This window comes from Pinus tabuliformis, chromosome 5_2, assembly GCF_031772625.1.
Source record: "Pinus tabuliformis cultivar Carrire ecotype Pingquan chromosome 5_2, CPIR1, whole genome shotgun sequence".
In the NCBI taxonomy this organism is placed as follows: domain Eukaryota; kingdom Viridiplantae; phylum Streptophyta; class Pinopsida; order Pinales; family Pinaceae; genus Pinus; species Pinus tabuliformis.
The window spans coordinates 977,342,304-977,486,482 of record NC_142306.1 but is presented as its reverse complement, the minus strand read 5'-3'; positions in this window follow the sequence as shown (position 1 = coordinate 977,486,482).

Genomic DNA, 144,179 nt, shown 5'->3' with positions numbered 1-144,179 from the left:
CAGCCTCTAAGGGCCAACCCCCATACATATGACCACCGCCCGGAACCGCAGGCCTAACTCCTAACCGCGCGCCCAAATTCAAACGGTCACCACCGATGTGTTCACATATGCAAGAAATCCGGAGGTTAACACTCAATTTTATTAATTGTTCATTAAAAGGCATGGCGCGGAATCCAATGGAGAACCTAACCACCTCTGAACTTCGTTCACATGCATTAAATCAAATGGCTAACTAGCAGGTAATCTGCGGTTAGACTGGCGGATTTTAGGCAGACTGCCAAATTTGGGCGGATCCGCCATAATTGGCGGAGTTAACTGGACTCCAACTAAAGTTAGCTGGAGTCTTTTTAGGACTAGCTGGCAGTTGGGAGTAAATGGCCATAAGTTTGGCTAGGAAAGGCGGTTTTGGATGATTTTTTTTTTTGATTTTGGGTCTCTTCAACCTTCTGAAGCCATTGGCATAGGTTTTACAGCCATCTGAGGTCATTTGCAGAGGTTTTGGCGCCATGGAAGTTCTAGGAGCCACCAGGGCCCAATATTGTGAGAGCTGTATAGGGTTGCAGGTACCCATTGGAGGTGAACCAGTAGTCAATCCTGAAGGATTCAAGTGTTCTGAATCCATTTTTATAGTCTATTCCACCTGTAGAGGCTTTTATTCAGCCGTATATTCATTTTGACCATTTAATTAAAACGAGGACATGCCCATTTGGGAGCGTTGGACCCAGCAGACGTAGCCTAGGAGGAGTGAACTGCTTTATCAACTTCTTTTGCATCTATGGTTGATTTATTTTGCAGAACAAATTCTTTTTAGTGTGTTAAACAGTAAAAGGAAATAAATCTGCTATACTTAAATGGGTCATGAACAGCTGAAAATTTCATTTGTTTTTTTCTGCAAGACATGGACATCTTTTAAACATGTATATTACTGAATTGAATACCTTGCAAACCATTTACAAGTAGTTTCAAATTCAGATCAAGTTGGTATCAGAGCCATGTTGTTGTTTCTTTGTATCAAAAGCAGTCAAATAAGCTATAGACAGAGCCTGAAACGAGCCAGGAAGCCTTCGAAATGCTCTTGCTATACAATTGCAAAGTAGATAAACGCTCTTTTAGTCAATCTCTGGTGTAGTTGTCTTTTGATTGATTTTGTGCAAAGATCTTCTAACTGTCTTGCAAGTATTGATGCTTACCAGGCTGAAACTTAAAAGAGGGGAAGGACAGTTGACTAGAGAACGAGAGAATCCTCAGTCAAGGAAGGCTAGAGAGCCATCACCTCCACCTTCAATTTCACCCTCAAGAGTCTCAGTAGAAGCTTCAAGAATGTCTGAACTGGAAGGAGAAATTCCTGCAGACATGGATCCAAAAGAAGAAGAATGATTCTTCAGAAAGGCTTTCTTGGACCTCACTAAAATGGTGAGGATATTGTACCAAGAAAGAAATGAGAAATTGGCTGGAGAAGGGTCCAAACATCCACATGAAGGAGAGGGCTATTCAGGAGGTAAGAAGGATGATGATCATTCCAAGAAAGGACATGGAGGAAATGGTGATCCACCACCCCCATCGTCACCTTCTTCCTCTTCATCCTCATCTTCTTCTTCTGTGCATAAGCATAGATCCTCTGGAAAAAGTCCTTTTTTGAAGCTTGATGTAAAATTAGAATTACCTATGTTTAATGGTGAAGTGAATGCAGAAAAGCTTGACAACTGGATTAGGCAGTTGGAAGTTTACTTGAGGATCTAGAATATGCATGATGATGCCACCAAGATTCAGTTGGCTTCTTTGAGAATGGATGGAGCAGCATTGGTCTGGCGGGAGGCCAAGACTAAAGAGGAGATCAAGAAATTTGGTAAGGTTACCTTAACATGGCTTGAATTTCTGTTAGCCATTAAAAAACAGTTTTATCCTCTTGCTCACATGCAGAAAGCCATTATGAACTGGCAAAATTTCAGACAACTTAAGGGTCATAGTGTCCAAGACTACACCCAAGAATTTAGGAGAAGAGCTCTCTTGTTAGGGGTAGATTTATAGACCCAGGAAACCTTGCTGAAATACATTGGTGGCTTGCATAGCTACCTTAGACACACCATCTTGATGTTTAACCCTACTAGCCTGGACGAGGTTTGTGTCCAAGCTACCCATTTAGAGGCAAGGGGAAAAAACACATTTGAAGAGGGTAGAAACAAGCCCCCCAAGGGGAAAAACAAAGAAAAAACCTCCAAGGGAAAGGGAAAAAAGAATGCATCTATCAAACAGGAGAGTGATAAAGTGATCTGTAAACACTGTTCTAAACCAGGCCATGAGGAGAAAAACTATTGGAAATTACATCCTGAAAAAAGACCTCAATTTAATAAATCCAAAGGGAAACAGAAAATTGTTGCTACTACATCTACACCACAAGATTTAGGGGATGATTCAGGTGATGAAACCAAAATTGCAGCCATGGGTTTGAAAAACTTGAAGGGAAAAGAAATTGAAATACAAGCCAGCACTAGTACCTCAAACTGTCATGTGCAAGCTCCTAATGAGGAAGAAAGAATTGAACTGTTTCATGTGAGGGTGATTTCAAAACATACTAAGATTGACACACTTTTTGATAGTGGGTCACAAGCAAACCTTATATCAGAGGACTTGGTCAAGCAGCTTAAACTTGAGACCGTTCCACATCCGAAGCCATATCCACTTGAATGGATTTGCAAGGATGCAAATTTACAAGTTTCAAGAAAGTACACATTGCGCTTTGCAATTACTGCACATTTTATTGACACAGTTCTTGATGTGGTACCTTTTGATATAGCAGGAATTATTTTGGGAAGTCCTTACGTGTTTGACAGGAAAGCTATCTTTCATCGCCATGAAAACAAATATCATCTTTTCAAAGATGGCAAGGAGTTCATTGTTAGAGTTCATCGCAAGAAGACAAATATAGCGTTGGTGAATGCAGGATAGGTAAAAAAGTTGGTCAATTCAAGTAAGAATTTTGTTCTTCTTATGATTAAGCCCAAGGTTGATGTGAATCATGAGTCATTTGACAATTATGATCCAAAACTTAAATCAGATCTGTATGATGTAGTTGATGCATATCATGAGATGTTTCAGGAGCCAACAAGTTTGCCTCCTAAGAGGGAGATTCAGCATGAAATCCATTTGCATCCATATTGTCCTCTTCCAAACATAGGCATGTACCGCATGTCTATTATGGAGAATGCTGAAATAAAGACGCAAATCAAGGAATTGTTGGACAAGGGTTTCATAAGGCCAAGTACTTCGCCATGTGGGTCACCGATTGTACTGATTCCAAAGAAAGATGGAACTTGGCGTATGTGTGTTGATTTCAGGGCCTTGAACAAGATAACGGTAAAGAATCGCTACCCACTCCCAAGGATAAATGATTTGCTAGACCAACTGAAAGATGCTCGATATTTCACTAAGTTAGACTTGTGTAGTGGATATCATTAAGTAAGAATTGAAGAAAGTGACATTTGGAAGACAGCCTTTAAAACCAAACAAGGACTCTTTGAATGGCTTGTGATGCTGTTTGGTTTGTGCAATGCACCTGCAACTTTCATGCGGGTAATGGATGATGTCTTGCGTCCTTTTCTTGATGATTTCATTATTCTCTACTTAGATGACATCTTAATTTTCAGCAAGTCTAGAGAAGATCATGTCATGCATGTTAGGAAAGTACTTGATGTTTTGAAGAAGAATCAGTTATTTCTTAAAATGTCAAAGTGTGAATTTGGAAAGACTTCTTTGGTTTCTTTGGGACACATAGTAGGAGGAGGTTCTTTGAGAATAGATCCTGCTAAAATAGAGGCTATTGTGAATTGGCCTACTCCCAAATCCATAACAGAGGTAAGAAGTTTTTTGGGTGCAGCTCAATATTGGAGGAAGTTTATCTCTAACTTCTCTTCTATAGCAGCTCCTATGCATGCAGTAACAAGTGTGAATCATGCTTTCCAATGGGGAGGCAAGCAGCAAAAAGCTTTCAAATCTTTGAAAGAGAAGATTAGTTCAGCTCCGGTCCTTGCATTACCGGATTTGAGACAGCCATTTGAGATACAAACCGATGCTAATGATTATGCCGTGGGTGCAGTTCTTCTACAACATGGTAAGCCTATTGCTTTTCATTCTAAAACTTTTAATGGTGTTGTTGTAAATTATCCTACATATGATAAGGCGTTGTATGCATTGGTACAAAGCATCAAAAAGTGGAAACACTATTTGATGGGCAAAGAAACTATTATACATACCGACCATCAACCCTTACAGTACTTGCAATCACAAAGAAAATTACAATAGTCACGACACTTCATATGGATGGGCTTCTTGCAACAATTCCATTTGGTAATAAGGTACAAGAAAGGTACTCTGAATAAAGTTGCTGATATGCTTTCAAGGCCTATTATTGGTGTTGTTACTTTACTTCAGAATGATTCCATTGTACATGATAGTTACATAGAACAATATGCATCTAATGATGACTTTAAAGATGTGTATGTTAACTTGAGTAAAGGGAATCATGTAGAGAAAAATGACTATCACATGCATAACAATTTGTTGTTTCATTTGGGAAAGTTGTGTATACCACAGGGGGAGAGAATAAATGTCATAAGAGAAGCTCATTCTTCTCTTATTGCTGGCCATTTTGGTGTAAGCAAAACAGTTGCACATCTACAGAGGTATTGCTATTGGCCTTGCATGGTAGATTTTGTTTCAAGGTTCATAATAGGTTGTTCATTATGTGCTACAAGCAAGCCTAGTAATAGGAAGCTTGGCTTGTATACTCCTTTGCCGGTACCTTCTAGACCATGGGAGAGCATCTCTATGGATTTTGTACGAGGTTTTCCAAAATCTAGAAAGCAGCATGATTATTTATATGTAGTAGTTGATCGTTTCAACAAAATGTGTATACTTATGCCTTGTAAGAAAACTATAACTGCTGAACAAACTGCTGAATTATTTTTTCATCATGTATGGATTCACATTGGTTTGCCTACTTCCATTATTAGTGACCGGGATTCCAGATTTGTGGGGAATTTTTGGTCCAACCTATGGGAGATGATGGACACAAAGTTGAAGAAAAGTACTACTTTCCATCCGCAAACAGATGGACAAACCGAAGTTGTGAACAGAACCATTGTGCACCTCTTGAAAGGATATTGCAGCAAGTATCCCAAGCTTTGGGATGAACATTTTCACTACATACAACATGCTTACAACCGTGCCAAGCACTCTTCCACAAACACCTCACCGTTTGAAGCTTGTTTTGGTTACTTGCCAAAATCACCTCTTGATTTCATTCTTGAGAAAGATGTCGCCATTGAGGGACATAGTGATATTGACAAAGCTCGTTCATTCATTGAAATAATTCAGCAAAAACATCAGCAAATTCAAGAACAACTTGAGAAGAGTCAAGGCAAGTACAAGGAAAGACACGACAATCATAGAGTTGATCACAAGTTTCAAGAAGGGGATGAGGTATGGATGTACATTAGTAAGGAAAGGATGCAAGGAGAAGGTAAAAAGCTGAAGCTTATTCATTATGGTCCATTCAAAATCCTCAAGAAGGTTGGAAATAATGCTTTTCAATTAGATTTTCCTTCCTACATGCAAATGTATTCTATTGTTAATGTGGAGAACTTACTTTTGTATGAACCTCCTTTGATCGCTGATCATGAAAGTGTTGTTCAGCTGCCATCTATAGAATATTTCTCGCCATAATTCTTAGATGAGCTGAAAGAAGATACAATCCTTGACAGAATGACACACACTTCAAGGAGGGGCAATGTAGAATATGTTCGGGTTGGTTTCAAAGGCAGCAAACCGAACAAGGCAAAGTGGATGGAGGTGGACAGAGTGAGGGATCTGTACCCTCACCTCTTTAGCAGGTAGTTGAAGGCTTTTGGGGTCCAAAAGCTTCCCAATGGGGAGGCATGATTAGGTGCTCATGTCCCAAGTGTCGTAAAATGCTCAAAAATGAAAGTGCCTAGAACTGGTTCAAAATTGAACGACTGGAAAGAGCTCGTCCTCCTGATTCCGGTGCCGCAAACGGTTTGAAAACGGTCTCCGTATGCAGAAGTTATGCCAAAAACAAAATCACCCAATGACTCTTAATTTTTGAATTTTTTCCCAAAAAAAATAAAAAAAGAATATTCCATAGAATATTCCAGGGAATATTCCTTTTGGTCAGCGAATGGCAGGATGCCCCAGGGTGACCTCAGTATATGTGGCGCATTTCAAAATTTTGTGGGCGGATGGAGTATTGAACCCACGACCTACAACCCACAAGTGCCACGCCTTACCGTTAGGCCAGTGCTGTGGTTTTGATATGGAGGCGGCAAAAATATTTTTTAAACGTTTGAATTGTGTTGAGGCGGGGCCCGAAGTGGGCCAGCCCCTAAGGGCCAACCCCCATACATATGACCACCGCCCGAAACCGTAGGCCTAACTCCTAACCGCGCGCCCAAATTCAAACGGTCACCGCTGATGTGTTCACATATGCAAGAAATCCGGAGGTTAACACTCAATTTTGTTAACCTTTCATTAAAAGGCATGGCGCGGAATCCGATCGAGAACCTAACCACCATCGAACTTCGTTCACATGCATTAAATCAAACGGATAACTGGCGGGTAATGTGCGGTTAGACTAGCAGATTTTCGGCGGACCGCCAAATTTGGGCGGACCCGCCATAATTGGTGGAGTTAACTGGACTCCAAATAAAGTTAGCTGGAGTCTTTTTAAGACCAGCTGGCAGTTGGGAGTAAATGGCCATAACTTTGGCTAGGAAAGGCGGTTTTGGACGAATTTTTTTTTTATTTTGGGTCTCTTTGACCTTCTGAAGCCATTGGCACAAGTTTTATAGCCATTTGAGGTCATTTGCAGAGGTTTTGGCACCGTGGAAGTTCTAGGAGCCACTAGGGCCCAGTATTGTGAGAGTTGTATAGGGTTGTAGGTACCTATTGGAGGTGAACCAGTAGTCAATCCTGAAGGATTCGAGTGTTCTGAATCCGTTTTTACAGTCTATTCCACCTATAGAGGTTTTTATTCAGCTGTATATTCATTTTGAGCATTTAATTAAACCGAGGGCAGGCCCATTTGGGAGCCTTGGACCCAGTAGACGTAGCCCAGGAGGGGTGAACTGCTTTATCAACTTCTTTTGCATCTATGGTTGATTTATTTTGTAGAACAAATTCGTTTTAGTGTGTTAAGCAGTAAAAGGAAATAAATCTGCTATACTTAAATGGGTCATGAACAGCTGAAAATTTCATTTGTTTTTTTCTGCAAGACATGGACATCTTTTAAACATGTATATTGCTGAATTGAATACCTTGCAAACCATTTACAAGTAGTTTCAAATTCAGATCACCACTATACCCCATTTGAAAATACCTATTCAATAGGCCTCAATTAAAATTGTGATGAGAAATATTTCCTATGGGATAAATGTAAGGAGCCAAAACTTTTATGGACATTTTGGAGCACATTTCTATTAGTAAATTTGAAGTTCTACCCCTATAGATATTTCATCCATCCATTAAATGTAGGCTATAACCCTATATCCTTAATTGTTTCAAACATATTCTTAATAAAAAACAAAAAAAATTGTAATGTAACACACATTATTAACATAGATCTTACCTTAGAAATCAAAACTGGGAAAACTAGAAATATTTTCAGTGTGTTCTATCGTTGCAATGTTATAATAAAATATGTATATCCCACAATATCCATAAACCACACATCCATTTAACGTGGATTATAGTACAACTATAGTTCCTTAGAATTACAAAACCATGGGTTGAACCACCATGTTCCACAAAACTCCTAAAAGTAGAAGCCATGTGCTAAAATTTCCAAATATGGATGCGAAAACCACCCAATGTTTTTCAAGGGCGTTGTCCCTGAACCTTTGCATAGGGGGGCTTCTACCATAGGATGTTGAACCATAGATATCCTCGCATGCCTTGATTGATATTTGTTTTCCCCAAAGTATCATATTGCTTGGTTACATCAAAAATCACAAAGTAATTATCTTAATTGATAACTATAGCACCAATCAACATGTATCCCAAGATGCTATATCCATGATGTGAACAAATTCTAAATCATTATTGCTAATAGAGGTTGTATGAAATGAGGTGGTCATTTTGAAAATGTGAGGCTTCAAATGAGTGATTATTCCTTGAAGATCCATATGCTTATTATTCAAATCGGTGGTTGTGCATTAATTGGGTATTGAATGGATATAAACACTAATTCCCACCACAGTGAATTTTTGTGCATTATAAATAAACTTTCAACAAAAGGGATATGACACCACTTTCAAAGGAATTACAACCAACTCTCCAAATATCATTGCCTCCCGCCACATGAAAAATCTTCTTGAAAATGGGAATTCAAGGATTGTGGCTCAATTCCATGTCATTCAATCCTTGCATATTTCAACTCATTACTTCTCACAAGTTATGAGTCTTGGCCAAACACCATTCCACATTTGAACCTCCTTAAGGACGACTGCCCTTTAGTGGTGAGCATGATCATTCTTTTCTACTAATAATAGGTAGAATTCTACCAATTTATCATGGTTGTGATTGATCAACTTTTCAAATATGCTCATTTTTGTGCTCTAAAACACCCCTTGAATGCCTCTACTATAGATCAAGTATTCATAGATCATATTTTTAAATTCCATGGAACACCACTTGATTGTGATGGATGGTTACTCCACAGTCACTAGCAACTTTTGGAAAGATTTGTTTTGGTTCTAGGGCACTCAATTGAATCTTAGCACCACATATCATATCCACACTAATGGTAAGATTGAAGTTTTCCTCAAGTGCCTAGAAGCATATTTGTAGTTATGCTTTACTTTGAGAGATAATTCCAATGGGTTCAATGGTTAATCCTAGTTGAATGACGATATAATAAAACTTATTATGGCCACTAAAATGACTCCCTTTGATATTGTATAGTCCAAAATCCCTCATTAATATTATCCCACTTACCAGGAGTCTCTAGGGTGTAGGAAGTAGACAAGACAATCACATCTTGATTTGACATTCTCTGCACTATCATGGATAATATGGTCATGGACCAAAATTAGATGAAGCAAGCTGACAAACATATTTTCAAATACCATTTTGATAAAGAGGATTATATGATCCTCCTTTCACAACATTATAAGTAAACCTCACTAAAATACAACCACGACCAAAAGATTTCTTCCAAATTTTATGTTTGTTATAAGGTTCTCAAACACATCGAGTAAATGAATTATAAATAAGAGCTTCCTAGACACTATAAAATTCATTCAATCTTTCATGTCTCTTGCTTTCAAAAAATGGTTGGACCTAATTTTTATATTCAAATGAGCCTTCCAAAACTAGATGAAAAAGGTTCCATTTAGTCACAACCTAAAGTCATGCTTGACTAAAGATAACAACATCTTTAGCAACACACTATAAAATAGTTCCCAATATAGTAGAACAATGCACAACACAAGGATGCCATGTGAAAATGGTTGAGACTTCAAAACACCGTAAAATTTTTAGTAAAATTTTTAATAAAATTTTAAATGCCATTTTATTTTAAACTTGTTTCTTTCAAGTTTGATGAATCTCTACGGCCAAAAGATTTTCGTTTTGATTATATCTTTTTTCTTAAAAAAATAAATCTAAATAAAAGATATGCCAATATATTTACTTAAAATTTTCAAATTTCATTGGAGTAACCAGACAACTTGCACTTTGAGAATAGTTGCGTGGGAGGTAAGTCCAAACATTCATTTCAAAAAAGTTGAAGGTCACTTCGATCTTGACACATAATAAAGTTAAAAATAACTATAATTTGGTTTGTTTTTGAAATTTAGGGCGAAAATTAACTTTTCTTTAATGAAAAGCTTTAAAATACATCAATCAAAAGTCTAAAGTTTCGTTGATAGCATGGAAAGGAAATAAGTTTTCCCATCGAAAATAAAATTTCCCTGATAAAAGGTGAGAAACCATTCCAATACAAAAAATGTTAAAATGTCTTTGATAAAGTGTTGTAGTTTTTAGCTTTGTCTTCCAATTGACCATGGAATCAATCATATGGAAATTTCTTTCCAGGTTACAAAATGTATAGGTGTCTTCTGATCATTGGAGCTATTGTATAAATTTAGAACTAAAAGCACAATTCTCAATCACAGTGCATCATAATAGATTTTAATTTTCCCAAAGAATATTCCTAATGCTCTCATAGATCAAAATCCTAAACATATAATTATGACAATGGAGGCTAATGTGTTTTCCTGTGTGTTATTCAAAGTATATGTTTAGGATTTTGATATGAAAGAAATATATTTTCATAAATTAAGATTTTTTATTTTATTTTTTTATTTTCATATATTTTCATTAACTTTTGGAAAACACAAAGGTAACCCATATAATTATGAAAATGGAGGCTAATGAAAGGTTATATGGTCATGGAGTTATGACATGTGAGTGAAATGGTGGCGATAAAGGTGAAAGTGGATGATATTTTGAATACTTTTTGGAGACTCTACATTCCCTCCAATTGACGTTATTGCATGTCCTCATGCAATCTACTGCATTGCTTAATCATGATTTGCTTTTGAATGAGCTTGGCTTATATCATATCTCCTTAAACTTTGCATTTGATAGTATTTGACAATTTTATTTCGTTTTGCAAAGTATTCCTTGTCATACATTGAATTGCAACATGTTTGGTTGGTTCTTGCATGACAACCAAATATTAATTGGTATTGGTTCTTGTGTTTCAATATCTTGTTTCTTTTTGTTGCAACAAGATTCATTGAACATGTTTAAGAATGCATAAATCAGCCATATAATATGCTCTCATTTAGGCATTTATTTGCAAATCACGTAACTTTTTGAACCATGATGCAATCATAATGATTAGGACAAGTATGTTAGGATGAAATGAAGTGAAATGGATTGACGTGATATGGATGTGATAATAAATGGATGTCCCTTCCCCCCAGCTAAAGGTGTTTACAATTTTTTCAAATGAGAAAGGAAATATGGTGAAGTATTTTCCAAAAAGTATAACTTCACTATTCAAGGAATTATATGATTAAAAGCTAGAAAATAACATACCTTTACTTACCTAGGAAGTGGACAAACTGTGCATATGTACAGAAGTTGTAACTGCTGCTAGATCATGGAATAGGATGTAGAATTTCATCTGCTTCTTGGTTACATAAATAGTGGATGAGGTGGTGAAAATGAATTCTTTATTGATGTTGTTAAATCTATTGTATCTGTTGCAAAATGATAAATGATATAGTCTTCACCTGATACAAAACCCGTCGGTACAATTCTAGTCATGCAAATGAATGTAATGCTGTCGAGCATGAAGAGAAGTCACTAGATTACCAGCCATTGATGAATGTTGTTAACCAATGCGAGGAAAAATCACCATTAATGTCAATGAGTGTCAAGGTACCTAAGTACATCTTGCAAAGTGCGAATAGATGAGCTAATGTTGAGCCACTTGCAAGATCCAATGATCAAGGGACATTGATGTATTCCCATGATTGTCAGCGAGAGAACTTGTCATTGATGCATACAAGCCTCAAGGTACTAATAAGGACTCTAGCCTTGAACCTAGATAATGTGTTGATGTCGATAGGCCAAGACTTGTTAGAAGGGAGGCTTTAATGAATTCTCCATCATCTAACGCGAGTATGAAATGATGATTTTGGAAGGACTATGAATGAAAAATTTTGCAGTGGATCAAGGTTTATTTAATGGAAAGGAAAATGACAAGAGGGTAAACAAGCGAAGAGAAAGCAAAATGAAAAATCAACATGTAAGTGAACTAAATATCTCTATTAATGGGTTAATGAATGGAAATTATGGAAAATGTGAATGGAAAATGTAAATGGAAAATGTGAAGGAAACATGTGACTGTTTGCAAGGAAAATGGTGATGATGATGCTTAGTGAAAATGCTTGGATAGCTTGTGAGTTTGGAAATGAAAAATGATGGCATTTATGGATGATATAAATTGATTCAATTGGTTTATCTTTCTTGAAATTGGTCGTAGAAAACCAACCATGCATAAATGGGCCTCCTTCAATTTCTGATTTCCCTGCAACCTGAAAACAAACATGGCACTGACATTGCAACAAACGTGAGTGTGTTCAAAGAGAAATGATCAATTTCTCTAGGTACATACGAAAAATTTGCATAATTGACAGGTTCATGACATGTTTTTATTTCAAATAGTTAGTCCAATTTCACAATTGTGATAATAAATCCAATTTCTAAAATAAAACAATTTTCTCAATTTATGTTTGAACCATAGCATTTCATAAAGATAAAGAAATATTATTTGTGAATGCTTAATGATTCTTGCAAAAGAATCTTCAATAAAAAATTCATCAATCGATCTTGCAGATAAAACACCTTCATAGTTCTTCTTCTTTCTTGCATCATGCTTGAAAACATAATCATTAGACAAAACCAATAAATTTTGATCATGATTTTCTGATTAGAATGCATTGTTGACAAGTAGATCATTGAGTTGAATACATAGCTACATAATTGTTTTCCAGCTACAGAATTGTGCAGTTTCTATAGCTAAAATCCTGAATAGACAATTAAGTACACACAACTATGCATTTTTTTTTTGTTACGAACAAATAGCTAGTCCAATATTCAAATTGATCAATACCTCTTCCAGAAAAATTAGCAATTTTTGTTTCTTATTATTATTATTATTATTTTATTTTTTTTAGACTCGAGAATTATATTTTATTATAGAAATAGGGGAGCCTGGAGGTATCATATTTAATATTTATTTAATGAGAGTCTACAGGATCTGGACATGACAGAGTAAACATTTAACATATACATATATTCATTTGCTACTCCGTTCCTTTTTATATCGTCTTTTCGATGTTGTATCTCCATTCCATTTTTCTGGTGTCAACCGAAGAAAATGAATGTAAATACGCAGGATAAAAATGACCCTCCCATTGTGGAGATGAATGGAAAAGAAATAAAAGAAATGCACCCTGTATCCAAGCTCCGACTAGGACTAGGAGCGCCATCAAAATCATTTGTTGCAGCTCCATAGGTGCAACCATTCAACAATATTACCATCAATATCACAACTTGAATGAAAAACGAGAAACTAGATGAGTAGAACCTAGAACTGCTAATCTCAAAGACTCCATGGCATATTTTTATATATAATCACAACGACAGAAGATGTCCTCCAGCACAAGACAAATACTAGATTTTTTAATTGAATGTCATAGAGGGGGCTAGAAAGAACACAGGGTTCAAAAGCTACAAGAATCCTTCAATCCATATAAATATCAGTTTCTTCTTTTGCCTCCGTTGATGCCTCTTCTTCTGACTATGTTGCGTTTCTCCAGGCACTATATATTGGAACTCGCCATAACGTGCGGTCTTTTGTTTGTAACATTATGTTGCTGGGCAAAACTGAGGATACTTCTTTCTCAACATCTTTCAAAATTGCACAAGAGTGACAACTCAAATGCTTCTATCCAGCTCACCAAGTTGATAATTGATATGGTATTACTCAACATCTCCGTGGTGGATCTACCTCCTGTAGATCAGGGAGATCAGATCAGGGCCGCAATTGCCTTTGTGCATTAATTCCAAACCATTTTTTTTCTCACGCAGTTTGCCAAGTAAGGCTACATAGAACCACAAATATCTCCCAATTGGTTACGAATTTCAGAAAATTGGTCATGGGATTTTTAACTGACCCCATTCTGAGAAAAACCCAAGTTTTAGTTTTTTGAAATTCGTTTTCCAATTTAGCTATAAATCGTGTTTTAAAACTGACATTTTTAAGCATCTACGCATTTCTAGGAAATGCTCAGGGAACTGCTAGGTCTTGATATTAAATAATGCTTGTTGCTTCTCCTTCCAATCTCAAGATTATCTGAAGCAGATATCTCGGCTAACATTTTCCAAGTATTCAATCTTAGCATCAAGATCTCTCTCTTTTACCTCGAACTCCTTTGTAACGGTTTCCAATTCACCCTCAATAAACACAATTTGCCATGGAGTTCAACCACCTCTTTTGAATCCCGAGAAGGTGATGTGTGTTCCACTTTACTCATTCACATTCCAAAATATTTTTTCTCAGCCTTGGATAAATCATTTGCCTTTAGTTGTAGATCTCCCTCAAGTAATTTTACTTTGCTTTGAGACTCCTCTCTTTCCTCCTGTAGATCCTGAAGCTTGCGTTGAAATTGACTATTTTTCCTTTTAAGTCTTATTGACTCATTCTTCTGTCCAGTTTCATAAGCAATTGATGCTTCGTTCATATTGATTATTCTGATGACACTGGGGATTCTTCAAGAGAGCATCACAGAGAAAAATAATCACAGCTCACCAGTAGCAGAATTGTCTCGGAGAGTTCCTGAGGAATGGTCACGAGATACCTTGCAATGCCATTGGCTTGTCACATTAGCAATCACATGAATTGCCATAATTATAGGATCATTTGTTCTTCAAAGATGCAATCCTAATCAACAACAATAATATGTATTTTTATTGTATATGCTTATTCTTAATGTGAGTTATTTTGTTATTACAGATGTGAGGTGAAATAAAATTCCATGCCAATCATGCAGTATGGTTAAGCAGATATCGCAGATCATGAAGCTACAAGTTCCAATCTGAAGAATTAGGTATCATTTGAGATTTATGGATTTAGTTACTCAATGTCAATTCAAGAACGAAGTGAATGAAGGTCTGCACAAGTGGAGAACATTGGAGATCAATTATGAGATTTCCAGAAGATCAAATTCACCACAGTTCTTTCACCAAATATGCAGCCATTCAAGCAAGATTTTTTTTTTTTTTTTTTTTTTATTATGATGGATTTTTGAATTTCGGATTCCAAGCTAACGCAAAAGAAAAAAAAAAAAAAAAAAAATCTTTGCAGGTTGCATGAGGTAGTTATCAATTTCTCAATTCTCTAAAAAAAAGGATAATTTTTATTAAAAAAAAAATTACATTTTCCTTATTCAAAAACATGAAGACTTTTTACTTATTTATTTTATTAAAAATCTAACATGATTTTTTTATTGAAAATATTTGTGATGTTAATAAAAAAATGCAAGAAAATAAATAAAATTCTAAAATATTTTAAAGTCTAAAAACTAAAAAAAAGTGCAATCAAGCTTGATTTTATTTCCCTATTTTATCCTACTTGAAATATATATATATATATATATTAAGTATATGAATGTTTCCAATGGAGCCATTTATGGATTAAACTTTCTAAAATGTTCATATCCAAAATTGAAAAATGTACCTGATTGTGTATAAGGACATGAGAAGTCATTTTGCCCTTTAGATTTGCTGAAAAGATATCTTGAAAAATGGATGAATGTTGTGACACAATCATGTTTTGATACCATTCATCAATATGGTCCTTGTGCTCCAAAGAATGTTTAATCTGCATTTTAGATCCTTTGTCCATAAATGGTTAATATCAATTTTTTTTTACTATTTTTATAAAAATGATATGCAACTAAATGATTTATTCATCTACATGCTTTAATCATGCATCTAGGAAAATACTGAAAAAAATATGAACTCTAGACTAAAAGCTAGTTCCTATGCACACTTCCTCGACAACGACGCCAAAATGTTGAGGCAAATTAATTACCCATCATTTAATTGTCAACTCAGGGGTTTCGTAAAACTTGTGAAGCATGCGTGCACTATATATTCTAGAAATCAACTTTCAACTTAGATCAATCTAACTACGAAAACAAATAATGAAAAACCAAATTCACCTATTCTAATTCAACACTCAATTCAAAAGAAATTATAGTACAATTATAGTACAACGCGCAGAATTGAAATCTTAATCTTTCAATCTTGCAGGAACTAAAAAGCACACCACTCTTTCAGAAATGAAAGAAAAAACAATCATTCTTAACCTCTCACACAGGAAAAGATATGAAAGAAAATAAAAACAAATGCTCTTAACTTCTAGGTAGAAAGAAAATAAAAACAATCACTCTTAACCTCTCACACATGAAAATATATGAAAGCAAATAAAAACAAATGCTCTTAACTTCTAGGTAGAAAGCAAATAAAGACAATCACTCTTAACCTCTCACACAGGAAAAGATATGAAAGAAATAAATCTTAATCTATGAAAAACAATAAATCTCACACATTGTAGGTGGCCAATCCAAAAGCATGAGAGATGGCAAGTTGAGAGGCTCCAAACGCAAGCATAACCAAATCAAGGTGAACATCACTCATGAGCATGGTGCCAAATCCAAATTCTATATTCTAAACTATTGACACCTAATCATAGGGATTGGGTGAACAACTATAATTAATGTAAATAAATAATAGAAAATGTGAAGAGTCACCAGGAGATGAAATGAATAGTCTCTCCCTCATGTATATAATAATGACCAACCTGAATGAATATCATGTTTTTTTTTGATGAGTTACCTCCTGGCCTGACATGGTATCAGAGCCAATGCAATTTTTGGCTTCCAGCTCCATTTTGTAACTCCCTTTTGCCATTTCTTCAGAAGTTTGTCCTGCATTTTCCTACCAATTTTCCTAGTGGTCTGACTCTGTCCCTCTGTCTCCACTCTAGATTGAACACTGCCAAGAGTAATAACTTGCTAAGTAAATGAAGTGTTTTGAAGATCCGGTGGTTTGCAAGTTGCGCCGGAGGATGCAATTGTGGTGTGAACCATCTCTAGCACACAAGCTGTCAGCAGAGAAGTGTATTGGGAAAATACTTTAGGACTAGCCCTCTCCCTACCTAGTGAGTTCGATAGTACTCCTGCTGCTCAACCCTCGGCCCTCCACATTGTCTCTCACTGCTCAACCCTTGGTCCTCCAATACCAAAGGTACATAGAAACAAACTTGGTGCAAGAAGTCGTAAGTGTATCTTCCTAGGGTATTCAAATACCTCCAAAGCATACCATCTCTATGATGAAGTCAATAAAAAGTTTGTTGTATCTAGAGATCTAATCTTTCTTGAATCATCCAAAACTGACAATGTTGTTGAGCAGCAAATTGATCACTTGGATAGATTCGCAAATGCAGAATCATTTCAAGAATTTGATAATTAGATTCCACATATTGAAGGGGGGATCCCTATACTAGATCAACCTATGGAATCTTCTTCTGAAGCACGCTCTCCCCTGCATGAAACTCCAACAACGGATGATACTTTAAGTTATGTGATTGATAGAATTGGAAGACACAATATTGATTCAGTCCCAACTCAATCAATGAAGCAGCCTAGAGTATCTGAGAAAGGTCCCCTAAAGTGGCTGACAAAGACACTTGAAAGTGTTCATCTTGATGAGCTTGGAAAGATAGGAACTAGAAATTCAAACCGGCAAAATGGAGGTGATGTAGATGACTTTGATTCACCTATTGATATGGATGTTTCTTATGATTGTGAATTGAATTTGTCTACAAATTTTGAATTGACTTCCTTCAAAGAAGCTGCTTCTCATGATGAATGGAAAGAAGCGATGCAAAATGAGTATGATGCCCTGATAAAGAATGGCACTTGGACGCTGGTTGATCCTCCATTAGGAACCAAACCAATTGGTTGCAAGTGGGTCTACAAGAACAAGTATAAAGCTGATGGCTCACTTGACAAGCACAAATCCAGGCTTCTGGAAAAAGGTTTTGCACAGAAGGAAAGGGGTTAATTATGAGGAGACTTTTTCCCCCACAGCAAAATGGGATACCATCCGGACACTCTTTGCCCTAGCAACTCAGAATGGTTGGAAAGTCCATCAAATGGATGTAAACACTGCTTTCTTGAATGGAGATCTAAAAGAGAATGTTTTTATGTCCCATCTTGAAGGATTTGCTGTGAAAGGACATGAACATAAAGTATGAAAACTTGTGAAATCCTTGTATGGCCTCAAACAACCACAGCGAGCCTAGTATGAAAAACTAACTAAGCATCTTCTGAAACTCAATTTCAAACATTATGATCTTGATGATGCAACTTTGTTTTTCAAGAAGGTTGGAAAAACTATTGTATATCTTGTGGTATATGTAGATGATATTTTGATGACAGGGAACAATGAAAGCTACATTGCATCCATAAAGAAGGAACTGAGGAAAGGTTTTGAAATGACTGATTTGGGCTATGTTAATTACTATCTTGGTATTGAAGTAACTCAACATCTGAAGTCCATATTCCTTTCTCAAAAGAAGTACATTGGAGATCTATTGAACAAGTTTGGCATGACATAATGCAATCCTCTTACTACTCCAATGTAACAAAACTTAAAGCTCACATCCATTGAAGCAAAAGAATTTGAGGATGAAACAAAATATAGATAGCTTATAGGAAGTCTCAACTACCTAACTACTACCAGACCATACATTTCATTTATTGTTGGAATCCTCTCCAGGTTTATGCAAAAGCCTTGTGAGGGACATTTGTCTGCTGCAAAAAAATTTCTAAGGTACTTGAGGGGAACTTAAGACTTTGGAATCAAGTATACATAGGTGGGCGACTTCAGCTTGATTGGATACTTTGATTCAGACTTCGATGGAGACAAAGAAACTAGGGTATCTACTTCAGGTTATGCTATGAGTCTTGGATCAAGAGCTCTTTCCTGGAGATCACGCAAACAATCAGTTCTAGCAAATTCCACAACAGAGTCATAATATGTGGCAGCAGCTGAGGCAATAAAAGAAATTGTTTAGCTCAGGAAAATTCTTGAAGATTTGCAGGTAAAACAAGTACAATCGACTCCACTCATGATTGAAAATACTTTGGCAATAAAGTTGGCCAAGAATCCAAAGTTCCATGATCGAACGAAGCACATCAATGCTAAATGTCATCTGATTCGACATCATGTTGAGGCCAAAACAATCCATCTCCACCATTGTTCTACTAATGAGAAAATTGCAGACATCTTCACCAAAGCGCTTGGAAGAGAAAAGCTTGAAAGATTCATAACGATGCTTGGACTCACTAACATCCCTTCAGAGTAAGGGGGGGAATGTTGACACCTAATAATAGGGATTGGGTGAACAACTGTAATTAATGTAAATAAATAATAGAAAAGATGAAGAGTCACCGGGAGATGAAATGAACACTCTCTCCCTCATGTATATAATAATGACCAACCTGAATGAATATCATTTTTTGTTTTGAGGAGTTACCTCCTAGCCTGACAAAAACATGAGCATTTCCCCAACTTTACACATGCCTTTCAAAGGAGAAGGATCTCCTATCTATACAGAAACATAAGAAGCTACCTTATTAATTGAGGTCCATTATTCTCTCCCTAAATCCCTAGAAAATCTTATAGAGTTACAACTCAAATAGGTAATGATGAGACACATATCTCTTTGACCTTTATCCAAATCTTCTTCCATATCTTGAAGGGAATTCGAATTTGAGCATTGGAGGCCACATAAGGGTGCCCTAGAAACTTCTAAATGACCGACACATGTCATGAAACTCAAGACACTTTTAAGTATTAGCAAGTTTATGTCATTTTTCTAAATTTTAACCATTTAATTCACTTATAATACTAGAAATCATTAACTTTTGGAAAACACAAAGGTAACCCATATAGTTATGAAAATGGAGGCTAATGAAAGGTTATATGGTCATGGAGTTTTGACATGTGAGTGAAATGGTGGTGATAAAGGTGAAAATGGATGATATTTTGAATACATTTTTGAGACTCTATAGCCACGGTGGTAAACCACGTGGAATTCCCAGTCATCTCCATACGACACCCCACAAAAATGCTTATCCACATGTCCTTGTGGGTGGGCACATTAAAAACATCCAACTACTATGCGTCTAGGGTTTTTGGTATGCCATTTTCCAAAGGATCTTTGATACCTTGTGCATTCACTTTCGTGCCTAGTGTGTGGCCATTGACGCACCTCGACTATTGTTCATCCAATCTCCTTATTTGGTTCACCTACGCATGCTTATTTGCACTGCTTGAGGGCCATTGTTTGGATAGGTTTGTGGGGGGTTACTATTGTGCATATGGTTGTTTTACCTAGTTTGTGGGGGTTTACAAATCCTCTTGAGGTTATTTCACCTGGTTCATGGGGGGTTTTACCATTAATGATGTTGTTGTTTTGTTTCGTTCGAGGGCGTTTCACACATCCACCTACTATTGTTTCATCTGGTTCATTAGGGGTCTACCATCAGACCTATTCTCTCTATCGATTGTGCAAGCTAAGGATTGTGATGGAGCCTGTGGGAGATTCTGGTAAGTTGAATTTTTTGTAGTTTTACGAGTAAAATTGCTACAAAATTTTCAACTAGGTGCTTCAAAACTATTTCTTTTGGGTTTCTGTTATAGGTAATCTCTCTATCTATTGCATAAGTGCTATGTCAAGGTTTGCAGTGGCATTTGGGCATGGAAGTGGCTTATTCAACTCTCTTGTAGGATAACATTTTCCTATCATAAAACCTCTGTGTTTTTCAACACAATCAATCCATTGTTGGGAATTTGAGCTCATTCTTTGGGTATTTTAGTATGGTTTTATAAGATTTTGATTTTCAACACATTCATTCCAGTTCTTGCTTTTTTATACACTGTGGGTTTAGGGTTTTGGCTAAGCTTCCCATATCAGAAATGCTAGATGTTTTTCATGAGCTTCTACTTCAAAATCATGCAGTGGAACTATATTGTTGTTTGACATACTATTTTTCTATAGGTTGTTGTTGTTTTGCAGACTTGGATTGTCTTGATGTAAATGTCTGTCAAACACATAATTTGGGCTTTGAAATTCACTTTTATCACCAATACAAGGTTGTATATAGGAACTCTTGAAAGATGGATTCAATTTTGTCTTTGCTATAAGTAGAAACAACATTAACAACAACATATTGTGCATTTTATCCCTATCCTCTTTGTCCTGCAATTTTGTCTTTGCTCTGCATAGATGACAAGGTGTTTTTCTTACTCTGAATTTTTCATTTTGAAATCAAGTTCTGGGGATCGGGCTTCTTCTTTGTCGTGTTAGTGGTTTAATTACTACTTCGATCTTAGCCTATTGATGCACTTCTGTCGTGAATATATTTGTTGGGCCTTGGGATAGAGTGAGACCCTAAAGAAACATTTTCAGTTCAGACCTCTTCTGAATTTGAGTGTCTTTCTTTGCAACCACCTTCTTCTCCTCTTTATTGTTTTCTGTGATACATTTTCCAAATCTAGGTGAACTTTGTAGCCCAGAATTACACTTACCAGATGAACTAGAGAGATTTATATGAGTAGATGGGGGTTAAGTTTTAATTTCATTGTGGCTTGTAGTTTGATTGTCTTGAGAAAAAGTCAATACCATTGGTCTATGGAAGAGCTGCGTTGGTGGCATTATGGGTCTTGACATGCCTCCAATGTTAATTCCTCCAATGACATTATGGGTCTCAAAATTCTTCCAAGGCATGCTTCCTCCTTGGTGGCATTATGGTGAACTCTCAATGCCTTGGAAGCATGAGCACAAATATATTGAGAGGATCCTACATGTGTCACAATTGACTCTAACATATTTTTTCACTTGTTTCCAATATGATGACATCTCTTCCTTGGTGGCTCCCTAATATCTGAAAATTGAATGGCTAAATCTTTGAAAATAGCGATCTGAGAGTATCATTCGTCTGGTTTTTTTTTTTTTTTCGCACTGTGTTTTTTTATGATTTCACGAATGTGATTTTGATTATGCTTCAAGACTACGATGAACTAGTTCACTTGCTTCTTCTTCAAAAACAAGTTGTGGAACTATTTCTATTTGACATTATCTGAAATTCTTATTATCTTGTTATCTTTTACTATTCTTATTCAAGATGAGCTACTTCTCAAGTAAACTGCAAATATTCAGAACTAACATTTCTTATTCTTCTAAACTTTATATTTTTTATGCTTAGAAAATTGTTGAAGTGAACTAGGAGTCTTAGATATGAGTAATGTATCTAGTCTACAATTTCCTTTTCTCTTCGTATCCTTATATAAGCTTTTAAACATACTAAAATCATTCTTCTTTTTTTTCAATTTTCAAATCGATAAGAAATAATGCTAGGGAGATCACTTAGCCTTAAACCATAGAACAACTGAGGATAACATTGAATTTAGGTTAACTTATCCTTGCACAAGAGGCTTTTGTTGTCTTTTTTCTTCGATCTGTGACGAAATTGCATAATTTTTTTTAATTACAATCTTGGAACCAATCATTGTTGTTTTTAAGGAAAATAATTCTTTTTTCATGACCATGTAGAATTGACTATCAATGACACCATCTTTGAATAACATTAATATTATAGCATGGATAAATTAGACCTTGTCAAATGAATCTGTATACAATTTTCTTCGAGTTAAAATAAAATTCATTAAATAAAGTCTGAGCTTGAATATCAGTAATAGTGTCAGGTGTAGGTGAAACTTAAATAAAATTAGATTTTATCATCCTGTAGAGTGAATTTCTTGTCAGACTGTAAACATCTAGTAGTTGGTTTTAGGAGGGAACATCCTACATGTATGCATGTGATAACATCCTATATGCTACCCAAATCAATCATACATATATTATATTGGTATACGAAATGACCATCTTTAGAAAAATCCACATCCTAATGTGGTTACACAAAAAGAAAACATGGCACCCCTATGCTTGATGGCCTCCAAAATCTTCATTTCCCAACCTTGTTGAGTTTCCTGGTTGATTCAAGTAGGTTGGTCTACCTAATAATGGTTGATTAAGCTGTCTTGCTTTGCTACCATATGATTGAGTCCAATTTTCCCATTGTAGCCATGGAGGAATTAAGTACCCATAGCTCACACTTTTTCTACTAACCCTTGCATTAATTGGCGGTGTTTGATAATCATAAATAACATTGACACCTACATTGGTAGGAATATAGCAAGTGGGAAAACGCCCATTTTGATAGTGAGGGACTTGGATGTTTATGAGGTATTGGAATAATGGTGTATTATATACAATATGGTCCAATGTGTTTGACATCATCCTGGTTTCATTGATGGTGCTTGCATCATTGTTAACCCTACTTGTCATCCCTTGTTCTTTTTGAAGCAATTGTTGAGACTTTCTTGATTCCTTTTCCCACCTTGACAATTTTTTTTGATATTCCTTCTCTTACCTTACTTTGTCTGTTCAAGCCTTTCCTATGCTTGACGTTGTGTTGCAAAAATCCGTGTTTCCTTTTTTCATTGGCTAATTCCTTCTTTTTCTATTTTAATTCCTCAATTTCAATTTTATTTTGTTCAGACTCAACTATTAGCTTTATATAGTCTTATGAGGTGAGTAACTGTGAAATTCCACCCAAACGAAGACTATTCGTTGTTAATTACCTTATTTTCATTAACACTCTCTCTACTGGTAGCTTTATGAACCGACCAAGTAATGACTCCTTCTTTGACACTTGTTTCTCTGTGATGACACTTGCCTTTAAATATGTGGGGCAACCAATTTAACTGTATTTTTATCTTCATCTAATGTTAAGTTATGTGAAATATCTTCTTCCATTGATCTATCATCCACAATAAAATGAACAATTTTATTATTTAATACTGTTGGTTGTGAAATCATGTTCATGCTTTCTTAGCAATGTCAATTGGTCAATGTTTCTTCCTGGTGAAATGTCAACAATGCCGTTTTCAACCACATTCTCATTGGTAATGGCATGATCAATAGAGTCATTATGAATATCACATTCATAAATTGTATGTGTTTAAATTGGTAGAACAACCTCCATGTTACTGTCGATTGGTTCATTATTAGACTATGTTTCACTTACATGTTCATCATAATCCCCATAGAAGTGTCCTTGAGAGAGGGAAATAATATTATTGCAACTGCATCTTCCTTTTCAACCACTTCTTCTTGTGCATCAACATGTGCTTGGACATTCCCTTCTTCCTCACCATCCACATGAAATTCCTTGCTACAACTAATATCATGCATAAGAGCATCATAATTCAGTAGCCAGACTCCACTCTTCCTAAATCCATCCTTGATATATGATGGTGTGAGAGCCCTTTTAAAGGCTTTACTTGCAATCTCAATAAGCTAAGCTAGCCCAAACCTTTTCACCTCAACTACTAGATTATTTTACATCCATGAAGCTCACTCTGACCTAAAATAGTTCTTTAAAGGCCCAAACACACTCACATCAAGGGGATGAAATCTATGAGTGGTATGAGCAGGAAGATTTAATAGTTTGATGCCGAAACCGTTAACCTCCTAAAAAATTTTCACAACAATGTGGATTCCATGGCCATATAAAACCAATAGGTATCTTTTTTCAGGGGATACACCAACCGGTATAGATGTAACAAAGTGACAAAAGCAATTCCAAAAAAATTCTTTTGTCATCCATACATGGGGATGTGAAGTCATGCATGTACCTGGTTCATAGTTTTGTATATATTTTTAGTTACCCTTGAATATATAAAATCCTAGGATTGAAGAACTAATTTCATTGACACAACATATAATTGTGATCCACTTCTTGCTCTTCAGAAAAATATTTGGCATGTTTTGACTCCCTCTCTTGGAAATTACCCAAATACCACAATTCCTTCCTACCCGTAAACTTGTTTTTTCATAGTCCCATATATGATATGGAGCATAAGAGTGTTTCTCGTATGCACTAGAAAGAGTTTCATAGAACTTAGATAAAATTCCAGGGTGTATATTTAAATCTATGTCTCTGTCAAGGTCCTAGGTTGTATGTAATCACTACAATAAAACCCTATGATTAGCATCCTTTTTTGCTTTATTTTTTGCATTTAGAGCTCATTTTTGGTGTTATTTGCATCCATTTATCAAATATGGTGCAAACAAGTTTTGCACCAAGTCTTGCGCCAAGTTTATCAGCAAGTGTTGCACCAGGTTTTGCATGAGGTTTTGCACCAAGTTTTGCGCCATCCTTTACACCAAGTTTTGTGCCAAATTTTGTGTCAAGTTTGGCACCTAATTTTGTTTCACCTACTTTTGCATCCATTTTTTTGTGCCTACACCTGCATCAGATTTTGCATCTTTTTTTTTGCATCCTCTTTTGCTTCGTTTTTTACATCCATTTTTGCATCATTTTTTTCATCCCCCTGTTGTCACTCTCTACTTTACAAATTGTCAGCTATTCATAATGGCTAATAGTAGTGGCGTTGGAGCCACTTTCCTAGGCAACATAATATCTCAGAGCTAAATTGGACCCTCTCGATTGCCTAGTGCTCAAAAAGAGATTTCCAACAATATATAGAAGTCTAAGAATGGATTTATGGATCGGAAGTTAGAGCATGTTGAAGATCACACTTGGAAAGCTTTGAAAACCAAGAAAATGACTAAGTATGTGGGTAAACCACATATTGATGACCCCGCAATCCTGCATCCCACAAATCGCATATTAGCAACGCTGCAATCCTGCATACCGCAAGTCTTGCATCTCACAAATTGCATATCGGTGACCCCATAATCCTGCAGATACCGCATCCTACATCTTGGCGACCCCGCAGTCCTGGAGTCATAGTAATCCCACATCCCGTAGTCCCGCATGGCCCCCGCAATACCTGATGGACCATCCTTAAGGAATTGTAGGGGGGGAGAATCGCTGATATGGTGTGACATCACCAAGGAGGGCTGAAATTCATTTACAAAGGAAAAGCATGGTAAAACCAAGGCATGGTCACGCTTCTCTCTCTCCTCCATGTGGCATCAGTGCATCAGCATATCGTCATATCCACGATCGGCGCATCGGTAGAGAAAAGGGTTTACACTTTAAAGATCGTGCGGGGACCGATTTTGCGATATAGTGTAAAAGTTCTAGGAAAGGCCGAAAACCAAATACAAAGGAATTTCATGAAAAATAGGACCAGGCTTCCCCCCTTCTCTCTATTCCACGTGGTGGTATGACATATAATTGATGGGAAATCCTGCAATCCCGCATCCCACATTATCGGTGATCGACGGGGTCACCACTCTAAACCATGAAAAAATGTCGATCTTGTGATTTAATGCAGTCGAGGAGGGCCAAAATTCATTAACAAAGGAAATGCACATGAAAACAAGGTCAGGCAAGCCTTTTTCTCTCTCCTCCAGGAGGCGATGTGACAATATATAATTGGTCCTCAATGCTGACATGGCATCTGATGTCATAAGTGACGTGGCAATATGGATGCTGACGTGGCAGTACGGGTGGACACGTGTCAAGAAGTTTTGACTTTTTAGGGGTCTTATGGGGGAATTTCCAGGTGACACGTGTCACCACTAATAGGGTGACACATGGCAATGATGACATCACCCCCCACAGATTGGCGATCAGCGGTCGCACAGGTTAAAGCGCTCCTCCACCTCAGTCTCTTGGGCTTGTGATTGTGATATGCATGGGTTTATTACTAGATACGATATATTATGGGATCTGGCCTATAAGGCTCCCACATCTGGATAGTCAGCCAAGCACTGAGAAATAAGGTAACAATTCCTCCTCCTCCAGGATTGCGATTGCAATATCTTTGGTGGGCCTGATCCCGCTGATTGGTGATCGCAAGTTAGGAAGGGAGACGCCAAGAGGTAAAGCGTATCAAGCACCGGGATGTGGTATTCTATGTAACAAAGGAAAAAGGCCCCTCGGACAGGAGCCTAAAGACCTTAGCACATGAGGACTAAGCCCCTGGTTATATCCCCTAGTCATTTGAAATAAATAGTGAAAAGGGGCTAAAACCGAAGGGGGAATAAGGTGCATCTACGCTCGTTGTTCTGTAATGTTTTTTAAAAAGAAAATTATTGTTGCCCTACAACCTCAATAGTATGGTACAAGACTCTTAAGGCAGATGTGTCGACAACTGAAGTGTTAAATGAAAGTATGGCGTAGAGGTAGACTAGTAAGGGGGGCTCAAGAAAACTTAATGGCATGACATGGAGCTCCAATCTAATACCCGGTAAAGGACTATCAAGATAGGCTCCCATTTCTACAATTATACGACAGGCACTTACAGTCGACCCAATCCCTACTTTGGAGAATGAGTCATTCACACAGTAAATGTAGAAGTGATAGGTGTTGTGGGGAAAAGTATCCAACACGGAATGACCCTATCCCACTCTAAGGGTGATAGTTCCTTAGCAACAGCTGAAGCAAAGCTATCTAAAGTTACTTCTTTATGACATGTAAGAGATGAAAGGAAGGGATCCACTTACCGATGTCTTGCGCAAATGGTCGATCCAATCTCCTCTATTTGCCGCTCGCTCCCAGCTCCAAGTCTTCTCACGGGCCCAGCTACACGAGATCCTACGAACAAGACAAGAAAAGGAAACTACAAGAAGCATGCATTCATAATTGATTCAAGGATTAGCATAAATCAAATACGCAAGTAAGACAATACACCATTGAAACACATGCGAATAGAAGAACCTCAAATGCTTTATTAATATAAGGAAGTAAGGTTCAGGCGGTGATACAACCGTGAGAGGTCCAATCCAGCATCACCTTCCCGACGGAAAGAAATCTCCTCTTCACCTCCCTCAAGCAATCACCCAATACTCTCAACTGTAAACCAACAGCAATTCTTTGCACAAAATTCCGGCCTCTAGATCCCATGGGATGAGATCCTTATATAGAGTTTTGGAGTGAAGATAAGTCAGCTTGATGTGTGACTTGTTGTCCTCTTCAACTCCAGTTGTTCTTCAGTCCTTGAGTCCACTCGGAGTTTCTACCTTCCACTTGGAGTTTTAGAACCTCTTTACTCATCATTAGGTGAATCTTCTGATCCAAGTGTCATTTTGGAAGCTTCCTGGGCACTGGCACATTGAGAAAAGATTCCTCCACATGTCAAAGTACGCCCAGCGCAGGTAGCCTTTGTTTCACTTGCTATGCAGCACAGGTACACCATGGAGCTTTTGTCATTCAACGCAGATGCTTAGTGGAGCAGCTGCTTTGATCCAAAATTGACCTGTTTTTGAGTGTTTTTCAGTGGAGAACTGATTTGCAGTGCTGTGGTTTGCTGACCTTGTTCCTCTAAGGGTAAGAACAACATGTTTAGGGACTTTGGATCCCTCAGATTATTGACATTTCATGCTCTATGTTGTAAGGCACAAAAATGTCTATAACAGTTGCCCCCTAAAGTATGAGGTCGTTTATCGGGTGAAATGCTTTATTAGGAAGATCCGAAGTTCATTCAATCGTCGGGAGGTGACCTGTAACAAAATACAATACAATACATTATCTTTTCATACTTTCTTTTCATGATCTAGCTGATGCGGGCATTTCCCATGCTCAGCTTTATAAATACATTTGTTGTACATAAACAGACGATCGTCTGATAACAGACTGATAATTCTCTGCTTTTAATTATCATCCTTTTAGTAGGATGATCATCTGCTGCACATGTCTATGTTTTTATCTCCTGAATATATATCGCAGCCCGGATGGATGAAACTAGATCTGGGGTCTTCAAACTTGTCCGATATTCACTCTAGTACAAGTCGATCCATGTGAGAATTTCTTGAAGTCGAACACGGAAAGACATCGCTTGATTACCAGTCAATAATGTAAACTGTTAACAAGCGCGAGAGGAATCACCGATAATGATGATGACCCTCAATGTACTGCAGCACAATTCACGTGGCGTGAATATAGGATCTGACGTCGAACACCACGCAAAGTCTCCCGGTCGAAGGTCATTAATGTATACCTATCGCCGAAGTGAGAAACTTGCCATTGAGGCATGCAAGCTTCAAAGTACTGAGGGGGTGTTCCTAGATCAACTTCTTGGATAATGAGCTGATGTCGACAAGAAGTGATCCGTCAAAGGAGGGCCTTAATGAATCCCACATCAGTGACACGGAACGGAGCTAGTGATGATGGTGAAAACGATCTGTGAAATATGATTCAGGGTGGCGGTCATGGAAGGATGAAAGATGATGTATGGTAGTGGATGGGACCCGGTTGACACTTTCTGAATGATATCTCTTGAACATATAACGACACTTATGTGACGGATCGGTAGCATTACCCCATGTATGGATGGTATGGCGAGACCATGGTGAAGGGACCGGTGAATGATAATAACCCAACCCGATATTTACGGAGGCAAAAGTGTCATGTTCAAGAGCGACTTGCTACCATTAAGCTTTGAGGTTCTCCCAATTTTTCCCCAGTCATTTCTGACCAGTACCTCTTTATTTTTTTCAAGCTTGAGGAGGATAACATATGCTTGTTCTATAACCTGCCCTTCGGGCAAGCCCATCGCTATATTTTAACGAGCTTAACGATAGGGAAACTCGTTCTCGTCTAAAGACAAGTTTGTCGCTATCTAATATTTTTAACGAGCCCAGCGACAAAGACAACTCGGTCCTTTTCATCTTTAGAGAGTCTGAAAAGGGTACATAAAGTGGACTCCAGGGGTCCTTTTTCGTCATCTAATCCCTTAAGTCCGAAAAAGTATAAAACAATACAGAAGGGATGAATGTTCGATATCTTTATCGAGCCGAACTAGACAAGCGCTCGATCTTTTTGTGCAATAATCCCTCAGGTCCAAAAAGATTAAAATCTAGAGGAGGGATAGCTCTTCCGGTCCTTTTAACGAGCTGGAAGGCCAAAACTCGGCAAACTTTTCATATTTTACGAGTCAGTGAAAAGAGCTCAAAGAAGACTCGTATTTTGAGGAACGAGTGATAAACAGGGATAGCAGCAGATTCCAGGTACAGGTTGGAATTTTCCAATCACGGCAGTATTACAAGGATGGCTAAGTGAAATCACTCTTCGCAGCTATTCCTCAAAATAGGTAAACAATCAAGTGGATGTGAATGATCAGCCAAATGAAAAGTGGAGGTGACGGTGCCCAAACACGATCAAGGCTTTTATGGCTGATGATTTTACGGTCTCAAATGGTTATTTGCCGGTTCATTTTTTCTGGATGAGCTTGAACTCTGGGGGAAGCTTGCTCACATGTGCATTTATTTTTTAATGAGCATGAATTCTTGCTAAAACTGCTCGGTTTTGCGTTTATTTTTTAACGAGCATGAACTTTGCCAAAACTGCTCATTTTTATTGCATGCCCCCAGAATCATAATAACGCGTGTCAAAGGAGGGTGTAGTCTGTTGTGGGGAAAAGTATCCAACACGGAATGACCCTATCCCACTCTAAGGGTGATAGTTCCTTAGCAACAGCCGAAGCAAAGCTATCTAAGATTACTTCTTTATGACATGCAAAAGAGGAAAGGAAGAGATCCACTTACCGATGTCTTGCGCAAATGGTCGATCCAATCTTCTCTCTTTGCCGCTTGCTCCCAGCTCCAAGTCTTTTCACGGGCCCAACTACACAAGATCCTGCAAACAAGACAAGAAAGGGAAACTACAAGAAGCATGCATTCATAATTGATTCAAGGATTAGCATAAATCAAATACGCAAGTAAGACAATACACCATTGAAACACATGCGAATAGAAGAACCTCAAATGCTTTATTAATATAAGGAAGTAAGGTTCAGGCGGTGATACAACCGTGAGAGGTCCAATCCAGCATCACCTTCCCGACGGAAAGAAATCTCCTCTTCACCTCCCTCAAGTAATCACCCAATACTCTCAACTGTAAACCAACAGCAATTCTTTGCACAAAATTTCGGCCTCTAGATCCCATGGGATGAGATCCTTATATAGAGTTTTGGAGTGAAGATAAGTCAGCTTGATGTGTGACTTGTTGTCCTCTTCAACTCCAGTTGTTCTTCAGTCCTTGAGTCCACTCGGAGTTTCTACCTTCCACTTGGAGTTTTAGAACCTCTTTACTCATCATTAGGCGAATCTTCTGATCCAAGTGTCATTTTGGAAGCTTCCTGAGCACTGGCACATTGAGAAAAGATTCCTCCACATGTCAAAGTACGCCCAGCGCAGGTAGCCTTTGTTGCACTTGCTATGCAGCGCAGGTACACCATGGAGCTTTTGTCATTCAGCGCAGATGCTTAGTGGAGCAGCTGCTCTGATCCAAAATTGACCTGTTTTTGAGTGTTTTTTAGTGGAGAACTGATTTGCAGTGCTGTGGTTTGCTGACCTTGTTCCTCTAAGGGTAAGAACAACATGTTTATGGACTTTGGATCCCTCATATTATTGACATTTCATGCTCTATGTTGTAAGGCACAAAAATGTCTATAACAGTTGCCCCCTAAAGTATGAGGTCGTTTATCGGGTGAAATGCTTTATTAGGAGGATCCGAAGTTCATTCAATCGTCGGGAGGTGACCTGTAACAAAATACAATACAATACATTATCTTTTCATACTTTCTTTTCATGATCTAGCTGATGCGGGCATTTCCCATGCTCAGCTTTATAAATACATTTGCTGTACATAAACAGACGATCGTCTGATAATAGACTAATAATTCTCTGCTTTTAATTATCATCCTTTTAGTAGGATGATCATCTGCTGCACATGTCTATGTTTTTATCTCCTGAATATATATCGCAGCCCGGATGGATGAAACTAGATCCGGGGTCTTCAAACTTGTCCGATCTTCACTCTAGTACAAGTCGATCCATGTGAGAATTTCTTGAAGTCGAACACGGAAAGACATCGCTTGATTACCAGTCAATAATGTAAACTGTTAACAAGCGCGAGAGGAATCACCGATAATGATGATGACCCTCAAGGTACTGCAGCACAATTCACGTGGCGTGAATATAGGATCTGACGTCGAACACCACGCAAAGTCTCCCGGTCGAAGGTCATTAATGTATACCTATTGCCGGAAGTGAGAAACTTGCCATTGAGGCATGCAAGCTTCAAAGTACTGAGGGGGTGTTCCTAGATCAACTTCTTGGATAATGAGCTGATGTCGACAAGAAGTGATCCGTCAAAGGAGGGCCTTAATGAATCCCACATCAGTGACACGGAATGGAGCTAGTGATGATGGTGAAAACGATCTGTGAAATATGATTCAGGGTGGCGGTCATGGAAGGATGAAAGATGATGTATGGTAGTGGATGGGACCCGGTTGACACTTTCTGAATGATATCTCTTGAACATATAACGACACTTATGTGACGGATCGGTAGCATTACCCCATGTATGGATGGTATGGCGAGACCATGGTGAAGGGACCGGTGAATGATAATAACCCAACCCGATATTTACGGAGGCAAAAGTGTCATGTTCAAGAGCGACTTGCTACCATTAAGATTTGAGGTTCTCCCAATTTTTCCCCAGTCATTTCTGACCAGTACCTCTTTATTTTTGTCAAGCTTGAGGAGGATAACATATGCTTGTTCTATAACCTGCCCTTCGGGCAAGCCCATCGCTATATTTTAACGAGCTTAACGATAGGGAAACTCGTTCTCGTCTAAAGACAAGTTTGTCGCTATCTAATATTTTTAACGAGCCCAGCGACAAAGACAACTCGGTCCTTTTCATCTTTAGAGAGTCTGAAAAGGGTACATAAAGTGGACTCCAGGGGTCCTTTTTCGTCATCTAATCCCTTAAGTCCGAAAAAGTATAAAACAATACAGAAGGGATGAATGTTCGATATCTTTATCGAGCCGAACTAGACAAGCGCTCGATCTTTTTGTGCAATAATCCCTCAGGTCCAAAAAGATTAAAATCTAGAGGAGGGATAGCTCTTCCGGTCCTTTTAACGAGCTGGAAGGCCAAAACTCGGCAAACTTTTCATATTTTACGAGTCAGTGAAAAGATCTCAAAGAAGACTCGTATTTTGAGGAACGAGTGATAAACAGGGATAGCAGCAGATTCCAGGTACAGGTTGGAATTTTCCAATCACGGTAGTATTACAAGGATGGCTAAGTGAAATCACTCTTCGCAGCTGTTCCTCAAAATAGGTAAACAATCAAGTGGATGTGAATGATCGGCCAAATGAAAAGTGGAGGTGACAGTGCCCAAACACGATCAAGGCTTTTATGGCTGATGATTTTACGGTCTCAAATGGTTATTTGCAGGTTCATTTTTTCTGGATGAGCTTGAACTCTGGGGGAAGCTTGCTCACATGTGCATTTATTTTTTAATGAGCATGAATTCTTGCTAAAACTGCTCGGTTTTGCGTTTATTTTTTAACGAGCATGAACTTTGCCAAACTGCTCATTTTTATTGCATGCCCCCAGCATCATAATAACGCATGTCAAAGGAGGGTGCCCCCCAAGCTTCATTGCATTCAACTTGGTGGTTGGAATGAAGGTTTACCTTTGAATTTTGAAAAGGGGATTTGTTTCATTTTTTAATGAGGTTGACACAGTAAAAGAACTATCCTCTTGACTCCTTGTTTCATTTTTTAACGAGGTTGACACGAGATAAGAACCGTCCTCGGGGCCCACTGTATTTACAGTATTTCCATTAGGGCGATGATCCATGCTGACAAAATATTTAGGAATCTTCCGAATCCGTTGGATATAGAAGATTTCATTTTGTAGGTTTCCACTGTGGCTATTTCCGCCAGATTACCTGCCGGCGGTAGGGCAAAAGTACCCATTAAGGCGGGGTCTTTTAGGAGACCTACTCCAATATTTTGGAGCGATTGATTAATTTCATGGATCATTGTGCTGCTTCCCGTAACTTGAGAACTGTTGGGGAGAAATGTTTGTTGGTCGACGATTGTAATTTTTCCTTGAAAAGGAAATACAATCCTCCTGAAGTAGGTCGACACAACTGCAGCCATGGCATATATCCAAGGCCTTCCCAGTAGGATGTTGTAATCGAGGTTTCCGTCGATTACTTCCACATCAACTTCTACTGTTTTGCCCCCAGTTCAACTTGCAAGTTACTTAAAATCCCGTATGGAGTGTATGATCGTCCATCAAATGCTTTTAATGTCGTTGACGATTTTGACAAGGGTGGTGAGCCTTAACTTTTCCAGCAACTCATCGACATAAGGCATGTAGATGCCCCCTCATCAATAATTGTTCGATGAACAGTTTTGTTGAGGGCTTTCACTTGAATAAGGAAAGCTAGTTGAGCTGGTAACTGAGGGTCATATCCTTTATGATCAAAGGCCACAAGATTGGAATCCATTGGGCCAATCCCACTTATCACTGCTAGTAAAGCTTGCTCTTGGGAGGGGCAATTTTGCGGTACCTCAAGTGTCGACATAGCGGACGGCGATTGGGCCAGGTCCTCTATTATATTATAATCCTGTGTTATTTTTTCACGAGGATTAAATGTCGATTTGTGTACTACTCCCTTTGGCGACTTTATCATTGGTTTAGGAATGATGGGTGGCACGACTTTGGTCAAAGTTGTTGTTGAACTACTAGGTTGTTTATTTGCCTTTTTGTTCAACTGCTTTGGATTCCTGTAATCTTTATTCCTTGTCAAAGCATTATTCTGCTGTTTTGAGGTAGACAACATAAGCACTTGGGATCGGAAAGCATTTTGATTAGCAACCAGATTTTGTCTTGGATTAGGAAACGGATCAGTCAATACTGCTGGGGTTTTTGAACTCTTGAAGAGTTTCTTAACTTCAGCTATATGTGGACAATCTTTCGTCCAATTATCCTCATCGCATATATGACACCCTGTCGGGGGTTTCCCTTTCCTTTTCTTTTTCTTCTTGCCCCCTGGTTGCTTCAGTTGTTTGCTCTTGTCGGTCGACATGGCATTTACTTCTGAGGCAAGAAGTTCCTCATTTGCATTTTGACTAGAGATTTTGCGTTTTCCAGTCACGCCATTACTGGCGTGAGAGTTAGTATTCGATTTAGGAGGGGGAGGAATTGAAAATTCAGGTCTAGGGGCGTCAGGTATTTTGTCGTAGAGCGTGCCCGACTGAGTATATACTAAGTCTAAGTATTGAGCACGAGTAATGACTTGCTCCTCTGTTACGACTCCTCCCTTGGCCACATCTTCCGTTATAGCCGGAAGTAACGACTTTATAAACCATTCAGCTAACAGCTGATCGGGAACGTAAGTTTTCACCATCCTACGACGACGTCGCCACTCATGTATATGATCAGATATGTGAGTGGTCGTTGTCTGTTTGAAGTTGGTAAGGAGTTCTGTTCCTGTTTCATACCTTATCGGTAATTGAAAATGGGTTAAGAAAGTCGTGGCTAAGGAGCTGAAATTGTCGAAAGAGGCTCTTGGCAATTCAATGTACCATTTAGCCGCTGGACCTGTCAATGTCCTCTGGAAGAGGCGAAGTCTTATCGAATCATCGTTTAGAGTGTTCGATGAACACCACAGATGAAAAGTCATGACGTGATTCGACGGGTCTTCACCTGGATTTCCATTGAATTTAGGAATGTCCGATGGAAGTTTATGCGGAATTGCTGGCCACCAAGGGGCATAAGCAATTGGATCATTCGTCAGCCGGTTTAGATCTGGTAATTCTAGAGTTGCTACAAAGGGCAACTGTTGGTTCAGGTTAGGCGAAGCATATCCAGGATAAGATGGTATCGCCTGAGCAATGGGTCTTTGCAGACCAGCATAATGCTGACAACTTTGACAAAGTTGATGGGCATAACCATTATAGCATGGTTGCCCATTACTTACAAAGACTTGTTGCTCAGGTCCTTGATATGATTGCTGGAATGGCGGTTGTTGAGATTGAACCAGCTCTGGTTGTTGGACCATTTGCTGTTGACCAATACTGGATGATTGACCAAGATGAGGAGTCACAGTACTTGTTTGAGCCTGAGTCACTCCAGATAAGGAGGCACTACCCTGAGATTGTGATTGAGCCGCTGAGACAAGAGGTTGTTGTATTACAACAGGTAGCGCTTGTACTTGCGACGCATTCGCCATAGCAGGTGTGGTGGTAATATTCGACACAGGGTGTACTGGTTGCATTGAATATACAACTCCTGGTTGTTGGGGCAGTATTGGTACCCAACCGCTGGATGTAATTCCAGTTTGACCTGAACCTTGTTGTAAACTCCCATATGGTTGTTCTCCGGGAGGGAACAACGAAAGAGCATACTGCCCTCCATATGGTGGAAATCCAGTACTTAAAGGGTAAATTGGCCTTTGAAGACACATTGGATCAGTTTGTTGAGTTTCAACATAAGAAGTACCAGATGATAATCTGGATGAAGAAATAGGAACTAACCATATTGTTGCCCCCGATTGGACTCCGGCTTGTTGTTGACAATTTGCCGGGACAGATGGTATACCAGCGAACATCGTTGGAGTAGCAGCAGGAGGTTCTACTGCTGCTGTGTCAGACGACACAGTCCTAGATGTCGACGGTTGTTCAGACATATCTAGTCTATCCAAAAGATTTCTTAGCGATTCTACAAGAACTTACGATGCCAAAAGACTAACTTCGAAGATCAACGCAGGAATAGGAGGTGATTATGTTCCGTTTAAAATGAATTTTATTATGACGACGCTTTTAGACACAACTTGTTTTTTCACTTTTTAAGAGTCGAGAAAAAGCTAAAGATGACTCTAGTCTCCTTCGATGTATTAACGAGCCCGAAGTGACAAATGCTCAGATGGACTTTTTCAGTTATAGAGTTTGAAAAAGGCCAAAAGAAACTACTCTGGAGTTCTAGGCAAAGGGTGTGCCAAACCTTTCGCGAAACCACAGAATACGTTTTACGGTACGAGTGGTCGATCTTCGTGAATGCTGTGTTCACTGCATTGCGATCAGTAGGGCGGCCGACACGGCTTTCTATGGATAAAGGCTTTGTTCCTATAGGGGTCTCCCAATATACACGACGGTACGCGGGAGCACAAATCCGTATTATTGCTATCGTCCCTCAGGAGGAATCACCCACCTTCGTAGAGATCGACAGTCACTATGTTTAACGACGCCGGTTCACGTCTCTACCTAGACCTCTACTGTGTTTCGTTATGTTTCAAAGCGTTGTTAGGTAAATTCAGTTCGTTTTAGGTTGATCTTGCTTAGCAGTTTGCCTTTATGGATCACCACGTGATGTATGATACAACTCCTAAATGCAGTCTAAGAATGATAAGCAAGCTTTTTCAATTCTTTTAACTTATGAAAATCTTAACTACTGAAGGAAAAGAAAGACATCATCTTTTCAAACAGATCATAGAGCACACACTGATGCACTTTCCTAAATCGACATGCAAACTGTCAAAATGCACATGCACAATGCAAGTATTTCTTTTCTTCTTCCTTAATGTTGATGTATTACAAAAAGAAAGCTGTTGTATAATTTCGAATTCAATTTCAAGCGAAAGCAAACAAGTTTTTCTCCAATAATCAAAAGAACACCTTGAGATTCACTCGTTTCAACACAAGAAATACTGAAATTCGAACCATATAACGAAAGCAAATGTTCAAGCAGCTATGAACAGTAATAAACTAGCCCTTAGAATCACAACGACACTTTCTTACAGGCCTAGATCCAAGAGGTCACAGCAAGACTAGTTCACTTTCGCTACGGGAAACTGTGAATGAAAGCAAGAAATACAATAATAACAATCACGGTTTCTTCATACAACTGAGGTGGAATGAAGGCAAAGAAAGGTAGTTTCAGCTGGGTATACAGGTTGACAACAGGCTGCAAAAACAATATTGAAAACTGGGCAACAGACAGTAGGGAACCCCAGTTGCACAAGGCAAAACTGGATCAGCGCAGGTAGAACATTGTCAATCTGACATTCAGCGCAGGTAGCCCCTTCAGGACCTGCGTTGCAGTGCAGGTAGCCTTTGCTGCAGCTGCACTGAAGAGACAAGTCTCGTCTCTCTCAGATTCCGGGTCACAGTTTGCTCAAAAATCAATGGTTTTTGGCCAAATCAGAGGCTATCAGTCAAGTATATACTAGAGGATGATTAAAGGAAGATGAACACTATCACAAAGAGCTAAAAAGAGTCCTTGTGGATCAGCTCTTCAAATCATAAACATGCCCAGCACTGAGCTAGAGTAGCTGCCCTCTACTTTGCATTCGAAGGATTCGAATGCAGTTCGATTCGGTACTCCCTTTGTTTAGGAAATGAATAGCAAGAAACACAAGCTACCAACAAGACACGATCCCCAGCGGAGTCGCCAGTCTATTGTGGGGAAAAGTATCCAACACGGAATGACCCTATCCCACTCTAAGGGTGATAGTTCCTTAGCAACAGCCGAAGCAAAGCTATCTAAGATTACTTCTTTATGACATGCAAAAGAGGAAAGGAAGAGATCCACTTACCGATGTCTTGCGCAAATGGTCGATCCAATCTTCTCTCTTTGCCGCTTGCTCCCAGCTCCAAGTCTTCTCACGGGCCCAACTACACAAGATCCTGCAAACAAGACGAGAAAGGGAAACTACAAGAAGCATGCATTCATAATTGATTCAAGGATTAGCATAAATCAAATACACAAGTAAGACAATACACCATTGAAACACATGCGAATAGAAGAACCTCAAATGCTTTATTAATATAAGGAAGTAAGGTTCAGGCGGTGATACAACCGTGAGAGGTCCAATCCAGCATCACCTTCCCGACGGAAAGAAATCTCCTCTTCACCTCCCTCAAGCAATCACCCAATACTCTCAACTGTAAACCAACAGCAATTCTTTGCACAAAATTCCGGCCTCTAGATCCCATGGGATGAGATCCTTATATAGAGTTTTGGAGTGAAGATAAGTCAGCTTGATGTGTGACTTGTTGTCCTCTTCAACTCCAGTTGTTCTTCAGTCCTTGAGTCCACTCGGAGTTTCTACCTTCCACTTGGAGTTTTAGAACCTCTTTACTCATCATTAGGCGAATCTCCTGATCCAAGTGTCATTTTGGAAGCTTCCTGGGCACTGGCACATTGAGAAAGATTCCTCCACATGTCAAAGTACGCCCAGCGCAGGTAGCCTTTGTTGCACTTGCTATGCAGCGCAGGTACACCAAGGAGCTTTTGTCATTCAGCGCAGATGCTTAGTGGAGCAGCTGCTTTGATCCAAAATTGACCTGTTTTTGAGTGTTTTTCAGTGGAGAACTGATTTGCAGTGCTGTGGTTTGCTGACCTTGTTCCTCTAAGGGTAAGAAAAACATGTTTAGGGACTTTGGATCCCTCAGATTATTGACATTTCATGCTCTATGCTGTAAGGCACAAAAATATCTATAACAATAGGGAACCAGCTGAATAGCCAGAACGATGCACGATGACTTAGACTTGGCCTAACTAGAGGTTTCCATAGGAACAATAGAGGGACACTTCCTCCATCTTCTTTCTATTTTCATTTTCTTTCTCTTTATTTCTGCAATTTCCATTTATTTCCAAGAAGGGATGGAATCCTCAGTGTAATCATTTTGGGCAATAGCACCTTACATAGGCTGAGAAATATAGTCTAGCAGATAGCTAGAGCTCTGGCTCAGATATTTTGTAAACTGTAATTCCAGCTCCCCCTCTTCTTATAAAATGGGGGAAGCAACACTTTGACAGAGGTTGGCTAGTTCCATAATATCTCACCCACAGGGTCTGGGTTCTGTGATGCCATTTGGTTCTAATATGTTTATTCATGGGGGCTTCAATGATAACGTGCTAAATGTGTGGATTGGTTATTTGGACCCTTTGAGATAAGTGGTGTTTCCCTGTTGATTCCAAGCATGATTAATGTGCAGCATGTTCCTCTCGGTAATCTCATTTCATCTGTTTTTTTCTTCCTTTGAAATATTATAGTGATTGCATTTGATTCCTCTTCAATATATGGATTTATCTTAGATGCTCATAGAAGACACTACCTGTGCTTATCATAGACCTCTGTGTGTTATTCACTAGCATTGCAGTACCTATAAAATTACAAATTTACTTGTGCATTTGATTAACTTGTGACCTGTATTAGTCCATATCTACATTATCTTTTGGTAGAGAATGATACCCATGTCATGTTTGGTATGAAACCTCCTTTTGCACTCCTCTATTTCTATCATTTCATTGGAAAACCATGGTTTAGGATTTTGTGTTGTTTATAGTCCTATACATCGAATTCCACTTTCTGCTGCAACATTGCTGCCTAGAATTCTGTTTGTTACAACCTTATGCATCTATTTCCCTCCTTCCTTTCCTTCTCTCCACCATTACTACAACTTCAGTTTTAAGGTGTCTCATTTTCGGGTTTTGGCCACTAGAGGAAGAAGGAATTTCTCTTGGAGATTAGACTAATATATCCCTAACATTTGGATCCATGGTTTGGCTTGAATCCACCTCAGTGAAGGCTTATTGAACCAAGCCCCTCCTATTACCTTTTTACGTGACAATTGCAGTGCTAAAAACCCCTCACAGATAATCTCTTAAGCACTCCTCTATCTAAGATGTCCTAGGCACTAGTCTATAATCAACCCAGAGGCTGTCTCTAGGTGGATTTCTATCTCCCCTGTAGCACTTGTGCAACAGGGTGATAGATTTAGCTACAACATCTTTTTGGCACCGTTGCTGGGGAATGAATTAGAATATTTCCCCTAGGTGTGATAAGATTTTACGTTTCCCCTATTAGGTGAGTAAGGGAATTGTGGGTTGAAGATATCCCACCTTGGCGACTCCACTGTCAATTTTATGGTAAACATCCTAGCGACTCCACTGCCCATATCTTTGTTTGATCACACTAGCTTTCAAGCAGCCCCATACTCACTCTGATGCGACAGTAGCCGAAAACTTTCCCTACTTTTGAAACTAAAATCACTCATATAGGGAGGTTTTCGAGATGGCCCTTCCTGCATTTCTGGCCAACCAATTTTCCCCATTGGATTTCTCTTCTATTGCTGGTTATCCCAATCATGTCCCTGTGTTTCATGAGTGGAATACCTATTTGCCTAGATTAAGTGGGAGCACAGAGAGAAGACCTGACCAGCACCTCAAAGACTTTTAAGAAAGCATGGAGAAACAAGGTATTCTTCTTGAAGATGTACAAATGAAGTTGTTCAAATTGTCTTTAGATGAGGATTCTAGAGTCTAGTACAAAACAATACCTTGTGGCAGCATATCTTCCCTAAGAAGTTTTCATACAAATTTCAATCACTATTACAAAGGATTATATCCACCGAATGCTCTATTTGAAGATTGTTGCACATATTCTGATGATGAAGACATCCCCAAGGTTTGATGACTCTACTTAAGATGTTTGTGGAGCTCGACTCCAGGAAAATATCTATTCGCATCAAGAAGCATCACCCATTGAGAGAGAAAGTGAAGAAGGAAACATCATTAAGCTGTCAAAAAACCCTTTGAGGTCTGATTTGGTCGAATCTAATGTTTCCCCTTCCTATGATGAATACGACTCTGGTGAAGAGTCAAGTGATGCAGATCCACAACGCTTCCAGTTAGGGGAAGCTGCACAAGAAGAGGAAGCCCACAAGGAAGTTAGTGAATAACCTCCAGTTCACAATGCTCATCTTTCACTTGAAGAACAAGACCAAGGATCTCCTCCAATCTATGATTCATATGACTCAAAGGAGGAGGAAATAGTCATGAAGGTGCGCAAAGAGCTGTTTACCAATAAGCGGGGAGAAAGCTCCCAACAACAAGTTTTTTAAGAAGAACCCAAAGCTAAAAGACCACGCAGAGTCTGCTGCTGCAGCAAGATTCCTACCAAGAATTCTCAACAGACCCTCCAATCTATGAATCTTACAATTCATATAGTGAAGAGTCTGTTGCAGATTCCTAAGAGGGTTTTCCCATTGAAAAATGGGTATTAAAAGATCAACAAGAAGTTTTCCTTGAAAAGGCTGAAGTTGAGGAGCTGGAAAGTGTTTGTGGCTACCCTAGCCAAAAGGATATTGGCCAGTAGGCTGCTCATGAAATAGAGGCAGCTACAAAATGTCCATGTCCATTCCATGACCGTGTGGCTAAGTACATGAGCCTATTCTTAAGCCAGCAATAGAGGTTATGCTAACAACATGCATCAAACTTTTCATTTGCAGATTTTTCATGTTGCATGCCTATTTTAATATTTAATTTGTAGTAGTATGAAGGCATAAGGTCCGGTAACCAAATTCTGGCCTAGCTCCATTGGAGGGTTGAAATCACCTACGTGAATTAATCTCTAGTGCATAAGTAGGAATGTACATAAATAAGCTCACAAGTTGAGATTTTTCTTTTTAGTTATTAGAATTTTTATTTCTGCGTTTTTTTGATGAGGAAAGTCCCATGGAGATTTTGTTAGTTACAAATTTCATATATTATTGACTCCATGCCCAATAGTGAAGGATGCTAGTCTATAGGTTCTCAACACATTTCCAGCAAGGAACTATCCCCAATTGGAGCCAATATTGTCACTCACTGCTTAACAAGTTGCCAACTGTCCAGAATGCCTAACAATAGTGGATTTGGAGGCACTTTCCCAAGCCATAGAAGATCCTAGAGCTAAATTGTACCATCGCTATTCCCTAGTGATCGGAAATAGCTTTCCAACGGTATATAGAAGTCCAAGAATGGACTTCTAGATCGGAGGTTAGAGCATGTTGAAGATCACCCTTGGAAAGCCTCGAAAACCAAGAAAATGACTAAGTATGAGGGAAAATCACATATCAGTGATCCCGCAATCCTGCATCCCGCATCCCGTAAATCGCATATTAGTGACCCCACAATCCCACATCTTGCAAGTCCCACATACCACATTACTGGCAATCTGTGGGGTCACCACTCTAAACCATGAAAAAACGTCGATCTTGTGATTTAATGCAAAGTTGACAAGGAAGGCCAAATTTCATTAACAAAGGAAATGCATGCAAAAATAGGGCCAGGAAGGCCTTTTTCTGTCTCCTCCAGGGGGCCACGTGGTGCATTTAATTGGTCCTCAGATCTGACATGGCAGCTGACGTCATAAGTGACGTGGAAGTATGGGTGGACACATGTCAAGCAAATTTTGACGATTTCAAGGATCCTACGGGGCATTTTTGGGTGACACGTGTCACCACTCATAGGGTGACACATGGCAGTGACTTCACCCCCCGCAGATCAGTTATTGGTGGTCGCATGCAGGGGTTTTCCTCTCGGACATGATATAATATGAGATCTGGCCTATAAGGTTCCCGCGTCTGGAAAATCAGCCAAGCACTGAGAAATAATGTAACAAGTCATCCTCCTCTGGGGTTTTGATTGTGATATCTTTGGTGGGCCCGATCCTGTTGATCGACGATCGCAAGTTATAAAGGGAGATGCCAATTGGTAAAGCATATCAAGCATCGGGATACGATATTCTATGTAACAAAGGAAAAGGTCCCCCTGGAAAAGAGCCTAAAGGCCTTAGAATTCAAGGACTAAGCCCCTGGTTATAGCCCCCAATCATATGAAGGAAATAACGGAAGGGGGATAAAACCAAAGGGGGGATAAGGTGCATCTATGCTCGCTGTTCTGTAATTTTTTTTAAAAAGAAAAGTCTCACTGCCCTACAACCCTGATAGTATGGTAAAAGACTCTTAAGGTGGATGGGTCAGTAGCTGAAGTGTTAAATGAAAGCATGGTGCAACGGTAGACCAGTAAGGGGGACTCAGGAAAACTTAATGGAATGACATGGAGCTCCACTCTGATACTTGGTAAAGGACTTCCGAGACAGGTCCCTATTTCTACTTTGCAACAAGTGCTTATAGTTGACCCACTCCCTACTCTAGAGAATGTGTCATTCACGCAGTAAAGGTAGAAGAAACAAGGAACCATCTGAACAGCTAGAAGGAAACACAATGACTGAGGCTCGACCTGATGAGAGGTTTGCATAGGAACAATAGAGGGACACTTCCTTAATCTTCTTTCTATTTTCCTTTTCCTTCTCTTTATTTCTGCAATTTTCATTTATTTCCAAGAAGGGATCAAGTCTCGAGTGTAATCATTTTGGGCAGTAGCACCTTACATAGGCCGAGACAACTAGTCTAGTAGATAGTTGGAGCTTTGGCTAAGATATTTTGTATACTATAATTCCAACTCCCCCTCTTCTTATAAAATGGGGGAAGCAAGACTTTAACAGAGGTTGGCTGGTTCCGAAATTTCTCACCCACAGGGTTTGAGTTCTGTGATGCCATTTGTTTCTAATATGTTTATTCATGGGGGCTTCAATGATATAGTGCTAAATGTATGGATTGGTTGTTTGGACCGTTTGAGATAAATGGTGTTTCCCTGTTGATTCCAAGCATGATTAATTTGCAGCATGTTCCTCTTGGTAATCTCATTTCATTCGTACATTTCTTCCTTTGAAATAGTATAGTGAATGCAGTTGGTTCCTCTTCAATCTATGGATTTATCTTAGCTACTCATAGAAGACAGTACCTATGCTTATCTTAGATCTATATGTATTATTCACTAGCATTGTAGTACCTATAAAATTACATATTTACTTGTGCATTTGATTAACTTGTAGGACTTGTATTAGTCCAGATCTACATTAGCTTTTGGCAGAGATTGATACCCATGTCATGTTTGATCTAAAACCTCCTTTTTCATTCCTTTATTTCTATCATTTCATTGGAAAACCATGGTTTAGGATTCCGTGTTGTTTATAGTCCTATCCATTGAATTCCACTTTCTGCTAGAACATTGTTGCATAGGATTCTATTTGTTACAACCCTATGTGTCTGTTTCCCTCCTTCGTTTCCCTCTCTCCTCCATTACTATGACTTCAGTTTTCAGCTTTCTCATTTCCATGTGTCAACCACTAGAGGAAGAATCTATTTCTCCTGGAGATTACCCTATTATAGCTCCAGCAATTGGATCCATGAGTTGGCTTGAATCTACCTCAGTGAAGGCTTATTGAACCAAGCCCATCCTATTACCTTTTTATTTGACAATTGGAGTGTTGAAAACCCCTCACAGATAATCTCTTAAGCACTCCTCTATTTAAGATGTCCTAGTCACTGGTCTAGAATCAACCCAAAGGATGTCTCTAGGAGGCTTTCTATCTCCCCTGCAGCACTTGTGCCACAGGGTGCTAGATTTAGCTACAACACTCCCTTTGTGCCAAGTTTTTCATCGAGGTTTGTGCTTAGTTTTGCATATATTTTTGCATCTACTTTTGTTGCAACCATTTTTGCATCTTGTTTTGCATCCACATTTGCATCTTCTATTGCATCCATTTTTGTGTCCACTATTGCATCCACTTTTGTTGTGCCACAATTTGTGCCTATTTTGGTGCCTACTTGTGCTTCTAATTTTTCATCCACGTTCGCGTCCCCATTTGCATCTAAGTTTTCATTTAATTTTGCATCTATTTTTGCATCCTTTTTTGTATCCAATTTTTCATCAGGTTTTGCATTAGGATTTGCATCTTCTTTTGCATCAACTTCTATTGTGTACACTTTTGTATCCAAATTTTCATCCACTGTTGCAACCATGTTTACATCCACTTTTGCATCTCCTTTTGCATCAAAATTTTCTTTGTTTTTTGCATCTATCATTGCATCAACTTTTACATTTACTTTTTTTGTGCCACAATTTGCACCACGTTTTGCCCCACGTTTGCTGCTACTTTTGCATCCACATTTCCATCCTCTTTTGCATCCAAATTTGCATCAAATATTGCATTTTTTTGCATCCACTTTTGTGCCACATTTATGCATCAAGTTTTGTATCTACTTTTGCATCTACTTCTATTGCATCCATTTTTGCATCCAATTTTGTTTCCATAGTTGCACCCATGTTTGTGTCCATTTTTTCTTCCTTTTTTGCATCCAAATTTGCATTTTTTTTGTTTACTATTTCATCCACTTTTGCATCCAATTTTGTTGTGCCACAATTTGTGCCATGTTTTGCACCTACCATTAGACCCACATTTGCTTCTACTTTTGCATCCACATTTGCATCCTATATTGTCCAAGTTTGCATCAAATATTGTATATGTTTTTGCATCCCCTTTTGCATCCACTTTTACATCAAGTTTTGCATTAGCCTTTGCATCTCATTTTACATCTACTTTTGCACCGACTTCTATTGCATCCATTTTTGCATCTAATTATGTGTCTGTTGTTGCACCCATGTTTGCATCCATGTTTATATCCTTTCTTGCATCTTATTTTTCATCCAAGTCTGCCTCCTTTTTGCATCCAAGTTTATGTCCTTTTTTTCATCCGTTATTGCATCCACTTTTGTTTCACCACAGTTTGCGCCATGTTTTGTACCTAGTATTGCACCCATGTTTGCTTCCACTTTTGCATCTTTGTTTGCATCATATATGTTTGTATTGAATATTGCATATTTTTTTGCATCCACTTTTGTGTCATATTTTTCATCTATTTCTATTGAATACACTTTTGCAACCAATTTGACATCCATTGTTGCACCCTTTTTTTTGTCTGCTTTTGATCCATTTTCCAACACTCATCAAATTTTTTGCATTGATGGTATTTCTTATGACATTGAAAATTAAGAACAACTGATGACAATGCCAATAATCATTATGACGATAATGCCAATAATCATTACAACGATGATAATGAAGATGATGATGATGGCATGAATGACGATTATGATGATAATGACAATGATGATAAATATGATGGTGGTTACAATAACAATGACAATGATGATGGTGATGATGACGACGATAATGATTATGACGATGACGAGATAATAACCTTAGAAAATCTTACCAATTTTAAATGTTTTCATTGTCATAATCATAATAGTTATCTTTGGCATCATCATCCAAGTCACCATCACCTAATCATCATTGTTGTCATTGTCATCTAGGTCATCATCAATAATAATAATGGCATGAATGATGATGACGATGTCGATGATCACGATGTCCATGAAAACGATGAAAACAATGATGATAGAAATTACATTAATGATGATGATGGGGATGATGACAATGACAATGACAATGGTAATGGTGGTGATGATGTTGATGATCATATATCAAAATAGAGTTTTTATTTATCATGCATATATCATATGTGTCTTGAACAACCCGTTTCTAACACTCATCAAATTTTTTTGGGTTGATGATATTTCTTATGAGACTAATAATTATGAACAATTGATGACAATTTGATAATTATGATGATGATGATGATGATGGCAATGAAAATAATGACGATGACATGAACGGTGATTATGATGATAATGCTATGATGACAATAGTAATAACAGTGATGGTGGTGTTGATTATGATAATGAATATGATGACAATGATTTTGATGATGCCAATAACCCTACAATCTTATGGATTCATGAAATTACTATTTTCAAGATGATCTTTTGCATACATATTACACACAATTTTCATGTACCTCAATTTACACACGCACAAAAAATTTATTTTGTAATACAATAGACAATAATCACACTCCAATTGGGGAATACATGGCTTATTTCTTGTCTTTTCCTACTCCCCTGCACACTTCATGGTCCTCAAAATCTGTTTCTAACAAGTTTTCCTTTTGCTTCATGCTACAGGCTATACATCTCCTCTTGTTCAAAGGAAGGCGATTCTAAATTTTACTTTTTGATGCTTAACCAAAACAACTTAGTTTATTTATGCTAGGCATATATGCTTTGATAACTTACTCTGTAGAAAATCATGTAGATTCACAAGCTCATGCAATTTACTAAAGCACATGACAAGAATCTACTTCTACTTTCAACCAATGAAAGCCAATAGATCGATGAAAATAATAAGAACAAGAAGAAGATAAATCAATAGAACATAACAAAATAAGTATTCGGGAAAAGCCTCAACTAAAAACCCCCACTATCTGTATTTCATTAAATCAGAAATCCAAGATGATGATATAATGCTTGTTCTCACAAGAAAAATCCCAACACTTAGTATGATCAATCTCCCAGCTCACAAGAAAGCTCAAGCAAAATCTTAGCCTCTTTTGTTGCTCTCCAATCCCTATTTCCATGTGCAATTACTATGGATGAATAACCCATATTAATGGGAATACAGTGCATCCAAAATTGCACAATCCAAACTAGGTCCACTTCCTGATTACATGCATGATCTATACAACTCAGTAAATCATACAACTAATAGTGCACTATCCCTGCACTCTAGTCTCAACTCAGTCTTTCTCTGAACTGACATGCATGAGTTTCTCATGAGGAAATATTCACTTTACTGGAGTAGCACTAGTGGATGCATTAGTGCACCAACTGACTGTTAGTCCTCTATTAGTTCCAAAAATAGTTATAACTAATTTAATTGAACTTAACTCAATAACCTGAGTGATCTAATTTCCAACTCAATTTAAACTCATACTGAACCCCTAAAAATTAGGGAGAATATATACATGACTTCTAAAATACTTCCGACTCAAAATTCCTAAGTCAAATAGGTTAATTAAACTTAACTAACTATTTACAAGTTGCTATGAGAATAAAATTCGATTTTAATTCACAATTTAATTCATGGGAAAATTAAATTTGAATTTTTGGATTCTATTTTTAACATTTATTGTTGCTATTTTCAACACTCCCTCTCAACAACAAAGGAATTCCACTCGATCCTGATCCTGAACCTTTGGAATGTTCTGCATGCAACACTTTTGTCTAGTGTTGTTGCTACAACTCTAGAAACAAAAAAGAAAACATCCAACCTAAATCAGTATGATGCATCTGTCATCAAATTCTCTGACTGTTATTACCTCTGTCTACTAAAAACTTTGCGCTTCTGTTGACTTTGCCTTTCTGCACTATTGTCAACCCTTCTTTGTGCTCTTTAGTATCTAACTGCTCTAGCCTCTGTTACTCTGATATCTGAGTTATTAATCCCACTAATTCCTCTCAGTATTAATACTTTGGGCTCCCTTATCAAGGTACGATCCATGAGATAAAACCTCTCAATGGACCCTGCACAATTTTAGCCCTCTTGGGACTATCACTTCAGATCGCCCCACCTCACACCTGGAGGTATTGCTGCATGTGATCCCTTTTCCTACTGGCTCCAAATCCCCCCCTACTGGAGGTGTTTACATGAGTGGACGCCTTCACTCAGTCTCCGCTCAAATTCTCTAATTGTTGTTGCTCCACAATTTTCTGAGACTTCTGCTTTTGGTATCTAAATTTTGCCTTGTTCCTCAAGCTTTGCATGCATCTTGAACCTCAAGAGAATATAGGTTCTTAACCCATGAACTTATCTGTTTCACCTGTCCCATGGTGATGTGTCGAAGCAAAACCTTTCCCTTACTAAAAACCACATCATAGCCATGATCTTCCAATGTTGCGACTGAAACAAGATTCTTCATTAGTCCTGGAACATACATCACATCTGTGATCCTAAGAGGGGAATTAGAATCCATCTAAAATGTAACAGTATCGATCTCCATATCTCTATACCTCTCTTCATCTCCAAACTTTATGCTTTTCTTGAGGTATTTCTCCTCAAAATCACTAAAGAGATCTTTATTCCCTGTCATATGGAATGAGGCACCACTGTCAAGATACCACACACCTCCCATGATAGTGCTAACCATGCATGCAATGAGAGTGAAATCAAGTTCAAATTGTGAATCTAGAGCTTCACCTGCTATCGCTATTGTCGGCTCCTTCTTTCTTTCTTTCTTCTGTGGGGAGTACTTGGCATACTTCCCATGCTCATGACATTGAAAACACTTGAATTTCATCAAGTCCATATTATTTTTACCCTCATCACCTTGGGACTTATTTCCCTTGGCCTTCTTTGCCTTACTCACTAAGGAAAAATTCTCTTCCACTTCCTTGAAATAGGTCCCATCTCTGGTGTTCCTCCTAATCTCCTCCTGCATCAAATCCAACCACAATCATTCCCAATCTGGCAGCTTCTCCCAACCATTTACAAAGTCCTGATAACCATGCCAAGTCTTTGGGAGTCCTAGAAGAGAAAGACTCACCATATCATCCTCGACAACAATGATTCCAACACTTCCAAGCTCATCCGACAATGAGTGAACTTGGTCAAGTAATTTGGAATTGAGTCGCCCGCCTCCATTGTAATTTTTCGAAGTTTATCTTCTAGTGCCAACTTCTTATGGACACTTCTATTCTAGAAAAGTTCCTTCAATGCTTTCAACATAGAATGCAAATTTTCCTTCCCATGGAGACTCAAGACAATGTGGTCTCAAACTCCCTCAAGGATTATTCGCCTCACCCTTGCCACACACTTCTTCCATTCAGCCAGATTCTGAGCATCTAATGCTAGTGGCTTAGGAATGTCCTAATCAATGAATTCCTTCAAGCCATTGTCTTCCAACATGACCTCCATCCTATCCTTCCAGGCTATATAATTCGAGCTGCCATCTAAGGCATACTCAAGTCGCAAATCGTAGAATTCCATCTGTCAATCCTGAAGTATTTATTACAAATTCGAATTTCACCTATACCCCAAAACTCAAAACTTCAAAATCTCCTCTAGTATACTATTCTCAGCTCCAATACCATGTAGAAAATCCTGTAGATTCAGAAGCTCATGAAATTTACTAAAGCACAAGACATGAATCTACTTCTAATTTCAACCAACGAAATCCAATAGACCGATGAAAACAATATGAACAAGAAGAAGATAAATCAATGGCACATAACACAATAAGTATCCAGGGAAAGCCTCAGCTAAAACCCCCCCTATCTGTATTGCATTAAATCAAAAATCCAAGATGATAATACAATTCTTGTTGTCACAAGAACAATCCCAACATTCAGTATGATCAATCTCCCAGCTCACAAGCAAGATCAAGCCAAACCTTAGCCTCTTCTACTACTCTCCAAGCCCCTATTTCCTTGCACAATTCCTATGGATGAATATCCTATATTAATGGGAATCTAGTACATCCAAAACTGCGCAATCCAAACTAGGTCTAGTTTCTCATTGTATGCATGATCTATACAAATTAGTAAATCATACAATTGAAGTACACTGTCCCTACACTCTAGTCTCAACTCTGTCTTTCTCTGAACTCATATGCATGAGTTTCTCATGAGGAAATCTTCAGTTAAATGGAGTAGTGCTAGTGGATGCATTATTGCACCAACTGATTGTTATTCCTCTATTAGTTCCAAAAACAGTTAGAACTAATTTAACTGAACTTAACTCAGTAAACTGAGTGATCTAATTTCCAACTCAATTTAAACTCATATTGAACCCCTAAATCTTAGGGAGAACATATACATGACTTCCAAAAGACTTCCAACTCGAAATTTGTAGGTTACTTAAACTTAATTAACTATTTACAAGTTGCTATGAGAATATAATTTGATTTTAATTCACAAGTTAATTTAAGGGCAAATTAAATTGGAATTTCTGGATTCTATTTTTAACATTTCTTGTTGCTATTTTCAACACTCCCTCTCAACAAGAAAGGAATTCAACTCGATCCCGATCCTGAACCTTTGGAATATTTTGCATGCAACACTTCTCTCTAGTGTTGTTGCTACAAAAACTCCAGAAACAAAAAAGAAACATCCAACCTGAATCAGTATGATGCATTTGTCATCAAATTCTCTGACTGCTATTACCTCTGTCTAGTGAAAACTTTGCGCTTCTGTTGACTCTGCCTTTCGGCATTGTTGTCAACCCTTATTTTCTCTCTTTAGTATCTAACTACTCTAGCCTCTGTTACTCTAATATCTAATTGTATCAATCCCACTAATTGCTCTTGGTATTATGTACTTTGGGCTCCCATAGCAAGGTATGATCCATGAGATAAAACCTCTCAATGGACCCTGCACAATTTTAGCCCTCTTGGGACTATCACTTCCGATCGCCCCACCTCACACCTGGAGTTATGGCTGCATGTGATCCCTTTTCCTATTGGCTTGAAATTCCCCCCTACTAGAGGTGTTTGCATGAGTGGACGCCTCCACTCAGTCTCCTCTCGAATTCTCTAATTTTTGTTGCTCCACAATTGTCTGAGACTTCTTCCTCTGCTATCTAACCTTTGCCTTGTTCCTCAAAGATTTGCATGCATTTTTAACCTCAAGAGAATACAGGTTTTTGACCCATGAAATAATCTGTTTCACCTATCCCGTGGTGATGTGTCTAAGGAAAACCTTTCCCTTACTAAAAACCACATCATAACCATGATATTCCAATACCGCGACTGAAACAATATTCTTCTTTAGTCCTAGAACATATATCACATTTGTGATCCTGAGAGGCGAGTCAGATTCCCTCTAAAAGGTAACCGTACCAATCCCTATAGATCTATACCTCTCATCATCTCCAAACTCTATGCTTTGCTTGAGGTCTTTCTCCTCAAAATCACTAAATATATCTCTATTCCCCATCATATAGAATGAGGGACCGCTGTCAAGATACCACATGCCTCCCATGACAATGTTGGCCATGCATGCAATGACAGTGAAATCAAGTTCGAATTGTGAAGCTAGAGCTTCACCTACTTCGACTATTGTCGGCTCCTTCTTGCTTGCTTTCTTCTATGGGCAGTTCTTGGCATACTAGCTGTGCTCGTGATAGTGAAAACACTTAATTTTCGTCAAGTGCATCTTATTTTCACCCTCATCTCTGGTGTTCCTCCTGATCTCCTCCTGCATCAAATCTAACCACAGTCGTTCCTAATCTGACAACTTCTCCTGACCATTGATAGAGTCCTGATAACTATGCCAACTCATTTGGAGTCCTAAAAGAGAAAGACTCACCATATCATCCTTGGAAATAGTGATTCCAACACTTCCAAGCTCATCCTGACAATGAGTGAACTTGGTCAAGTAATTTGGAATTGAGTCGCCCACCTCCATCTTAATTTTTTGAAGTTTATCTTTTAGTGCCAACTTCCTATGGTCACTGCTATTCTGGAAAATGTCATTCAATTCTTTCCACATAGAATGCAGAGTTTCCTTCCCATGGAGACTCAAGACAATGTGGTCTTGAACTCCCTCAAGGATTATCCGACTCACCCTTGCCACACACTTCTTCCATTCGGCCAGATTCTGAGCATCTGATGGTGGTGGCTTAGGAATGTCCTGATCAATGAATTCCTTCAAGTCATTGTCTTCCAACATAGCTTCCATCCCACCCTTCCAGGCTATATAATTCGAGATTCCATCCAAGGCATACTCGAGACGCAAACCTTAGAACGCCATCTACCTATCCTAAAGTATGTATTGAAAATTCGAATTTCACCTGTAACACAAAACTCAAAACTTTGAAATATCCTCTAGTAAACTGTTCTCAGCTCTGATACCATGTAGACAATCCTGTAGATTCACAAGCTCATGCAATTTACTAAAGCACAGGACAAGAATATATTTCTACTTTCAACCAATGGAAGCCAATAGATCGATGAAAACAATATGAACAAGAAGAAGATAAATCAATGGCACATAACACAATAAGCATCCAGGGAAAGCCTGAAATAAAAACCCCCATTATCTGTATTGCATTAAATCAGAAATCCAAGATGATAATACAATGCTTGTTATCATAAGAACAATCCCACCACTCAGTATGATCAATCTCCCAACTCACAAGCAAGCTCGAGCCAAACCTTAGCCTCTTCTACTGCTCTCCAAGTCCCTATTTCATTGCTCAATTCCTATGGTTGAATAGCCCATATTAATGGGAATCCAGTGCATCAAAAATTGCATAATCCAAACTAGGACTAGTTGTTGATTGCATGCAGGATCTATACAACTCCTTAAACCATACAACTTATAGTACACTGTCCTTGCACTCTAGTCTCAACTGGGTCTTTCTCTGAACTGACATGCATGGGTTTCTCATGAGGAAAACTTCACTTAACTAGAGTAGCACTAGTGGATGCATTAGTGCACCAACTGATTGTTAGTCCTCTATTAGTTCCAAAAATAGTTAGAACTAATTTAACTGAACTTAACTTAGTACAATGAGTGATCTAATTTCCAACTCAATTTAAACTCATACTGAATGCCTAAAACTTAGGGAGAACATATACATGACTTCCAAAATACTTGCAACTTGAAATTCCTAAGTTAATTAAACTTAATTAACTATTTACAAGTTGCTACGAGAATATAATTTAATTTTAATTCACAATTTAATTCAAGGAAAAATATCCAATGTGCCTCCTTCACTAATAATGAGATTCTTATGAGGTTAAATAACCCATTTAACATTTTTTTGGTATCAAGTGATGCTCACATAAGTGAAAAATAAAGTTGAATCGTGTGAAAAAATCACATAACATCCATTTTCACTTTTAAAACATATGAAATAGAGGAATGATGTCAAAGAATAAGGATTTCATAGGATGTGTGATGACACTCAAGTACTTCCATGGTGGTTCCATTCGATCGGATCTTCCCCTACCCTCAACCCTTGGCACCAGGTGAGTTCATTCTTCATTTCTTTTCAATGTTTTTTTAATGCTATTTTGTCTCCTTTAAGGGAATGTGAAATGAGGATTTATAGTGAAATTTGTCATCTTAACAATGGTTTGAAACTCCCGTAAACATTAGGGGAAAATGACCTGATAAGGGGACCTATATACAAGTCATTGGGAGAAGAAAAATTATCTTTACATTCTATTGTTATGGTCATTGCTATTTTATTCTTAGAGTTTGAACTTAAGTGTGTATATTTCGTTTGTTTGTAGAGTTTTAAAGGGCATAGACAAGTAGAAAAATAGAGGAACAAGCTGGGGTGGTTCTATTAACTGAGTTTATGTTGTAGTTGATCATCATGGGAGGCAAGGTTCTACAACCAATCTACAACAAGATTTTGAAGACAAGTTATTATCCTCCTCAGCCAACTTAGTATTCTCCTTCTTTCCACCATGATCTTGGATTAGTTTCTAATTAGAAATGTGGTTCAAAACTAGCCTCCCATCATCAGACACCATTTGGTCACCTGTTTGCTATGCCATTGTAGCAAATAATGAAATTGGTGTCAAGTTAAGGATGGGTCGTGGTAGATAAAAAAATCTGCAGTTAGTAGTTTTGATGGGCATCCCTTTTTATATGCTACAACAACTCCAAATTCGTGGGCTACTCCCTAAGAAACATATTCAACAAGAGATGAATTGGTCAGAAATGATAATGTATCAAATCCAACTTTGTTTGCAAAGACAGTTCTGTCAAGATTTGCTCAAGTGAGTGCATTTGAAAGTTTCATCTTATAGATGGAGGTCTAGATGACCTTCAGGTGTTGAACATAATTATGAGAAATTTAGGAACTATCATAAACATTTAGATTCATTTCACGAAACTAGAAAAGTTGGATTGGATTCTGGAAATTTTACCTATGGGCTTAGTGAGCGCAATAACAGTAACTGACGAGCTAAAACTCCAACTAGTTTTCCAAAGGAGGGTGAGGTGGATGACACTTGAGATGAAGGAAAAGAAAGAAAACAATCTAGAAAGGATTCTCAGAGCGAAGAACCCCTAATGTGTTCAAGAATTTATAAAAACCCTAAGGTAGTCGTAACACATTGTATGCATTCCTTCGATCTCTGGGACAATAAGGAAACTAAACTCAGAGCCAAAGAACCCAGAGAAGAGTTCTCTAGCCCCTGATAAACATTCTTAGGCCCTAGGCTGACCAAAACTAGAGGACCCAAATAGTGCGTGGCTAGCAGGTGTTAGGGCCTTCGAACTACTAGACGACCGCCTATTGAATTCTTAACTTTGCTTGCTAAAGACTAAGTAGGGCTAGAAACTATGGTATGGTGACATTCTAAGCCCGTTCACTCTTTGTCAAAACTACGCCTTGCTCTAGTTTGAAACTCGATGACCCTTTCTCTGCCTATAATTTTTTTGTGGGCCTCTAGGGTTTCTCTAGTGTTGAATTCCTCTTCCATGGTAGAGATGTTGTAATGTCCTCTTTAACATTTTTACTCCATCGAAATAAAATAAATAAAAACATAAAATTAATAATTAATAATTAATAATTAAACCAATCTAGATCCATCTTAACTCTAGATCTACCAAGTTCCGAGAGGGATGAATCAAATCTCTTGAGGTGCAAACCTCTTTTAGAGTGAAAATATATTTGATCCCTTTGGGCACTTGGTAGATCCGAAGTTAATATGGATCAAGACCGATTATATATAATAAAAAGAATTAAAAAATGACATGGTTTCCACCTTTCTTTTGAAAAATATTATAATATGTTTTCACTTTTCTTTTGAAAAACATTAATTTTTTTTAAAGATATTTAAAAAAAATTAAAGTATTTATTATATTTGAATAATGTTTTTAACATTCTGATACAAGTTTTTAACCCTTCTCGTTAAAATGTGTTGACTCTTGAATATCATTTTCCCACTCCATTTAAATTTACGAGGGTATTGTCCATGGAGGATTAGGGGGAAAATCAAACACGATTAACATTTCGTTACCAACACAATAAGGCAGATCTACAAGAGGGGAGCCATTACACCCTCTCATCAATTCGTAATATGGATTTTATTGCTAGTTCGAGAGCTAAGTTCTTACATTCCCTGGAATCAAAATATTCTTAAAATTAAAAAATCAAAGGAAGATACTCTGCATGTTTGTTCATCTATCTACTTCTCTTAAACAAAAAGCCAATTTGTCTTTTCAACCCAACAACTATTTATCCATAGAGGGTTCAATTCCCAATACCAACATATATGCCTCTCTCTTGTAAGCCTTCACCAATGAAAAACCATTGCTACATGGTAAGCAACATCATGCCCACCTTATCATCACTGGACTGTACCAAAACATCTTCCTAGAAATTAAACTCGCCACATTATATGCCATTTGTGGGAATATGATAAATGCACCAAGTGTTTGAAAAAATATCTGAAAGAAGTGGATTCTTATCAAACATGATGATCAGAGGTTATGCTTGTAATAAATTTTCTGAAGAAGCCCTTACGCTCTATCATCAGATGCAAGAGGCAAGGATACATCCAGATAAATTCACCTTTCCTTTTGTGCCCAATGCATGTGCTACTCTCTCATCTTTGCAAGAGGGAAAGGAAATTAATAATCAGATACTCGGATTTGGACTTAAATCCAATGTTGTGATAGGGAATTCACTCATAATGATGTATGCCAAGTGTGGGAGTGTAGACATTGCATGCGTGTAGAAAATCCTATAGATTCACAAGCTCATGCAATGTACTAAAGCACAGGACAAGAATCTACTTCTACTTTCAATCCGCGGAAGCCAATAGATCAATGAAAACAGTAACTGATAAGAGGAAGATAATAAATGGCACATAACACAAGATGTATATGGGGAAAGACACTGCTCAAAACCCCGCTATCTGTATTGCATTAATCAGAAATATGAGTGAATATACAAAACTTGTTCTCACTAGAACAATTTTGCAGAGGTATTCTCAACTCTCTCAGCTCACAAGCTAAGTAAATCCAAATCCTTAGCATATTTAGCATCTCTCCAAGCCCCTAATCTCTTGCGTAATTCCTAGGATGAACAGCTTATATTTAAAGGGAATTCACGCTTCCAAAAATGCGCAATCCAAACGTGGGATCAATCTTTGATGCATGCATGATATTTACATTCCAATAAATAATACCATTGAGTGTACACCATCCTTGCACTCTAATCTCAACTGGGTCTTTCTTGGAATTGACACGCATGAGTTTCTCATGAGGGAATATTCAATTAACTGGAGTAGCACTAGTGGATGCATTAGTGCACCAATTGAATGTTAGTCCTCTATTAGTTCCAAAAACAATTTAGAACTAATTTAACTGCACTTAACTCAATAAACTAAGTGATGTAATTTCCAACTCAATTTAAACTGATACTGGACACCTAAAACTTAGGGAGAACATATACATGACTAAATAAATACTTCCAACTCAAAATTCCTAAGCTAATTAAGTTAATTAAACTTAACTAACTATTTACAAGTGGCTATGAGAATATGATTCAATTTTAATTCTCATTTTAATTCAAGGACAAATTAAACTGAAATTTCTTATTGCCATTTCTCAACACTCCCTCTTAACGAGAAAGGGATTATGAAATACCCTTATCCTATCTCTATGAAATGAACTTACATATTAATAATGCCTTTCTCAAAATGTCAACATCTTGCTCCTCCATGGGAATGTACTCTAACAACATAATCCACCTTAATACACAATCTCTGAGATGATGATATCAGATATCAATATGCTTGGACTGATCATGAAAAACTGGATTTTTAGAGAGTTTAATACAACTCTGATTATCGCAATAAATCATAGTTGGATCCATCTGCTAACCAAACAAACCAACCAAGATCTTCCCCATCCAGATGGGCTCACATGTTGCCTGAATCGTAACCATGTATTCAGCCTCTGCCGAACTGAGCGCAACTGATATCTGTTTCCTGTTATACCAAGTCACTATCGTTGACCCAATACTAAAGATCCCTCTTGACGTGATTTTCCAGTCGGATGGACTCCCTGCCCAATCTGCATGAGTGAAGCCTTGAAGCTTCACTCCCTATGTTCGTCTGTACCATAATCCATACTGAGAAGTGCCCCTGAGCTAGCATCTCAACACATGCTTTGTTGACTTCCAATACATCTTGGTAGGCCTAACCATCACTTGAATAAGTTGGTTAACTACATAGCACATATAGGATCATGTGTTCACCAAGTACATGAGTGAACCCACAAGATTCTTGTAAACAATAGCTTCCACTACTTCCCCTAAAGTAGCAGCCTCCTTCATCAAGTTACCTACTAGAGGAGTCTTCATGGGTTTGTTGATCTCCATGTGGAATCTCCTAAGTATCTCATTGGCGTACTTTCCCTAAGACACAAACAACTCCCCATCTCCTTGCCATACCTCCATGCCAAGAAATTAATGCATGAGCCCCATGTCCTTCATATCAAACTCGCTTGCAAGGTCCTACTTGCAAGACTTGATCAACTGATGATCACCTGTCAGTATGAGATCTTCAACATAAAGTACAAGGATAAAAATTTTACCTTCCACCACTATGTGTTACAGATTCACATCCACTTCACTCTTCGTGAAACCCAACCCGGTGAAGTAGCTATCTATCTTGGTGTACCAAGCATGGGGTCCTTGCTTCAGCCCATACAACACTCTCTTGAGCTGGCACACATGTGACTCACAGTTAAAGGTCTCAAAACCTTCAGGCTGCTTTATGTACACCTCTTCCTCAATCATGCCATTAAGGAAGGTTGTCTTCACATCCATCTGATGTATCTTCCAACCCATCTGTGCCGATAGTGCCAATATAGATCTGATTGACAAGTACCTTGCAATAGGAGAAAAGGTCTCATCATAGTCAATCCCCTCTACCTGTGAAAAGCCACGGGCCATAAATCTAGCCTTATTATTCTCCACACTACCATCTGCAACTTTATTTACATTTTAAAGCCAATGGGAGCTCACCACTAACTTGTCCTCTGGTCTCAGGCCCACATCCAAAACACTGTTATGAACTATGGAGTCATACTCCTCCACCATGGCATCAACCCAAACCGACTACTACACTGCTTCACCCATAAGAGCCATGTGTCTAGTGTACCTCTTAGGTGACCTCCTCTACTTGAGCTGAGAAGCGGGTTCTCCCACATTCTCCTGTGCATCATCCAACAATCTATTAGCCTCTCTAGTGCACTTTCTTCCCTCTCTGGAAGATTATGCTAGAGTGTATGTCTCCACTCTTGGATCCTCTGTATGTGGCTGCTCCACATCAATTTGAGGCTCCTAAACCTTAGGAGCTAAAAGAACCTCATCCATATGTAGCTCAAGCTCCCTCTCAAGGGAAACTCGCACAACCTTCTCCTCATCAAATTTGACATCTCTGATACCACTACCATCCTGCTGGTCAGCAAGTACACCCAATAGTTGTGGGGTTTATTAGTGTACCCCACAAATATCCCCAACTCTATTGTCAACTCAAATATCGTTGATACCTTAGGAGTTTTAAAGGGCGCAGATAGGAGCATACACAAGAACAAAAATAGTGGAAAAAGATGGGGTGGTTCTATTAACCAAGTTTATGTTGTAGTTGATAATCGTGTGAGGCAAGGTTCTACAACCAATCTGCAACAAGGTTTTGTCGACAAGTTATTCTCCTCCTCAGCCAACTTAGTATTCTCCTCCTTTCCAACATTATCTTGGATTAGTTGCTAATTAGGACCGTGGTTCAAAACTAGCCTCCCAACATCAGACACCATTTGGTCACCTGTTTGCTACCCCATTGTATCAAATAGTGAAACTGGTGTCAAGTTAAGGATGGGCCGTGGTAGATCAAGAATTTGCAGTTAGTAGGTCCAATGGGCATGCATTTTTAATGCTACAACAAATCCAAATTCGTGGGCTACTCCCTGAGAAACATATTCAACAAGAGATGAATTGGTCAGAAATGATAATGTATCAGTCCACCTTTGTTTGCAAAGACAGTTCTGTCAAGATTCGCTCAAGTGAGTGCATTTGAAAAAGTTTCATATTGTAGATGGAGGTCTAGATGACCTTCAGGTGTTGAACATAATTATGGGCAATTTAGGAACTATCATCAGCATTTAGATTCATTGCACGAAACTAGAAAAGTTGGATTGGATTCTGGAAATTTTACCTGTGGGCTTATTGAGCACAGTAACATTGTTTGACGAGCTAAAACCCCAAATAGTTTTCCAAAGGAGGGCGAGGTCGATGACACTTGAGATGAAGGAAAAGAAAGAAAACAAATTGGAAAGGCTTCTCAGAGTGAAGAACCCCCAATGTGTTCAAGAATTTCTAAAAACCCTAAGGTAGTCATAACACATTGTATGTCTTCCTCTGATCTCTGGGACAATAAGGAAACTAAACTCAAAGCCAAAGAACCCTAAGAAGAGTTCTCTAGCCCCTGATAAACATCCTCAAGCCCTAGGCTGGCCAAAACTAGAGGACCCAAATAGTGCGTGGCTAGAGCAGGTGTTAGGGCCTTCGAACTACTAGACGACTGCCTATTGAATTCTTAACTTTGCTTGCTAAAGACCAAGTAGGCCTAGAAACCATGGTATGGTGACCTTCTAAGCTGAATTCCAAATGTGAATGGATAAAATCCTTGGGACTAGCCCAAATTTGTTGAAAACCCCCTTCCTCTGGTTCATAATCCACCAACTCCTCCTCCTCCATGTGGGTCCAATAGTAAGAAACTGACATCTCATATGAAAAGCATATTTGACAAGTAGTTGTGTGTCTTAAAAGGGTTTATCATGGTAGTCATCTCTGCACTTAAAAAATATATATCACGTGGATAAAAAAACACATGGTTACCATTTGATATTATTTTGCATTTTGACAAGGATATCAAAGCTTGACATTGTCTGTAGGCTGTTCACTCTTTTTCAAAACTACGCCTTGCTCTAGTTTGAAACTCGATGACCCTTTCTCTGCTTATAATTTTTTCGTCGGCCTCTAGGGTCTCTCCAGTGTTGAATTCCTCTTCCATGGTAGAGATGTTGTAATGGCCTATTTAACATTTTTACTCTGTTAAAATAAAATAAATTTTTAAAAAAATTAAAAACACAAAAATTAATAATTAAACCAATCTAGATCCATCTTAACTCTAGATCTACTAAGTTCCATGAGGGATGAATAAAATCTCTTGAGGTGCAAACCTCTTTTAGAGTGAAAATAGATTTGATCGCTTTGGGCAATAGGTAGATCCAAAGTTAAGATGAATCAAGACCGATTATATATAATAAAAAGAATAAAAAAGAATGACATGGTTTCTACCTTTCTTTTGAATAATATTATAAATATGTTTTCACTTTTCTTATGAAAAAACATTAAATTTTTTATAATATTTGAATATCCTTAGAAAAAATAAAGTAATTATTATATTTTAATAATGTTTTTAACATTTTGATACAAGTTTTTGACCCTTCTGATTAAAATGTGTTGACTCTTGAATATCATTTTCCCACTCCATTTAAATTTACGAGGGTATTTTCCATGGAGGATTGGTGGGAAAATCAAACACGATTAACATTTCATTACCAACACAATAGGGCTGAGCTACAAGAGGGGAGCCATTACACCCTCTCAACAATTTGCAATATGGATTTTATTTCTAGTTCTAGAACTGAGCTCTTACATTCCCTGGAATCAGAATATTCTTACAAATTAAAAAATGAAAGGAAGATACTCTGCATGTTTGTTCATCTATCTACTTCTCTTATACGAAAATCTAATTTGTCTTTTCAACCCAACAACTATTTATCCGTAGAGGGTTCGATTCCCAATACCAACATTTATGCCTCTCTCTTACAAGCCTCCACCAATGAAAAATCATTGTTACATGGTAAGTGACATCATGCCCACCTTCTCATCACTGGACTATACCAAAACATCTTCCTAGAAATTAAACTCACCGCATTATATGCCATTTGTGGGAATATGGTAGATGTGCGCCAAGTGTTTCAAAAAATATATGAAAGAAGTGTATTCTTATGGAACATGATGATCAGAAGTTATGCCTACAACAACTTTTCTGAAGAAGCCCTTACACTCTATCATTAGATGCAAGAGGCAGGGATACATCCAGATAAATTCACCTTTCCTTTTGTGCCCAAGGCATGTGCTACTCTCTCATCTTTGCAAGAGGGCAAGGAAATTCATCATCAGATACTCAAATTTAGACTTGAATTTGATGTTGCAATAAGGAATTCACTCATAACAATGTATGCCAAGTGTGGGAGTGTAGACATTGCATGCCTGTAGAAAATCCTGTAGATTCACAAGCTCATGTAATGTACTAAAGCATAGGACAAGAATTTACTTCTACTTTCAACCAGCAGAAGTGGATAGATCGATGAAAACAATAATCGTCAAGAGGAAGATAATCATTGACACATAACACAAGATGTATCTCGGGAAATCCACTGCTCAAAACCCCGCTATCTGTATTGTATTAATAAAAAATATGAGTGAATATACAAAGCTTGTTCTCACTAGAAACATTCCGCACAAGTATGCTCAACTCTCTCAGCTCACAGGCTAGGTCAAGCCAAATCCTTAGCATATTTAGCAGCTCTCCAAGCCCCTAATATTTTGCGTAATTCCCAGGATGAATAGCCTGTATTTAAAGGGAATTCATGCTTCCCAAAATTCACAATCCAAACATGGGATCAATCTCTGATGCATGCATGATATTTACACTCCAATAAATAATACCACTAATAGTACACTATCCTTGCACTCTAGTCTCAACTATGTCTTTCTCATAATTGAGATGCATGTGTTTCTCATGAGGGAATCTTCAGTTAACTGGAGTAGCACTAGTGAATGCATTAGTGCACCAACTAAATGTTAGTCCTCTATTAGTTCCAAAAACAATTTAGAACTAATTTAATAGAACTTAACTCAGTGAACTGAGTGATCTATTTTCCAACTCAATTTAAACTGATACTTGACACCTAAAATTTAGGGAGAACATATACATGACTACATAAATACTTCCAACTCAAAATCCCTAAGCCAATTAAGTTAATTAAACTTAACTAACTATTTACAAGTTGCTATAAGAATAGAATTCAATTTTAATTCTCAATTTAATTTAAGGAAAAATTAAACTGGAATTTCTTGTTGCCATTTCTCAACACTCCCTCTCAACAAGAAATTGATTATCAACTACCCCGATCCTATCTCTATGAAATAAATTTACATAATGACAATGATTTTTTCAAAATGTCAACATCTTTCTCATCCGTGGGAATGTACTCTAACAACATAATCCACCTCAATACACAATATTTGAGATGATGATATCAGATATCAATATGCTTGGACAAATCATGAAAAACTAGATTTTTAGAGAGTTTGATACAACTCTGATTATCATAGTAAATCACAGTTGGATCCATCTGCTAACCAAACAAACCAACCAAGATCTTCCTCATCCAAATGGGCTCACATGTTACATGACTCACAACCATGTATTCAACCTCTGCCGAACTGAGGGCAACCGATATCTGTTTCCTGCTGTACCAAGTAACTAATGTTGACCCAATACTAAAGATCCTTCCTGATGTGATTTTCTGGTCGGATCGACTCCCTACCAAATCTGCATTAGTGAAGCCTTGAAGCTTCACTCCCTCTAATCTGAATTGGATCCATAAAGAATGATTAACAGAGCCATGGTTGTACCAAGTTGGACAGACTTCAAAGAATTTAAAACAATGATAAAAAACACCTCTAAACTAGTGGCAATGGTAGCCAGCGTGGAACGACAAGGACCTCGGTCAAAGCGTGCTGACCGAGGCCCATGGAGACTGCGCAGGAGGTGAAATTAGCCCTTGGGAGGCCCGGATCGGGAAACAGAGGCAATTTTTGATGTGTGATCGTTGGGCGAAAAACCTCAAAATGGAGAAGCCCCGAGCACTTGGTCACGTGGGAACCAGAAAAACCATGGGACAAAAGGCTAAGCGCTAAAGGCGGGACCTGCTCCAAAACCGGTGGTATTGATCGAGGGCATCCATGGGCGGTAAGCAGTTTTGATGGAAAAGGAACGATTCCACTTAGTGCCCGATGCATGGCAAGTGGAGGAGAGAGACAACTACCACTCATCGCGCGCTAACGATCAAGCTAGTCAACCATGCGGGACGAGCGAACGACGTCGGATCTGGGGGCACTCCAGATCTAATGGCTGAGATCGCGCCCGATGGAGAAGATGGATTTAACGAGGCAATAATCTGTGATATAAAAGAATTTGAGGTCCACTTTGACAACCAAGGTGGTGGAAGACTCATTCCATGACGTAACCGAAGAATTGAACCAACGAAAGGCTGGCGCAGTTTGTAGGAGGAAAAGTGGCCACTCCTTGTGAGCCTGATGATGACGCCGATAACAGGGAACTCTAAGCGTAGCTGGGAGCAGGCGAATCGATGGACGTGGAAGAGGAAATGAACCACCATGAGCTCGAATGGTTTAAAGCCATGAACAGAGAATAGAAAGGACACAGAGAGGAGTCAGGTACCTAAAGAGGAAAGCCGAAGACAGAAGACAGAGAAGAGAAGAACAAAAAGGAAAAGCCTCATGCACTCACTGTAAAAAGGATGGGCATGATGACGAGCACTATTGGATTATGAATCCAGAGCTGAGACCTAAGAAGTCCGAGGGCAAGAAGAAGAAGACTGTTGCAGCTATTCAGAAATATTTGGGGTTAGACTTGGGAGATGAAACAATCATTGCAGCCACAGGCATAAAAGGTAAGAATTCTGAAGCATCTACTAGTAATTCTGCTCAATCTGTTATTGATGAAGAACAAGAGAGAAAAAGACATGAGCTTTTCCATATTCGAGTTATTTCCAAACATCAAAAGATTGATAATTTGTTTGATAGTGGCTCACAAGTAAATTTGATTTCTGAAGCAATTGTAAAGAAATTGGGATTAGCAACTACATCTCACAAGAAACCATACCCATTAGGATGGTTGAATGATAAAGCACAACTACAAGTGACTAGACAATGCAAATTCAATTTTTCTTTTGGGTCGGCATTTTTAGATGAGGTTGAGTTAGACATAATTCCTTTGGATATATGTGGAATTGTTTTAGGGAGTCCTTACTTTTATGATAGAAAGGCTATTTTCTATAGAGCTGAGATCAAGTATCTACTTGTTAAAGATGGAATTGAATACTTTGTAAGAGCTCATAAGCTCAAGAATAATTATACTCTCATAAACCCAAGACAGATGAAAAGAATGATAAATTCATGCAAACAATTCTTACTAATGGTTGTAAAGGAAAATAAACTTGATAAAACCAATATATTTGAGGGTTGTAATGTTAAGTAGCAAGCTGATATAGAAAATATTGTTTCAGAGTATGATGTTTTGTTTCAAGAACCTAAAGGTCTGCCACCCAAAAAGGAAATAGTACATGATATTATTTTGCAGCAAAATGTTCCATTACCTAACATTAGAATGTACAGGTTTTCTGCTTTATAGACTGCTGAAATCAAGAAGCAGGTGCAGGAGGCTCGAGAAGGGGTTTATCAGGCCTAGCACATCACCATGTGGGTCACCAATCGTTTTGGTGAGAAAGAAAGATGGCTCATGGAGAATTTGAATTGACTACCGAGCACTGAATAAGGTAACAATCAAAAATCATTATCACCTTCCTCGCATAGATGATCTTCTAGATCAATTGAAGGAAGTTGTTTATTCCACCAAGATGGATTTGCATAGTGGATACCATTAGGTCAGAGTTGCAGAGCAATATGCATGGAAGACTGCTTTCAAAACAAAGCAAGGATTGTATGAGTGGCTGGTTATGCCTTTTGGCTTGACCAATGCCCCTACTACTTTCATGAGATTAATGAATGATGTACTCAGGCATTTTCTTGATGATTTCTTTATTATGTATCTGGATGACATTTTGATTTTTAGTAAAACGTGGGAAGAACACTTAAAGCATGTTAAGCAGACATTGGATGTTTTGGAAAAATAAAAACTTTATGTTAAACTCTCAAAATGTGAATTTGGCAAAACATCTTTAAATTATTTGGGTCATATAGTAGGGGGTGGTGAAATGAAAATAGATCCCTCTAAAGTGGCAATCATTGTAAACTGGCCTAAACCCAAGTCTGCTACAGAAGTGAGAAGCTTCTTAGGAGCAGCACAATATTGGGGGAAGTTCATCTCTAACTTTTCCTCAATTGCAGCTCCCTTACATGCTTTGACAAGTTTGAACAAGGTGTTTCAGTGGGGAGGCAAACATCAGAAAGCCTTCGACACCTTGAAAGAAAATATTAGTACAGCACCTGTACTAGCACTGCTTGATCTACAAAGACCATTTGAGATCCAAATAGATGCCAGTGACTATGCCATGGGAGCAGTGTTGACACAACATGATAAAACCAATATGCTATCATTCTGAGACTTTTAATCCTGCAGTAGTTAACTATCCTACATATGATAAACAATTGTATGCATTAGTTTAGAGTGTGAAAAAGTGGAAACATTACTTAATGGGAAAAGAGACAATAATACATATTGATCATCAATCACTTCAATATCTACACTCCCAAACTAAGTTGTTGAAATCAAGACATTACATGTGGATGGGTTTTCTACAATAGTTTCATTTAGTCATTAGATATAAAAAGGGAATACACAACAAAGTTGCAGACATGTTGTCTAGACCCATTATAAATGCATCTACTATACTTAAGCATAATTTTGTACTACATGAAATCTACATTGAACAATATGCTCAAGATATAGACTTTAAAGATGTATATGCAACTTTGAGTCAAGGAAAAAAGGTAGAAGAATTGGATTATCATGTGAAGGACTAACTCTTGTATCATTGTGGGAAACTCTGCATTCCACAAACAGAGAGAGTAAAGATAATTAGAGAGGCACACACTTCTCTGATATCAGGTCACTTCGGGGTAAGTAAAACAGTTGCACAGCTGCAAAGATTTTGTTATTGGCCGAAAATGAATGAGACAATTTCTAGATATATAAGAGGGTGTACTATGTGTGCTAAAAGCAAGCCCAACAATAGAAAACTAGGCCTGTACACTCCATTACCAGTTCCTTCTCACCCTTGGGAAAGTGTTTCCATGGATTTTTTCAGAGGACTGCCTAAATATAGGAAAGGTCATAGTTATCTATAAGTAGTTAACAGGACAGTGATCCAGTTACTTAGAGGATATTGCAACAAGCATCCTAAGCTTTGGGATGAACACTTGTGTTATGTGCAGCATGCTTACAACATAGCAAAACACTATTCTACACAGAGATCTCCTTTTGAGACCTGTTTTGGTTTCATACCAAGGTCTCCTTTGGATTTTGTCTTTGGTAAAGATTCCACAGTTGATGGACACAGTGATGTGGACAAGGAAACTAGGTTCATTGAACAGATCTAGGAGATCCACCAGGTAGTACAGGAATAGCTGGAAAAGAGCCAAGCCAGGTACAAGGCTAGGCATGACAAGCATCAGATGGAGCATAGTTTTCAAGTTGGTGACCAGGTCTGGCTGTATATCAGCAAGGACGGGATGCAAGGTGAAGGTAAAAAGCTAAAGCCTATCAGGTATGGACCTTTTAGGTTACTTTAGAAGATTGGCGGAAATGTTTTTCGCCTTGATCTACCAGCTTACATGCACATATACTCAGTCGTAAATGCAGATTTCTTGAGATTGTTTGAACCTTCAATGATTGAAGATCCCGAAGAGCAAAGTCAATTGCCTTCTATTGATGACCTGCTACCTGAATATCTAAATGAATTGCAAGAAGACACAGTCTTGGACAGGAAGGTGAGGACAACGCGCAGAGGAGATGTTGAGTATCTCAGAATTGGACTCAAAGGTTCAAAGCCGAGCAGTGTAAAGTGGATTGAGATTGTACGAGTGAGACATCAGTGCCCTCACTTAGTTGATGCTTGAAAGAAAACCAACTTTTGGTGGTCCAAATGCTTTTCAGTGGGAAGGGCGTGATCCAAATTGGATCCATAAAGAATGATTAACAGAGCCATGGCTGTACCAGGTTGAACAAACTTCAAAGAATTTAAAAAAATGATCAAAAACACCTCTAAACCAGTGACAATGGCAGCCAGTGTGGAATGATGAGGACCTCAGTCAAAGCGTGCTGATCGAGGCCCATGGAGACTATGTGGGAGGCGAAATTAGCCCCTAGGAGGCCCAGATTGGGAAATAGAGGTAGTTTTTGATGCACGTCGCGCATTGCTGGGTGAAAAACCTCAAAATGGAGAAGCCCCAAGCACTCGGTCACGTGGGAGCCGGAAAAACCATGGGACAAAAGGCTAAGCACTAAAGGCGGTACCCGCTCCAAAACTGGTGGTATTGATCGGGGACATCCATGGGTGGTAAGCAGTTTTGATGGAAAAGGAGAGATTCCACTCAGCACCCGACGCGTGGCAAGCGGAGGAGAGAGAAAACCGCATCTCATCGCATGCAAACAATCGAGGTAGTCAACCACGCAGGATGAGCGAAGCATCCAGATATTGAATGGTCCACTCATGCATGCTATCAATAGTTGTTGTGGCTAGTTTGAGCATTGCTCCTCTTTCCTTAGATTCTTCCTCAATAGTTGGGAATGTTGATACAACATGATGTAGCTTCATCATCTCTTCATAAACCATGTTCATGGCATCTACTAATATTGTCACATCTCCTTATAGATTCTTGCTACTTGTTGTTTCTTGCATGATACATATGCAAGTCAAGGTTCTCATTTTGTATTTGTGAGGCTTTTTGTTCAGAAGCAGTGAGTTTGGCCTGTAGATCGACAACCTATCTCTTCAACTTGTTCACATTAAGTTTGTAGTTGTTACAAAGGCAGTCTTATCTGAAGCAATTATTTCTAGATTCATGGTGGTATTTATGACAATCTCCTATTCCATGACCACCAATATGGGATTAGTTGGGTTATTCGCATAACAGTCCCATATTTCATGCATTGTCTTACATTGAATCTGATCTAAAGGAGTCTATTGATATCCAAAAATTCTTCTTCTTCCTCCTGTGGGATGTGTAAATCTTGTAGCGGGAGGTGTCCACTAGTAATTGGAGTTGAGGGAGGAATGTCCAACATAGGAAAATATAATTGCATCTAAAACCCTTGTGACTACTGATCATTTGTTTTTTTTTCTTTGTTTCTCTCTGAGGAGATCTTGTTCAATTTGTTTAGTAAGAGCCTTATATTATATTTTGGCTTCCTCTTCTTCTCTCTACTTCTTGTCTTCTCCTGCTTCTTTCTTTTTTCTTCTTTAACGTCCATGTTTAATTCCTCTTCTTCTCTCTTCTTCTTTCTTATTTCTTCCTCTTGTTGTTTCTTGTTTTGTTCTGCCTCCTAATTTCTTCGCTCTTCCTATTAGGTTGCCTAAGTTGTTCCTTCTCTTCTAACTTCTTCATTTTGTCTTCCTCTTGTTGTTTCTTTGAAAGTTCTTCCTCTTGTATCATCCTTTATTCAACTCCTTGTTTGTGCTACTCCTCTTCTCTTTTGATCTTCATTCATATTTTTTTCCAAGCTATTGTTGTAATCCTTTTTTCTAGGTCTTCCTCTTCCTCATTCTCTTTTTGTTGATCCTTTTGGTTTTCTCCTCCTTTGTCTGGTTCTTAATTAGTTTCTCCTTGCCAGTCACCCTTTTGCTTCTTTTGTTTCCAGTTCTTGTTTTGTTTTTATTTCTTCATTTTAATAAAATTTCTTCAGTATTCATGTGTTCTCTATCCTCATCATTAGATTTATCTCCTTCTTCTTCTTGCTACTCATTTGGACCTAATTCCCTAGAATCATTATATAATTTTTTGACCTTATCCTTTTCATCTCCCTTATAACTTGTCTAAGACCATCCAAATCCAACTACTTTATAATGCACTGTTATGACACCTTTTAAATCATACTTTCGAAGATTCAAATCAATGAAATAGAAACTTTTAATTTCCTTAGCATTTACTTTAGCTTCTTTGAAATTTTGAAGAGTGTGTGCTCTAATTGTTAAAGGGAACACATGCCACAGTCCCTTTTTACCCTTTGATAGTGACTTAGATAGCCCAGTGGTTAATTAGTAGTAAACTTCTTGGCCTCTTGAATATTTTTATTGAGTACAAATACTTGATTAATTGAATATGGTTCCTATAACAACCCTAGTTAAAAATCCATGTAAAAATTAATAAGGGCAAAATAAGACCTTGGTCATGGGACTTGTATTCCAAGTTGAATTGTGTGAAAAACATCCTAGAAGGTGTTCATTTGGTTTCTTATGACTAAAGGAAATTGGCAAAGAAAATGGAAAAGGCTTTGGAAAGACAAAGTGACATTAATTGGCATTTATTTAAGAAACTAATGGAAATTAGGAGAAAAGGAAGGTGAAAGGTCACAAGTTGAATGTGATGAGGAAAATGAAGAAAATAGAGACCTCATTAATAAAAAGGCTTCTGAGGATCAGTTCACAAGATTTTGCTCAAACTTGTAGAAATTTTGAATAATATGACACTTATTCACAGAGATTATCCCGATTATACACTATTGTGGAATACATGCATAATACATAACCTCCTCTACGTTGATCATCAATTTTGCAGAATTAAAAACAATGAAACATCAATCGCATGCGCACATTAACACAGTATGCAACCCGGGGAAAGCATACAGCTGAAAACCCCACACTATCTATATATTATAATGATTGAGAACATGTAACAATACATAGTACAATACTCCTCACAAGTACTCAGTACTATCTCTGCCTGTTACACACAAACTAGCTCAGATCTGAATCAATCACAGGTTCAAATCTCCTCCGCTGCTTGCCTACCTCCACTGCGCAATCCTGCATGAGAATAATGATGAATGGCTGAAGCAAACTTGTATTTACTTGGCTGAACCACGCAATCCTCATTGGCATTACTCAATCCATTGATTGTGCAAGATCTCATGCACAACTATAGTCATAACTGATAGCAATCTCAACCTCTAACACCTATCTCCACTGAACTGTCCATGCACTGAGTTAATTGATGTATACTTTAGTTGCTTTATGAGTTAATAATTAGTGAATTAATTAATAATTAATTCACATCACTCATCACTAGTGTATTTGCAGTTAAACTAAATACAACTAGTTCAACCAAGTCAAACTAAACACAACTCCATCAACTCCTCAATCAACTCCACCAAACTCAACCACATGAGTTCTATCTGAAGTCCTGCATGCAATAGCTCAACTGACCCATAAGAAAAGCGTATTTCCTTCTAGCAGTTGCATGTGCCACATCCGTAGCTCGAACTGAAGTGCTCCAAGAGGATAAGATAATGTTTATAGTCCAAATATTATTATGAGCTTATAATATTCGACTGTTCTATTTTTAGCCTGGTAGTCTAAAAATAGAAACCGCCCATATGTCTAAAAATAGAAGTCCATCTATTTTTACCAACATGACCAATCATCCACAAATATCATCCTACAACTCATAGGCCATGATCCATATGTATAAAAATAGACATAGTCTAAAAATAGACTTTGCGCCAAAAATAGCCCGCGGGCCCACTTAGTGAAGGCGACTCCTTTCCACTAAGCTCCATCATCTTATTGCATTTTCAACAAAAATTTTGTCAGCTCACTTATGACTCTGATTCTATTCTTTCTCTCATACTCTTGGAAACTTAGAGTTTCCTGAAGCACTCTTGGAGGAGGGTGGCATACTTCGGATTTGGAGCAAGGAGGCAAAGGAAAAGTAGAAAACCACAAGAGAACATCGGGATCAACAACTACAGTGGGTTTTTCTTGCAGGTATTGTGTTGCATGTATGATTTCCTCCCTAGTTATGGCAAGCATGACATGTGCATGTGTTTTCTTGGTTATGATATCTCATTGGCATGGAGGAATGCCTGAATTGACGGTGGATTACTTATCCTTTCCATTTCCTAGATAGCCATGGTGCTGTGAGTTTCTTTACTTTTATTTTATGGTTGGCTCTCATGTTCCTTTGGTTATGGGTTGTAACACCCTCCTCCCACATCTACCCAAGTAACCATGCCAACCGGGGTAAACAAGTGACGATAGGATACTGTGATTAGATTCAACCTCCTATGTGACCTTAAGGAAGTGGAATCGATGGAAACATAATAAACAAACATTCAACTTCAACTTCATGACCCTCACGAACCAATCCAACACTTTAGACAACTTGCCCTTAGGTCCTACTGAAGTTTTGACCAACTTAAGACTCAATTTCTTTCATGTTATAGGCATGGTAACACCAAAAAACCCATAATCACTCTCACAAGCTCTCTTGCCAGCATCCAAAGACTCATTTTTCCAGTTTCGTTCCAGTGTCCCCGAGATTTGAGCCACCTTTTCAGGCCTAGAGCCCATGCCACTTCCCATAACGAAATGATAACTTAGGAGGAGTAAAATAATAGGGAAACAATGATGCAAAATAAATAAGTTAAATTGGACCTTAATTAGACCCCTACTAGCCATGACAGGCATTTCGTCAAACATGTCACAAGCATGTAATCTACAGGTGTAACCAACATATTTAAACATAGGGATCTTGTACTTATCTAAGAATCTATAAGAACCATTGTTCCTGTTAGTGCCTAAATCTACCTCAAGCTGAAGAAAGGCGGGTCTAAGGTAACATCAAACCATGCTTAACCTCGTAACTAGCCCTACCAGGTCAGGAGAGGGCTCTCTCCTTGTCAATCTCAAAGAGAATATGGAAACTAAGGCTTGATATGACTAAGATGAATACTAATTTTAGGCTAGGTATGTTTTCTCAAAAGATTTGATTAATTTAATAGTTGGTTGTTGGATCAGATGACGAAGGTAGCTTTAGGTTCGGGAAATCAACTCAGATTTGCAGAGGTTTCTGTGGGGCGATGTAGGCAAGTGTTTTAGCACTTTGAATTTGATTTTATGGTGAGTCTAAAGACATATGAGGAGTTGGAGAGGGCATGCAAGGTTCACGAGTCCTCTTCAAACAGTAGAAAACATTTAAAACTAAATGTAACCTCAAGGCAGAGCACTGAACATCAATGGATTCCACCTATTAATCTTGATTCATTTAGTTATGCAGAAAAAGATAGGTGATGGAAAATATACACATAAGAGACACTAAATAATAGAGGAGAAAACAATGCCAATACACATTACCACAAGAATCCCACAAAATGTTGCAAAACCCTGGTTCATTTCCTTGCCAAACTGCACAAGTGATTTTACAATAGTGCTCAATGCATCCACAAGAGTCCAACCTTTACAAATGACTAAGAAATTACATAATACAGGCATAAAACCACCTATTCTATCCATCAGGGATCGAATCCATGAGTCAAGGAGTTGTTTCAACAACATCTAAACTAGGAACTAGAAAATAGGCAGTGTAACAGCTTGCCTCTAAAACTATGGAAACTGATTCATTCAACCTCAAACCACCCCTAACTGATGTATCTACCCCCTCAAGTCATTTCTCATCATATTTACATCATATCACATCATTTACCATCACACATTTACCAAGGAGAAGAGAAAAAGTCAACTGATAGTCAAACTAGGTGAAATTCTGAGTTTTTGGGCAAAATTGGCAGAAATTTGCCTGATGCGTAGTGCTTTTCTAGGCCACTTTTGGAAGGCTTCCTGAAGTCCAAATCAGGTGCAAGATAGCTCGTTGGAAAGCCCTACCTGTCTAGTTTTTGGAACACTTTGAATTTTCTGATTTGGAGGTCATTTTCCCCCTCAAAAGTGGATTCTCCCAAGACTGGTTCCTGTGTGTCCAAAAAGTGGCAGAGAGGGCATTTTTTGAGTGTTTTTTGCCCTTTTGGTGGCCCATATCTCATCCAAATTTTATGAAACTTTCTAGGTTTCATTTTTTTTCCATGAGGAATCCAAAAATGCAAGCCATTTTGCAAAATACTGAGCCAAATCAATGCGCAGCGCCGGTGGCGCTGTGCATTAGCTGAAAATTCCTGTGTTGCCTAATTCAAAAAATCAAAATTTACAAAATTTTTCCAAAATCTGCCCAGTTTTGGCTCAAATGTACTTCATTGGTTACTTTTTTGGGCAAGTGTAACATCAGCCATGATCTCAAGTTTGTCACCCCTCTTTTTGCTTCTTAAGGCCCTCCTTAATCTTGCCTTAAGGTGCTTGATCCTCTTGTTGCATATTCTATTCCGGATCAAATAATGATGTGCCATATGCCTTAGCATCTTGTTGTCTTTGTTGGCTTTCTTTAGAAGACCCTCAAGCTGGATATTTACCCTCTCAAGCCATATTTCTCTCTCATTAACCACTTCTTGTTCAACTGGAGTCAAGGGAACTGGATGCTTCTCTACCATTTCACAAAAATCAAAACATGACTGATGTCTGAAACATGTGATGGCTAATGGGCAAGCAAGAAGTTCACTCATGCTGATAGGTTCCTCCCTGAAAATTTTTCCACCTTTGTGAGGCTTCCTTTGCTGCAAATTTCTTTCTCTTGAGTTATCACTAAGCGTGTTCTTTTTAAAATCATACTCACTGCTTCTTTCCATTATGTTTGTCTTAATGATGGAATGTGATGATAGTATAGTGAACAATGACAATGGGTGGGGACAAAGAAGATGAGTATGAAGAGATTTTGAAAATGTGAAATGGAGTAGGGGAATGAAGGGATAGGTTTTGGGAAATTAGGGTTTTGTGAAGGGACTTAAGGTTTGATGAAGGGAATGAGTTATCTTAGGGGAGTGGGATATGGAAAATGTGATTAATGGATTGATTTAGGGCAATGTAAGATAGAAAAGGGGAAAATGATGTTGGTTTTGCTTATGGAGTGAAAGTTGTACAATGAAATGGAAAATTATGAAGACAAGCTAGGGTTTTATTTTCAAAATGAAAAACTCATGGGGAACACATGTAGAAGATCAAATTCAACTCAAGAACAATGATAACTTGCTTGTAGAATAGAAATGTAGTGTTTTGAGGGTTATTGAGTGATTTGGGAACATTTTTGCAACTTCTGGACTAATGCGCAGTGCATTGGGCCCAATGTGTAGCGCTTGCCTGATGCACAATGCCTATGTAATTTAACATTGGCAAAAACTGTCTGATGCGCAGTGCCAACCCTCTGATGCGCAGCGCCTCCCTCATGCGCAGCACCTTTTTGCAGACGACTTTTAAAGGCCTTCCCGATGTCCAAATTGGGCATGCGATAGCTCGTTGGAAATCTTATTGAGTCTAATTTCCAACACAAATTGAATATGTCAATTCTCAGTTCATTTTCCTTGTCAAAAGTCAAATCTCCCAAGACTGGTCAAAATGTGCAAAATGAGGCTGCCTAAATGCAGAGTGTTGTTGCAGTCAACTTTTGAAAGTCTTACTCAACTCCAAATTGAGCTCATGATAGCTCATTGGAAATATATCTCTATCTAGATATCATTTAAATCATCAAGAAAGTCATTTGAACATCCCAGCTAGGTGAAATCTTGATTTTCCCAAGGTCACTCCAAAAGTGCATCAATCCTCCTGAGGCCAATGATGTTTTTGACATTTCTCCCAAACCATGAAGCCTGTGTAAAAAATAAAAGAGGTTTTTCTTCCTATGTCAATGATGGACAAAAAATTTTCTCACTTTTTTCAAATTCATCTTCTCTTTCTCAGAAACATCATTTGAATAAAACCTATCTCGATGTGTGGAACAAGGGATTTGTGGAAATGAAGGGAAATGAAGGGGATGAGGGGCTTCTAAATTATTGAGAAAAATTTTGGAAGTAGGGAGGGATGTTAGCAAGTAGGGGAAAGTGGAATTTCAAAGATTGAGTGAGGGGAAGGGGTCCAAAAGGTAAAAACACAGGCCTAGCCTAGAAAATTGTCAAATTGTAGCAATAAACTAGGGTTTGTGGGAAAATGATGAATTTGAGGGATATGAGTGATGAGAAGCATTTAAGAAGGTATATTAAGGATAGGGGAAGGTGTATGAATGTCAGGACACAAGTTTTGTTGATGATTGACCATCCAAGAAAAAATACCTTCAAAACCCTAGGAGAGGGAAATGAGGCTTACCCAAGTACAAATGAAGCACGAACAAGGTGTAAAATGACCCATTGGAACCTGAAATGATGATAACTCTTTGAATGATGGTACACTCAACCAAATGGTGAGACACTTGGAAAACTTTGGAAGGAGTGAAAACAACCCTAGACCTAATACCTAGTGACCAAATTTTACTTGAAGAATCACTGAAATGACAAAATTTGACTTTGACACCCTGAGACCACTTTGTAAGAGCATATTTGATCACTAATGGAAGGCTTCAAAGGCTGACACTAACACTGGCTCCATTGGGGATGGTAGCTCCTTGGAGGTGTCAAGAACACCATAGACCAAGCAGCCTTGTCCATGGGGCATGGAGTGAAAAACTCTAACTGAAATGCTTGACCGAATATTGATAACTCAAATACATAAACTGACTCTTACTCAACTAAGAATTGACTCAATATTAAAACATAACTGGCAGACTGGAAACTATACTCAAAATGGAGCTTATTCAATAAAACCTACTCTAGTTGTTCCATTCATCACCTGATCAAGTGAAATGAAACAACCAGTGCAACGAAGTATTATGGCTGTTGTTTCAATTCTTTGCAAGCGCTTTCTTATGAACAACAAGAGATAACTACTGAAAGGTAACTTCCATGAAAACTTGTAAACATATCCATTGAATAATATGGATTCTCTACCCGACTCCAAAAATACTGCATAAGGATCTTGAAATTCATGTGGACTGGGACTTAGCTCATCCGATGGATTACTTTTCTCCTCCTCACACCATGAATGCAAACTTTAGTCGAAGCTTTGTGACGAGACTCCTGTTGAAAATGACAAAGAAACCAGCTGCTAGATCAAGTTTGTATCAATACTTGTTTCAATCTCACAGTTAGCTAGTGGAGAAGGACTTTAATTGCAGACATCATCCAACACATCAGCTATTGGATCATGAAAAACTTGAAAAGACTGTTGCAACCCATTTTCGATTGGTTCTAATGAGATGGCATGATTTTCCATATGCTGCTCATCCTTTATTGAAGATATACTATGCAAATTTCCCTTCAAAAACTGAAATGATTCAAAACAGAATGGTATGGAATCATCTTGCATCATTTGATCATATGTTCCAACTTCCAAGTCTTCATCTGCAACTAGACAATCAATGGCATTCGTGGCTGCAAATCTAGATACGAGAAGTCTTGAACAAGGTCTTCATTGCCCTCAAGATGGTCCAGATCAAGACTTGTTGACAGTTGATTTCTAATTGCATGAATGTTGTCTCTAATGAACTGAAATGAAGCAAAACAAAAAGGCAAAGATCCTTCACTTACTTCAAAATTTGCTACACTTTCTTCGTCATTTCCATAGCTGATATGAAACGGCTGATCATTGTACTCAAACTGCTGAAAGTGAACTTCCTCCTTCCATAAACTAGTTGTTGATTTGTCTGCAAGACTAGCTTCTTTTTGGACAACATAATCATCATCATATTGATCAAACTGAGGCAAATCATTAGTATAAAACACATCATCAAGCATACATGTCATATCAACAGATCTCTCTTCTCCAAGATGATCTATAAAACAATCATTATCAGATTTATGACAACTGGGATAAGAAAGAAAATGTTTTGGATCAGCCACTTGTTCTGCTTCAATCAGCAAGCCATGGTCTTGAACATCATAATCATTCCTTGTGGTGATCCTTTGCATCATCTCTTCCACTGCACTTACCAAAATTTGATCTTTACCTCTAAAGATGTCGATTCCTCTAGGTCTATGTTCCTCATCTCTTCTTCCTTTAACTTTGCCCTTTTGATCAACAAATTAGCCTCTACATCTACTGCATTGTTATGCATCTCTTCAAGTGTTGCAAGGTTCCTTTCCCTCAACTGAAACTCCATTTCTGGATCAAAGGCTTCCGGGTAGTGCAAGAGAGCGGATCCAGGAGGAGGCCTTATATTAACCGGCATCGAAAAATAGACTTGGTTAAATCTGGCAGAAAATTGTTGTATTGTCTCCTCTAGCAGTCTTTTCAGCTGGTTATACTCTTCTATAATCAAGAAATGGTTTTGTCTGAACACCAACCTATTGAGGAAAACCTTGACGAACGGTTGGAAATCTGAGATGCTCGCATCAAGCAAGGTTTTGAACCAACTCTTGACTTTGCCTTGCAAAGAAAGAGCAAAAAGCCTAATACTGACATCCTCTTCATCAACTTCAAAAAGATCAAGAAAAGACTCAAAATTCAATACATGTCTCTCAGCAGTGATGTTGTCGCGTTCACCATCAAATCTTGGTAGATATAGGTCATGATTTTTAGGGAAAGCATGGGATATAGGAGGTAAAATCAGAGGCTTGTATCGATCTGGAATTTTACAAGGTATAGGAATATGTACAGAAGGTGTAGAATCAGTCTTGGTCTCTTGAGGCTCATCATTTTGAAGATGGTCATAACAAGATTCGGAAAAAAGGTCTTGATCAAGATCAAAGGCATACGAACATTTTGTATTCACAATCTTCCCAGGGAAAGAATCAAATGCAGGTCTGGGATCTTTTCTCAAACACAGTATACTTCGTAAAGCCTTCTTGACATTCTCAGGAAAAGAGAAGAAATAATTTATAACAAAGAACATAATGTCTTGGATGAAATTCCAACTTGAATACCTGATCTTTCCATATTGTCCTTTCATGTTTCTTTTGGTGAGGTTCATCCTCCAGTGGAGTCCTTGGATCTGATCTCGAAACTGATTTGGAGTCTCCAGATGAATGATTTTATCCTTCCTATGTCTGATCGTTGTCCATCATCAACAATCAGATCTGAACTTGATACATCTTCTTGAGGAACATAAAACTATGTTCCCCAGTATGGTCGCCACTATGTTAGTTCCTAAATCTACTTCACGCTGAAGAAATTCAGGTCTAGGGTAACATCAAACCACGCTTAACCTGGTAGCTAGTCCTACCAGGTCGGGAGAGGGCTCTCTCCTTGTCAATCTCAAAGAGAATATGGCAACTAATGCTTGAGATGACTGAGATTAATACTAATTTTAGGCTAGGTATGTTTTCTCAAAGGATTTGATTAATTTTAATGGTTGGTTGCTGGATCAGATGAGGAAGGCAGCTTTAGGTCCGGGAAATCAACTCAGATTTGCAGAGGTTTCTGTGGGGCGAGGTAGGCAAGCATTTTATCACTTTGAATTTGATGTTATGGTGAGTCAAAAGATAGATGAGGAGTTGGAGAGGGCATGCAAGGTTCATGAGTCCTCTTCAAAAAGCAGAAAACATTTAAAACTAAATGTAACCTCAAGGCAAAGCACTGAACATCAATGGATTCCACCTATTAATCTTGATTCATTTAATTATGCAAAAAAAGGTAGGTGATGGCACATATACACATAAGAGAAACTAAATAACAGAGGAGAAATCAATGCCAATACACATTACCACAAGAATCCCACAAAATGCTGCAAAACCTTGGTTCATTTCCTTGCCAAACTGCACAAGTGATTTTACAATAGTGCTCAATGCATCCACAAGAGTCCAGCCTTTACAAATGACTAAGAAAGTACATAATATAGGCATCAAACCACCTATGCTAGCCATCAAGGGTCGAATCCATGAGTCAAGGAGCTGTTTCAACAACATCTAAACTAGGAACTAGAAAATAGGCAGTGTAACAGCTTGCCTCTAAAACTATGGAAATTGATTCATTCAACCTCAAACCACCTCTAACTGATGTATCTACCCCGTCAAGTCATTTTTCATCATATTTACATCATATTACATCATTTACCATCACAAATTTACCAAGGAGAAGAGAAAAAGTCAATTGATAGTCAAACTAGGTGAAATTCTGAGTTTTTGGGCAAAATTGGCAAACATTTGCCTGATGCACAGCGCTTTTTCTAGGCCACTTTTGGAAGGCTTCCCGAATTCCAAATCACGTGCAAGATAGCTCGCTGGAAATCCCTACCTATATAGTTTCTAGAAAACTTTGAATGTTATAACTTGGAGTTCATTTTCCCCCTCAAAAGTGGATTCTCCCAAGACTGGTTCTTGTGTGTCCAAAAAGTGGCAGAGAGGGCATTTTTTGAGTGTTTTTTGCCCTTTTGGTGGCCCATATCTCATCCAAATTTTATGAAACTTTATGGGTTTCATTGTTTTTCCATGAGGAATCCAAAAATGCAAGCCATTTTGCAAAATACTGAGCCAACTCAATGCACAGCGCCACCAGCTGAAAATTCCTATGTTGCCTAATTCAAAAAATCAAAATTTACAAAATTTTTCCAAAATCTGCCCAGTTTTGGCTCAAATGTACTTCATTGGTTACTTTGTTGGGCAAGTGTAACATCAGCCATGATCTCAAGTTTTTCACCCCTCTTTTTGCTTCTTAAGGCCCTCCTTAATCTTGCCTTAAGGTGCTTGATCCTCTTGTTGCATATTCTATTCTAGATCAAATAATGATGTGCCATATGCCTTAGCATCTTGTTGTCTCTGTTGGATTTCTTTAGAAGACCCTCAAGCTAGATATTTACCCTCTTAAGCCATATTTCTCTCTCATTAACCACTTCTTGTTCAACTGGAGTCAAGGGAACCAGATGCTTCTCTACCATTTCACAAAAATCAAAACATGACTAATGTCTGAAACATGTGATGGCTAATGGGCAAGCAAGAAGTTCACTCATGCTGATAGGTTCCTCCCTGATAATTTTTCCACCTTTTTGAGGCTTCCTTTGCTGCAAATTTCTTTCTCTTGAGCTATCACTAAGCGTGTCCTTTTCAAAATCATCCTCACTGCTTCTTTCCATTATGCTTGTCTTAATGATGTAATGTGATGATGGTATAGTGAACAATGACAATGGGTGGGGACAAAGAAGATGAGTATGAAGAGATTTTGCAAATGTGAAATGGAGTAGGGGAATGAAGGGATAGGTTTTGGGAAATTAGGGTTTTGTGAAGGGACTTAGGGTTTGATGAAGGGAATGAGTTGTCTTAGGGGAGTGGGATATGGAAAATGTGATTAATGGATTGATTTAGGGCAATGTAAGATAGAAAAGGGGAAAATGATGTTGGTTTTGCTTATGGAGTGAAAGTTGTACAATGAAATGGAAAATTATGAAGACAAGCTAGGGTTTTATTTTCAAAATGCAAAACTCATGAAGAACACATGTAGAAGATCAAATTCAGCTCAAGAACAATGATAACTTACTTGTAGAATAGAAATGCAGTGTTTTGAGGGTTATTGAGTGATTTGGAACATTTTGGCAACTTCTGGACTGATGCGCAGTGCACTGGGCCCAATGTGCAGCGCCTGCCTAATGCGCATGCCTGTGTAATTTAACACTGGCAAAAACTATCTGATGCGCAACGCTCCTCTGATGCGCAATGCCAACCCTCTGATGCGCAACACCTCCCTAATGCACAACACCTTTTTGCAGATGACTTTTAAAGGCCTTCCCGATCTCCAAATTAGGCATGTGATAGCTCGTTGGAAAGATTATTGAGTCTAATTTTCAACACAACTTGAATATTTCAATTTTCAGTTCATTTTCCTTGTCAAAAGTCAAATCTCCCAAGACTGGTCAAAATGTGCAAAATGAGGCTGCCTAAATGCAGAGTGTTGTTGCAGTCAACTTTTGAAAGTCTTACTCAACTCCAAATTGAGCTCATGATAGCTCATTGGAATTATATCTCTATCTAGATATCATTTAAATCATCAAGAAAGTAATTTGAACATCCCAGCTAGGTGAAATCTTGATTTTCCCAAGGTCACTTCAAAAGTGCATCAATCCTCCTGAGGCCAATGATGTTTTCGACATTTCTCCCAACCCATGAAGCCGGTGTAAAAATTAAAAGAGGTTTTTCTTCCTATGTCAATGATGGACAAAAACCGTTCTCACTTTTGTCAAATTCATCTTCTCTTTCTCAGAAATATCAATTGAATAAAACCTATCTCGATGTGTGGAACAGGGGATTTGTGGAAATGAAGGGAAATGAAGGGGATGAGGGGCTTCTAAATTATTGAGAAAATTTTTGGAAGTAGGGAGGGATGTTAGAAAGTAATGGAAAGTGTAATTTCAAATATTGAGTGAGGGGAAGGGGTCAAAAAGTGAAAAACACAGGCCTAGCCTAGAAAATTGTCAAATTGTAGCAATAAACTAGGGTTTGTGGGAAAATGATGAATTTGAGGGATATGAGTGATGAGAAGCATTTAAGAAGGTATAATAAGGATAAGGGAAGGTGTATGAACTTTAGGACACAAGTTTTGTTGATGATTTGACAATCCAAGAAAAAATACCTTCAAAACACTAGGAGAGGGAAATGAGGCTTACCCAAGTACAACTGAAGCACAAACAAGGTTAAATTACCCATTGGAACCTGAAATGATGATAACAATTTGAATGATGGTACACTCAGCCAAATGGTGAGACACTTGGAAAACTTTGGAAGGAGTGAAAACAACCCTAGACCTAATACCTAGTGACCAAATTTTACTTGAAGAATCACTGAAATGACAAAATTTGACTTTGACACCCTGAGACCACTTTGTAAGAGCATATTTGATCACTAATGGAAGGCTTCAAAGGATGACACTAATAGCTCCCTCATGTCATTTTTTGCATTACCATCTATTAGACCATAGATACATTATTCATTCATTTACAAGTAAAAACACGCTGAGATCCATACATAACTATTGTCATAAAAAACACATATAACCATCATAATACAATATAAATACTCATGAAAGTATAGCCATATATACAACATATAATCCATCAAAATTCTCATAGAAATACAAGGAGAAACAAGCTTTCATTAATGATGCAAAAACCAAACCTGGGATGGGACTTCCATGTTCCACCCGACCATAGAATGGTTGAGCCAAATCTCTCTTCAGCCATTCACCCCTATGCCATATTCCAAGCATGAATGTGGGACTCAAACCAAAAGAATAAACTAGGGAATACTGAGGCTAAACCACCCCACCCTCATTTATAGAAACCAGGCTTTACAATAATCCATCTCGGATCACTATGCCAACACAACGAACACATCATAATATGATTTGCCATGATCTCCACCCGATCACTAGGCCAAGCAGGCATGGATGCCACCGAATTTCTCCACCTACACTGTGAGGAGTTTTGTGCCTCCTAGTCTCTCAAGCTTTACCGCAATAAAAACCTAGATCACTAGACACTAAACTGAGATCCACTCTCCAATATTTACTGCATACCCCAAACCCAGGATTACTAGGCCCAATGGAGAGAAAACCACCTCTTTTCTTTACTATATATCTTTCCATTCACCGGAAAAGATTCCTAGGTAATCTGAGGCAACACAAAACCTGACTTTGTCCTAACCCACAGTCCAGTTTAGGGGTTACTAGGCCATGTGTTCTATCATTTTGGTGATCTAACTCACTCATCTTTGAATCCATCCAACAATCCACCTCAACTAAAACATGAGAACCCCATCACACCATGGCTATCTAAAAATGGAAAACTAGGCTAAAAACATGGTTACACCTGGAAAAACCCTTGCCACAATAGCAAAAGAACCACATGCAATACCATGCATAACAAATATAGCAAGGAAAATACACATGAAAATCGATACTTGCAATGAATCAAGTTGTAGCTGCTTGAACCTACATTTCCCTGCTTTATCTTTTCATCCTATTGCCTTCTTTTTTATTTCTTGATCCAATGCCAAAAATTTCTTCACGAAAACTCAAGTGTCCAAGAGTGAGAGAGAGAGAGAGAATAATGAGAGAGCTCCAAAACTGAACTGACCAAAAGGCTACCAACTGATCCTCAAAAGCCTTTTTATGAATGAGGACTCTATTTTCTTCATTATCCATTATTTTCCTTCAATTTCCTCCTCACATGCAACCTGTGACCTTTCACCTCCTTTTTCTCCTAATTTCCATTATTTTCATAAATAAATGTGCCAAAAATGTCATTTTTCCTTTCCAAAGCCTTATCCATTGCCTTTGCCAATTTCCTTAGCCATAAACAACCAAATGACCACCTTCTAGGATGTCTTGCCCAACATTTAGCTTGGAATAAGTGTCCCATCAACTGTGGTTATTATTTTTTCCTTTATTTACTTTTATTACATTGAATTTTCACCAGGGATGTTACAAAACCCTCTCCCTTGGGGAACACCATTCTCAGTGTTAAACCACCAAGACCTTAACAAAGCTGCAAGAAAGAAAACATACTTCCTATGGGGCATTATAACATAGCTCGATGTAGTAGTTACAATGATCAACCTACTAAAAAGCAAACCAACATCATAACAACGTGACAAAATAATGACATAACTGTAGAAATTTTGAATAATATGACACTTATTCACAAAGATTATCCCGATTATACACTATTGCGAAATGCATGCATAATACATAACCTCCTCTACGTTGATCATCAATTTTGCGGAATTAAAAACAATGAAACATCATTCACACATATCAACACAGCATGTAACCCGGGGAAAGCATACAGCTGAAAACCCCCAACTATCTGTATATTATATTGATTTAGAACATGTAACAATACATAGTACAATACTCCTCACAAGTACTCAGTACTATCTCCACCTGCTACACACAAACTAGCTCAGATCTGAATCAATCACAGGTTCAAATCTCCTCCGCGGCTTGCCTGCCTCCATTGCAAATCCTGCATGAGAATGGATGAGAATGGTTGATTCAAACTTGTATTTCCCTTGGCTGAACCACACAATCCTCATTGGCAATACTCAATCCATTGATTGTGCAAATCTCATGCACAACTATAGTCACAACTGACAACTGTCTTGCCCTTTCACTCACCTCTAACACTTGTCTCAACTGAATTGTCCATGCACTGAGTTAATTGATGTATTCTTTAGTTGCTTTATGAGTTAATAATTAGTGAATTAATTAACAATTAATTCACATCACTCATCACTAGTGTATTCTGCAGTTAGACTAAATACAACTAGTTCAACTAAGTCAAACTGAACACAACTCCATCAACTCCTCAATCAACTCCACCAAACTCAATCACTTGAGTTCTAACTGAAGTCCATCATGCAATAGCTCAACTGTCCCATAAGAAAAGCGTATTTCCTTCTGGCGGTTGCATGTGCCACATCCGTAGCTCGAACTGAAGTGCTCCAAGAGGATAAGATAATGTTTATAGTCCAAATATTATTAAGAGCTAATAATATTCGACTGTTTTATTTTTAGTCTGGCAGTCTAAAAATAGACTCCACCCATATGTCTAAAAATAGAAGTCCATCTATTTTTACCAACATGACCAATCATCCATAAATAGCATCCTACAACTCATAGACCATGATCCATATGTCTAAAAATAGACTTTGCGCCAAAAATAGCCTGTGGGCCCACTTAGTGAAGGCGACTTCTTTTCACTAAGCTCCATCATCTTGTTGCATTTTCAACACTCCCTCTCAACAAGATATGGATTATCTACAACCCCTATCCTGCAACTCTGGAATGTTCTGCATCCAACACATTTGCTTGGTCCACTTGCTCCAACAACACTTGGAACAAAAACACTCCCAACTAACCACTCTGTTGGGCTAGGAACATACTCTGATGCTGAAGCTCTACCTGCTATTGACAAGTGCTCCCTCTCTGACATCTGTGCTACTACAACATTCCCATGCATCTCGCACCATTGCAAACCTCTCTGTGCCACCTAGCACTGTGCAAAACACTTGTGCCTCTCGCATTGCTGCAGCCTGCTATCTATGCATTGTCCTGGGATTCCCTACACTATCGCTCTCTCTGTCATTCCATCCGCATCTGTCTCTACCCAATCAGTCAGTTCCTGCTACTCCACATTGGGGCTCCCGTAGCAAGGTCTCATCCAAGAGGTTGAGTACCTCAAGGATCCTGCCCCTCCTCCTTGGGACGATCACTCTATATCGCCCCACCTCCTACCTAGAGGTATGGCTGCATGTGATCCCTTTACCCACCTGGCTCGAAGTTTCCCCCTACTGGAGGTATCTGCATGAGTAGATGTCTCTACTCGATCTCCTCTCAGCTTCCCTTGTTGTGGCTACTCCACAACCTCCTGAAGCTACTGCACCAATCGTGGCTCCTCCACAATCTTCTAAGACTTCTTCTGGCTCTGCATGTTGAGAGGTAATATACACTCCCTCTCAACTACCAAGTCTCCACCAGTTTCCTCGCTGCTCAAGGCTTTGCATGCATCTTGAACCTCAAGAGCATACAGGTTCTTGACCCGTGAACCAATCTGCTTCACCTGTCTAGTGATGATGTGTCTAAGGAAAACCTTTCCCTTACTGAAGACTACATCATGGTATCTGTCTTCCAGCATCGTGATTGACACCAAGTTTCTCTTCAGTCCTGGTACATACTTGACATCAGTCAAGGTAAGGCGAGCTCCATGCTCCCTCTGAAAAATAACCGTGCCTACACCTGAGACACTATACTTCTCATCATTACCCATTGCTATGAGTATCTGGAGATCTTTCTCCTCCAAAGTACTGAACAAACTCTTATCACCAGTCATGTGGAAAGAAGCTCCACTATCAAGAAACCAACCACTTCCCACCATGGATGAAACCATGCATGTGAAGAGTGTGAAATCCAACTCAAACTGTGAAGCAAGTGCCTCACCTTCAGATCCTTCCCCAGATCCCTTCTTGGATTTCCTCCGTGGATAATTTGAAGCATAATGGCCCACCTCATGACAACGAAAGCATCGCACTTTCGATTTGTCAGCCTTCTTCCCATCATTGGAAGAACTAGATTCGGAAAGAGAACCCTTCTCCTTCCCCTTCTTTGCTTTGACAGCCAAAGTGCAATTTTATTCATCAGATGCCTTTGATGAAGATCCATCCCTGGTATTCCGCCTGATCTCCTCCTGCACAAGATCAAACCAAAGTCCCTCCCATCCTGGCAATTTCTCCTAACCATTGACAGAGTCTTGATAGGAATGCCAACTCTTCGGAAGAGCAAGGAGATCCAAGCTCACCAAGTCCTCATCATCGATAGTCACCCCCACACTTCCCAGCTCATCCCGGCATTGGGTGAACTTCGTGAGATACTTGGGCATACTGTCTCCATTCTCACACTTAATGTTTCTGAGTTTATCCTTCAGCGCCAACTTCCTCTGGTCGCTCTTGCTTTGGCATAAATTTGTCAACGCTTTCCACATCAAGTATGGAGAAGCCTTTCCATGCAGGCTGGATACAATGTGATCCTTTACGCCCTCCAACAGAATCCTTCGACACTTTGTTGTCTTCTTTTGCCAAGCCTCAACTTAAGCAGTATCAGTAGGCTTTGGGACCTCAGCCTCTATGAACTCCTTCAGCCCATTGTCATATAACATCGCTTCCATCTTGTCTTTCCATGCAATATAATTCGAGCTGCCTTCAAGAGCATACTCCAATCGCAATCCGTTGAAAGACATTTCAACTTTGACACCAAGAAAACACTGCTGCAAATTCGAATTCCACTAGCTCAAAACTCAACCGCTTCTGATCTAAAATTCGTGAGAACAATGTATTTCTCATACAGAGATTGACTGTATGGACATTCACCGGATATCTCACCTCCCAAAAAGAAGGATGAATCCAGAGGCTACCTGGCCCGATTATAGACTCTGCCTGAAGAAATAAAATGTAATCACTTTCAAATAATAGATCTGATGATCAGATCTGCTCTGATACCATGTATAAATTTTTAATAATATGACACTTATTCACAGAGATTATCCTGATTATACACTATTGCGGGTGCATGCATAATACATAACCTGCTCTACGTTGATCATCAATTTTGCGGAATTAAAAACAATGAAACATCAATCACACATATCAACACAGTATGTAACCCGGGAAAAGCATACATCTGAAAACCCCCAATTATATGTATATTATATTGATTGAGAACATGTAACAATACATAGTACAATACTCCTCACAAGTACTCAGTACTATCTCCACCTGCTACACACAAAATAGCTCAGATCTAAATCAATCACAGGTTCAAATCTCCTTCGCTGCTTGCCTGCCTCCACTGCGTAATCCTGCATGAGAATGGATGAGAATGGCTCATCCAAACTCTTATTTCCCTTGGCTGAACCACACAATCCTCATTGGCAATACTCAATCCATTGATTGTGCAAATCTCATGCACAACTATAGTCACAACTGATAGCTGTCTTGCCCTTTCACTCACCTCTATCACTTGTCTCCACTGAACTGTCCATGCACTGAGTTAACTGATGTATTCTTTAGTTGCTTTATGAGTTAATAATTAGTGAATTAATTAACAATTAATTCACATCACTCATCACTAGTGTATTCTGCAGTTAGACTAAATACAACTAGTTCAACTAAGTCAAACTAAACACAACTCCATCAACTCCTCAATCAACTCCACCAAACTCAATCACTTGAGTTCTAACTAAATTCCATCATGCAATAGCTCAACTGACCCATAAGAAAAGTGTATTTCCTTCTGGCAGTTGCATGTGCCACATCTGTAGCTCGAACTGAAGTGCTCCAAGAGGATAAGATAATGTTTATAGTCCAAATATTATTAAGAGCTAATAATATTCAAATGTTCTATTTTTAGCCTGGCAGTCTAAAAATAGACTCCGCCCATATGTCTATGTCAGGCCTGGGTAACTCCAGCTATTGATGAACGCAAGACAACTTAATATTTCACATTAGATAACAATTATTTATATACAAAAGAAACGGATCAGTTCATCTTCTAGATGACTGTCCGGCTTCACCTCATCCGTTTCGGATTAGGTGTCAACATTCCCCCCCTTAATCTGAAGGGATGTTGGTGAGTCCAAGCATCGTTCTGAATCTTTCAAGCTTTTCTCTTCCAAGCGCTTTGGTGAAGATGTCTGCAATTTGTTCGTTTGTGGAACAATGACGGAGATGGATTGTTTTGGCCTCAACATGATGTCGGATCAGATGATATTTAGTATTGATGTGCTTAGTACGATCATGGAACTTTGGATTTTTGGCCAACTTTATTGCAGATGTGTTATCAATCATGAGTGGAGTAGATTGTATTTGTTTTACTTGCAAATCTTCAAGAATTTTCCTGAGCCACACAATTTCTTTCGTTGCTTCAGCTGCTGCCACGTATTCTGCTTCTGTTGTGGAATCCGCTGGTACTGATTGTTTGCGTGATCTCCAGGAGACAGCTCCTGATCCAAGACTCATAGCATATCCTGAAGTAGATACCCCAGTTTCTTTGTCTCCATCGAAGTCTGAATCAGAGTATCCAATCAAGTTGAAGTCGTCCACCTGTGTATACTTGATTCCAAGGTCTTGAGTTCCCTTCAAGTACCTTAGAACTCTTTTTGCAGCAGACCAATGTCCCTCACAAGGCTTTTGCATAAACCTGGAGAGGATTCCAACAACAAATGAAATGTCTGGTCTGGTAGTAGTGAGGTAGATGAGACTTCCTACAAGCTGTCTATACCTTGTTGCATCCTCAAATTCCTTTCCTTCAGTAGATGTGAGCTTCAAGTTTTGTTCCATTGGAGTAGAAAGGGGATTGCACTCTGTCATGCCAAATCTGTATAACAAATCTCCAATGTATTTCTTTTGAGAAAGAAATATGGACTTTGGATGTTGGGTTACTTCAATGCCAAGATAGTAATGAACATAGCCCAAATCAGTCATTTCAAAAAATTTTCCTAATTCTTTCTTTATGGATGCAATATAGCTTTCATTGTTCCCTGTCATTAAAAGATCATCTACATATACCACAAGATATACAACTGTTTTGCCAACTTTCTTGACAAATAAAGTTGCATCATCAAGATCAAAATGTTTGAAGTTGAGTTTCAGAAGATGCTCAGTTAGTTTTTCATACCAGGCTCGTGGTGCTTGTTTGAGGCCATACAAGGACTTCACAAGTTTGCATACTTTGTGTTCATGTCCTTTCACAGCAAATCCTTCAGGCTGGGACATAAAAACATTCTCTTTTAGATCTCCATTCAAGAATGCAGTTTTTACATCCATTTGATGGACTTTCCAACCGTTCTGAGCAGCTAGTGCAAAGAGTGTCCGGATGGTGGCCCATTTTGCTGTGGGAGCAAAAGTTTCCTCATAATCGACCCCTTCCTTCTGTGCAAATCCTTTTGCCACAAGCCTAGCTTTGTGCTTGTCAAGTGAGCCATCAGCTTTGTACTTGTTCTTGTAGACCCACTTGCAGCCAATTGGTTTGGTTCCAAATGGAGGATCAACCAGCTTCCAAGTGCCATTCTTTATGAGGGCATCATACTCCTTCCGCATTGCTTCTTTCCATTCATCATGAGAAGCAGCTTCTTTGAAGGAAGTTGGTTCAAAATCTGTAGACAAGTTCAATTCACAATCATAAGTAACATCCATATCAACAGGTGAATTAGAGTTATCTACATCACCTCCATCTTGTCGGTTTGAATTTCTGGTTCCTGTTTTTCCAATTTCATCAGGATGAACACTTTCAAGTGTCTTTGTCAGCCACTTTGGAGGACCTTTCTGAGATGGTCCAGGCTGTTCTGTTGATGGAGTTGGGTCTGAATCAAGATTGAGTCTCCCAATTCTATCAATTACGTCACTTAAAGCATCATCCGTTGTTGGAGTGTCATGCAGGGGAGATTGTTCTTCAGAAGAAGATTCCACATGTTGATCTAGTATAGGAATCCCCCCTTCAAGATGTGGAATCTGATTATCAAACTCTTGAAATGATTTTGGTTTTGTGAATCTATCCAAGCGATCAAGTTGCCGCTCAACAACACTGTCAGATTTGGATGATTCAAGAAAAATGACATCTCTAGATAAAACAAACTTTTTATTTACTTCATCATAAAGGCGGTATGCTTTAGATGTGTTTGAATACCCCAGGAAGATACACTTACGACTTCTAGCACCAAGTTTGTTTCTATGTACCTTTGGTATTAAAGCATAACAGGTGGAACCAAATATCCTGAGATGTTTTACCGAAGGAACATGTCCATACCACAATTCATAAGGAGTCTTGTTTCTTATAGCACTAGATGGACATCTATTCTTTATATATGCAGCACATAGAACAGCATCAGCCCAAAACATTGTCTTTACATTCTTGAAGAAAAGCATAGATCGTACCATATTCAAAATTGTTCTGTTCATTCTTTCAGCTACACCATTCTGTTGAGGATTATAAGGCACAGTTGTTTGATGTTTAATCCCATGTTGGCGAAGATAGTGTTCAAATTCATTTGATGTATATTCTTTTCCATTATCAGTGCGAATAGACCCAATATGAGATTGTGCATCATTTTCAATCCACTTATGAAAATTCTTAAATGTTTGAAAAGCATCAGATTTGTTCTTCAATAAGTAAACCCAACACATTCTGGTGTAATCATCAATAAATGTCATGATATATTTATTTCCATTTGCAGAAGGAACAGGCATTGGACCACATAAATCTGAATGAATAAGTTCAAGCTTCCTATGTGCTCTTGAATGTGAATCATGAAAAGACTGTTTGCTATGCTTTCCTAGAATGCAAGCATCACATTGTTTATGTTTTCTAGGAATTGTAGGCAAACCAGCAACACCATTTTTCTTCAACAAGCGGAGACTATCATAGTTTAAATGCCCAAATCTAGCATGCCATAATAAACTTGATGGAAGTGTACATTCTTCATGATGAGAAATATATGAGAAATGTTGTGCATGAGCAGAGGTTCCTTGCAGTTTAAGGAGTCTTTCTTCTTCTATACCCCTCATGACAAGTGAGTGGTCAGATGCCTTTCTTACCTCAAGCTTGCCATCAAACATGTGAATGGAGTGACCTTGCTGGCGGATGTGAACCAGGGACAGCAAGTTTCTCTTCAGCTGTGGGAGATATAGAACATGATCCAGAAGAAAGTCTGGAAGACCAGGCAGTTTAAGCCTGATTGTGCCAAGCCCTGATGGCTTGATTTTTGACTGATCTGCAAAGTATACTGCTCCATCAACATTGTTAGTGAAATCTTCAAAGAAATCTCTCCTATGAGTCATATGACAGGTTGCTCCTGAATCAAGCAACCAGTCATTTTTCGAAGAAGCAAGTGAAGCATTAAACAAATCTTCATTTACTCCAATATTACATTGTGCCTCAATATAGTGTGCAGATTCGGGTGCTTTACCTTTGTCTGAGTCATCAGTTTTACCTTTCTGCTGATTTCTTCTCTGCTCAACTTTGTCCCATGGTAGCTTGCATGTAGAAGCATCATGTGATCCATTTCGTTTGCAGCGAATGCAATGCAGATCTGCCTTTTCTGCTTGAGAATGTCTGCCCCCCCTGCCTCTGAAGTATCTTCCTCTTCCTCTTCGTCCACCTCTTCCTCTTGCAGAATCTTGAGCAGGATGCTTTTCTTTGTGAGCAAGGCAAACAGTCTCTTCAGAAGATTCAGGGACTGTTTTCTTTCCAAAGGCTTTCTCTCTTTCAGCAAACTTTTTCACAAGAGAGTCAAAGGTTATATCTTTAAGGTTTCCATTTGCTTGTAAAGACTCAAGATAATTGGAGTAGGTAGGATAGAGTGCTTTGAGAAAGGCAATAAGAGAGATATCCAGCTCAACCTTAGTGGATTTTATATCATGCATTATAGACTTTATTTCAGATGCAAGAGCAAGAGGATCATTATTTTTCAGTTCAAGAGTGAAGAGTTTAATCATGAGCTGAACAACTTCAAGTGCAGAATGTGTATCATAGAGTTCTTTCAGCTTTTGTATAGCTTCAAAAGCAGTGGAATAGCAGGAAATATGACGACTTACTTCCTCATTGACAGATGCTGCAATCAATGCAAAGGCTTTGTTGTTCTTGTTTTCCCAAATGGCGAGTTATTTGTCTGATGTGGGCTGCACAGGGTCTCTGTCTTCTTCTCCGACACACACTCCTTTCCACAGCTCATTGTAGATGAGGGTGTGTTTCACCATCCGAGACCATTCAGAATAGTTCTCCTTGCCAGTGAGAACTATTCCGACCATTGAAATGATTGAATGCATTCTGTAAAAAAAAAATATCTCTGCCAAAAACACTTCTGTTGAGAGAGAAAAAAAAATTCTTATATGATAGCCTTATGTATTTTATTTTTCTCTTAACATTCCATCAGCATATATATCACTGCTCACATATATATCATGTATATTACTCTTTAAAAAGGGGCGCTCATATACATATCACTTGTCACATGTATATCACTGTTTTAAGAAAAGGGCGCTCATATACATATTACTTGTCACATGTATATCACTGTTTTAAGAAAAGGGCGCTCATATACATATTACTTGTCACATGTATATCACTGTTTTAAGAAAAGGGCGCTCATATACATATTACTTTACACATATATCAATGTATATCACTGTTCTAGCAATAAAAAGGGCGCTCACATATATATATATATTGCATGAAAACGCTTTGGTATCCGCTGCCCAGAGGTGGAACACAGTTCTCGGGCTTGTCTTGTTTCTTTGACTTCACTTCAACCTGATCACTTGCAGAAATCAACTTGGCCTTTAAAAACTCGAAATCGGAGAAAACGATCTGAGCTTATCCTTCCCCTTGCCTGTTATCAAAATAAATCCGCCACGGTGAGCAAAATACCCTTAATGTTTTGGCTGCCTCATACAGTACCCTTCATGTCAGATCTTACCACTGTTTCAAAAACTATGCCGCAGTTCTTACAGCGCAGGCAGGTATCACTGGTGGAGATGCGGGGTATGAAAGCACTGTATGGAAGCGGATTATCAAAGCAATGCCACTGTTTACATATATATCACAGGAGTCTTCAATAAAAAAAAAACGCGGTTACCATTACACAGTCACCAACAAACAATACATTACAGGCTTTCATGTACCGGCTTCAACGTGCTCAAACAAAAAAAACGCAGTCTCAGCTTGCAACAATACAGCCATTAACAAGGCAGTCAGGAATGCAATATCGCTTCCCTCCAGCTTCTCTCCACGCGGGCTCCCTTGGATTCAGAGGAACAAACCACAGTCATTTCGGTGGGAGAACGTTACATGCCTCTCTGGGCAGCGACAGAGGCAGAGTAGTGTCTGGCCAACGCTCAGGCCAGGAAAACGTTCAGGCAATGCGCAGAGAATTAAACAGTCAGAGCAGAGCAGCGCTCAGGATGGCAGAGGAGTTACGCTATTTCTGGAACCTGGGGACCTGGGCTCTGATACCATGTCAGGCCTGGGTAACTCCAGCTATTGATGAACGCAAGACAACTTAATATTTCACATTAGATAACAATTATTTATATACAAAAGAAACGGATCAGTTCATCTTCTAGATGACTGTCCGGCTTCACCTCATCCGTTTCGGATTAGGTGTCAACAGTCTAAAAATAGAAGTCCATCTATTTTTACCAACATGACCAATCATCCATAAATAGCATCCTGCAACTCATAGACCATGATCCATATGTCTAAAAATAGACATAGTCTAAAAATAGACTTTGCGCCAAAAATAGCATGTGTGCCCACTTAGTGAAGGCGACTTCTTTTCACTAAGCTCCATCATCTTGTTGCACTTTCAACAATGACACCCATATCACTTATTGGAGCTTTATAACTTATCTCATGGCAGTATTTACATCCATATACATATGTACATATAGCAACATCACCAAAACATATACCAAGACATATACCAAAACATCATGCCAAAACTGTTTTTCCTCAACTGGAAAACAAGGAAGGATACATAGCCTACATCTGATCCACCATCTCCCATGTAGCTTCATCAGGCCCAAAATTTCTTCCACTACACTTTAACTTGCTCAATTGCTCAGTTCTGGAGCATGAGAACCTTTTTCTACAATATACACTGAGGCTCCGATTGGAATCCTCGATCTGGTTCCACATGTAATACAAAACAATCAATCACATGATCAACATCTTTAACATACTTCTTAAGCAATTATACATGGAAAAAATCATGGACTTTCACTGTCAGAGGTAGTGCAAGTCAACGGGCTACTGGCTCAATCCTCTCAACAATGTTGAAGGGTCCATAAAATTATGGCACCATCTTGGCTCACAATCCAATCTGTAAGGATCTCTTCTTCAGTTTGATGTGCAAGTACACTTGTTCCCTAACCTGGAACTCCTTAAATAAGCTATTCCAATCTGCTTAGCACTTCTCCCTATCTTGTGTTTCCTTTAGGTTCTTCATTATCACCTACATTTCATGTTCCATGTCTTCCAACATATCTGGTCCAATCCATACCCTGTTAACTGAATCACTCCAACTAATGGGAGTGTTGCAACTGTACCCATACAATGTCTCGAAAGGACTCATCCTTAATGACTCGTGATAACCATTGTTATATGCGAACTCTACTAGTGGAAGATTCTCTTCCCACTTCCATTGTTGATGCATCACACACATCCTCAACATGTCCTCCAATATCTTATTGACCCTCTTTTTCTATCCATCTGTCTATGGGTGATAAGTTGTGCTGAAGGCCAATTCTGTGCCCAAGCTTGCAAACATCTCCTTCCAAAACTTGGAAGTGAACTTCACATCTTTGTTTAACTTAATCTTCTTTGGAACACCATGCAACCTAACCACACCTCTAATGAATACCTATGCAACATCACTAGCTAAAAATGTAGACTTTGCTAGGATGAAGTGTGCAACCTTTGTTAACATGTCCACAATAACAATGATGGAATCATGTTGCCTCACTCTCTTAGGCAACCCTATTATGAAGTCCATGGAAGTGACCTCACATTTCCATTTGGAGTCGTGATTGGATGTAGCAGTCCACCTAGGTGTTTATACTCTACCTTCACACACTGACAATAAAAACACCTAGCCACAAACTCTGCTACATCCCTCTTTAGATTCGGGCAATAGTAAAATCTCTTCACTGTTATCAGTGTCTTTGTTGAGAAATGGCAACAAGAAATTCTAGTTTAATTTTTCCTTGATTTACACTAAGAATTAAAATCAAATTCTATTCTCATAGAAACTTGTAAATAGTTAATTAAGTTTAATTAACTTAATTAGCTTAGGAATTTCGAGTTGGAAGTATTTTTGTAGTCATGTATATGTTTTCCCCAAATTTTAAGGGTCCTGTATGAGTTTAAATTGAGTTGGAAACTAGATCACTCAGTTTACTGAGTTAAATTCAGTTAAATTAGTTCTAAATTGTTTTTGGAACTAATACATGACTAACAGTCAATTGGTGCACTAATGCATCTACTAGTGCTACTCCAGTTAACTAAAGATTCCCTCATGATAAACTCATGCATGTCAATTCAGAGAAAGATCCAGTTGATACTAGATGGCATGGACAATTTACTATTAGTGGTATTATTTACTGGAGTGTAAATATCATGCATGCATCAAAGATTGATCCTATGTTTTAATTGCACAGTTTTGGAAGCATGAATTCCATTTAAATACAAGCTATTCATCCTAGGAATTATGCAACAGATTGGGAGATTAGAGAGTTGCAGAATTGGCTAAGTGTTGGCCAAGAGCTAGCTTGTGAGCTGAGAGAGTTGAGCATACTTTTGCAGAAATTTTCTAGTGAGAAAAATCTTGGTATCTTCACTCATATTTTTGATATATGCAATACAGATAATGAGGTTTTAAGCAGTGGCTTTCCTTAGATACATCTTGTGTTATGTGCCATTGATTTATCTTCTTCTTTTTATTATTGTTTTCATCAATCTATTGGCTTCCACTGGTTGAAGGTAGAAGTAGATTCTTATCCTGTGCTTTAGTAAATTGCATGAGCTTGTGAATTTACAGGAAATTCTATAGTCTTCTAATAACCTGGGTGGCCTGAATACATTTTCGCATGAAACTCTCTTTATATCACCTTCTTGAGATCATTGTTATTTGGTACATATATCTTGTCTCTGAATCTGACCATTCCATCCACTGTAAGGAAATAATCCACACCTTGTACACATGTACCTATGTATGTACCTCTATTATCACCTATACCTAAACCTGTACTCTGTTGTAATCTGTGCATAATATCCATATACCTGACATCCTGCTGGCCTACCTGCAAGATCCTATCATGTAGATTTGTTTCATAGGAGCTCATAGCTTCCAAGTGATTTTCCTATACCCTCTTGTTGAGATCATCTGCCACCCTGTTCTCTTTACCTTTGATATACCTGATCTTGAAATCAAATTCACTGATTGTGGCCAACCATCTAGCCTTCTTGGCATTCATATTCAGTTGATAAAACAAATACCTCAACTCAATATGATCACTCATCAGTACAAAACTCTTGCCAAGAATATTGTGCCTCCACATCTTCAATGCATGTATAATCGTTGCTAACTCAAGATCATACATGGGGTAGTTATGTTCATTCTCATTCAGTTTCTGCGACTCATAGCAGACCACTTTTCCATCCTACATAAGTACTCCACCAAGTCCTCTATTGCAAGAATATGTACATACTACAAACTCCTTATCTGGATCTGCAATATATAGCATTGGTGCATGTATCAACAATTGCTTAAGCTACTCAAAACTAGCCTGACACTCTTCTATCCATTTTAACTTCTTACCTTTCCTCTATAATGATGTGATAGGATAAGAAATCTATGAGAAGTTCATGATGAACCTCCTATAATAACTTTCCAAATCCATGAAAGATCTCACCTCATCTACATTCTTAGGAGACACCCATTCCATGATGGCTCTTATCATTTCTAAATTCCCTCCTTTGAAGACAACATGCCCCAAGTAGCATACCTCAGTTTGAAAGAAACTGAACTTGTTGAGGTTATCATACAACTAATGCTCCCTTAACAACCTCAATACTCCTGCTAAATTCTCGGCATGCTCTTCCTCATTTCTAGAATATACAAGTACAAGCCAAATGGAACTACAACAAACTCATAATGCCCATACCTGGTCTGGAAAGTTGTCTTGTAAATGTCCTCCTCTTTGAAGCATACTTGATGGTATCCAGATCTCTAATAGATATTTGAGAACACTGGTGCTCCCTTCAGCTGATGGAACAAGTCATCAATCCTCGATAAAGGGTACCTGTTCTTGATGGTCACTTTGTTCAAATGCGTGTAGTCAAAGCATAATCTGAGAGTTCCACCTTTCTTCTTCACAAACAATATCGGTGTGCCCCAAGGTGATACACTTGGATTGATGTATCCCTTTTCCAACATTTCCTTCAATTGTAGCTTTAACTCAACCAACTCATATTTGCTTATCTTATAAGGTTCTTTTGATGCTAGAGTTTCCCCTGGCACTAACTCAATAGAAAATTCTACTTCCATGTGAGGTGACAAATCCAAAATGTCCTAAGGATATACATCCTTGAACTGCTATAGAACTAGGTATCTATTCAAAACATCTGCATCCTCAACTTCCTTACCCTTGTCACTAGAAATGTGCACTACAAATAACACACACTCTTTCCTGTGACTACGCTTTGCTTGCATAGTTGTTACCACCCTAAATAATGTGGTTTTGTTCTTACCCTATAAGACTCTTAGTTCCCCATTGTCATCAACACTCAATGGCTTTGTCATAATAGTCTACCTTGGTTCTCTGAAGATGGAACCAATCCATGCCCAATAACATATTGTATGATCCCAATGGTAATACATTCAAATGTGTTGTTGTAGGCATACCATTCAAATCAAATGCATAAGATCTTACCCAATGATGAATTTGCTTCTTCGTACATGTAGCCAACTGCACTAACCAAGACTCTGCATGCAATTCCTTACAAAAACCACCCTTATCCACCAAGTCAAGACTTACATTGCTATAATTAGATCCAGTTTCGATCAAAATAGAAATAACTTGATAGCAAATCTTACTGTCCATCTCAACGATAGATGCCAAGTGTTCTTCCTGCCTGTTGTCTAAGACCGCATAAATATGAGGAATGCTCTAGTCTACATCTCCAACAGTCTATGCCTCCTATGCACTATATATCTAAGGCCTACCACCTTGATTTTGTGGACAATCTCTCTTAAGGTTCTCCTTTATGCATGTATAGATCTCCAACCGACCAGTACAAACACCTCTATGTTATTGTTACGACTCATGTCCCTATCTAGTTGCAGTAAACCTCTTTTGCGGTGCCACATTTTCTTTCTCATCTGGATCGAGGCATTTTTCTCTTAGGTTGCCATTTATCTTTACCTTTGTCTTTTCCCTTCCATCCTTACTGAGTTTCATTCTTACATTTTGACTATTTATAGCAATGCTTCAGTTTCCCAATAACTTCCTTAAGTGACTAAGGCCCATCATACTCAATCCAATCTCTAAATGCTAATAGAAAACCACTAACAAATCTTTGAAAGTTAGCCTTCTCATCAGTAAGATACTATGCATACCTCAATAGCTCCAGAAACTTGGTCGTGTACTCTTCATGTGTCATTGATCCCCTCTTTAGCTCATAGAATTCTTTGGCTTTACTATCATAGTACCTTTCTAACAATTATTTCTTCCTGAAAAGCCTCTTGAACTCATGCCAACTCAAATCATCTATCTTGATGTCTCTGGCCTGCTTAACATATTCCCACCAAATGTCTTCTTTGCCTTTCAAGATGAAGATAGTGATTATGGCCTTCATGTTATTTGTGTACTCATGAAACTCAAAGAATTTTTTCATCCCAAGTATTCAATCCTTTGTATCTTCTGGCTTCTTCGTATCTCCATCAAAATTAGATGGCTTTTCTTTCTTCAACTCATTTAAAAATTATCCCCTGTCACTCCTCCTGTAAGGGTGATAACGATGACAGTCATGATGTCTACCAAAACCAGAACTAGAATAGTGCATGTACTCATTGTCTCTCCTATCCAGAGTGTCCAACAACCTGCCATCTCTCATCATACCAGATCTATCTGACCTATGTCTACTAGGAAACCTACTTCCATATGCCCATTAGTTCTATCCTCTTGTCCATGGTTGATCTGAAGTGCCTTGTGTTGCTACAATTATGACAAACTCTAAAGAAGTATAACATTAACCTTTAATTGTTTCTCTTGTGCCTATATGATCTTGTCATTTTCAGCCTTACAAATCCTTATTTCTTCCTTCAAGCTTCTCAATGTGTCTGCCAAATCAGAAGAGTGCGCCACACCATGATGCTCATTTGATTCATAGGGAGAGTCTTTTTAGAATACCATCTTGCTAGCCATTTGATCTCTTTCCTGCAAGTCATATTATGTCTGCTAAACCAAATCACAATAAATCAACGTACCTTAGCATAGATCGTGGAGGATACATTTTTTTGCAAGATCAACAAATTAGCATGATACATGTATAACATAAACATAACATCATATAAACATATGCAAATAAATGCATCAACACATAAACATCATTCTAGTTAGGGTCCAGTCACCAATGCAAGGCCATATCAACAATGCATGTTATGAACTCATGCATGACAATAACCATTACTCCATTGTACACATTTCCACATGTAACCATCAATGCAAGTAGTCGAGCATAAGTGATCAATTCTTGTAACAAAACCTACAAGGCTGATACATGTAACCAAACATACAAGAAGATAATCAATTGACATATAATAACATCTAAGAGAAATAAAACAATATGCAACCAGTCATACACTCATGATGATGCATTCCACAAAATCAGCATCAAATTCCACATGACAACATCACTAAAACCATGATCAAAATTATGCAAATGTAACAGGCACATGGAATGCAAGTGTAAGAGACACACATGCAACTGATATGCATGCATGACCAACACATAGCCCATCCCGTCCAAGGGTTGAACCATGCTCTAATACCACTCTGTAACACCCTCTTCCCGCATCTACGCAAGTAACCATGCCAGCAAGGGTAAACATGTGACGAAAGGCTGCTATAATTGGATTCGATCTCCTATATGACCTTAAGGAAGTGGAATTGACAAAAACATAACACACAGACATTCAATATCAGCTTCAGGACCCTTAGGAACTAATCTAACACTTTAGACAACTTTCCCTTGGGTCCCACTTAAGTTTTGACCAACTTAAGACTCAGTCGCTCTCATGCTATAGGCATAACAGTGTCTAGAAACCCAGAGTCACTCTCATAAGCTTGCTTGTCAGCATCTAGAGACTCAGTTTTCCAGTTTTGTGCCAACGTCCCCAGGATTTGAGCCACCTTTTCAGGCCCAGAGCCCAGGTCACTTCCCAGAAATGGAATGATAACTTAGAAGCAGTAAAATAATAGGGAAACAATGATGCAAATAAGTTAAAAAATACCTCAATCGAACCCCTACTAGCCATGATAGGAATTTCTTCAAACATATCGAAAACATGTAATCTACAGGTGTAAGCAAAAGAATTAAACATAGGGATCTTGTACTTATCTGAGAATCACTAAGAACCATTGTTCCCTCATGTCATTTTTTGCATTACCATCTATTCAACCATAGATACAGTATCCATTCATTTACAAGTACAAACATGTTGAGGGTCATACATAGTTTTTGTCATAAAACACACATATAACCAACATAATAACAACATAAGCACTCATGAAAGTAATACCATATAAACCACATATAATCCATAAAATTCTCATAGAAATACAAGGAGAAATAACCTTTCATTAATGATTCAAAAACCAAACCCGGGATGGGACTTCCACATTCCACCCAACCATAGAATGGTTGAGCTGAATCTCTCTTCATATATTCACCCCCATGCCATATTCCAAGCATAAATGTGGGACTCAAACCAAAAGAACCAACTAGGGTGTACCGAGGCTAAACCTCATCAATAGGAACTAGGATCTACCGTAATCCATCCCGGATCACTAGGCAAACACAATGAACACATCATAATAGGCTTTACTATGATCTCCACCTGACCACTAGGCCAAACAATCATGGATGCCACCAGATTTCTCCACCTATACTATGAGTAATTTTTCTACCTCTTAGTCTCTCAGGGTTTACTGCAGTCCAAACCTGGATCACTAGGCCCTAAACCAAGACCCACTCTCTAGGCTTTATCGCATATCCCAAACCTAAGATTACTAGGCCCAATGGAGAGAAAAAAACCTCTTGGCTTTATCGTATATCCTGCCATTCATTGGAAAGGATTCCTAGGCCATCCAAGGCAACACAAAATTTGTCTTTACCGCAACCCATAGTCTTATTTAGGGGTTACTAGGCCATGTGTTCTATCATTACGTAGATCCACCTCACTCAGCTTTGAATCCATCCGACAATCCAATGCTACTAAAACATGAGAACCCCATCATACCATGACTATCCGAAAATGGAAAGGATAAGTTGAAAACATTTTTACACCTAGAAAAACCCATGCCACAATAGCAAAAGAACCACATGCAATACCATGCATGCCAAATATAAAAAGGAAAACACACATGTAAACTGATACCTGCAATTAATCCTATTGTAGCTGCTTGATCCTTCCTTTCCCTACTTGATCCTACCTTTCCCTACTTGATCTTTGCTTCCTCTTGCATTATTTTTCCTTTTTTGCTCCAATACCAAAAATTGCTCCAAGAAAACTCTAAGTGTCCAAGAGAGAGAGAGAGAGAGAGAGAGAATAATGAGAGAGATCCAAAACTGAATTGACCAAAAGGTCATCAAGTAATCCTCAGAATCTTCTTTATGAATGAGGCCTCTATTTTCTTTATTTTCTATTATTTTCCTTCAATTCACTCCTCACATGCAACCTGTGACCTTTCACCTCCTTTTTCTCTTAATTTCCATTATTTTCATAAATAAATGTGCCAAAAATGCCATTTTTCCTTTCCAAAGCCTTAGTCATTGCCTTTTCCAATTTCCTTAGCCATAAAAAACTAAATGAACACCCCCCAGGATGTCTTACCCAACATTCATATTGGAATAAGTGTCCGATCAACCGTGGTTATTATTTTTGCATTTATTTACTTTTGTTACATGGAATTTTCACCAAGGGTGTTAAAGGATTGAGTTACCAGTTCCTGGAATCCTTGCTTGGAAAAATGCTTTGGAAGCCCTGTAACAACTTGGGTTGAGTTACTAGTCATAGAAGCCTTAGTTGGACAAATGCTCTGTAATACCTTGATGGTTTGGCTTACTAGTCCTGGAAGCCCTGGTTGGACAAAAAATTTGGAAGCTTGGCAGCATTTGTGGGTTGAGTTACTAGTCCTGGAAACCTTGGTTGGAACAAACACTCTGGATCCCTATCCAAGTTGGGTAGATGATCTAGGAGGATCTCGAGACACTAAGGGGATGCATAAGGCTTGAAATTCAAAATGGTAGAAAGGATAATTTGGTGGCATCAGTTGAGAGCACTCGTCTTCCTGATCGCGGTGGCGTGAACGGTTTGTCCATCTGAGCTCGTATGCAAAAGATAGAGCTCTTCAAAGTTTGGTATGGCAGGGGAAAATGGGACCCACAATGCGCCACATGGCATCCCAGTCAACACGTGGGACCCACATGGCAGCTTGACATTTGGCATCCCATCACTGGCCTCCTAAACCTACACAAGCAACAAAAATAATTTTAGGTGAAAAAACTATATAATAAAAATTATTTTAATATAGTTATTAAAATAACTATATAAACCATAAAACCAAAAATCATAAATCCCAAAAAAAAAACCTATATATTAACTAAAGTGGGAAAAAAGGTTAATATATATATAAAAATCAAAACTATATAACAAAATTATTTTGTTATATTAAACAAAACTCCATAAACAACGTGGAGGGTTGCTAAAAGGGTTGATACATATAATATATAAACATTGGCATATATTATAATATATACCGTAAACCGTTTTGTAACCAATGCATTTGGTGGGATATACTTGGGTTAAAACAAAACCATGCAACCACGTACATATATATATATATAGCCACCATTGACTATGGTAACATGTATGCGGTCAGAGTTAAGGAGATGGGATGGGTACGGGTCGCGTGAGGTACAGGCCTGCTACCCCAAGTTTGGATAATAAAATCATATATATAATGCATCTGTACGGTTGGTGAAACAAAAATAAAGACTATGTCATATGGTTATAGGGGAGGGTCGCCATTACATGTGCCCCCTCCCCCCCACGTCACAAAACCACGTGTCAAACCACATGGAGCCGGTACGACACTTGTCCACCATGGAGCTCCATGTGTTGGCTGTCATATCATTGCATAAAACTTTGTGTTTGCGCCATTTCACAGGTTTGTTTGGGGTCATTGCTGCGATGTTCCATTTTCAATTTGTCTTTCTGCTTAGGGCCGGATGTTGGGTGAAGCCCCCCGCCGAAGATGGCGCGGGAGGGCCCCAGAACCTGCGCGCTTCATCGTTTATTCGTGTGTTGTTCAAAGTGTTTGTTTGGTTGACAGGGTTTGTGTACCTGCGCGCTTCGCCTGGTATGTAGGTGCTGGTGCAAATTTTTGCTGGAGTTTCAGGGTTTGTGGTTGGAACAACGGTTCTGCTTTTCTTGTGCCTTTCTGCCTAGATTTCATGGTCGTTCTGGAATGCCGTTTGTTTAGCATGGAATGCCGGTTGTTTAGCATTTCTCTAGTGGAGCTCTTATTCGGCGATTTTGTTGTTTGGGGAGGATTCGGTCGCAGTTTTACTGAGCTCGAGGTAAAATAATAAGTTGTTGTTAATTTGTTGTTTTGTACTGGTGTTTTTGGTGGTTTTTTGTTCCCTAATGGCTTTTTCTTCTCATTGCAGGTGTGGAAAAGGTCGTTGCAGGTATGGAGAAGGTCTGGCGAGCTCCGGGGAAGGTGGGGGAGCTCAGCGACCATCCATGGCCTGTATCCGGTAGGATTTTAATCCTACCAGCAATTTCTCTGTGTTTTTCAACACAAGCAACTCTATTTGGATATTTTGTAAACTTTCTATGGCATTTTATGGCATTTTTTTGAGGATTTTTTTTAGGGTTTAGGGTTTTTGGATATTTTGATGCTGTTTGTTGTTGAAGGTTTAGGGTTTTTGTGGAAATTTCGTTGTTTTCGCTGTTATTTTTGTTGTTTTCGCTGTTATTTAATCGTCCCGTGCTATCCTCGGCCATCCCGTGCCATCCTCGGCTGAGGGTTTCGCCCCACAGCCGGCCCCGAGCAGAAAGACAAAGGGAAAATGGAACATTGCAGCAATGACCCCAAACAAACCCTCGAAACTCTCTGTCGCTGCTCTCAATTGACTTTCATAACTTGTCTTCACCTCGTCCGTGAAAGCTTTTGTCAGGAACTTCACTCTTTGTATTTGAAATGAAGCCTCGAAACCCTCTGTCGCTGCTCTCAATTGACTTGCATAACTTGTCTTCACCTCGTCCATGAAAGCTTTTGTCAGGAACTTCACTCTTTGTATTTGAAATGAAGCCTCGAAACCCTCTGTCGCTGCTCTCAATGGAATAATTTGAGTATATTTACAGTTTAAGAAAATTTGGGGTTATTTTGGTTGCACTAAAAATAAAAAATTCTTTAATGACCATATGTATGGGGCAGTATAAGTCTACCATTGCAGTTATTATACTATGAGCATATATAGCTTCCCTGCATTTATATCTATGAACAAATTAGTTATCTGTTGTTGCATATATAGCTTCCCTGCATTTTGATAGTCCCAAGAATTTAATACGATTGTTGCTAAATGTGGATTCTATCATCATAACTGAATAATTCGATCCTGAATTCTTTTTGGAAATCTAATTTGATGTGACCATAAAATAACTAAACAAATAAGGAGTTCACACATTTTACAGTCGATTCCAAAACCGGTTACTCATGGTTACAGAGATAAGAGAATAAATATTTTTAGTAATGAATTATGTTCTCATACATAAAATGCATTTCAATAACTAACCCTTCTCGGGGTCCAACGATAAAACCGTACTGTATCAGTGACTTTTCATTTTAATTTAATTAAGGATGTGGATCCTGTAAATGAGCAAATATGACTTATTCCTAGGTCCCGCTGATTCAGTTGTTCACTTCAAAGTTCTAATGTATATTAGTATCTGATATAATAGTTTACTCATTATGTGAATATCTGAAGTAGTCTCTGTTTCCAGCCCGTCTTGGGGTTCACTGACTAGCTATTACAGAATACAATGGGTAGAAATTTCTTTGTAAGCATTATGGTTGAAGCATGAGCTATCAAGTTGAATGATGTTCCTTTAGATAACGGTCCACTTATTGGAGCCATAAGTGAGTTTAGAGCTTTGTACAGTGCTGCAAATTTGATGCCTTCAATGTTGAGATCAAAGGCATCCTTTGGAAAAATCTCACCATCATCTTTTTCTGTAGAATTCATGTAAAGAAAACTAGGTATAATCTTAATGATCGAGCTATCAAGTTGAATGGTGTTCCTTTAGATAACGGTCCACTTATTGGAGCCATAAGTGAGTTTAGAGCTTTGTATAGTGCTGCAAATTTGATGCCTTAAATGTTGAGATCGAAGGCATCCTTTGGAAAAATCTCACCATCATCTTTTTCTGTAGAATTCATGTAAAGAAAACTAGGTATAATCTTAATGATCGAGCTATCAAGTGGAATTATGTTCCTTTAGATAACAGTCCACTTATTGGAGCCATAAGTGAGTTTAGAGCTTTGTACAGTGCTGCAAATTTGATGCCTTCAATGTCGAGATCGAAGGCATCCTTTGGAAAAATCTCACCATCATCTTTTTCTGTAGAATTCATGTAAAGAAAACTAGGTATAATCTTAATGATCGAGCTATCAAGTGGAATGATGTTCCTTTAGATAACAGTTCACTTATTGGAGCCATAAGTGAGTTTAGAGCTTTGTACAGTGCTGCAAATTTGATGCCTTCAATGTTGAGATCGAAGGCATCCTTTGGAAAAATCTCACCATCATCTTTTTCTGTAGAATTCATGTAAAGAAAACTAGGTATAATCTTAATGATCGGGCTATCAAGTGGAATGATGTTCCTTTAGATAACGGTCCACTTATTGGAGCCATAAGTGAGTTTAGAGCTTTGTACAGTGCTGCAAATTTGATGCCTTCAATGTTGAGATCGAAGGCATCCTTTGGAAAAATCTCACCATCATCTTTTTCTGTAGAATTCATGTAAAGAAAACTAGGTATAATCTTAATGATCTTTTCCTGCATTATCCTAATTTTCTCCTCAGAATAACTGCTCAATACATCCTCGATTTTGAGGGTGTTTCTGGTTTACACGAAAATTTTGTTCACGATGATGGGCTGCCATAGCTGGGCTTCATGCCCTAGCTATCTTGATATACAGTTCTATATATACATGATTAAATGATAGGTTTTTTCCTACTCTACTTAATAATGAGTGCTCTCAAAAAATTATTATGAGATAAGACTGTATGGTCATTTGATTTCTGTATTTAGCATTTTTCATATGCAACTTGATATTATTATGAGATAAGACTGTCTGGTCATTTGATTTTTGTATTTAGCCTTTTTCATATGCAACTTGATAATGAGTACTCTCAATTTCTCAAGTGTCCCCTCAATGAATAAAATTATTAGTGACTTTTTCACATTTAATAAAACTTATTATGAGGTAGATTGCCTCCTCATTGATTTCTGTATTTAGCCTTTTTCATATGCAACTGGACAATGAGTGCTCTCAATCATAATAAGACTGTCTGGTCATTTGATTTCTGTATTTAGCCTTTTTCATATGCAACTTGATAATGAGTGCTCTCAATTTCTCAAGTGTCCCCTCAATGAATAAAATTACCAGTGGCTTTTTCACATTTAATAAAACTTATTATGAGGTAGATTGCCTCCTCATTTGAGACTGTTTGTTCATTTGATTTTTGTATTTAGCCCTTTTCCTAAGCCTTTCGCCATTATCTCTTGTCCAAAGTTGGAATGGATTGTTATTATTGAATTCCCAAACATCGCAGCAATGACCCCAAACAAACCTCTGAAATGGCGCAGATACAAAGTTTTATGCGATGATATGATGGCCAACACATGGAGCTCCATGGTGGACAGGTGTCATACCGGCTCCATGTGCTTTGACGCGTGGTTTTGTGACGTGGCGGGGAGGGCGCACAGAATAACTTATAGAAATAGTTTTATCATAATTAATATTTTACAGAAAGACATATTCCATTGAAAATTTCTTATCAACACACAGTTAGGTTGCCACAAGAAATCACTACTAGGTTGTAAGCCAAAATGTTTCTTGGGACAAGAAAAAGATATAATCTAGTGTTGTAAGCCAAAATGTTTCTGTGACAAGAAAAAGATACAATCTTGTGTTGTAAGCCAAAATGTTTCTGTGCCAAGAAAAAGATACAATCCATCCAAAATCCACATCATAATGTGGTTAGAACCAAAAACATATGACACCCCTATTCTTTATGGCCCTGAGAATCTTGAGTGCCAAAACTCCCCGAGTTACCTTCTTGAGCCAGGTAGGTTGGCCTACCAGTCAAGTGTTGATTAGGAAATGGTTGATTGATGCCATATGATTGATTCCAATTTGCATCTTCCAACCATGGAGGTACTGAGTACCCATACCTCACATTTGCACTACTGACCCCTGCATTAAGTGGAGGTGTGTACTGAGCATACAAAGAATTGACACCAACTTTGGCAGGAACAAGGCAAGTGGGTAAAGCCTCAGTTCGATAGTGCGGCACTTGAATGTTTATGAGATCTTGGAATAATGGTGTATTATCTACAATGGAGTCCAATGAGTTTGAAATAATCCTAGTTTCATCAGCTATTCTTGTATCGTTGATCATCCCTTGTTCCTTTTCAAGCATTTGTTGTGCCTTTCGTTTTTCCTTTTCCTGTCTTGCCATTTGCTTTTGTTGGTCCTTAACTTGCCTTGCTTTATCTCTTTCAATCCTTTCTTCTACTCGATCTTGTGCTGCAACAATCCTTGCTGCCTTCTTCTCCTTGACTATATCCTTCCTTTTCTGTTTTAATTCTTGCATTTCAAATTTCTTTTTTTCTGACTCAACTAACAGGTTTATATAGTTCTCTGAGGTGAGTAACTGTGAGCTTCGGCCCAGACGAAGACTACCCGGTGCACCTTGCTTTTTTTTCATTGATACTCTCTCTACTGGTAGCTTTAGGAACCGTCCAAGTGTCTTCTCCACCCCTCCCACCTGCATGTCATTGCTTGGTACTTCCCTTTCAGTATCTATTGGAACTGATTGAAACATATCATTATCTTCATTTGATGTCTCATTATGTCCTTCATCTTCTTCCATTGATCTATTGTCCACAAAAAAATGAACAATTTCACTGTTCAATTCTGCTGGTTGTGAGGGCATGTTCATGCTTTCTTCATTGGTTGTTGAGACACTATGTGCATTCATATTGATCATTGCTTCTGATAGCCATGAAGGTGGGGTTATTTGGCTTGGAAATGTCAATTGGTCATTGTCAACTACATGTTCAACAATATAATTAGCAATATCAGCAACAGGAATTTCATGTTCTTGAGTTGGTGGAACAATCTCCATGTTACTAGGAATTTGTTCATTGTTATATTGTGTTTCACATACGATTTCATCATCTTCAGCATATAAGTGTCCTTGAGACAGGGAAATCATATTACCAGCTGCAACAACATCATCTTGGTCATCTACTTCTTGCACTTCAACACCTGTTTGGACATTCCCTTCTTCCTGACCATCCACATGAAACGCTTGGCTACAACCAGTATCATGCATAAGAGCATCATAGTTCAGTGGCCAGATTCCTGTCCTCCTAAAGCCAGCCTTGATATTTGATGGTGTCAAAGCCCTTTTAAAAGCTTTACTTGCAAGCTCTGCTAGCTCAAACCTTTTCACCTCAACCCCTGGATTCTTTGCCATCCATGCAACATGCTCCAACCTGAAATAGTTCTTGAAAGGGCCAAACACACTAACATCAAGGGGTTGCAGCCTATGAGTGGTATGAGCGGGCAATGTCAACAGGTTGATGCCTAAATTGTTTGCTTCCTCAATTGTTTGTACAGCCATGTTGTTATAGCTCCAAATCTCACTCTTATGATTTGTGATGCTGCACTCATGGCCTAGGGCAACCCCTCCTTCCAGACCTGGTCCTAAAATTTAAAAAACAGTGTTTTATCCCTTATACCCAACATTGCCCTGAGTTAAACGCGTGTACACGCGGGTCTGTGTATGCCCAACCCGCGTGTATGTATTAAAACACTTAAAAAAATAAATAATTCCTTATTTTCGGGCGGAGATCGCGGGTTTTACCTGTTGATCACCTGTTAGTGCCCGTGGCGCAACTGTTCCCAACCAACTCCTAACTAAAAAACTACTTTGGAGATGGTATAAAAAGACATCAAAGGGAAGGCCTAAGGGAGAGAGAAAAGGAGAGCAAGATTGTTATGCTGAGATTTTCCCCTTAGACCAGGTCTAAAGTCCTTGGTGCCTTCTGCACTTCCCTCATTTTGCATAGGAAACCCTTGTTTCCATGTGTATTGGTGATCATTCATTCTTTATATCACCATTGAGTAAGACTTGGAAGGAGCTCTTGTTGGAGGCTTGAGGCTGGAACGAATCCGGGAGGAAGCTTTGCTTGGAGCCTGCTGAAGGTGTTTCAGGTGAAATCTTTCCATTATATGTACTTTACTTGCCTTTATATAAAGAAACACGTCTTGGTTCCCGAAACAATCTTTCTTTGTGCTTATGAGATTCTTGTCTTGAATTCTTATGCAAGTAGTTACTTAAAGATTTTTATAACTAACTTTATAGCATGAAGATGGTTTGTGTATAAGTATTTGTCCATGTACTGCTGTGTTCTTTGATTTGTTTGTTTTACAGGTCAAAGGAGAAGAAGGGAACTCCAAGAAGGGTTTGGACCCTAAAGGCCTTCTCGAACGTAGGACCTTAGGTACGTACCCTAAACATTAGAATTTGCTTACAGTAAAGATAATGGCTGTGTGTGTGTTTCTTTGAATAAGCAATTTTCAGTCTGGTAGAGTCTCAACCCAAAGGACCCTAGGGGTACTTTCCCCTCAACCAGAATTGGCGACTCCACTGGGGAACAACACTCTTGTTGTTCCTAGTTTGGGTAGTCTTCAAGCTAATCAAGGCTCAACCTCTCTGTTTGCTGGCTCTGACTGTCTGATCCGTTCTTGAACTCTAAGCTTTTCCAGTTTTTTAGTCTGTATTTTTTATTTTTCTTGAAAATCTTCAGATACGCTGTTTTTCTGGATTACAGAAGCGTATATATGCAAGTTGTACCAAGTGAACCCGCGTATACACAGGTTTCCTCAGTTACAGTCACGTGTACACGCACTCTGCACATCACTGCAGGCGCGTATATTATCTAATTTTCAAGATTTATAAATTTTCTTTTTGCTGAATGTCTGTCTGGTGGTTTGGGTCAGTTTGAAGCAGTCATTTTCCAGTAACAGTCCTCTGTTTAACAGGGGGCATCTTGTTCTCAACTCTCTCTAGTTATAAGGAGTATTAGTCTTGTTTTCGTTGATTGCAAGCGCCATTGTTTTTTGACATACAAGATTTCTGGTTAAGAATCTTGACTGCTATGTTTTGGCAGAGTAGGAAGATTGGATTCAATCTTTGTGTTCATTTTGTTTCGGTGACCCTTTTGTTTGGTTAACGAAACCATTTTTTGTGACCGAAATAAACACTATAAATGAATTATAAAAGAACTCATTTTAAAGGAACTCTCAAAACCTATGTTTCTTTGATACAATCCATCAAATCCCCAGAGTGGAGATCTTAGTTCAGCTTTAATACTTTTCTTCTTTCTAATTTTTTTAATAAATAATCAAATGAAGGCATCTTTTGTTGCCTAAGTGACCTTGTTTTATTTTTCTTTTTGTTTTTTCCAAGGACCACTATCAAGGGAAATTTTAAGGATTGAAATTTATTTTAAAGTGTAAAAACCCTAGCGAATCTACTAGTTCTTAATATGCAAACCATAAAATATTTGACTATTTTTATAAAAAAAAAAAATCAAATTTCTAAGTATTTTGTATAGTTTCTATAAAATTTAGACAATTTTTAAGGTAAACTCATTTTATCCTATTGAATTTGGGCTAATCATTTTTAGAGCCAATGGAAATTGGAAAATAGTTTTTTGGGAAAAAGCATAGAAATTTATCCCATGGGAGAAATTATCTATCTTAGCAATTTCAAAACCCTTGAGATAGATATATCTCAAATTTTTCCACCTCTTTCAGTGATTTCAATAAAATAGATGAGGGAGGATTCACCAAAAGAAAAAAGAGAGGACAAAAAAGAGTAACCATGAGTCATTGAAATATAATTTTTGAGAATGAATAAATGGGGATAATGTAGAAACAAATCTCAACATAAGGATGTTAATATTTGGAAACTTACATCCCACCATTTGCTATGAATTTGAAATTATTCACAATAATTGACAAATGTAAAAACATATGATCAAAATAAGAATGTTAATGTAAAACAAAATAAGAATGGTCCCAAGGGGGCATCTCACTTGGTGATCAAAGAAATGTGAAGTCTGTGAAAACTAAAAAATCCATGGTTCAAATCCCTCGATTGTGACTAGATTTATGGAGAGGAGGGCAGGTTGTAGACCCCCATAGGCTTACTAGTAGTGACATGCTAGGCAAGCTACTAGATTCCTCTTGGATACAGAAAAAAAAAAAAAAATCATAAAATAAAATAAAAATGTTATTGTAGTACAATAGTATTGTAGATGTCATAGTTTAATAATCATAATCCAAAAATGGCCCACAAAAAATGATACAAAAATCATTGATCATATTATATTACAGTGGAAATTTTATCACATCAACCCATAGACTTGCAGCCCCATAAAATCTTATAGATTGAAAAAGTACTTTAAAGAAAAACAATCTCATAAAACCCCCATCTCACAATTGCAATGTGTATAGCATAATTCACTCAGTACATGTGTCACACATTTAATGCTACTAAAGTTTAGTGACTAACCATGATTAAAAACAATGAACTTTCTTTTTTTAACTCGTCCCTTTTTTTCTTCCCTCCTTCCCATCATCTTATTTTGCTATCTCCATCTATTTCTTTATTTTACCATCTTGTTATCTGTTCTACCTCCAAGGTTTATCTCTCCAATATCTATAAATTTTGTAAAAAGTATCACAACTATTGTGACAGTACCACCCTTCCAAAACTATTTATGCTATGATCCACAAGCCTCCATTATTATTGTTTTCTCATTCCTATTGAAAGGTGCATTCCTCCCACTTTATAAAAATATATTTTCTACCCTATCATTAAACATCATCATTCCTTTCTTGGTGAATAAAAACTACCCAATTTTTTGTCAGAACATGGATAAAACCTTCGCACAATCTCCAAACAATGTGGTGCTACAAGAAATGTCCCTCATTTTTTTAGCATGTTAAAAATTTTATGAAATTTTCGCTCTTTACCTTCACTACAAAACAATCATCATTTCAATAAACATGTATTGTATCATTCATGCTAACTAATCATATGATTGTTGTGTCCACCTTGTTAATCAAATTTGCATCGATTCCTTTTGATACACCAAATGTTCCCCATGTTAACCAATTACGAAAAATCATTTTCAATCTCTTTTAGTGGCAATGTCATAACAAGCAACATCCTCACCATCATCATAATTACAACTTTACAATATTTATCTTCATTTAAATTCTTATACTCTGACCTAAGACTATAATAAAGTTGCCCCATGTTAACCAATTACCAAAAATAATTTTCAATCTCTTTTAGTCGCAGTGCCTTAACAAGTAACATCCTCGCCATCATCATAATATAAAACTTTGCAATCTTTATCTCCATTTATATTCGTATACTCTAACCTAAGACTATAATAAAGTAATAAAAATTGTTCATGTAAGTTATGTTTTAATTGTCAATTGGGTTTAGTTGGAGTGGTTAGGAGAAAAGTTGTTATCCTCCTCACCCATGTTCATATCTTAAATTGACATATTGAGCTCTTAATGTATTTTCTTATAATGGCTTTAGTTTATAATAAAATTTTGAACCTTATCCTATGTCAAATTCCCCACCATGAGTCTATAAAGAGCCTAGAAGAATCAAATAAAAATCTTTTTAAATACATATTCATGAAATAGGATTTCTCTAAATAGACAAATATATAGATAGATATTTTTATTAAAATTATTTTATTATTAGTATATTTTAACCCTTATATCTCAACTCTATTTTAAATATTAACAAGAATTACACATCTTCCATATACTTTAAATTACAAAAAATCTATAAATGAAATATTTTTATCTATAATTTATATTAAAATAATATTTTTTTCCCTGAGGAAAAATCGTAACTTTACATTAATCTGAAAAATTACATGTAGTAGATGCCTATGGCATATGCAGTCTGTTGGACGTAGCCTTCAAGTAAATATCAAAAAAAATGATGGACGTAGCCATGCAAAAATATATAGTTCTGTACATAATTTACCATGCAGGGTACACTGATAAGTCCAAAAGCAAGAAAAAATATATACAATACATCAACAAGTAGCTGTTATAAACACTTATAAAAATTGAAAGATAATTTAGGGCCTAACTTCCCTCTGATATGCCCTGTCAATATAAGGCCGATGATAGTACTGGTGGTGATCATCTCCAAGTTTCTCCTGTACTAACCACGGGCCTCTGGGATGTGTCGTGGCCTCCTTGGAAAGTTGGTCAGCAGTCGAGTTATGTTCCCTGTAAATATGATGACATGAAACAGAATTAAATTGTGCTTTTAAGACCATGATTTCATCCAGTATGTTCCTGAGAGAGTGCACATGAAATGTAGAAATGTTATTGAACCAATTGATGATGATTTTTTAGTCACCGAAAATCTGAATATAATTGCATGCATGAGCTAGTGCAAAGTGTAGAAGATGTCTGAGGGAGATCAGTTCTGCAAAATTGTTTGTTCCCAATCCTAACCCCATTTGTATTTTGAAATGGTGGTTTTCAGTTATATGAAGTAAGATTCCCCCACCACATCCCTGTGCTTGTGTTGCGCCATCAAAAAAGGCCCAGGGAATAGAACGATCAATGGTTTCAGGTAAGACAACACGACCCATAGGTGTATGATCATCTTCAGGTATTTCATGATATGTAGCAATGATTTTTGCAATGGTGGATGGCCATCAAGCCATTTTGTCTCTGAAAATGATCCCATTCCTTGTCAACCAAATAGACCAGCAAATAAGTAGGGGTAGACAGTGTACTTTTGTATTCTGGTTTGTAGCTCGCCAAATATCCCAAGCAACTGTTACATTTTTTCCATGCCATCTGATAGTTAGAGATAGAGCATCAACGAATTGATTCCAAATATGATTTACCATTGGGAAAGATAGGAATAGGTGGTCATTTATTTCCTCTGCTTGCTGACAGAGCACACACCAGGTAGGGCTGAAGAATGATCGATGCATTAAGTTGTGTCTAGTAGGTGTCATGTTTCGAATAACATTCCAAATGAAGAGCTTTGTTCTCGGAGGCACTTTGAGCTTCCATATCTTTCCCCACTAGTCCAACAGAACAAGCGGTCTATGCGCAATGTGAATAATTGGATAGCTCACCTTCGGGGAGTATGTGCCAGGTTCTGTAGGGGTCCATATGAGTTCATTAGCCCCCTATTTTATACGGATACGAGATTTAGTCAGAGAAGCGATATAACATTCCCATTCATGTTGCCATTGTGTGGGGATGCCTAATTGCTCCGCTGATAACCATGCTTGAGTAAATATAGAGCTATTCTCCAAATCAGCAACATGAGAAATTACGTTAATGTTCCTGTTATTGAGTAAATGAATAAGGTCCGAAGGTAATCGAAACATCTTCCCACAGCCTGACTAGGGGTCTAAGCGAATACAAACGGATGAGCCTTCATTGATTCTCCATGCTAGTCCATTTCTGATAGTAGGAATAGTGTGTAGGATTGCTCGTCAGACCATGGATATCCTGGATCGCTACCAAGTGGGAAAACATATCCAATCCATAAGTTGATGAGGCCAGGTATATTTATAATAGATAGCATCTGTCCAGAGACTATGATAGGTGAGGATAATTGAGCCCATCTTAGCAAAAAGTGCTTGTGAGAAGGAGGATAAGTCCTTCAGACCCCAACCACCCCATTTCTTTGGTATAGCAATATGTTTCCATCCCACCCAAGCAAAGGGTTTACCCTCCTTATAGCCATTCCAAAGGAATCTGCAGCATATCCTTTGTATCTGAGATAGAATTCCTTTAGGAATCCAAGCTAGCGACATCCAGTAAACAGGGGTAGCCTCCAAGACCGATTTAATAAGCAATAATCGACCCACCCTAGAGAGGAATCTATGGTTCTAGTTGAGTAAGTGTTTTTTGATATTGACCACAAGCCAAATCCAGTCAGCAATCTTGTAGCAATGTGGCTTGATCCAGAAGCCTGGATATTTGAGCCCATCCTCCAAGTGATGGCTCTAAAAAGGAATTTTTTGCAGTGCAACCCGTGCCTCATGTGGAGTACATTCTAATAGAGTAATAGTGGATTTCAAATGGTTTTCTTCCATACCTGTGGCCTTAGTGAAGAGTAGAAGTATATCGAAAAAGGTGGAAGTATCCCGTAAACCTCCATTAAGGAAGATGAGCACATCATCTACGAAGAGTAGATGAGTGAGTATACACTGATCAGATATTTTGAGTCCCTGTAATCGCCCATCTTGCTTGGCAGAAGCAATGAGCCTACTGAGGCCTTCCATAACAATCAGAAAAAGGAGAGGGGAGAGTGGACAGCCTTATCTAAGTCCATGTTCAACATGAAAAAAGTATGATGTGGAGCCATTTATTAAGACACTGAAGGAGGCTGTGGTGATGCAGCACATAATCCAATCAATAAAGGGAGAAGGAAATCCCAGATGGGTGAGGATCATTTTAATATAGAGCCATCTGACCTGGTCAAAAGCTTTAGCGAGATTAATTTTGAGAATGGCACCCTTCAGTTTTTTAGATTTCATGGAATGTAGGGCTCCTTGTGCAGAGCCAATAGCCTCATATATTTTTCTATTATGTAGAAAAGCAAATTTTTCGGGGCAGATATGACTAGAGAGGATAGGTTTGAGGTAGTTGGCTATGATCTTGGAAATGATCTTGTAAAGAGAGTTACAAAGAGATATGGGTCTGAAGTCATTGAACGATGAAGGGGAATCAAATTTGGGGATAAGGGCAATGAAAATGGAATTTATAGCCTCATACAAATGCCCATATGTCCTGCATTCCTCCACCACATTTAGAAGATCTTGACTAATGGTTTCATGAAAGGAAAGATAAAACTCAATAGTCCATCCATCAGGCCCTGGATTCTTGTCTTTTTTGAACCATTTTAAAATACTTTCCAATTCACCCATTGTAATAGGGGAGGTGAGCTCCTCAGCCTCATCCGGGTCAAAAAACCGAGGGAAATGTCCCGCTATCCGAACAATATCAGCAAGAGTGGCACCAGGGGGAGCCTTAAAAAGTTTTTGGAAGTGAGAGTTTCCCAGATGAGCCAACTGATTAAATGAAGTTGCAAGACTATCGTCCTCCTTAGGCATGTGCCAAATAGTGTTGTTGACTTTCTGGTGGGCTAGTTGTAGGCGTTAGGGATAATTGTTCAAAACTAGTGACTATCGTTTCTAATTCAGGTGGGATTTCCTCTCGGAATTCCTTTGAAGTTTCAGTCATTTGCCACTAAATTTAATTGTTCTACTAAAACAGCAGAACTGTTACAAATTTACCCTATATTTGGTAAACCTTCAGGACTTACACGGAATCAAAAAGGAAATAAAACTTCAGTTAAAACCTTATCACATCTGTCATTCCACAAACCTTTATCGCGTTAACCCTCCGTTGTCAATCTCAACACTCAATCCGATAGTTATCGCTTTCCCCGCTCGCAAACTAGTCGGATGATCTTCACCGTTGATCAATCCCGCTTGATCCAACATTGACACATAATATCATGTGGAATTATTGACGATGTATAACAAGCTGAGGGAACGCGAGAAAAGCGGTTTCCTCGTGCTACGTGTCAATCGCCTAATGGAATTGCGTGAAATTTTAAAATACCACTTACCACCTTGAGCCCGCACGAGAAACAACTTTCACCTATGAAGACCATTTTACTCCTTTTTTTAACTTCGGCGCTTGTTGTCATGCGATGACCATTGATCTATTGGATCTATCGATCGAACGGTTTAGGTCCTTCCCTGGGTTTCTTGCGAATTTAACATGTTTTTCTCATTCTGCCAAGGTTTTAGCGCTCCCACCAAGTTTAGTCCTCACCTATCAGATTGACGATATCGCTAGCTAACCCCTGTGGTTTTGCAATACATTAAGTTATTTCAATACACCGTGAGTGTATATTTAACCGCGACAACACAAGATTATATGAAACTTTAATTCTACAGGCCAAACTGGAAATCAGCAACACTCAAATATATTTCGAAGGAAGTTCAACCCTCCAAATTTAACCATTCATGCGCAGAATACACAGAGACACTCAGATATTTCAATTTTTACCGTCTAATCCTCCACAACCAAATCCTTTTACATTAATTCAAAACTTACATAAATACATGTACATACAACAACCAGATCCTAAATCAAAGGATCAAAACTACCTAATCCTATCTAATCTGCATGATATTCTCCTCGAGAATCTTAACTAAATCTAACTACTTAAACTTATTACATGATAATCCAAATCTTGAATTCTAGCTCAAATCCTATCTAGAAAGCTTTGTAAAGTGACAACTAAAGGACTCCACTCCTTTGCTTGTAAACATTTTTTGTATTTTTTTTGGAATAATTCGAAGTTTTTTTGTCTTCAAGCCTCATGCTCCTACATCAAACCCCTAAGGAAAAAATTCTTCATGGGCTCCTGTCCATGAGCTCTTCTACAGAACTGCCCAACTACTATAGCATGGCCTCTGTCATCCATGTAGCTTCAGCAATTGGTTGATCCTTCCATTTGACCAAAAACTGAAAATACTCCTAGCCCCTTGTCCTTTTAAACAATCTCTTGTCTAAAATCCTTTCTGGATGCAATGCCTCTGTTGTAGGTAATTGTTTTATCCAATCAACCTCTGGTTCTTCTTTATCCTCTGTTGTATCATCTGCATTTCCATTTTCATACCTGTACAAATCAGCAACATTGAAAATTGGAGATATTCCAAAATCAGGGGGTAATTCAATTTCATATGCATTTGCAGAAAATTTCCTCAAGACTCTGCATGGTCCATTTTTCTTAAATTTCAACTTGTTATACTCCCTTTTTGGAAACCCTTCCTTCCTTAGGTGTGCTAAAACCAAATCTCCAACCTCAAAATTAGCTTCTCTCTTCTTCAAATCTGCTCTGCTTTTGTACTTTATGTTGCTATCCTGTAACTGTTGTTTTACTTGTTCATGTATTTCTTGAATCTCTGAAGCAAAATATTCTCCCTTAGCACTTCTCATTTCAGCCTTTCCCAAGTCTCTTAACTTAGACACTCCTCTTGGTGCATCCCATAAACTATATGGAATGGACTCTACCCTATACTCCTGTTAAGAGAATCATTATAAGCATAGTTAGCCTGTGCCAAAACTTGATCCCACTGCTTTGGATGTTCACCTGCAAGACTTCTCAAAAGATTACCCAAGCTTCTGCTTACAACTTCAGTTTGAGGAAGACAAGCTGAAATGAAACTTAGTTTAGTACCAAGTTTCTTCCACAAGATCCTCCAGAAATGACCAAAAAATTTGGTATATCTGTCTGAAACAATGCTCTTAGGTAACCCATGTAACCTTACAATCTCCTTAAAAAACAAATTAGCAATGTGAGTAGCATCACTGGTTTTATAACATGGAATAAAATGTGCCATTTTAGAAAATCTGACAACTACAACATAAATTGAATCATGCCCTCTTTTAGTTTTTAGTAAACCCAAAACAAAATTCATACTTACCATATCCCAAGGTCTATCTGGAATAGGTAATGGAACATGCAAACCTGTATTTTGGCTCCTTTTCTTTGCATACTAACAGACTTTACAATTCTTCACATACTTTTCCACTTCAGATCTCATCTTCGGCTAAAAATAAAACCATTTCAACTACTCATAAGTCTTGTCTGCACCAAAATGTCCTCCCAGTGCACCACTATGTTTCTCCTTGATCAAATTCTCCCTCATAGAACAGTTTGGTATGCACAGCTGCTTTCTTTTAAAAAACAATCCTTCTTGCAAGAAAAGATCTAACCACTTACTTCTGTCTAACAAGATAGGATTTTTACAAGCTTCAAATGCCTCTTTAAAATCTAAATCTTTCTCATATAATTCCTTAAGAAAATCAAAACCCAACACTTGAATTTGACTTTCCTGAACTAATATGCTTTTTCTACTTAAGGCATCTGCTACCTTGTTTGATTGCCCAGTTATATGCTTCAATACAAAATTAAATCCTTGAAGATATTCTACCCATTTTTCATGTTTCTGACTAAGCTTTGGTTGTTGCATAATGTACTGCAATGCATGGTTGTCTGAATAGAGTATAAACTCCTTAGACATCAAGTAATGTCTCCACTTCTTCAATGACTATACAACTGCATAGAATTCCTTATCATAAGAAGAATATTTCTTCTTTGATTCATTCAGTTTTTCGCTGAAATAAGCTACGGGTCTGTCCTCCTGACTTAAAACAGCTACAATGGCTTCTCCACTGGCATCACATTTCACTTGAAAAAGTTTATTAAAATCAGGAAAAATCAAAATAGGTTTCTCAGTGATTTTCCTTTTCAACAGCTGGAAGTTCTTCTTTGCCTCAACATTCCATTTAAATGGTTTTTTATCCTTCTTTATAGTGTCAATAATAGAAGCATTGATCTTACTAAAATTCCTTATGAATTTCCTATAAAAACTAGCAAGACCATGAAAACTTCTTACCTCAAAAACTCTTTTTGGTGAAGGCCACTCTATGATTGCCTTTTTCTTCTCCATATTTAAGCCATCAGCAGAAACAACAAAGCCCAAATATACCAACTCTTCCTTCATGAATGAACATTTCTTTAAATTTAGTAATAACTTTTCTTGTTGTAGCCTCTGTAAGACATAATTCAGGTGTCTCATATGTTCCTCTCTAGATCTGTTGTAAACTAATATATCATCCAGATATATTATTACAAATTTACCAATAAAGTCTTTCAACACTTCATTCATAAGCCTCATAAATGTACTAGGAGCATTTGATAACCCAAAATGCATTACCATCCATTCATACAGTGCTCCATTTGTTTTAAAAGCAGTTTTCCATTCATCTCCTCCTCTAATCCTTATTGGATGATACCCACTTTTTAAATCCATCTTTGTAAAATACCTTGCTCCACTTAAACAATCCATCAAATCTTCAATTATAGGCAAAGGAAATATGTAATTGATTGTTATTTTGTTGATTGCTCTTGAATCAGTGCACATTCTCCAGCCTCCATCTTTCTTTGGACTCAACACTGTTGGCACTACACAAGGACTCAAACTCTCTCTAATCAGTCCTTTATCTAACAGTTCCTGAACCTATTTCCTGATTTCTTCATTTTTTGTGGGAGTCATCCTATAAGCTTCTTTATTTGGCAGATTTTCCCCTGGAATCAAATCTATATGATGACTGATTTTTCTAATGGGCGGTAACTCATTAGGCAAATTATCTACAATGATATCAACATAATTGTCCAGCATCTCTTGAATTTCAATTGAAAAATCAGAAACTTTAGTGGAAGTAATTATTACCTTGGGTTTGCAAATCAAGGAAAAATTTACCTCATCCTCTTCAATTCGCTGCAAGTATTCTTTTCCACTCAGCAATAAAGTCTTTGGATCAGACTTTTTTGATGCATCCTCTTCTTCCATAGGCAACAATGTATGATTTATACCATCTTTACCAAATTTATATGTGCTCTTTTTCCCATCATGCCTAGCTCCTTGGTCATACTGCCAAGGTCTTCCCAGCAATATGTGACACACATCCATAGGCATCACATCACACAGAATTTTATCTTTGTATCTGCCCAATTGCAACTCCACTTCACACTGTTCATTTACTAACAACTGATGTCCTTTCTGAAGCCATGACACCTTGCAAGGTGTTGGATGTTTCTTTGTCTTCAATTTTAACTTCTCCACCACTTCTGTAGAGACCAAATTATCAGTGTTGCCACTATCAGTTATCATTTGATAGCATTTTTCTCAAACCTTGCACACAGTCTTGAACAAAGTCTTTCTTTGTGCTGGTTCAACAACTTCCTTTGTTGGCTTTAACAAAACTTTGTTAGCTATCAAAGATTCCCCTTTCTCTTGTACATTTTCTTCTTATGACTCCTCTGCTGCTTCTTCTTCAATATGAGCAACAATTTCATTTCTCTAATTTGTTCCTGTGTTTTCTGGGCACTCATAAGCTCTGTGTCCCAACTTGTTAACATATGTTTTCTCTTCCTCTGCCTCTGCCTTCTCTTCCTCTAGAAAAACTTCCTATGCCACTTGCATCACCTCCTGTGCGTGTATGTTTACTTGAGCTACTGCTAGCTCCATCTCTAGGTGTTGTAGATGTTCCTCTACCACCTTGACTTCCCCTTCCTTCAATACCATCTTATAAGCCTCTTCTACTGTTTTAGGAGACAACACACTTATTTCATCTTGAATCTCCATTCTGAGACCATTTACATATCTTGCAACCTTCTCATCTATGTCTTGAATTTGTCCAACTATTATGCTCACTTTGTAGAATTCCTCTATGTATTCTTTCATTGTCAAAGACCTTTCTCTAAGATTCTACATCTGTCTAAATAATGTATGTTGATAATCACTTGGCAGAAACTTACCTCTCAACTTTGCCACCATCTTGTTCCAATTTTTAATTGGCTGCTTACCAAGTCTCCTTCTTTCTACCTGCACTCCATCCCACCAAAGTGTTGCATGTCTTTTCAATTTTGTGACAGCAAATTTCACTCTCTTTCCTTCTTTTGTTTCTTCATAATCAAAGAATTTTCCATGACATTAATCCAATCTATCAACTCCTCAGGGTTTAAACCTCTTGTATAAACTAAAACCTGAAGTCTGGGTTTAGATGTGGATCTCAACACTGATCTAAAGAATCTCATTTCATCAGTAACATTTGCAGGTTCCTCCTCTTCTGTAGCTTCAACTTCAGGCTCACTGACATCTCCAGCATCTGCATTTCTTCCCATTTCTACTGCTTCTAATCTAGCTTGCATTTGTTTCCTTCCAACACTTCAGCATTTGCAACTGGACTTCCTTTTCTACCACGTCCTCTTCCAACTCTGAAAGTCATGTTGGACTTCTTTCTTTGGTCTTTGAGATCATGTTCAGTGTCAGTAAGCTGCTATGATACCACTAATGGTGGGTTGGTTGCAGGGCTTAGGGATAATTGTTCAAAACAAGTGACTATCGTTTCTAATTCAGATGGAAGTTCCTCTCAGATTTCCTTTGGAGTTTCAGTCATCTGCCACTAAATTTCACTATTCTACTAAAACAGCAGAACTATTACAAATTTACTCGATATTTGGTAAACCTTCAGGACATCCACAGAATCAAAAAGGAAATAAAACTCCAGTTGAAACCTTATCGCGTTAACCCTCCACTGTCGATATCAACACTCAATCCGATGGTTATCGCTTTCCCCACTCGCAAACTAGTCGGATGATCTTCACCGTTGATCAATCCCACTTGATCTAGTGATTGACGCGTAATATCACGTGGAATTCTTTCCAATGTATAACAAGTTGAGGTCACGTGAGAAAAGAAATTTTCCCGTGCTATGTGTTGGCCGCCTAATGGAATCGCATGAAATTTTAAAATACCACTTACCACCTTGAACCCACGCGAGAAACAACTTTCACCTACGAAGACCGCCTTAATCCTTTGTTTAACTTCGGTGCTTGTTGTCACACGATGATTATTGATCTATTGGATCTGTCGATTAAATGGTTTAGGTCCTTCCCTGGGTTTCTTGCGAATTTATCAGGTTTTTCTCATTTCGCCAAGGTTTTAGCGCTCCTGCCAAGTTTAGTCCTCACCTATCAGATTGAGGATATCATTAGCTAAACCATGTGGTTTTGAAATACATTAAGTTATTTCAATGCACAGTGAGTGCAGATTTAACTGCGACAACAAAAGATTATACGAAACTCTAATTCTACAGGCCAAACTGGAAATCAAAAACACTCAAAGATATTTAGAAAGAAGTTCAACCCTCTGGGATTTAACCATTCATGCGCAGAATACACAGAGACACAAAGATATTTCAATTTTTACCATCTAATCCTCCACAACCAAATCCTTTTACATTAATTCCAAACTCACATAAATACATGTACATACAACAACCAAATCCTAAATCAAAGGATCGAAACTGCCTAATCCTATCTAATCTGCATGATATTCTCCTCGAGAATCTCAACTAAATCTAACTACTTAAATTTATTACATGATAATCCAAATCCTGAATTCTAGCTCAAATCCTATCTAGAAATATTTGTAAAGTGATAGCTAAAGGACCCCATTCCTTTGCTTGTAAACCTTTTTTGTATTTTTTTTGGAATAATTCAAAGTTTTTTGTCTTCAAGCCTCATGCTCCTGCCTCACTTTCCTTCCCTTTGCATAGTTGTGGAAGAACTTTGTATTCTCATCATCGGCTTGTAACCAAATAGCCCAAATCTGGAGGTGCCATGTTAGGGTCCCACCCTAACCCCCTTATTTATGTCATGGGATCACGTCATAGTCAAGAGTCAATAAAGCCCATATTAATATTTGTAAGTGGTTAACCCGCAATTAATGACGGGACCACAGTTAGTTGCAAATGGGCGGTAGTATTAGATAGATGGTAAATGGGCGGTAGTATTAGATAGATGGTATTAATAAAACCCACGATATTGGCCTGTGGTATTGCATGTATGAGTCATATATAAAGGATAGAGACTCCCTGCGAGGAGTATCATGTCTTGTTTTGTAATCAAGCTCTGCTCTATTGGAGTTTGCCCCCTCGAAGAGGCCTATGAACATTTCTCTCTGAATAATAAAATCATTGCTATTCTGTGCTCTGGGTATATTTTCTTCGCATATTCTGTGTTCTCGGTATCTTTTCTTCGCAAATTCTATGTTTGGGTATTACTTTGTAGGCTAAGAGCATAACAAGTGGTATCAGAGCACTTTCCAGGGCTCGGTGGGATCTCCAAATTTTAGCAACAATTTTTTTTGGCTAGAGACGTGTTCCGGCGTCTTTAAACCACAGGATCTGTCGTTAAGCGCATAAACCAGCGGATTTGGGGAGGCATGCACGCAGGAAATACAAGAGGTGGTCACGTCTGTTGGACTCCCTTGTAACCCCTGTGGGTACCCCTTCAAGTAGTAGCGCATTAGACAGAACCGCGCACGGACTGTCTTCCACGTACCCTCTGGGTATATAGGAAGCCCCCTAGCTCCCTTGAAACCTCGCCATAGATAAACCTTCGGCCGTCTTGTGGCTACAGTACACCGAGAACAGCACTCGGAGAGATTACTCGCCCGTACGATAGGGTAGTCGGGTTGTACGGCTAAGGATACGGTCGATCCTCCTTAGTTAGAGCCCTGAAACATTGGGCCGAGTACTACTGTCAGACCCTTATGTATATTGCGATCTGTAGCACCTGACACTCCTCAAGACCATAGTTCCCTTTCTATCGGGGGATCACACATCACCTATTCCAGATTAGCAAGTGCAGCAGCAGCCGACATCAGTCCCGCAGCTCCATCAGATCAGCAGCAGCAGTTGTTCCACCATTCAGATCTCTCAGATCCACCAGATCGGAGTAGTTGTGAAGGGTTCCTGTCCCTGGATATAATTTTCACAGGACTTTTGGCGGCATTGACATTCTGAGGATTTGGCGACTGCAGTATTGATCAGGAAGGAGTAAAACTCCGTTAGGAGTTTTCCAAAAAAAAATAAAAAAAGTCTGAGATCTTCCGGGGCGCTTATTGGTGACCTAGCCCATCAGAATCAGGACGACGAGCTGAGCAAGGTGGTACCATTCAATTTCTTAGTAAAAAATTTTTAGGCGGTCCCAATTTTTTCCTCAGGTTGGTGTATGGTAGAAACTCGCGCTCAAGCGATGGCCAATGAAAGGATCGACAAAATTGAAGACCATGTGCACTCCCTCCAAACTGCGGTGAAGAATATCGAACTTGAGCTTAAAGGAATAAGTAACCAGATACATGATGCACTCCCAAAGGGCAAGGAGCCAGCCCACGAGGAGGCGTATAATGGCCATGAATACCATGAGGGTGAGTCTAGCCACTCTCAGCACGTCTGGCACACCCATCCACCACCTATTCAGCGACCTCCCAAGTTGGATATGCATAAATTTGACGGTTCTCACACGTCCGCATGGCTAGCACAAATGGAGCAGTATTTCCAATTGAATCATATCATAGATGAGGGGACTAAGCTTATGGTGGGCACCATGTACTTGGACAATGAACGATGGCAATGGAAGGAATGGCATCAGCGTTGCAATGGACATTTTTAGAATTGGGCCCAATTTGCCAAAACTCTTCGCAGTCGCTTTGAACAGGAAGACTCTTTTTTGGGGCGTCTCACTAAGCTCCGACAGACGGGTACAGTGGAGGAATATATTACTGCTTTTGAAGCCTTGGCCTTCCGCACTAGGGGTCTCACAGATGAGTTCTACATGGAATGCTTTATCAGCGGTCTTAAAGAAGCCATCAAAGCTCAGGTTCTACTCCACCACCCTCCCACATGGACAGAGGCTTGCCAGGTAGCCCGTAAGGTGGAACGTGCATTAACAGCCCAATCCAGCCGCCCCAACTTCCCCGCTAAAGGTCGTCCCTCACAGGCTCCCAATATGACTCAGACACTTAAGATTCAAAAGGTGTCACCTGCGGAAATGGCCGAAAGAAGGAAGCAAGGACTATGTTACTACTGTGATGAAAAATATTCCCTAGGTCATAAATGCAAAGAGCACAAGTTTTTTCAAATAGATGCCACTGACTACAGCTCCACCGAGGAAGATCCACCACTTGAGGAACTGGAGGAGATCGAAGAAGATAACCAAAAGGAAATTGTATCTGATGAACCAATTATTTCGCTAAATGCATTGGCAGGAATTTCTTCCCCTCAAACTCTCAAAATCAGGGGTTTTCTTAAACATCGCCCAGTAGTAGTCTTGATTGATAGTGGAAGTACCCATAATTTCATCCATCAAAAGATCGCTGAAGCAGCACATTGTTTCGTCTGGGCAGTTTCTAACTTCCAAGTCCAGATTGCAGATGGGGGCACAATGAAATGTGAAGGTCGCTGTGAAAATGTCAAAATTCAAATGGGGGATTATCAATTGAAAACCCACATGTTTGCAATACACATGGGGGGTTGCGACATTGTCCTAGGCGCGGAAAGGCTCCGCACTCTTGGGCCAATCACAATGGATTTCCAGGAGTTATATATGAGTTTTAAGCAGAACAACTCCACACATACCCTCCGTGGACTACAGGCGGGAGCCCCCTCTATCATCAGCTCGCATAGGATGGAAAAATTGTTAAAAAAGGGCCATCATGGAGTGGTAGCTCAATTCAATGCCATCCAGGTAGTAGACACCATGTCTCCGCCAATTCATCCTGAGATGTAACAGATTTTAAATAAACATCGGACGGTCTTTAACAAGCCTCATGAGCTTCCACCCTCGCGAGGGGAACATGATCATAGCATCACATTGGTTCCAGGGGCCCAACCCCCAAATGTGCGGCCATACAGATATCCGTTCACCCAAAAGAATGAAATAGAAAAAATCATCAAGGAATTGTTGGAAGCAGGTGTCATTCGTCCCAGCATTAGTCCTTATTCATCCCCAGTGGTCATGGTCCTCAAGAAAGATGGGGAGTTGTTTAGTCAATTTAGTGCTATCTAAATTGCTAGTATTTATTGTCAACCTGGGGCTCGTAAGCTGATGAAGTGAGGGTGTACTATATGTACTTAAGTAACCTCTTAGAGTTTTTCTTATCGTTGGGGGTGTTGTTGTGGTTAATTATGTTCCTAAGATGGAGTGAGAATTTATAAACAAGTGAGTGATGGTGTGTGTGTAGAGTGAATCCTAAATGGGTGAAAGTGTGTGTTGAGTGATCTCTAACTACTTGCTTGAAAGGAAATGCTTGAAAAGAATAAGTGAACTGAAATGACTTGAAATAAACTTGAAAGCAAATGACCACTACCAATGGCACTAGACATCGTTCAAGTTGCTGCTAATAAAAGAAAAGAGAGTCACTTTTAAAACCCAAGAATAAAGATTATCTCTCTCTAACTCGATGCTTCAAAGCACATGTACTGTGTAAAGCACGGATAGAAAGTAGCTTAAGTGGAATTAGAAAAGTGAGAAAAATATGCTTGAAAGACTAATGATAATGATTTGCTATTTCTAATTCTCTACTTCAGCCATATGTACTATGCAAAGTATGATTAGAAAGTAGTGAGAGAAATAGTCTAATAAGCACTTAAAATCAAAACTTCTACTTTAAAGACTAGTGGTGATGATTTGCTCTTTCTAACTCGATGCTTCAAAGCACATGTACTGTGTAAAGCACGGATAGAAAGTAGTGAAAGAACAGTCCAAAAAGCACTCAAACTAGCTGCAAATTAGTGATATTCTGATCTTAAAAGATAATAGTTTATGATGAAGATCATTCATGTATGTTAACAGCTCTTTGAGAAATAAGATTAAAAATCAACTATAAAGACAAAGGCAGCACTTGAATTGTCAACTTCAAATACCATTAGCTGTAAAGCAAACACACACATATAAAAAAATAAATCCCGGGCTAAAAGAAACCTGCAAAGAAATAACACTGATCAGCTTGAAAGAAAGAAAAACAAGTAAATGAAACTATACATGCTTAAGGAAATAAATAAGAAAATAACGAAATACTGCACATAAAATACTTTACAAAGGCTGAGATGAGCAGGGGCCCTCTGTTCATTCAGCTACAAGAAAACTCAGAGATCTGGAAACTTCAAAACGGTGCTATGTCTATTCCTCCATTTGCAAAAAGTATACAAAACAGAGTGCTGGAATAGCACTAGAAAACAGAGTTCACAAAGCTCTTAAATTTAACACAAGTTCAGAAATTACAACTGATAAAAAGTCTAATGAGCGTACACAGACGCAGCTATTTATAGAGGTTTCTAAGATAGCCTACTCGTACAGCTAATTAACAGAAAAACAATAAACAGTCATGCGTATTTATGGTCCCTTGACACATCACGGCTGCGTGGACGAGTTTAGTGGTTCTGTCGTCATGGATAATAAATCCCATGTTGGATTGCGTCCCCTGCCACCTGTAGATCATGGACAAATCACCATTTAAGATGACGTGACCAAACAGCTCTCAATCACCGTTTAAACAGCCTTGAGTTGACCGTAACTTAACCAGCTTTGACCATGGGTGAAGATGACGTGGATGGCTGGAACAATGGGACAGGAACCTCGAGCACGTTGATACCTGAGTGCCCATGTGGCTCATCTAGCAAACCGACACGTGGATCATTGTGTTTAACAAAAAGGCTGCAGGATCTTCAGATAGCTGCGGGATCATCAGATAGCTGCGGGATTCCTGCAAGTAAGTCAAAATCTAAACAAATAGTCATCCATTAGCAAAACTTGCTTGATCATGCTTATTGACACTTACTGTAATGATCTGGGTGGTTTTATGGTGAAAATGAGGCAAAAGTGAAGGAAAGATAAGGAAAAACTGAGGAAAATGGTAGACAAGTAGGTGTAGAATAGAGGCTCTACATACCCCCACTCTGAGGGTATTGCATGTCCTCATGCAATGAAAACACAATTCAGTCCATCTGCTGGGATGCCTCAGCTAGGACATCCAATCTCCTTCTCTTCCTTTGTGTAGAAACATTAACCTTTGGCCTCTTGAACATGCATCTGAATTTCAAATTGATTAAGGCTCTGTTCAGCCTTCTACATCTCTTCTTGAGTCTGCTGTGTTTCTTCTGCCACATGCTCATGTGAAGAAAGGTGTTATCTTGGATTGCTTTGGCAATATCAGCTTGCTGCTTCATTTCTTCATTTCTCTGTTTTATGTGACGGTTTAGCACCTCAAGTTCATATATCTCTTGCTTGAGTAAGTCTATTTGATGCTCATGAGGTATGACATTACTTGGGCCAGCAGTGTTCTGCTCCAATGTTTCAAAATAGTTGTATGCTTCTTGCTGCGCTGGATCAATCATTGGTGATTTTCTTGGACTGGGTGTATGCTCAATTTCAGTTTCAAACTCCGGCTGAAATGGACTGTCCTCCCTTGGAGGAGTAGCTGCCTCACGTTGTGGACTATCCTCAAGGTCTGTTTTTGTAGCACCCTTCTCAGGTGTGCTCAGATCAACGAAGAGTGTCTTTGTGGCTTTCCTTTTATTCTGCAATCTACTACTCCTTCTTACAGTGGCAGCACTCTGTGTTTCTTTTTGTGCCTTTTCCCTTGGTTTTTGAACCTTTACTTTCTCAGAGAGGGCAGTTTTCTCATGGAGTTTAGCTACCCTTTGTGCTAAGGGCTGGTTATCTCTTTCTTCATCACTAGAATGCTCTGGGGTCTGATCAGTTTCTTGGATTATAGATTTTCCCTTGTCTTGTTTTTGTTTCTTTTTGTCTTCTCTTCTCTTCTTGGTAGCTTCCTTGGCAAGTTCAGCGAGGGTTTCTGAGATGACCTCTTGAGCACTGTCTTCAGTGGGTTCAATCTCAGGTTCAGGATGATATACTTCTATTTCCTCTACAGTTTGTTCTTGAACAGTCTCAGAGATACTTCCTTTTCTCTTCCTTCTGCTTTTCCTAGGTATAGAAGATTCTCCCGGTTCTTCAAAATGATTCCTTACAAGGAATTTCTCCCATGTGTCTTGTTTTTCTTTTAATTGTTCTTCTATCAATAACTTGACAAGACTATGGTGACAGAGGTAAGCTTCTATGTTTCGTGGATTCTTTTGAGCCATGGAACACATCTTCCTAAGGCTTTGGAATAGGAAGTAGGGAAGATTTATATCATGTTCTCCTTGAAATTGCTGCATAATTTTCCCATGATAGACGTATAAAACCCCAAATCTCCCTTCGCATGTAAAAAACTTTTGCACTAATAACAATAGAACTTTCCATTCTTCTTTAACATGAGAGATAGGGATTCCTTTGGTGAAAACACTTGTATTCATACCTGGGTTTTTAAAAATCCGTTTCCATTGTTGATCCTGGACTGCCCGGTTTTTGAACCAACGCTCACCGGTTTGTGGAAGAGATGTAGCCCTTGCTATGCTTCCTTCACTGACTGCAAATGTTAAATCACCCACCTCTACTTGACTGTTTTTATCCTGGAATGACCTTGCAAAGGTTTTTGTTACTTCTTTGTGGTAGCCCTTGAACTTCCTGATGCACTGTAGCCAATTAGCTTTTTGTAATGCTTCCTCAACCTGAGGGTATGCCTCCAAGAATTTCGAACCTTCTAGTTTAGCCCTTAAAAGCTTTCCCATCGACTCCTCAGCTCTGTTTAAAACACGAATTTGATGGTGACCTTACACAGTAACCCCGTCACTTTACACAGTAACTCCTCGGTTCCTCTTCAGACTTTGTGGAACAGAGGGTATACGGTGCATCAACAGCCTCAGACACCGAGAATTCACGGCTTGAATTAGAGTTAAGCGGTGGATAACAGCGTGGACACAGTGAAAACGGTGACTAACAGTCGTAATACGACTGTATCACAGGTTTACGGGCTATACGGCAGAGGGAAAACAGAGGATGGTTTATGGAGGTAATCGTAGTGAGTGAAACGGAATAAGGGAGATGATAGCGAGGAATAGGGTGTTATGAGCACAGAGGGTTTTGAAATGATGAATGGAACGGCTACATTCTCCAATTTCGGCTGTGGAGTGACACATGGCTGCGGGACGAAAACTGAGAGACGTAATACGGTAGGTTACGTCATTAGGGTACAAGATCTTAATGACGGAAACAGCCATATGTGATTTCAAAAATCGTGGTTATTATGAGCTGGTAGACGTGGAGGATTCGTAGATTTGTGGTCGCATGGGAAAAGAAAATGGGTAATCATTACGATTAGTGGCCAACAAAACATAATCCAGAAAATTCCGCATAATGAAATAACCATAGGTTTAGAGTTTTAAACATACCTCGGATCCGCATTTGATTTGGCTTCTGATGATTTGCTACTAACCTTTTGTTAACTTTATTTCTAGCACATGATCTTTCCTCCTTGTCTTTGATGATTTTGAACTGTAAATATTTTCTTCAGACAAACTGTGTTTCTTGTGCAGGTGCAGAAGGCTGCAGGAAGGCTAAACAGCTGCAGAATTGTTAAATAGCTGCAGGAACTGTAATGAAGTCTTCCAGCTGCATAAAATACTTTAGTTGCCTAAAAAAAACTTTATTAATGAAATGAGATGGAATGAATGAATGAATGAATGGGTGGAAAGCAGTGAAGTGGAGTGAGGATGGTGAGATGGAAGGAAATGGTGAGATAGAATAAATGGAATGAGATGAAAGAGAGAGAGAGAGATGGAAAACATGAGGTGTCAGGTGACCCTGATTTTCACCTTATGTTTTCTGCATGAGACTGCCAATCAGAGATTGGTTTTCAGACTCATACATTTATTTTTTCTTTTTTCTTTTTTTTTCTTTTTTTTTTTTTTTTTTTCATTGAACTTGAAAGAAACAGAGATTAGGCTGATGGGGGAGAAGAATTCTTCTCCACCAGCCTCATTTCAGAATCGCCTTGGAATAACTTAACAAACTCCTCTTTTGAGAGTGGCTTGTGGTAGACTTTCAACTGGTGGCCATTCACAATAAAGGGAGTTTGAGTTTCATCAATAGTCTTCACTCTAACTGCTCCATTATTAAAGACTTCATCAATCTCATATGGCCCAAGCCAATGAGTTTGAAATTTTCCTTTGAAGTCCTTAAATTTTGAATCAAACAAGAGTGTCCAATCACCCTTTTGAAACTTCTTTTCTTTGATATGTCGATCATGCCATTTGCTTCTTTGGTGCTGAACTAGATCGGTTCTTAGAATTGCATCTTGTCTCATTTCATCTAGTTCATTTAACTGGTCCATCTTGTGCTTCTGGGCTTCTGATAAGCTCATCCCCAATTGAACTGCTGTCTTGAAGGTCTTGATTTGGAACTCAATGGGGAACAGGACTTCCTTCCCATAAACAAGTTCATAGGGAGAATGTCCTGTGGTGTTCCTCCATGTAGTTCTATAGGCCCATAAGGCTTCAGGAAGCCTTTCTGCCCAATCTCTTCTATGAAGATGAACAGTCTTTGTGATGATGCTTTCAAGAACTTTATTTGTAGATTCTACTTGACCATTTGCTTGCGGATGGTATGGAGTAGATGTTCTATGCTTGATCTTATATTCCTCCATCAGCTTCTCTATCATCCTTGATGTAAATTGGCTTCCCTGATCTGTTACAATTTCTCTTGGGACACCAAAACGAGTGAAAATATCATTGAAAAGAAATTGAACAACTGAATTTTCAGTAGCAGAAGTTAATGCTATAGCTTCTACCCACTTGGTAACATAGTCAGTACAAACCAATATATATCTATTTTGCTTGGATGGCGGATTAATTGGTCCAACAAAATCTAGAGCCCATTTCTCGAAAGGTTCGATGCATACCTGTGGCTGTAGTGGCATTTCATTTGAAAGAGTTGGTCTCCCAATTCTCTGACAACTGTCACACCTTTTAACATATTGCTTCGCATCCTTAAAGAGAGAAGGCCAATAATATCCTGATGAAAGGATTTTATAGGCAGTCCTCTTATCAGAAAAATGACCGCCACAAGGTTCGTCATGACATGCCTTAAGGATGTCAGGCATTTCATCCTCCCGTACACATCTTCTGATCATCAAATCTGGCCCTGTTCTAAACAATTCATTAGAAATCCAAGAATAATGTGAACTATCCTGAATGATTCTCCTTTTCTCATTAGGAAATAAATGTAAAGGTAACTTTCCAGTAACTAAATAATTAGCAATATCAGCATACCAAGGGGTTTTGGTAGTTACTGCAAACAAATACTCATCTGGAAATTTATCCTCTACAGGAGAGTCCTCATTAGTGTTTTGGATTCTAGACAAGAAGTCAGCTACTGTGTTCTGTTTACCTGGTCGATCTAACACAGTTATGTTGAATTCTTGTAAAAGCAAAAGCCATCTTGTAACTCTACCATTAGTGACTGGTTTGTTCATGAGGTATCTAATGGCAGAGTGATCAGTGTGGACAAAGGTTTCATAGCCGGTTATGTAGTGTCTAAACTTGTTTATCGCATGAACAACGGCTAGAAATTCCTTTTCAGTAACAGTGTAATTTAACTCAGTAGGAGTCAAATTCTTACTTGTGTAATAAATGGCATAAGGGATCAAATCCTTTTGTCCCAAAACAGCTCCTAAAGCTATATCTGAAGCATCAGTAGAAATGTGAAAAGGGAGTTTCCAATTTGGACCCCTTAGAATGGGTGCTTCAGATATTCTAGTCTTTAAGGCTTCAAAGGCAGATTGACATTCAGGATCCCACTTAAATTCACAATCTTTAGTAAGGAGTTTGAAAAGAGGGGATGCTATCTTAGTGAAGTTTTCAATAAATCTCCTATAATAACCAGTAAATCCAAGAAAACTTCTAACATCCTTTTGGCAGTTAGGAATAGGTAACTTAGAGATGACTTCGACTTTAGATTTATCAACTTTGATTCCATCTCCTGAAATATGATGTCCTAAAACAATCCCTTCAGTAAACATCATAAAACACTTTTCATGACTTAAAGAAAGATTTGTTTCCTTACATCTTACTAGTACTTTTTCCAAATTTGCCAAAGCTTCTTCAAATGTATTACCATAGACTGTGAAATCGTCCATGTATACCTCTACACAATCATGAATCAGATCTGAAAAGATTCCTAGTACAGCCCTTTGAAATGTAGCGGGTGCATTGCACAATCCAAAAGGGAGTACTCGGTAGGCAAAAGTTCCCCAAGGACAAGTAAAGGTGGTTTTGTCTTGATCTTCAGGTGCTACCTGAATCTGATTGTAACCACTAAAACCATCCAAGAATGAGAAATACTTTTTACCTGCTAAAGTGTCTAGTACCTGATCAATAAAAGGTAGAGGAAAATGATCCTTTAAGGTTGCCTTGTTCAATTCTCGATAGTCAATGCAAACTCTCCATTTACCATTCTTTTTGGGCACTATAACCAAGGGAGAAACCCATTGGCTATCTGAAATGGGGTAAATGAAGTTTACCTTGAGCAATTTCTGAAGTTCTTCTTTCACAATTTCCCTAAGATTTGGATTCATCCGTCTTTGTGGCTGCCTAATAGGTCTGCTGTTTTCTTCAATATAAATGTGATGAATACAAGTCTTAGGGTCGATTCCTTTCATGTCAGTGTATTCCCATGCAAAGGCAGTGGAATGTTTTTGCAACAGTTTAGTTAATTCTTCTTGTTGTAGTCTTTCCAAGTTTTTGTTAATGTTCAATGTTCTTCCTGGAAAGATTTCAACTGTAGAACTACCAAACTCTTCCATTGAGAAGAGAGACATCTGTCTAGAGGAGAGATATTCAATATCTGCATCTAACTGAAACTGTGAAGAGTCATATTCTAAAGGTATCTCAAAATTTTCTAATGTATTTAGAATTTGACTGTCCTCACTGATTTCAGAGATGGTTAGAACAGGTTGAAGAATATCCTCATCATCAATCCACTCATCTTCTCCTATTTCTGTTATTGCCTTTGCGGGAGGATACAAGTTGAATTTCTTGGTAGAATTACCATCTGATATATACATGTCCCCCGACCTACAACTTATGAAAGCATCAGCTGTGGCCAGCCAAGGTCTTCCTAGAATAAGAGGATGTCCTCCTAGATTGTTCTTGGGAGTTAAAATCATAAAATCAACTGGATATTCCCAAGAGTCTAGTGAGACTGGAATGTCCTCCAATACACCATCAGGTTTAATGATTGATCTATCTGCAAGTTGCAACAAAGTAGGTGTAAAGAGAAGGTTAGGAAGTTTTAACTGATCCATGGTCTTTCTAATCATAATGTTGATAGCGGCTCCTAAGTCAATCAAGGTATTTGGGATTTCAACCCCATTAATATGAGTTTTAACAATAGGGCTACCGGGATCTACATATTTTTGCATGGTAATTTTACCCATCATAATGTCTGCAATTTTTCCAACTAGATGTATCCTTTTGGTATCTCTGGTTCTTTTTATTGTTTTTTTCAAACTCATCTCCTTTATTGTCTTTGCTAGAATGGGAATCTCCTTAATGGCTGTTAACAAGGGAATCTTGATACAGACATTTTTCAATTCATCTAGAAAGCTATAGTCAGGCAACCAAATCTGCTTCTCCACTCCTTTATCAATTTGCAATCTTTCAGGAAAAGGAGGAATAGCTGAAGGTGTGGGTTGCTCTACTAAGGGAGTTGATTCTTTTTCTTTTTCTTTAATGCTTGGGTTTTGAAGGGATACTTCAGAACCCTTATTGGCTTTGAGAGATTCTTCCTCAGAAATGCTTGGTTGTTGAGCACTTGTAGAAGGTTGGTCTAGGATTCTTCCTGATCTGAGTTGGACCTCATTGAGAGGAACAACCATATAGGTAGGGAATGGTTGACCTTCCATGAGTGGTTGACCTTCCATCACATAAGCACTTTGAGGATTCCTATTATTGGGGTTTGGTTGAGGTTGAGAGGGAAGTTGATTTGGCCTCTGTTGAGATTGTAACAAGAGTTGAGAATTTTGATTTTGTGGAGGAGGTTGTTGTTGTTGAGGGAATGGTAATGACAATTGTTGACCTTGATTTGGAAGTTGGGGAGCTTGCTGATTTTGAAATTGAGGGTATTGATAGAATTGGGCAAATCTCCCATAAGGATTTTGCATTTGCATGCTTTGCAACCATGCTTGGAAAGGATTTTGTGGTTGAGGCCAAGGTTGTTGCCAAGGATTCCAATTTGGTTGGGATTGAGAATTCATAGAGTTGTTAAACCCTTGATTCTGTTGTCCTTGCCAAGGTCTCCTTGCAACGAAACAGAGAGATTCAAGTGTACTTGGATCTTCTTGAAAGACTGCTTTGAGGCCAGGGATTGAAGGACATTCCTTGGTCTCATGAGTTTCTGAGCAAATGACACATGTTTCTACAACATTTGCTTCCAAGGGACATTCCCTTAAAGCATGCTTCTTTCTACACTTCGGGCAAAAAATGGTCATAGCCTCGGCTTCTGCTTTTTGTTTGCTCTGAATCTTAAGGGTATCAATTTGTTCACTAAGACTCCCTAAGATGTCAGTTTTAAATTCATCTAGCATATTACCAATTTCAGCCCTACTCACGGATCCTGTTGCAGATTTATTTGCCCTAAGGAGAGAAGGATCTCTAGGCCCTTTTTGAGTTTTTGATTTGCCCCTTGAGAGATGGATACAAAGTTCTGCTATATCATTGAGAGAAAGTTGAGAGATATCCCCTTTCCCCATCATGTTTAAGATATCTATCCATTCATCCCTAATGGCTTTTAATAAGAGGGCTTTTAAGGTCTCTTCATCCAGGCTGCTCATCTTTGCTCTTTTTAAGTTATATTGAAATCTCTCAAGTAAATCTTCTAGGCTCTCATCTTCTTTTTGCATCATTTTAAAAACCTCATCCTTATGATTAGTAGGCATACAATAGTCCAAATACCTATCCAAAAAGGTCTGTTTCATTTCATCCCAGGTCCTAATGGATTGAGTAAGTAACCCCATGAACCATTTCAAAGCTTGATCTTTTAATGTTGATGGGAACAGTTTGAGTTTCTGAGTATCATCCAGATAGTCATAGGTTCGACACACAACTTCAAATTCAAACAAGAATGTTTCAGGGTCCTCAGTTCTTAATCCATGAAAATTTGGGAGGACGGATGGTGATATGTTTTTCATGGTGGCTCGGGAATCCTCATTAACAATGGGAAACCCAAATGAATTATCCCCGTCTCTATTTCCTCCTATGGGACCTCTACCTCCTCCATTATTATTGTTATTTCCTCCTCCTCCTCTACCTCTACCTCTACCACCTCCTTCTTCCTCTGCCATGATGATTCTCCTAGGGATTTCAAAATCTTCTGGTTCTTCTACAAAGGGTGAATGAGAAGAGATTTCTCCTTCCTCCTCAGGTGAGTCTATTTCCTCAATTACAATTGGTTTTCTTGTAGGAGAAAGAGAAGAGTCTCCTCCTAGTTCAAACTCAATAGAAGGTATAGGAGAGTCGACTCTTGGCTCTTGAATTTCAGGACTAGGAGTTTCGGTTGGAGATAAGGGAGGTGTCTCTTGTCTATCTCTTGAAGCAGATGGACTTGTAAATTTTGAACTTCGAGCTCTAGCTAAAAACCTTCCCCTAGAATCTCTAGCTCTATGCATGTCATTTTTTATTTTATCTTCAAGTCAAGTTAATAGTTCTTTTTCTGATCTTCCAGTTCACTCTAGGTGCAAGAAGAGAGCATACTCAAGAGACTACTAAATTAATAACTTTCTCCTTTCTGATCCTCCAGATCACTCTAAAGTGCAAGAGGAGAGCATACTTAGATAGGCTATTAACTTCTTTCCTTGAAATTTTTTTTTTTATATTTTTTTTTTTCTAAGAATATGGCTACTTAATTTCACTTCCCCGGCAACGGCGCCAAAATGTTTAGTCAATTTAGTGCTATCTAAATTGCTAGTATTTATTGTCAACCCGGGGCTCGTAAGCTGATGAAGTGAGGGTGTACTATATGTACTTAAGTAACCTCTTAGAGTTTTTCTTATCGTTGGGGGTGTTGTTGTGGTTAATTATGTTCCTAAGATGGAGTGAGAATTTATAAACAAGTGAGTGATGGTGTGTGTGTAGAGTGAATCCTAAATGGGTGAAAGTGTGTGTTGAGTGATCTCTAACTACTTGCTTGAAAGGAAATGCTTGAAAAGAATAAGTGAACTGAAATGACTTGAAATAAACTTGAAAGCAAATGACCACTACCAATGGCACTAGACACCGTTCAAGTTGCTGCTAATAAAAGAAAAGAGAGTCACTTTTAAAACCCAAGAATAAAGATTATCTCTCTCTAACTCGATGCTTCAAAGCACATGTACTGTGTAAAGCACGGATAGAAAGTAGCTTAAGTGGAATTAGAAAAGTGAGAAAAATATGCTTGAAAGACTAATGATAATGATTTGCTATTTCTAATTCTCTACTTCAGCCATATGTACTATGCAAAGTATGATTAGAAAGTAGTGAGAGAAATAGTCTAATAAGCACTTAAAATCAAAACTTCTACTTTAAAGACTAGTGGTGATGATTTGCTCTTTCTAACTCGATGCTTCAAAGCACATGTACTGTGTAAAGCACGGATAGAAAGTAGTGAAAGAACAGTCCAAAAAGCACTCAAACTAGCTGCAAATTAGTGATATTCTGATCTTAAAAGATAATAGTTTATGATGAAGATCATTCATGTATGTTAACAGCTCTTTGAGAAATAAGATTAAAAATCAACTATAAAGACAAAGGCAGCACTTGAATTGTCAACTTCAAATACCATTAGCTGTAAAGCAAACACACACATATAAAAAAATAAATCCCGGGCTAAAAGAAACCTGCAAAGAAATAACACTGATCAGCTTGAAAGAAAGAAAAACAAGTAAATGAAACTATACATGCTTAAGGAAATAAATAAGAAAATAACGAAATACTGCACATAAAATACTTTACAAAGGCTGAGATGAGCAGGGGCCCTCTGTTCATTCAGCCACAAGAAAACTCAGAGATCTGGAAACTTCAAAACGGTGCTATGTCTATTCCTCCATTTGCAAAAAGTATACAAAACAGAGTGCTGGAATAACACTAGAAAAAAGAGTTCACAAAGCTCTTAAATTTAACACAAGTTCAGAAATTACAACTGATAAAAAGTCTAATGAGCGTACACAGACGCAGCTATTTATAGAGGTTTCTAAGATAGCCTACTCGTACAGCTAATTAACAGAAAAACAATAAACAGTCATGCGTATTTATGGTCCCTTGACACATCACGGCTGCGTGGACGAGTTTAGTGGTTCTGTCGTCATGGATAATAAATCCCATGTTGGATTGCGTCCCCTGCCACCTGTAGATCATGGACAAATCACCATTTAAGATGACGTGACCAAACAGCTCTCAATCACCGTTTAAACAGCCTTGAGTTGACCGTAACTTAACCAGCTTTGACCATGGGTGAAGATGACGTGGATGGCTGGAACAATGGGACAGGAACCTCGAGCACGTTGATACCTGAGTGCCCATGTGGCTCATCTAGCAAACCGACACGTGGATCATTGTGTTTAACAAAAAGGCTGCAGGATCTTCAGATAGCTGCGGGATCATCAGATAGCTGCGGGATTCCTGCAAGTAAGTCAAAATCTAAACAAATAGTCATCCATTAGCAAAACTTGCTTGATCATGCTTATTGACACTTACTGTAATGATCTGGGTGGTTTTATGGTGAAAATGAGGCAAAAGTGAAGGAAAGATAAGGAAAAACTGAGGAAAATGGTAGACAAGTAGGTGTAGAATAGAGGCTCTACAGGAGTGGCGGATGTGTCCCGACTTCAGGGCCCTCAATAAGTTAACAGTCAAAGATAAATTTCCCATCCCAGTGGTTGACGATTTGCTGGACGAACTCAATGGGGCTCAATTCTTCACTAAGTTGGATCTTCACTCAGGCTACCACCAAATTCGCATGAAGGAAGTCGACATTCCCAAGACAGCTTTCAGAACTCATGAAGGCCATTATGAGTTCCTGGTCATGCCATTTGGTCTCTGCAATGCCCCCTCTACTTTTCAGAGCCTTATGAATCACCTCCTCAAACCATATCTCAGAAAATTTGTCCTTGTCTTCTTCGATGACATCCTCATCTATAGTGGCACTTGGGCAGCACATCTTCAGCATGTAGATCTACTCTTGCAACTGCTCCGCACGCATAAATTATTTGTCAAGATGTCTAAGTGTTTGTTTGGCATGGAAGAAGTTGAGTATTTGGGCCACATTGTGGGGCGTGAAGGTGTCAAGGTGGACCCCAAAAAGATCCAGGCAATGCAAGAATGGCCTCAACCTAAGACCTTGAAAAGCTTGAGAGGATTTTTGGGTCTCACAGGCTATTATCGTAAATTTTTCCGCAACTATGGCCGCATAGCGAAGCCCCTAAAGCAACTCCTAAAGAAAAATTCCTTCTTCTGGAACGAGGAAGCACAACAGGCATTTACCGCTCTCAAAACCGCCATGTGTTCCACTCCTGTCTTAGCACTACCGGACTTCACTAAATCATTTGTCATTGAATGTGATGCTTCGGGAACAGGTATTGGAGCGGTCTTAATGCAGGAAGGGCGACCATTGGCCTTCACCAGCCAACAACTAAGTGGGAGGAATCTGGGCCAATCTACCTACGAGAAGGAAATGATGGCCATCTTACATGCAGTCGAGACCTGGCGACCTTACTTGTTGGGGCGACGTTTCCAAATCCGCACAGATCATCACAGTCTTAAATATTTTTTGGAGCAACGCCTATCTTCCCCACAACAAAATAAATGGTTAGCCAAAATGCTGGGATATGATTATGAGATCATTTACAAGAAAGGGAAAGACAACAGGGTAGCAGATGCATTGTCGCGCCAATTTGAGGAGGAAAGTACTCTGCTCACAATTTCCCTCCCCATTCCCGACTGGATTGAAGAGGCTCGCAGGGAATGGTTTTCACATCCCGGGCTCTCCCAACTCATTTCTCAATTGCAGGTAGATCCTAATTCCAGCAAGGGCTACTCGTGGCAGAATGATATTCTTCGCTACAAGGACAGAGTCGTAATATCGCCAACATCCACCCTCAAAAGTCGCATTTTGGCATAATTGCACTCATCTCCCATTGCAGGACATTCGGGCTTTCAGAAGACGTACGCTCGCACCAAAAGATCATTTTTTTGGGCCGGCATGAAACAGGACATCCTTACTTCCGTAGCAGAATGTGACGTCTGTCAACGCCACAAAGGGGAAACCGTCAACACGCCAGGCACATTACAACCATTGCCCATTCCGGCGTCAATTTGGACAGAGGTCTCCATGGATTTCATTATAGGTCTTCCAAAGTCTGGGAACAAGTCAGTCATCATGGTGGTTGTGGACCGACTGTCGAAGTATGCTCATTTCCACGCCCTACCCCAACCATTTACACCAACTTTGGTTGCTCAAACTTTCATGGATCAGATCTTCAAATTGCATGGCATGCCCACTTCTATTGTGTCCGACCGCGACCCAATCTTCACCAGTAATTTTTGGCATGAGCTCTTCAGAATACAAGGCACTCAACTCAAACTCAGTACTTCATATCATCCGCAAACAGATGGTCAAACAGAAGCCGTCAACAAATGTCTAGAAACCTACCTTAGGTGTTTCACTTCAGAAAAGCAACACCTTTGGGTACAGTGGTTACCTCTGGCGGAGTGGTGGTATAACACCAACTATCATGCCACCACCAAAATGACTCCCTATGAAGCAGTCTATGGACAACTTCCGCCTTCCCCTACTTCTTATCTCACGGGGTGCTCCAAAGTACAAGCCGTGGATCAACTCCTACAACACCGCGCAACCATGCTTGCCCACCTGCGCGAGAATCTTCATCAAGCTCAGAACCGTATGAAGCAACAGGCTGACCAACATCGCTCAGAGCGCCAATTTCAAGAAGGGGATGAGGTCTTTTTGAGGCTGCAACCATATAAGCAAATATCACTCAAAGACAAGGGTTGTCAAAAGCTTTCTCCAAAATTCTATGGACCATACCAAGTACTTCAGCGCATTGGAGAAGTGGCTTACAAGTTGCCTTTGCCACCTACAGCAAAAATCCACCCAGTTTTCCATGTATCGTGACGAAGAAGGGTCAATCTGGCTTCAACCTGAACAGGTTCTAGACACACGAGACAAGCACCTGCGCGGCTGCATGATTAAGGAGGTCCTCGTCAAATGGAAAGACACCTCTCCGGAAGATGCAAATTGGGAACCAACCACTATTCTTCAGCAGTTTCCGTAGCTTCAGCCTTGAGGACAAGGCTAGTCTTAAGGGGGAGGGCATGTTAGGGTCCCACCCTAACCCCCTTATTTATGTCATGGGATCACGTCATAGTCAAGAGTCAATAAAGCCCATATTAATATTTCTAAGTGGTTAACCCGCAATTAATGACGGGACCATAGTTAGTTGCAAATGGGCGGTAGTATTAGATAGATGGTAAATGGGCGGTAGTATTAGATAGATGGTATTAATAAAACCCACGATATTGGCCCGTGGTATTGCATGTATGAGTCATATATAAAGGATAGAGACTCCCTGCGAGGAGTATCGTGTCTTGTTTTGTAATCGAGCTCTGCTCTATTGGAGGTTGCCCCCTCGAAGAGGCCTATGAACATTTCTCTCTGAATAATAAAAATCATTGCTATTCTGTGCTCTGGGTATATTTTCTTCACATATTCTGTGTTCTCAGTATATTTTCTTCGCAAATTCTATGTTTGGGTATTACTTTGCAGGTTAAGAGCATAACATGCCAAGTTTCTTCCCTCTCTTTTAGAATCTTAGATCGTTGTGCCTCCAAGTCGATAAGGTGGGACTTTTCCTCCACAAATGTGAATCCCCGTCCCTATTCATCCAAAATATTGGCTAGAGTATGCTCAATAGTCTTGAGGGTCAGTTCATCCCGGTCTCTTTTTTCCTTGGCCCAATTAATAGATAATCGCTTGATTTCAAGTAGGTTGTCACAGAAACCCTCCGCAATGGTTCTCCCCAAGGATGGTGGATGAGAAAGCCAGTAATTGTTAACCAGGTGAATATATGAG